The 144,179-nt window shown below is 43.0% G+C and overlaps 1 protein-coding gene across 1 annotated transcript; it reads left to right on the plus strand.

The window, feature by feature from the left end:
* The first annotated feature begins 14,177 nt into the window (after positions 1 to 14,177).
* Positions 14,178 to 105,879, plus strand: LOC147698869 (uncharacterized). The gene is made up of 6 exons (XM_086935487.1): positions 14,178 to 14,282; positions 36,662 to 36,805; positions 38,606 to 38,749; positions 41,024 to 41,167; positions 43,957 to 44,100; positions 104,325 to 105,879. The coding sequence occupies exons 1-6, from the start codon at positions 14,198 to 14,200 to the stop codon at positions 104,339 to 104,341; spliced, it is 678 nt and encodes a 225-aa protein (XP_086791613.1). The 5' UTR covers positions 14,178 to 14,197; the 3' UTR covers positions 104,342 to 105,879.
* The last annotated feature ends 38,300 nt before the right edge of the window (positions 105,880 to 144,179 follow it).

Raw genomic sequence — 144,179 nt, forward strand, 5'->3', positions numbered from 1 at the left:
AAAAGTGTCTATTGTAATATTGTAGAGTCCATTGAGTCATCAAGTTCTTCCGCTATAGCGCATTAAGTGAAATCTAAAATAATAGAAAATAATAACATTAAAAACTGTAGAGTTGAAGACCTTCGGCAAAATGTACAAGATAAAATTCTCATTCATGTAAATGTATCGCTAATTCTTCACTAATATTTAATCCTTTAGGGGTTAAGCAATTAAAGTCCACAATGTATTTTGACTCTAATTTTCTGAGGGAGAGTTCCCGATTGCCACCACGTACACCCAAATCCACAGTGTCAATTACCACCATGCGAACCAGCTTCTCATTTTGCATATGTTTGTTACAAAAGTGTCTTGCTATGGGGTATTGTTTGTTGTTATTGTGGATTGCTCGTAGGTGTTCCAGTACCCTTTTCTTGGCTTCATGCTTGGTACTGCCAACATACCATTTGTCACAAGGACAAATTAGAACATAGATACTGTAGGACGTGGTGCATGTAAGATGTTTGCGTATTGTAAATTCTCTGTTGGTGTTAGGGACCGTCAGTGATTTGCAATCAAAACTATATTTGCATGCCTTACATTTACGACAGTATTTAAAGCCTCCCTCTTTGTGAATATTGTCATTATCTTTAGAGGTGACATAGTTGTGACTCAGCTCATCTCTCAATGACCTCCCTTTCCGGAAAGTGATTTGAGGATTGTCACTAAGATATTTCTTAAGATGTGTGTCTGTTTGTAGGACATGCCAATGCTTTTTAAAGATTCTACGAACCTCATTAGCTTGGCCAGAAAATGTGGTAATGAATCTGACTTTTTCCTCCTCCTGTTCGAGTAGTCTGGGATTCAATAATTCCTCACTATTCTTCTCTTCAACACGTTTTCTAGCTCGGAGGATCATTTTTTTAGTGTATCCTCTGCTTTGGAATCGTTCGCACATAATCTTTTCTTCTTCCACATAGGCTTCTTGGGTGCTACAGTTCCGTTTTGGATGGAGAAGTTCTCCATACGGAATACTACACACCAGATTTCTTGGGTGACAGCTATTAGCATTAAGTATGCTGTTGCCCGCCGTTTGTTTACGGAATAATCTGGTGTTAAGTTGGCCATTGGAGACTTCTACTGTTATATCCAAGAATTCGATATTCTCTTTGCTGAAGTTGTCGGTAACGGTTAGATTCAGATTATTGCAGTTCAATTTTCCAATAAATTCTGTCAGAGATATCTCATCTCCGCACCAAATGAAAAAAATATCATCTATGTATCTAAGCCACAGGGCAACGTTGTCAAATTCCGCCATTTCCCGGACGACCTGCTCCTCCCACCATCCCATGTAGAGATTAGCATAGGATGGGGCGAAGCAGGTCCCCATGGCCGTGCCCTGTGACTGTCGATACAAGATGTCATTGAAGAAAAAGAAATTGTTATTAAGGCAAAACTCGATCATGGAGATAAGCATTTCAGAATGTCTCAGATAAGATATCGATCGAGTTCTCAAGAAGTGTTTAATAGCTTCTAAACCAGAATGATGTTGGATACTGGTGTATAGGCTATTCACATCTAATGTGACCAAGATGTAATTAGTCTCCCAGTGTAAACCATTTATGATGGTCAAGAAATGGGTGGTATCTTTGATGTAGGACGGAAGGGCCAACACATATGATCTAAGATAATGATCAATATATTTAGATGTATGCTCTAAAAGAGATCCAATAGAGGATACGATAGGACGGCCAGGGGGTGCAGTGGGATTCTTGTGGAGCTTAGGAAGTAGATATAATATAGGTGTTTTCGGGTGTGCACAATATAAATATTGGAATTCTTCTCTTTCTAATAACCCTTTTTTACTCCACTCTACCAAAAGTTCCCTGAACGTTATGTTAGATCGTGTTAACTCGTCACAACTGACTTGACAATAGCAATCAACATCATTCAATTGACGTAGTCCTTCTTTTAGATATTTGTCCTTATCCAGTACCACAATATTTCCCCCCTTATCACTTTGTCTGATAACAATAGTTTTATCATTTCTGAGATTGTCCAAAGCTCTCATTTGTTCAAAATTGAGGTTTTTCTTAGTCTAAGAGATTTTTTGATTACGTATTTTCATAAGATCTTTTAAAACCCCCCTCTCAAAAACCTCAATAGCATCACATTGTATTGAAGGGAGAAAAATTGATTTTGGTTTAAATTTTGAACCTGGATTGATTCCAACATCCGTCTCCCAAACATCATAATCTGGAGTATTGTTCTCAACCTCAGAGTCATAGTCAATAATTTGTAACAATTCAAAGTCACTCATATCAAGATTACTTATTGTTGTTGCGGTACTCACAGTTTCCCCGAACTTGGGCTTGGTCTCAAACCATTTTTTCAACTTGAGTTTTCTTGAGAATAGAAACAGATCTATTCGAGTATCTGCGAAGTTCATATTCATGGAAGGGCAAAAAGAAAATCCTAACTCCAGGAGGTTCTTCTCCACCTGGGTAAGGTTTAGAAAGGAATATTTGCCTGCTCCAAAGCCCTATAGATTACAGCGGGATGGCCATCGGGGGCTGCCGCCTTTCCCTTCTTACCAACCATATCCAGTACAGTACAAGAAGTTGTGGAGAGCGAAATATCGGATGGCAATATCTCAGATGCTTCCAACCCTGAAGGTAACCAGGATGTGGTAGTAGATCCATCAAAAAACCCCAATTTTTTATTGCAATTCCAGATGATCAGCAAAAATCGCACAGAGATGTACCAAGATACGAGTGCACAAAGAGGACGAGGACGAGGCAACAGAGGCGGAAGCACCGGAACAAACAAGCCAAAAAGAGGAGGTCAAGGCGGAAACAAAGCTCCAATGGGAATGGCGACACGGAGCAAGAATCCAAAATGAATTTAACAGTAGTCAATCTTTCTCGGAGAAACCTTACCCAGGTGGAGAAGAACACCCTGGAGTTAGGACTTTCTTTTTGCCCTTCCATGAATATGAACTTCGCAGATACTTGAATAGATCTGTTTCTATTCTCAAGAAAACTCAAGTTGAAAAAATGGTTTGAGACCAAGCCCAAGTTCGGGGAAACTGTGAGTAACGCAACAACAATAAGTAATCTTGATATGAGTGACTTTGAATTGTTACAAATTATTGACTCTGACTCTGAGGTTGAGAACAATACTCCAGATTATGATGTTTGGGAGACGGATGTTGGAATCAATCCAGGTTCAAAATTTAAACCAAAATCAATTTTTCTCCCTTCAATACAATGTGATGCTATCGAGGTTTTTGAGAGGGGGGTTTTAAAAGATCTTATGAAAATACGTAATCAAAAAATCTCTTGGACTAAGAAAAACCTCAATTGGGAACAAATGACAGCTTTGGACAATCTCAGAAATGATAAAACTATTGTTATCAGACAAAGTGATAAGGGGGGAAATATTGTGGTACTGGATAAGGACAAATATCTAAAAGAAGGACTACGTCAATTGAATGATGTTGATTGCTATTGTCAAGTCAGTTGTGACGAGTTAACACGATCTAACATAACGTTCAGGGAACTTTTGGTAGAGTGGAGTAACAAAGGGTCATTAGAAAGAGAAGAATTCCAATATTTATATTGTGCACACCCGAAAACACCTATATTATATCTACTTCCTAAGCTCCACAAGAATCCCACTGCACCCCCTGGCCGTCCTATCGTATCCTCTATTGGATCTCTTTTAGAGCATACATCTAAATATATTGATCATTATCTTAGATCATATGTGTTGGCCCTTCCGTCCTACATCAAAGATACCACCCATTTCTTGACCATCATAAATGGTTTACACTGGGAGACTAATTACATCTTGGTCACATTAGATGTGAATAGCCTATACACCAGTATCCAACATCATTCTGGTTTAGAAGCTATTAAACACTTCCTGAGAACTCGATCGATATCTTATCTGAGACATTCTGAAATGCTTATCTCCATGATCGAGTTTTGCCTTAATAACAATGTCTTTTTCTTCAACGACATCTTGTATCGACAGTCACAGGGCACGGCCCTGGGGACCTGCTTTGCCCCATCCTATGCTAATCTCTACATGGGATGGTGGGAGGAGCAGGTCGTCCGGGAAATGGCGGAATTTGACAACGTTGCCCTGTGGCTTAGATACATAGATGATATTTTTTTCATTTGGTGCGGAGATGAGATATCTCTGACAGAATTTATTGGAAAATTGAACTGCAATAATCTGAATTTAACCCTTACCGACAACTTCAGCAAAGAGACTATCGAATTCTTGGATATAACAGTAGAAGTCTCCAATGGCCAACTTAAAACCAGATTATTCCGTAAACAAACGGCGGGCAACAGCATACTTAATGCTAATAGCTGTCACCCAAGAAATCTGGTGTGTAGTATTCCGTATGGAGAACTTCTCCATGCAAAACGGAACTGTAGCACCCAAGAAGCCTATGTGGAAGAAGAAAAGATTATGTGCGAACGATTCCAAAGCAAAGGATACACTAAAAAAAATTATCCTCCGAGCTAGAAAACGTGTTGAAGAGAAGAATAGAGAGGAATTATTGAATCCCAGACTACTCGAACAGGAGGAGGAAAAAGTCAGATTCATTACCACATTTTCTGGCCAAGCTAATGAGGTTTGTAGAATCTTTAAAAAACATTTGCATGTCCTACAAACAGACACACATCTTAAGAAATATCTTAGTGACAATCCTCAAATCACTTTCCGGAAAGGGAGGTCATTGAGAGATGAGCTGAGTCACAACTATGTCACCTCTAAAGATAATGACAATATTCACAAAGAGGGAGGCTTTAAATGCTGTCGTAAATGTAAGGCATGCAAATATAGTTTTGATTGCAAATCACTGACGGTCCCTAACACCAACAGAGAATTTACAATATGCAAACATATTACATGCACCACGTCCTACAGTATCTATGTTCTAATTTGTCCTTGTGACAAATGGTATGTTGGCAGTACCAAGCATGAAGCCAAGAAAAGGGTACTGGAACACCTACGAGCAATCCACAATAACAACAAACAATACCCCATAGCAAGACACTTTTGTAACAAACATATGCAAAATGAGAAGCTGGTTCGCATGGTGGTAATTGACACTGTGGATTTGGGTGTACGTGGTGGCAATCGGGAACTGTCCCTCAGAAAATTAGAGTCAAAATACATTGTGGACTTTAATTGCTTAACCCCTAAAGGATTAAATATTAGTGAAGAATTAGCGATACATTTACATGAATGAGAATTTTATCTTGTACATTTTGCCGAAGGTCTTCACCTCTACAGTTTTTAATGTTATTATTTTCTATTATTTTAGATTTCACTTAATGCGCTATAGCGGAAGAACTTGATGACTCAATGGACTCTACAATATTACAATAGACACTTTTCCTGATATGATGGTCTTCTTGATTGCCCACTGGGGCGGGACTATGATGCCACCTTTTGAAGTATAATTCACAGTTATATTAGCCCACTGGGGCTTTATTTGTCAATCATGTATGATATATGATTTATACATATTGGGTATTGCAGTACGAATGGCACAACGTTACTATAACAATTTCTGCAGTAACTTCTATGGTAGGCAGCGTAATGGTAAAGATTGATGGCAAGATCATGTATCGTGGTGTCCCTATCCCACTTGGGCGGTATGTAAATTGTGACACAGAAACGCTTTGTTCAGACCTGATACACATTAATTTTGTGAGTTTAGGAATACGTATAATCATGTGTATTCTCTCCATAGTTTCGACACTTCCAATCACAATACTGCTCTTGGATAAGCGGCCAATCACAAGCTAGGTTGCATCTACTATCATAGCGAAAGTAAATGGGCGTTTATTGTGTCAAAAATAAGATCTGAGTTGTAAATATTGATATTACCATAACGAACATATATTATGTGATATAATAAGATTAACTGTGTATGATTTGCTTTATTTCGTGAATTTACGCAAAAAATTCTTTTTACATATAAAAACACAATGATAATGTTTATGTAATGTTAATACGTCTGTTACCATTTAAACAAGAACGTTTTGTACATTTTTCTAGTATGTTCGTTATATTACAAAATGTCCGCCGCTTTGCGCATTATTTTCTATGCACGTGGGTGTTGTGGGTTTAAAAAATGGCTGCCAACACATTTGTGACGAGCGTGATCAAGCCTTAACTGGTAAAACGCGTCGTGAGACTTTTTCGTCTGCTTGAATAAAAATACCATCACAGAAGCTCTGGGTGTCCCGCATTTCTTCTTAAATACGGAGAATTTTGGATATAATTTACGTGCCTGCCGGTGGCCTAGTGGGACCGCCCATCGACAGCCTGACCTGTGTACCGGCGCTTGTGGGGAGAATATATATATATATATATATATATATATATATATATTCAATGAAAAAACCATTGGTTATAGAACATATATAGTTAGGAATTTGCATTTACAAAACCTTATTTTACTCGCATAAAACCATTGAAATTCCATATATAGTTAGATGCGCTAACTATATATCGCGCACCCGCAATCCACTGCTGATGATGTCACATATTACATCATTCATGACATGGTCAGTGACATCACTGATGACATCACTGATGACATCTCAAAAGACATCACTGATGACATCACTGATGACATCACTGATGACATCTCATTTGACATCACTGGTGACATCACTCATGATATCATTCATGTGATAATACAATGAACCTCTTCAGACTCTAATATAACCTTAGATACAATCAGTGTAAACAGACACTCACAGACTGTCACTCATCCATGGAGTTACTCACACAACTAGTCAGTCATGCAAACAATCAATCACACCTCCATTTCCTGAACTATACAGTTATACAAACTTTACTTATTCAAATATGTACTAACACATATTTTCTCTCTTATACAATCCCTGATACAAGTTCACAATGATCCATACAGCCACTCACACATTCACTGGCTCTTATGCACAGTTATTTATATATGTCAACTCTCACATGTACTGTCTTTTACATATGTACTTACTTTGACATGTAGCACTGAGATATCCATTCACTCACCAATACACTCATACACACAGTCAACCACCCATACAGTTGTTTCCACATGCAGTTTTGAACCCATACATCTAGTGAATCAGCTGTTCACACATCTATGCACAGAGTCACACACCTCCCAGCCACTCACACACATACTCAGTCTCCCATACAAATACTCGGGCAACCAATCAATAACCCATATAGTTACTCATATACCTACTGATCAACACATGCAGCAATTTACAGAACAACAGATATAATGATGCACAAATTAATACAGTTTAATCACTAACCCATGCACTCAGTGAGACACATTTAATCACTCCCTCATACAATCAGTCATGCACCTACTAAATCCTTCATCCAGACATTTATACATCCACTCATTCTTCAATATGTGAGACATATTTTAACTTTACAGAAACATACAGTCACTGGGTGTTGTCATCAGTGATGTCATCAGTGATGTCATTTGAGATGTCATCAGTGATGTCATCAGTGATGTCACTGACCATGTCATGAATGATGTAATATGTGACATCATCAGCAGTGGATTGCGGGTGCGCGATATATAGTTAGCGCATCTAACTATATATGGAATTTCAATGGTTTTATGCGAGTAAAATAAGGTTTTGTAAATGCAAATTCCTAACTATATATGTTCTATAACCAATGGTTTTTTCATTGAATATATATATATATATATAAAATTTCTATGGCAAAATGAAACCCCTCATTTTGTTCCTTTTCACATTAAATGTATTAAGTGTTACCACTTTATTCCAATCAAGATGACTTCAGGTGTGCCAAACTTTTGTCATAAGTAAGACTGTTAGCGTTCTAGTTGTTCTTTAGAACACTCTGGGACATTCTGTCATTGGGCTATAGTTGGGCTACATCTGGCTGATATTTGGGCTACATTTGGGCTCTTTTGTCTCTGGTGCCCATCTTGGGAGACTGCATATCAGCATTTTTTAATGAAATATAAGAGGATTTGAGAAGTCACTCAAAATGTGCCCTAATTTTTCTTTCTTCAGCACCAATCATAATTTCTATGGCAAAATGAACCCCCTCGTTTTGTTCCTTTGCAAATTAAATGTTTTAAGTGTTAACACTTTATTCCAATCAAGATGACTTCAGGTGTGCCATACTTTTGTCATAAGTAAGACTGTTAGCGCTCTAGTTGTTCTTCAGAACACTCTGGGACATTCTGTCATTGGGCTATAGTTGGGCTACATCTGGCTTATATTTGGGCTATATTTGTTTTTTTTGTCTCTGGTGGCCATATTTGGGCTACATTGGGCTACATTGGGCTATATTTGGGCTCTAACATATATATAGCCCAATGTAGCCCAATATATATTTTTTCAAAGTTAATTTTCGTAAAAACCACTGGAGCACATTTCTTGAGAAATAGCAAAGGCACATCGGGGTACCAGTCCCTACAATTTTGCCAAGTTTGGTGGAAATCCATTCAGCCGTTCGGGCTAAAAGTGAGGTTGACCGCCCTATGGAAATTAACATTGGGAAAACACGTTTTGGGACCCCCCTTTTATCTCGGCCCCCGCTTGACGAATCCCCCCAAACTTTCAAGGAATGACCGGAGCTTCGCGAGGCAAATTTGAGGAAATTTTCAGGCAGATTCGTCAACCGGCGCCAAAGTTATTCACAATAGAATTTTGAGATTTTGCATTGAAAAAAATCCTAACTATACTACCTGTTGGCGACCGCCAGTAGTAATGTTGGGGCTGATAGATATACATATATGTATATATATATATATATATATATATATATATATATATATATATATATATATATATATATATATATATATATATATATATATATATATATATATATATATATATATATATATATATATATATATATATATATATTCACTGAAAAAACCATAGGTTTCAAACCAGTTATAGTTAGCTGGAAATTTTACTGATATAAAACCATTGAAATTCCCACGTTATAGTTAGTCGGACTCACTATAACTTGCGCGTGCAATGCACTGCTGATGACATCACATATTACATCACTCATGACATGGTCAGTGACATCACTCATGACATCACTGATGACACCATCCAGTGAATATGTGTCTTTCTGAAAAATAAATATTAGTGAGTTATGTTTAAATATTTAAATACATATATTAGTGTTTCACTTTGTGTATAAGTGACTACATGTGTTGATAAGTAGCTACATGCGTATGTATATGGGTTATTTGATATTTTTATTAGTATCAGTATGAGTGTCTATATGGTTTGGTGGGGGTATTACTTAGCACATAGATGCATGAGTGACTGACTCTTTGTTTGTATGTGTTTTGAAGACAGCATATGTACAGGACTGTATGGGTGGATGAGTGTCTATATGTGTTTGTTAGTGAGTGAATGACTGTCTCACTAGTGTCTTTATCAGTAACTACATATGTTTTAATCTAGTATATATGAATATTGATGTATATAAGTGAGTATATGTGAGAGTAAGAGATTGTAAGATTTCCTGTTTAAATAAGTATGTGTTTCTATAAGTGATTGTTTAAGAGAATAAATATGTGTAATTTTCAATAAAAGTAAGGTGGAAGTGTGTGTATAACTCTATATTCAAATAAATGGTTGTTCAATAGTTTATTTGCACGTGTGAATATGTGTGTGAGTAACTTTTGGATGAATGTCGGTGTGTAACAGGAAGTATAGGTGTATCTCTTCATATGATGAGTGAGTATATGTATGAGTGACTATATAGAACTGTTGGTGAATGAGTGGATGTGTATATAGATAGTGGAAGTACAGAATTGCTTGTTGTAACTGATATAGGTATGTCCATTTTTTAAAAATTTCAGTTTCTATTTTTGAATATGTGTCTCAAGGGTTACTTTACACTGAGAGGAGGTCTGTGACTGTGTCACAAGGATGGTGTCATCAGTGATGTCATGAGTGATGTCACTGACCATGTCATGAGTGATGTAATATGTGATGTCATCAGCAGTGCATTGCACGCGCAAGTTATAGTGAGTCCGACTAACTATAACGTGGGAATTTCAATGGTTTTATATCAGTAAAATTTCCAGCTAACTATAACTGGTGTGAAACCTATGGTTTTTTCAGTGAATTTAATAGGTTTTTTAAATGCTAATTCCTAACTATAACTGGTGTGAAACCTATGGTTTTTTCAGTGAATTTCAAAGGTTTTTTTAATGCTAATTCCTAACTATAAGTTTCACTTTATAAATAAGACTGTTAGCACTCTAGTTGTTCTTTTTAACACTCTGGTACATTTTCTCATTGGGCTACAGTTGGGCTACATCTAGTTGAATTTTGGGCTACATTTTCAATTTTTGATCTCTGGTGGCCATCTTTGGGCTACATTGGGCTACTTTGGGCTACATTTGGGCTACATTTTGGCTCTAACATATATTAAGCCCAATGTAGCACAATACATATTTTTCTAAAGTTAATGTTTTTTACAAACCACTTCAGAATAGAGCTACCTGTCCCTACAATTTTCCCAATTTTTTTTAAAAAAATTCTTTTGGGGAGCGCTCCCGGAGCGCGCCCCGGGGAGCGCCCCGAAAAGCGTATTTTTACAAAGCGCCCCGGGGCGCGCTCCGGGGAGCGTCCCGTAAGCGCCAATATCGCAAACGAAAACATAATCGTGACGTATCGCGTAGCCGCGACCGCGTGATACGCACGGCGTAAGCGCACCCGGAAGTACTCGAGCGAATACGATCGCACAACGTAAACTTCCGACGCGCTTACGCTGCGCGACCCGGGGCGCGCCCCCGGGCGCGCCCCGGGCGCGTAGCGTAAGCGCGTCGGGTCATGTGAGCAGAAAATAACACTTTTCATTGGTTCATAACAGTTTTGGTTTCATAATGATGAAGCCCCTGGTCTTGTGACCTGAAAATAACACTTCTCATTGGTTCAGGACAGTTTTTTTTTCTAAATGATGAAAGACCCCACCTTTTTTCCTTATTCTGACTTTGTCCTTTGACTGAGGAAGACCTGTTTGTTGCTCTGTCTACTTTTTTGCTCTTTGAGTAATATTTTGTACTATAAAATGGCTTCATTAGTAGCATCAGCTGGTGCATCTGCCCCACCACCACCACCACAACCACCAAGAGGACCAGCTCCAAATTATGTTGGTGGTCAAGAACAGGAGGAGGAAGAGGAAGAGGAAGAGGAGGAGGGGAGAAGAAGATGGCTGCCTGAAGAAAACACACCTTATAAACCCAAACCACACTTCATTTGGGAGTTTTTTTCAATTCCAGAGGGGAAAAAAAAGGTGAATGCGCCCAAAGTCACTTGCCTCATCTGCAATGATGAACTTTCACGGGGCAACCCAAATAAGAAATATTCTTTTGGTAACTATACCATGATTCGGCACATGACAAGAAAGCATCCAAACAACTACTCTCGTGCAGAGTTCCGGGAACTGGCCAGTAACCTCCCCCATTCATCAAGGACCCCCTCCCAAAGAAACCAACCCACTTCCTCGCAACCAGAAACATCTGAGGTGATGCCTTGCATTCAGCCGAGGTTTGCTGATTTTAAAATTACTTGCAAAGCTTGTGGCAAACTTATCTCCTATGGGGAACAAAGTGTGAAACTCATCGTCCTTGCAGGTGATAATCACAAGTGCCCCAAAAAGAAGTAATTTTTTGGGTTTTTTGTTTTTTTTGCTCCAGTTGAGCCAGTTTCAATTCCCTTTTTTTGTTTCTCCCCCAAAAAAATACAAAAAAATATATAAAACTGTTTTGAAAAGCCAAAAAAAGTACAAAAAGTTCAAAAAACACAAAAAAAATATAAAACAACAAAAAGAAGAAAAAAAAAAGTTCTTTTTAGAACTACCTCCAATTTCTAAATCAAAACTTCATTTTTTAAACACTCTGTCACCTTTTTTCATCATAGTGCGCTCCCAGGGCCGCTCCCCGGTGCGCGCACCGTGCGCTTCCCCCGCGCAAAACGAAAAAAAAAAAATATTTAAAATGCCCCGCGGGGCCCTTTTATAGCCCCCACATCAAACCTAGGGGGTCAAAGGGGTCTATCCCTGACGCCTTATGGTCAGTTCCCACTTTGTTTTAGCCACCTCTTATGTCTCGATTTTACCGAGACACAAGATGGCGACCGCTCTGGACTGTTTCGAATGTTTACAGACACCCGAGAGCCAATCAGCTTTCCATGCGCACCTCGCGTGGCGCGCCTGGAGCGCTCCCCGGTGCGCGCACCGGTGCGCTGCTATAGATATATATATTTTTTTGAACCTAAATTACTCAAAATCCACTGGAGCACATATCTTGAGACATAGCAAAGGCACATCGGGCTACCAGTCCCTACAATTTTGCCAAGTTTGGTGGAAATCCATTCAGCCGTTCGGGCTAAAAGTGAAATCGACCGCCCTATGGAAATTAACATGGGGAAAACGCGTTTTGGGACCCCCCTTTTATCTCGGCCCCCGCTTGACAAATCCCCCCCAAACTTTCAGGGAAGGACCGGAACGCCGCGAGGCCATTTTCAGGAAATTTTCAGGCAGATTCGTCAACCGGCGCAAAAGTTATTCCAAATAGAATTTTGAGATTTAACATTGAAAAAAATCCTAACTATAACTACCTACTGGCGACCGCCAGTAGGTAATATACATATATATATATACATATATATATATATATATATAATATATATATATATGCCCCAACAAATATATATATATATATATATATAGCGGCACTCCGTCGAGATGTAATTCATTCAATTTTATTACAGCAAAGGCAGAAGTCCATGCAAAGTTACATGTATCATAGTCATAGAAAGTGGTGTACTAGAGTAAAACAGTCAGTCATTTTAGAACATGTTTACAATGCATGTTTGTAAAAAAAATAAGGTAAATACACTTGGAAAGGTTGTACAGTACAATTCAGCCCCATTGGGCATAGGTCAGAATATATGAATCGGGGACACCTTGTCCTACATATTTGCCTGGCAAAATGTAAAAAGGACTTGTAAACTTAGAACCAAAGTTACAAACAGAGATTATAGTTGAGATCCAGCCCCAGTATGGAAAGTCATCCATGCAAATGCAAAGGACATTCAGTCCTAAACATTGCCACACAACTGTGAGAAAGATTTTATATAACAAAAATAAATGTTGGCCATAGTTGTAGGTTAGTTGATTTAAGGTCACATGTGCACAACACTGTCACGTGTGTGCCAAAAAGAAATGTAATAACAACAAAATAATAAAGTATATGTAAAAAATGAATTTTAAAAATGAGGAATTAGATATCTTAGCTCTTTAGCTGTTATTTTACAGTAATCCATCTGGATAAGCTACAACAAAGATAAGAAGAAATAGATTATTAGAATACTTGTCCTGGGCCCCATACTATTGCAGATTACATTTTTCTGGTATGCCCCTCCCCGCTGCCTTCGGTCCTCTTCATCTTTTTTGGTGAAAGTACCCCTGACTAGAAGAGCTAAGTTGGGGGTCAAGCTTTTAGTGTTGCTGCTGCAAGACTTTGTAACAAACTACCTCTGGAGTTGCAACAGATAAACAATCTCTTGCCCTTCCGTACATGAATAAAAACTTGGCTCTTTCCAAAAATCTGACCTCTAGCTGTTCAGATCACAGTTGTCTATTACTGTCTTTTCAGATTAAAGTTGTCTATTACTGTTCCCTCACTCTTTTAGCACCAGGATACCCGATGGGTTGAAGTGCGCTTTACAAATCTTGTTTACATTACATAACTTTACATTACATTACAATATGTCAATTCGGAGGGGTCCCTGTTGTGGTGTTCCAAGAAGTTTCAAGCTACTGGGTATATTGTGTCGGCATTCTTAATAGAACCTGATATTATGAAGCAAAATGTTAGTATTCTCTCTTGAACATATATTTGTTTCGAGTAAAATGCAAAAAATAGCTGGAAATAAAAATTATAAATGCTCATTACCTGCAGTTAATGGGGTTAAGAGTAAAATATACAACACAAATATCTAGCATGACTAGAGAGAACACCATTCCAAAGTAAATATCACATGAATCTTTTTGGCAGAAGTACAGCATGGAGTGTATAAATTTGCCACCTTGTTGTGAGCTGCTTATGACACTCCCAGACTCCTGCCCTCATTCGTCAGCAATGGCACCGAAGCTTGTCTGCGGACTGGTACTGGCCCTTACGGCAGGGCTTATCTGTGTTGAGACAGTTACTGATAAAGATACTGGTACGTATACTCATAAATGAAATTAATATATTTATGTATATGTCAGAAATTGACACAATCTATGGGTCCCGGCCTAACGGATGTGCTGTTATGAAACAGTAATACTCCATATTGTCTAATTTCACCTGTATGTGATAACCAAGTGCAAACATATTTAAAAATCATGGGGCCAAGTCACAAATGTACTTGTAGCTTTCTTTATGTGATTTCAATAGAGTTTGCGGTTATTAACAAATTCCCAGGTGCACTCATGAACATCTTTGCATGCCTAAAATATTTTGCCATTCCACACTCTAGTAGTATAATATTCAATTTAAAAAATAGATAAATAAATAAATAAATAGGAAAAATAGGAATGGGTGACAATGTTTTCATCTGTATATTATTTTGCCCTCATGGTCAATTTACAAAAGTAACATAGTGTTTCATCTCTCTAAGACTTTTGATTGCAGGGATATATCATGTTTTTCGTGGTCCTAAAAGAACCAATATAAAGAGCCAACAACTGAGCTGCAGCTTATACCAACAGTTCATTGTGGACTGCCAATTTAGTAATTCAGATGGTAAAATCTAATGCATGAAAAATGGGATGAAGAGAACCTATGCCTTTATTTAATGTGCCCTTGATACTGAGTTTAGGAATAGTGGTTATATGTACAACTCTGAATTTGGGGTTGCCCATATTATCATTTGGCTCAGTTGGCATTACACAAAATGTGTTCTTCCTTGTATTCTGGGTAACATTTAGAAAACAAGAATGGAGAGAAAATCAATTGCTGCTAACACATGTTCTACTCTTTCTTATTCCCAGACTTCCCCTGATTAAAAGGGTACCAGAATTGTATGGCTAAAAATATCACCTGCGACACGATAGGCCCCAAAATGTAACATGGATAAATCTAATTTTCACCATAAATGGTGAGTCATGGTGGAGAAGTGTGGCTCAATGGTTAGAGCGGATGTATGACGTTAGCACGCATACTATTACCACGCATACCTTTACAACGCGGTATTTACAACAAATACCGTTACAACGCATAGCGCTTTGAGGTGCTGGATAGTGGTAAGTATAATTTTATATTCCAACTCCAGTCCCCGTGGACACTAGGGAAGGTGTTGGATATAAAATTAAACTTATTCCCTATCCTAGAGCGCCCCCCAGCGCAATGCGTTGTAATGGTATGCGTGGTAATGCCTGCGTTGTAATGGTAGTGCGTGGTAAAAATGCGTGCTAAACGTTGTATACCGTTAGAGCGGCAGAACTTGATGCAAATGCCTAGCCCGGGAAGAGGGTTCAATTCCCCGCCTAGGCGGGTCTTGGGCTCAAAATTCCACGGACCTGATAATTCTCGCCTCGGTTTCTATTCTAATCATAGAGTCCCACTCTGCAACTCTGGGCAATAGCTTGCTTAATCTCCACAACGGCCCCCACAATGCTAAGGATGCCTGGCCTTCACCCTGGGGGTGCCCAGGAGTGGACGCCTCACAGGGAAAGCCAGGACGGGTTCCACAGCGGTATTCGTACAAGCGCCTTGAGACCCTTGCGGGTGAGTAGTGCGCTATACAAGTATCAATTTACATTTTTTTACATATAGGTGATGTGGGCAGTTGTTGTATTTGGGCTTGAGCTCAACCACATCCGGCTGAGATCCACAAAGCATCTAGAATCAAGCCTTTATACACTTCTCCCGATAACAACAGTACCCCACTAGAGAGGCAGGGCCACCCGGGACCATGCAAACCTGGGACCATGCAAAGAATATATTGACATCACATGGTCACAATGAGATCCATGCAAGTCACTCCATCCAGGGTTGTCTGGGTCTCTAGGTATAAGAAATGCCCAGGGTTTGTAAGGTTCCCTGGTTGCTGTCTGACCTAAAACCTTCAATCGAGTGGCCATTCAGTATGGAAAGTGAGAGGAAACTGGGATTCATCCCCTATATTGAAAGAATACAAATTTCCTTTTGGTTTACATGGGGATAGGGATGTTCTTGGGTCCCAGTTGGGCAAAAAGACTGTTAAGAGTTTGAGGAGGATACCTGATATTCAGTCGGCTGGCTTTCTGATGCTCAGGGTTGGCAGTTTGGGAGTACATGCTCCCAATCTGCCCCTTTAAGAACATAGAGAACTTTTATGGGAAGAGGGCATTACCTGATCCCTGGACGGCCACCACTGCCACTTATTACTTTTTGAAAATGTTATCCTTGGCTTTTTGGCCCAGCTAGGTAACGATTGTGGTGAATGGCACCAATCTGCAATCAGATGGTCAGAAAGTTTGTTGGAGATGTTTTGAGACAGAGGCATGCCCAATGCCAGGGTGAGCTGCTCTCTCACCCCTGTTTTATGTTTTTTAATCCCTGTCTTCTAGTGGAGTTTCTGCCATCCTGCCTTTCTGTCATTCCACTTGCACGGGAAATCCCACCAATTGCCCCTGCAGGGAGATTGCTACTTTTTTGGGGTAGTACTTGCCCATGCCTGGAGTCCCTCACACACTACTTGCTATCTAGTGCATGGATCCCTGGTAGAGGATCACTCAAGCAGTTCTCAAGCAGGGATCTCCTAGTGATAGGTTCCACTGAATAGGGACATAGTCTCCCTTTTATATCACTGCTTGGGGGCAGCGATTTACACCGAAATACCGATAAAAGTAAAACCATTTGGTGACTTGTAATTTCAATCACGTTTATTCACTGTGATATCAGTGCATTGTGTGTCAAACTGATTGAAAAAAATAATGTTGAGCTATAAGGGAAGTTCTCTTGCATTCCAGTATTATTTTTTTAAGAGAAAAACTTTCTGGTGCACTCACCTGAAGGATTTTCTTAACAGTACGGTTGACATACTATTCATGCTCACCGCACTACAAAGGTTATGAGGCTGACCTGAAATATTGTCCACTGCATCAAAGGGTTAATTAACTTTGTATTTATTCATATTCAGATCACTGTACGTGTGCTAAATGAAGTGGATAAAAACTTTATTGGTTGAAAGGTCACATAACTCTCTGGAGCATGAGGCAATATTATCCATAACATAATATTAAGATATATTGGTGGACATGGGTCATCACTGAACTAATTCAGCTTCGTTGAGGCTTCAAACCTAGATGGCAGATTTGAATGAGGAATGGAGCATACATTAATTGTGCATATTTCTCAACATCGACAACATTTCTGCTGTTAGACAAAAAGAGTATTGCAAAACGAAATAGAGCTAAATAAAACATAATCACAATATATCAAATATGCCTGAATGTGAACATGATGCAAATAAGTACCACACAGGCAATTCAGGTAATGTTCACTTCAACTATTCTAAAAACCCTACCCAATTTTCTGCCCAAGATAAAAGCCATTTTCACCTTTGGGCCAAGTCCCAAAGCATTCTTATAAAATACATTTATATGTAAATATCAATGTTTTGAGATTGTTAATAACATGTTCATTGATGAGGATGACTTGTGTTTGTATAGCATTCATATGACTCTGTTTATTTGCTGCTATTTATTTGTGTCAGATGCAGATGGATGAGTGGATATCAACAGCAAGTTTGGATCTCATCTTCTTGGGAATATTCTCATTACAAGATTGCGTATGTTTACGCGTGTCTTTAAATGTGTTGTTGCTAACATGTCTGTTTCCTTTGAACACAAAATTTCTGTGTGTTTTTGAGTCCAATTAACTGTTTTGAAATCAGGTTTGATTAATTCGTAGAGCGGTTTAACCTTTTCTACGAAAATTTAGAATGTGTGTTCTTCCGAAACTTAGGAAACCTTGAATTGACTGTACGTTTCTCAGCGTTTTTGGAGGTTGGAGCAGAGCACTTTTCTAAAAAGTTGGCTGCCAGGCTTTACCCTTCGGAGGCGAAACCAAGTATAATGGTATTCACTCTGTTCAAGTGCCTGTCCAAGTCACTGTCTGTTAGATAGATTTCATTGACATAAGATAATGCCTCATCATCATACGTTTGTAGAAACTCTGTTACTCTGGCTGAAAATAACCCTGGACTATTCTTGAAACCCATCGGGGAGACGACCGAAGTGACCATGTGTTCCCATAATTGAGAAAGCGGTCAAGTACCTGATTTCAGGTGCAATGTTTTGACAGAAGACACCGTTAGAAATATCTAATGTGGTTTTATATTTTTTACGCACAATGTTAATCATTAGTGTTGCACTATGCCTTTTGAACTGCAAAGGTTGTGCAACAAGAGTTTAAATGTCTGTAGTCCAAAACTAGACAATATGTATTGTCTGGTTTGGAGACAGGAAACAAAGGATTGTTCATTGATGAGGTGCATGTTTCAATCACCCCTTGGTATTCAAGTTGATGTGTTTTTTAGCTTCTTGCTTACCTGGTTACTGCCTCTATGCAGTTAGTTGAGTTTGTAACTGGATTTTATGGTGAAGGGAATCCTCATCCCATCCTACATGATTTTTATATAATGCTGGAGCTTGGGCTACAGCCCATTTTCTGGCATAGGTGTATTTTAAATGAATTGGAATATGATTGGAGAAGGCTGGCATAATGATGCCTTCGTCATGTGGGCACTTCCTGACACATTTTGGTGGTCAGTCTATTGCAGCTAGAAGAATGTCATGACCCTTAGAGAGCTTTTCCCAAAAGAGTGCTCCTATTTTCCTAGTTATGTCCCCCTCCATCTGGAGCGATAGTTCATATAACTTATGGGGTACACTAAACCTGGTATTGGCAATTTCAACTTGGATGTACTCATTCAATTCCACTGTCTCCAGATGATGCTTCAAGATCTTGCGAGCTATGGTGACTTCTGCTGCACTGTCCAGCATTGTCTGGGCCCACTCCCCATACTTGAGTTGTGTCCTCAAGATCCTCGGCATTTCTGATTTTTAGACCTGCTACCTTCTTTTTGGTGAATCGGGTTTTCTTATTTTTTGGAACGTGTTGATCGTCTTTGGACTTCACATGTCGTTCCTTGTGTTCTGACCGTCCTCTTCTTTCCGATTTCTGTGAGGAAGTCTGAAAGGTACGAGAGGAACGTGTATCAGTATCTTGATATCGATCAGGTTTTTTCAAAGTATCCCTGTTCCTGAGGTTATACCTCTTTTCAGAGGGCTCCTTTTGAGGAGACCTTCCTCGGGACTGAGAACGCTTCTCTTTAGAAGTTTGTTTAGTATTCCCCCACTGCTTTTTGGGAGCAGTGAGAGTGTTTTTAATAAAGACCTTTTCAGGACTTTCTGTTAGTTGGGGCTTTCCCACCCAAACTATCTCTACTTACTTCTTCATAGGATTTTTCAATTATTCTGGCCAGTTCAAAAGGTTGCTAAGTTACATCAAATTCTCTTAATTTTTGGCGGATCGCCACGGATGCTGCCTCATCTTTAATATTAGCTAATGTTATAGCTGAGACCTGTTTGAAATCTGTAGGTAATTTCATACCCAGATTCAAAGCAGGCTCTGCCCCGTAATTCATTTTGAATCTGTTTCAGGACATCTGGTATTACCGCCATTGACGGAACACCATGTGTTTTTGTGTAGATTGCAGCAAAGACTGTACCCCAAGTGTCGCAGTCCTCCAGGTGTGGTGCGATCCCCATTGGTAAACAGATTGTTAAAATTCTGTGTTTCTCATGAGGGGAAGTATCGGGAAATACTGCCTCTATTTGACAATTTTTTTTAGCTATCCAGAATGGAATTTGTCCCCTTTTTGCAGGCAATTTACCAATGACTGATCGTATAGTCTATGGTGTGATTTTATTTGTGTTAACCTGGTGAGGGGTTTGTTGTGGAATCCTTATAGGAGGTTGGACTGTTAGCGTCCGCATGACATATTGAACCAATTGTCTATGTATTTTAATTAGTTGTTTTAGTTGAACTAATAATTCCTCACCTGTCATTTCTTCAATGACAGGGTGTGGTGTATAGCTGGCTAGTACCGGCCATGTTGCTCCTGGTCTACCTAGTGGGCCGAGCCTGGTAATGTGATTTTGATGTTATAGGGCGCCTTTAAACCAAAGGGATATTAGTGATTTCTGGGATTGTCAACAGACCCCAAAATAATGTACTTAGTAAGGTGGTCTGCATCATAGGTGTAAACTACGTTTACACACAGCTGCATGTTAGGCTGTGAGGTCATTCTTCCAGACAGTTCTTTCTTCTGGAATTCTTATATTTGCCCCCAAGGGGACGAGACACAGTTTATATGATAGGAACTACTGTGTTGGAAAGCTGCAGTTGTGTTGCTGTGCTGTGTCCAAATCTTTAGGAGCTGTTGTTGATCATGCAGAGGAAACAGTACACTATGCTATGTATTCTAGACGACCTTGTACAAAATCCTAATAGGAGTTACTGAATACTGAGCAACATGTACAGCATATTTTTTAAAAATATTGTCACAAAAATAAATGTGTTATGTGCGGCTGTATAAAGCAGAGGCATCCAAAAATATCTAATACGTAAAACTAAGGAAGAACCATAGTGTTCCCGAGGGAAATCACTACCCCCTACCGCTATGGTCAGGAAAGTAACATAGCCACCAACAAAAACAAAAAAAAAACGAGCCAAAAAAATTCTATGTTTGTCATAAGCATAATATAAAAAATGATAGGCATAATCAAAATTGACCAGTAACATTTTGAAAAGGGAGCCAAATTAGGTTCAGCTGGAAGCACCCAAGATATCTTCCACAAGATCAATGTTTAGTGAATAGAGAATGGGTTTAGTCTTTGCAGGTGATGATTCTGCAGTAGTCCAATTCAAAAGCTCCAAAGAACAGACCTGATCCTCGTTATCAGCAGATTCTGAGAAAGTAGTATGTTGTCCTGCTTTCATGTTATTAGAGCCAGAGCTCAGAAATCCTGGTGCTGAAGCAACCATCTCCCCAGTAGGGAGCAGCTCATACCATGCATCTTGAAGCAGCTGCAAGTTCACGGAACCACTCTGAAAATGGGTCGTTATTGGATTTATCAACAGGTTTGTGTCCCTAGGAACAGGTATTTACTGTGCAGGGTAAATATCTAGTACCCACTCAATGGGACACCATAAGCAATGAAGCACAGGTTGTGTGCTGGTAAACCAGGTGAGTTGGGATGACAATAACCAGTCAGTGTTCAGTTCCTGGAGTAAAGGGACTCCAAAGAATCATAGCATGCGCTCATACACAGCTGGAGCAGTGGTAGTTCCATTACTAGTGGACTACGAAATGGAAAATCCATTGTGGAGTTGCAAAAATAGAACCAAAATGCTGCAAATGAGGAATAACATCAATGGTATGACCCTCCAAAAAAACGCTGGAAAACAGAATGTATATAGGCCAGTATCACTCCAAAGATTTTCTGGAACAGACTGACTAATCTAGTCCCTATTGTTTTAAAAAAGTGTGCTTTACCAGCTGAATTGGAACCATTAAAGATGAGATGTACAAACTTGTCGATATAAAGTGGGAGATTTGTGCTAGAACTTGACTGTCTTTTACTGGATGCCCTTGCAACCTACAGTTCAAGGGTTTCTCAGGCAGATGCTCATGCAACGTCTTTTTGAAACAATAAGTCATTGAGTCAACTTAGCTTGTTAAAATCTGCCTTCAAAATGTGTATTTATGGCCATAACGAACTATCAAAAAACTAATGTGTTGGGGGGAAAGCACAATATTACAGCAAATCACTATCAGGGTAACAGAAAGGACATGTGGGATTCTGGCCTTCATTCCACAACAACTTGGTCGCTTATCATCAAATAACTGTCTTTGTAAAGGACAGTAATGAGCGGGAGAATTGAAAAGGCTGGTATTCCATTTAGAAAACACTGCCAAATTTGCTACTGAAGTATTACATGCTCTGTGAATGATAATGTGTTTACAAACAAGTGAATGGCCACCAGAGGAGTTGCATTTATTTGCATTAAGGAATACCTATTTGTCCACCCGTTCACAACGGTAAACGAAAGGAAGTGACCAAAACTCATGAATAATGCTCCCTTCCAGGACTTCTTATCTACTTAACGGTAAATGTTTCATACAGTATGTAAATTGGAATGTCAAAATTGGCAAAGATATTACGCCATGAATTAACCATACCATGGAAGGTGTCTCAGCTATCTTGCATGGGAGTTGTTTTAACCTCTCAAAATGCAACATTGTGTAAGTGGCATATTCTTTGGCCATGAGTCACTATTTACGTGCCTGGTTTAAAGTCAAGAATAGTTAAGAAGTTTGGGTAACGCCATGGCATGCGGTCATTTATGCAGACCTGAAGTGTTCAAATAAACTGTGTAATAGATCTAAGCTGACTTTGCTCATGGTATAATAAAGACATGCCATTTCGCAAAATATCGATAACAGACAACACAATGTTATTCAAGCTGTAAATGTGAGAAGACAACGTATTAATACAATTATCCACAACCGCATGTACTTTATCCAAATTGTCTTGATCAATTTGCCTTAAATTAGCAGCTCCCAATTCTGACAATTTCCAAATTTCGTTGTAAGTGGCGTAAATGAATCTTTTCGAATGCTTGGATTTAGCACCCAACAAAAATCAGATAGGTCCATTTCTTCTGACAGGAGAGAGATATGTTGTTTTACTTCAGACAGTGTGGAAATGTTCAAACCGTTGTGGGTACAATTTCCCTACCAAAGGGTGCTGACTATCCCTGAGTGTTGAGAATGGGAATAACGTGGGTCAGGTCTGCTTGACTTTCAACCCCTGTGTGGAATTTAAAAAATTAGCATAACAGCCATATGAGTCCACTAACCACAATAACCACCCATTTGGATCTGAAAATGTGGAGTTAAGTGTACTTTTCTGCACCATACTAGTGAGCTGCTTTTCAATATAACTTGTTAAATTTTGCCAATTGTTAAATAAGGCAATCGAAGAAATATTTGGTGAATTCATATCTTTAATTTTAGCAAATCCTAGACAAGAAGTAAGTTGGACTGTGTCATTTGGAAACATCATTTGTGTTGGCATTAAGCAGACTCTTAATAAGGTGTCCATTCTCTGATCCTGCCAATGTTTGGTTCCCCAAATTGATTTCATTTCAATGGCATTTTTCCAATACTCATAGATTTTCAAGACTAATTGTTTGACAAACAAATCTATATATATAAGCTTTGTTTGAGTGAACATATATTTTTTGCTGGTGTAGGGATACGTTTAAATGAAAGAATGTTTGGATCTAATGAATCATGTCTCAAGAAAATGGAATGTATCCCTATATGAGCTTACCTCTCATGTGGAGGAGTTGGACAATGTTCCCATTGTGTGAAATGAAAAATTGTGCATTGAACGCCAGCTCTATGTAAATAATGATGGCCCATAATAATGATAACAAAATATGTCACCATTATTAGCAGAATTTAGATACAGGTCTTTATTTTCAAAAGCAATATAATATTCCAGCTCCTAAAGCATGGAGTTTACAGTGTCAGCATCCCAGTCATAAGAATATAACCCAGGCCCAATGACATCACCCATAAACACTTTGAAAGCTTAAGGAATATGAAGTATTTCTGAAGGGCTGAAGATAACATAGGAGACCTTATCTATTACTGGAACAGCTGAAATGTTCACAAGGGACAGAACTCTTTCAGTTTATGTGAAGATAAGTTAGAGGTTAACACTTCATCGCCAAGTTCTGTGGCAGAACACTCTGGAAGGTAATGACAATTTGTTAACTAGAAGAAAACAATCTCAAAACCCAAGAAATAGAAAAAATGAGGAAACTATTATCATACATATATCTAAGGAGGGATCAGATAAGTGTGTTTCAGCTGAAAAGAAAACACAGCCCTTTGTAGGTGAAGTGTCTAGAATAGTGGGATTGTCAAAAGAGTCAGATAAAAAAATGTATCTGTTCCCACATAATAACCTGAAGCAGTTTAAATGCCATTATCTGTAGTAGACGTGGTAGTAAGTACAATGCTCACTCACATCGTATGGCTGCCATTTATAGTGGCATGAGGAATGAACTGAAGTTCATTCTCTGCCCCCACCTCACCACATGCTGGGGAAAAATAGCTTTGATTTTGCTCACAAGCTGTAGAGAAATGGCCTGCTTGGTAACAATAGGAGTTAGGTAAGTACCAAGGACTCCTCAAGGCCTATTGTTTGGAATAAGTCACATGATGCAACTTGATGTGTTCAATAAAGACAAAATGATTGTCTTTAGAGTCAGCAAGCAATGGTAATATTACAGTTCTTGTACCTTGAATGCCAAGGATTTGCACTGATGTGGCGCATGATGGGCCAAATTCCCTTACACCACAAGCTTTTCTTGAATGAGATTCCCAATTAATGCAATCCAGCCAGAAGGTACTGGCTGCTCCTTGATTCCAGTAGAGGCATACAACTTCAATTGTTCATTAAACCAGTGAGGCAAAAAATGTGAAAATCATGTAAGACAGCACAACAATCATTTACGTCAATGACCATGGCTTCCGCCAACATGTCTGGAATGTACATTTTGGTGCAGAAAATGACCCTGTATTGTGTAGGTAAATTATTAAGTGTTCTTTTTATCCCACATAGGTGATTGATTCAGCTAAGCCCTGTACCTAACACTCTAGCTGTTAAGGCTTGCTTTAAGTCACAGTTCATCTTCTCCACTACCAAATTTTTTTCAGGATGATAGCGGGAGGAGTAATACACCTCTCCAATCAGGGAAGCCACAGTATCCCTGTAAGCCTTAGAGGCTAAAGCAGGCCATGACCCGAGTGTAATGTAGTGCATACATGTGTTCTGATAAAGACTAGCAAATCTTTAATAAAAGTGCGAGCGTCAGCCGAATGCTGTGGCCACACCCAGAGGAACTAAAAAAAAAATCAACCGCCAGTAGGATAAATCTAAATGCTACGCAGAGGCGTAGCTTGGCTCAAGCTGAGATGGCTGCAACTTGAAATGAAATGAAATAAAATGAAAAGATCATTTATATAGCGCGATGGATACCCTGAGGCGTCCCAGCCTAGAGCAGCTCCCGCAAGCCAGACACTCTAGACCCACCATGCCACACAGAATCTGGCCCAATTGACATCGTATTGCCATGGATTAAACCCTCAGGGCATTCGCTGGCCTCCACGAGTGTTTGGTCGAAAGAAATTGCCTGTGGAGACTTGAGTAGAGCAGAGGCCAAACCAGCCATTAGCACAGCAGCGGTGACGTGCTGAGCTGACAGCAAAGCAATGAGGCTAGAGGGAAACTGGAGAGTGGGGATGGTGGTGAGGTGATTTATTTTCCCCTGTGATGACTAGAGAGTGGTGCGGTGGTGCTCGGAGACTGGTGAACTTGGCAGGCGGGGTGTGGCTGCCCTGAATAGTGCCTCTTCCAGGCCTTCCTGCATCACAGGACGGAACTAGTGAGCAAGAGTGAGGAGGCCCTGTCAATGACCGGCCGAGGGGGACAGGTTGGCACCTGCTGCGGGGGGGACACCCAGCAAGTAGAACACAGAGGTGTGCTCTGGCCCCTTCAACAGATTGTCACACCTGTTGCCGCTTCCGGGAGTCATGATGAAACCTAAGGGACAATTACAGCCACAATTGAACAAACCGAACAAGTATGCAGTTTCCAGGCAGTCCGTGGAGGGTGCTGGGCTCGCTGGGGAATCACTAGAGCTCACTGGGCCCTCTTTGGGGGCCATTATGGCAGTTATTCAGAACATCAATACCTCACTGGAACCCAAAATAGACACAGTCACATTAGATGTCAGCCTTCTGCAGGCAGACCTTCAGAAAATGTCCAGAAAAGTAACAGCTGCTGAGTTCAATATCCACCCCTTCACAGCCTAATGAAACAGCTGGAGATTTTGGCCACTAAAATCAAGGATAAGGAGGGCAGAGCCAGAGGAAACAACATCTGAGTAGTTGGGGTTGTGGAGTGTTTGGAGAGACCTAGTACTGACCCCTTTGTGGAAGACCTAATAGTTAACTTTCTTCAACCCTAAGCGCTTCTCAAAATTCTTCTCACCCGAATGGGCGCTCAGAGTGCGAATCCCACCGCGAAGGCTGGTGGTGCCCCCACATACTGTTATTGCCAGCATTTTCAAATACTGAGACAGGGACGCTATACTCTAGGCAGCTCGCTCAATTGTGAACTTGAAAGATGAAAACGCAAATGTGTGCTTTTTTCTAGATTTTACATTGCAAGTACAGCGCTAGCATCGCAGTTTTGAGGAAGTAAAGAGGACACTTTGCGCCAAAGAATTGAAGTACACATTGCTCTTCCGGTCAAGCTGTGTGTCATGGTAGAGGGAAAATCTTGGTTCTTTACTTCGCCAGCAGAAGCGTGGGACTGCCTGGAAGGCTGACATACCTAGGCGAGGCGGTAGCCTTGAGGGAATTGAAGCAGGCTCCCCTCGGGCCAACAAGGCACAGATCCCCCAGCATTCAGAAATAGCCAGCCAACCAATGGTGCAGTAGAAGAGGTTTCATGAGAGACACTGCTGATGCAGGATGAGCATCCAATTGCATTACATTAATGGCTGTCCCAGGGGCTAATGTCCAGACAGGCTGTGGGATTCCACTACTGGGGACCATTATTCAGACTTTGATCTTTTATTATCTAATGAGCCTGCACCAAGGGCAAGAGGTACTGCTATCCTCTCTTGCTTGGTGCGGGTGAACTTGGTGAAGCTTAATGAAAAATGTTCACCTTGTGCACTTGGGCTGGCATGCGGGTGCATGAGGGACTGTGCACTTGATCAATCTATGGGTAATGCATGAGAAAAGATAGCACAATCAGTCTCACAAGAGTATCTGAGGGCATGAGTAGTTGATAACCTTAGTGGTAGAGTAGCCAAGCCTTGAAATGTTCATTGTTCATTTTAGGGCAACAGGCACTTTGTAAATTGGGGTGGTGGGCAATCCTCAACCCACGGGCCAGGGTAGCAGGGAGGGGGAAGTTAATGGGAAATTTATGCTCTTGTTTTACATTCTAGGTTTTGCACAGTGCATCAAGTATAATTGTTGTTGCATGGCGAGACGAGGGTTGATAGGTGGAGCAGTCATGGGAGAGGGGTGGTGAGCTCAGTTCAGGCCCGATTTTATCACATTACATAGGTAACAGGCTCACACTGACCAAAAATTCCTGTCCTGGAACGTGAACAGTTCTAAGGTTTAAAGCACCCTAGTACTACAATATGTCTGACAACATGCCCCAGGCCTAGTTCTCTTACAGGAGACCCACTTAAAAGGCCATCACTCCAAGGCCCAGGACAGATGCGCATGCAGGCTTCAACACCGGGTCCAGGGATACAGACATCCTCCTGAAATCCTCTGCACCATACACACCTGGTTGGACTTGGAACGGCTCACTGAGCAATTTTGTCAAACAGTCAACCTGTGCTTTGTATACACACTGCCCAAACTACAGGGGGACACTGTCTCCACTAGGTGTTCTCTTTCAGAAATGCCATTGGGCACCTTGATAATGGATGGCAACTTGAACAATGTGATGGCATCAGAGTGAGACAGTTGGCCAGAGAGGGAAGATACGAGGTGCAGGAGCTAGCTCCAAACCTTTATGAGCACCATAAGACTGGTGGGCCTTTGGTGGGCACACCACCTAAGTGTTCACCCATCTATGGGCCAGACACAGTAGCCTTAACCAACTGCACTACAATTTAACACATCACAAAAGCGTGAGCTGCTTGAATAATACATTGCATCTGGTACGCTGCATTTCCGACCATGCCCCGGTGATGATCTCCTTGACGGGTCCCGTCAAAGGGGCAGCACTGCCACCCAGAATAGCATCTTAGCATTTAAAGGACAAGAAATTCCAAGACCAGATAAACAAGTACACACATCAATATTTCCAAGTAAATGCGGTGTCAGTTGACTCTACATGCATTTTGTGGAAGGCATGGACATTCTCAGGCCCTTATTGGGATGAAATGGAAATACCAGGCTGCTTGGAGAGTAGGGCACGTGCAGTAGATCAAATCTTTGGCACTGGAAGTAACGGATGAGGAGGTCCCTGACACTAGACAGGTCCATCACTTCTGACTAAAACAGCGGGAACTGAAGGACCTGGTGGAAAACACTTATCAGGCACATACCTTGGCAACTCAGAGATGGTTGCATGATGTAGATAAAAAAACACACAACCTATAACCTGGTTGTACAAGAGAGACAGAAACTGGGTCATCGAAATTCTGGCTAATAGGGGTGGGTTCATTCCATGGGGCCGATATAGCAGAAGAGTTTCCCAAAGTACCATGAAAATGTGGCCTCTCCCCAAGAGAAAAGGAGGCATTGGAGCAGGACTTGACAGTGGAAGAAAACGAGGGGGCCTCAGAGACTGCTCATAGAACTGTTCAAATGCTTTGCAAATAAGGTTGTGCCTCACATGCTCAGCATGTTTCAAACTGCAAAGATATATGGAGCTCTTCTGATCGATCAAAGGATGGGCATGATCTTGGTTCTCCAAAAACAAAGGCCTGCAACCCATATAGGCCTATTTCATTGCTTCATATGGAGGCCAAGGTTCTGTTCAAGGCATTGCCCAACAGACTAATGAGGGTCACAACCTTCATGATACCTCTGTATCAACCTAGGTTCATGCAGTTCATGGGTACCCAACTTGATTTGAAGCGTCTATATGGGTGATGCACACAAGGGAGACACCAGCAATGGTGGAGACCATAGTGCTCTTCCTGAATGTGAGAATGGCTTTTTATTGCATAGAATGGTACTATAAGTTTCCAGCTCTAGCTCCTATACTGGTATACCGTGGCATGGGTATGCCTAAGCAGTGTTGTTTCTCACTTCTTACTCCCCACACGGGCACTACCCGGGGGTGTCCCTAGTTGCAGATGATCTTCGCTATTGCTCTAGTGCCACTGGTTGCCTGAGAACCAACAGGATTCTCTCCTGTGGGGAATTCAGAAAGATGATGTGTCAGAGAAAGGAGCTCCAATTACATTTTGCTATATGTCTTGTGGCCTCTTCTCTTGGATAGGATTCTGCTCATTGTCTGCCTCTTTGAGAGTTCTTCAGGCTATCATATCAACTGGGTCAAGCCCCTCATCTTTCCACTGACAGGGTTTTACCCGGTTCTTCCATCAACATGGTTGGTTCCAGTGGCACCACAGTGTTTTCGATACCTGTGTATCTTTGTGACCAGGGACATCGAGGAATTCAAAAGACAGAATCTGTTTTCTCAGCTTGAGTGCCTTAGGGAGGATTGGAGGGCACTGCCAATCTCCTTGATGGGAAGGGCTGTGCTCTTTAAGATGTTGACCCTCCCCTGCATGTTGCTTGCCCTCCAAACCACCCTGTATAAGGTGCAGCAGCAGTTTTTCTATTAGGTCAATAGTTAATTGCGCAAACTCCTCTGGAATGGAGGTAGCATGCGGATGTCCCTCAGGAAGCTACAGTAGGATGTTCAACAGTGGACTGGCAGTTCCTGCAATCCAGGCCTATCACTGAGCCGCCCAACTGATGGTTATTGAAGAATGAGTATTTGGAGACAAGTAGGAACTGGCCTACAGGGTTGATAGTGAGTTTCTGGGTGACCGGGGTTATCCTTCCATCCTCTATGACAAGAAGCAAATGGGCTCACGGCAAAACCACACTCAGGTGGTTACTAGGACTTGGCAAGAAGCCAACAGGCATCTGTTTGGGAACATAAATGGACTGCCACAACTCCACTGTGGGACAGTGAGCTACTTAAGGAGGTAAAGAAACTTAGGGGCGCCTGTAGATGGGGACAGATTTGAATTGACCGATTAGAGCATGTTTGGAGTGAGGGAGCACTCTTGTCCTTTGCAGACCTCCAGACTGAGGAGGTCTTGGGGGCTGAAGAGTAATACAGATACTTACAACTGAGACATGCACTACGGTTCCATGTACCCAAGGAAGAACAGCTACCGGAGTGCTCGCCCTTTAAGGATCCCTTGTTACTGGACCCAATACCGATGAAAGCAGTCTCCTTAGTGTACCAAAAAATAATGAATATTTTATCTGTTCAGCTCTGCTCACTAAGGAAAGCTTGGGAGAGACACATAGGACTCATAGAAGCTGACAGCTGCCTCCCAGTGAACAGTACAGAAGGGAAGTCACACAGGTCACAGGTGTGGTTACGATGCTTGAGGTTCCCCTGGATGCTAGAGGCCTGATAATGGGCATAAAAGGGGAGGAGACCTGGCACCGGTATCTTAAAATATTGATGACATTGGCACCAGGGATGGCCAAACAAAATATTCCAAAAACATGGGGTCCGAGAGGTCCCTCAGTCATCCAGGACTGGAAGAACAACCTAGACCGGTGTCAACTGGCAGAGCCTGAGGGTTACCATAGTTGGGACTGCCTCCTAAAGTACGAGGACTAGAAGAACAACCTAGACTGGTGTCAACTGGCAGAGCCTGAGGTTTACCAGAGTTGGGACTGCCTCCTAAAGTACGAAAATATATGGGGTAAATGGATCCAATACAGAGAGAAATCAGGCATTATGTGGGAGCACGGGATCCTGGTTTTTAGATTCTGCTGTGCCTATGATGATGTATATGTGTCACATCTAATCATGTTATCATTGTCTGAAATTATTGCTGTGATTTGCCACTCTCCACAATGACTCATTATACGTACCTTTAATTTTGTAAACATTGTTGTATACTGAGTAACTATTCAATAAAAAGACAAATAAAAAAATATGCTCCACCCGAATTAAGAGGACCACAATGGTCCAAATAAATGCAGCCAAAAGGTTTGTTGGAAATCAAAAGGTGTGTCTGCCATGGTAGACAAATGTTATCGTCTGCTACCCAGCTGGGCTCCTTAGCTGCAACGTTCTCTGGCTCCTGGTCTCAGGTATTTATTTGCATTTGCAATGTTAGCCATTTGGCTAGACCTGAGTAGTCAAAGCCCATTACATTCTGGTCTTTGTAATGCTCTAACTATGAGTTGTATTCCATCTTTCCCCTGGCTTCTGTGTTATGTTTTTTCCCTTCAGTTGGATGCAGTCTGCCATTTCCTGCTTAATTCAGATTAGCAAGATTCCTATTCTAGCATTTACATTTCAGTTTATGTAGAAACATTCAGTGTGCCATCATTGGCAATGTTATGTCATGTCCTAAGGGAAGCATTGATAATCCTTTCAAAGAATGCTAGTTCTTTGAGTATTCGATTTTTCAGCCAATTTGTACAATTTGTATAATCCTTTTGATATACCTCACAATTAGTGTAGGTCATACATTGTGTTTAATCTTGTAGTTGTAGTATTAAAATGTATAATTACGTATGCTTGTTTTTGTTGAAGGACTGCCTCTAAATCTCCTCCTTTTGAATTGGACTGGACAGCCATTAGGATTGTCCATTTGAACTCTGTTTCATTGTGTGCCATTGATAGGAAGAGACTGACAACTGGTGCTTAAGTTGCCTTTATTTGTATCTGTGATTTGTGCTGGACAATACTAATCTCCTGACTAGTTTTTTCCAATATATAATTTCTGGCAGGGACATTATAATTCCATATACATTATTGTTTGTTCTGTAATTAGAAAAAGTAGTGTGCGTCCATTTGAGATTACCCATCTGAAAATCTGTGCCCTCTACATTTTAGCTACATGGCATGCATGTTGCACACGTTTGATGTCCTTTCAATAGAGCCATATTCCAATGATGTCTCAAGTTGGTTTTTACTGTTTCTGGAGGAGCATAGGCTCTGACTATGGGCCAGATGTACGACGCTTGCATTTTGCGAATCGCAAATTGAAAGCTTTGCAACCTGCAAAATGCAATATACAATATACTACAGTGTGTCAGACACTGTTTGCAATTCCCAATGGGGTCGCAAATTGCATGCCTTATCAATATTAATGAGGCAAGCACAATTTGCATCCCATTGAGAATGGCTTACACTCACAGATATGGTGGCCTGGTGGGCTCAGCAGACCACCATAGCTGTGACTGCTATCTCAATAAAGCAGGTTTTTTTTACATGCAGTCCATTTTCCTCAAAGGAAAATGGTCTGCATTTAAAAAAAGAACAACCTAGACTGGTGTCAACTGGCAGAGCCTGAGGTTTACCAGAGTTGGGACTGCCTCCTAAAGTACGAAAATATATGGGGTAAATGGATCCAATACAGAGAGAAATCAGGCATTATGTGGGAGCACGGGATCCTGGTTTTTAGATTCTGCTGTGCCTATGATGATGTATATGTGTCACATCTAATCATGTTATCATTGTCTGAAATTATTGCTGTGATTTGCCACTCTCCACAATGACTCATTATACGTACCTTTAATTTTGTAAACATTGTTGTATACTGAGTAACTATTCAATAAAAAGACAAATAAAAAAATATGCTCCACCCGAATTAAGAGGACCACAATTGTCCAAATAAATGCAGCCAAAAGGTTTGTTGGAAATCAAAAGGTGTGTCTGCCATGGTAGACAAATGTTATCGTCTGCTACCCAGCTGGGCTCCTTAGCTGCAACGTTCTCTGGCTCCTGGTCTCAGGTATTTATTTGCATTTGCAATGTTAGCCATTTGGCTAGACCTGAGTAGTCAAAGCCCATTACATTCTGGTCTTTGTAATGCTCTAACTATGAGTTGTATTCCATCTTTCCCCTGGCTTCTGTGTTATGTTTTTTCCCTTCAGTTGGATGCAGTCTGCCATTTCCTGCTTAATTCAGACTAGCAAGATTCCTATTCTAGCATTTACATTTCAGTTTATGTAGAAACATTCAGTGTGCCATCATTGGCAATGTTATGTCATGTCCTAAGGGAAGCATTGATAATCCTTTCAAAGAATGCTAGTTCTTGGAGTATTCGATTTTTCAGCCAATTTGTACAATTTGTATAATCCTTTTGATATACCTCACAATTAGTGTAGGTCATACATTGTGTTTAATCTTGTAGTTGTAGTATTAAAATGTATAATTACGTATGCTTGTTTTTGTTGAAGGACTGCCTCTAAATCTCCTCCTTTTGAATTGGACTGGACAGCCATTAGGATTGTCCATTTGAACTCTGTTTCATTGTGTGCCATTGATAGGAAGAGACTGACAACTGGTGCTTAAGTTGCCTTTATTTGTATCTGTGATTTGTGCTGGACAATACTAATCTCCTGACTAGTTTTTTCCAATATATAATTTCTGGCAGGGACATTATAATTCCATATACATTATTGTTTGTTCTGTAATTAGAAAAAGTAGTGTGCGTCCATTTGAGATTACCCATCTGAAAATCTGTGCCCTCTACATTTTAGCTACATGGCATGCATGTTGCACACGTTTGATGTCCTTTCAATAGAGCCATATTCCAATGATGTCTCAAGTTGGTTTTTACTGTTTCTGGAGGAGCATAGGCTCTGACTATGGGCCAGATGTACGACGCTTGCATTTTGCGAATCGCAAATTGAAAGCTTTGCAACCTGCAAAATGCAATATACAATATACTACAGTGTGTCAGACACTGTTTGCAATTCCCAATGGGGTCGCAAATTGCATGCCTTATCAATATTAATGAGGCAAGCACAATTTGCATCCCATTGAGAATGGCTTACACTCACAGATATGGTGGCCTGGTGGGCTCAGCAGACCACCATAGCTGTGACTGCTATCTCAATAAAGCAGGTTTTTTTTACATGCAGTCCATTTTCCTCAAAGGAAAATGGGCTGCATTTAAAAAAAGAAAAAGAAAACTTTTCAGTTTCAGTAACATGGATGGGTGCATTCACCTTTATTTTATTGTTTTTCATCATCACTAACAAGAACCTTGTTTTTTTTTTTTAAAGATGTTGATGCAGCCCATGGATACACCTTGGTTTACGACGGCATAAGTTTCAGTAATGGAGAGAATTCGATTATATTTCTCCTCAGGCATAATGTTTATAGAATCCCCACTGTAGATGATGGAAAGTATCAAACAGCCATTCACTTTCAGTGTAATCTTCGGACAGTGTTTGAATACTTTTGGTGCCTAGGCATACTGACTTTCCTTTAACTAAGATTTTTCTTCACATGCGGCCAATCCAATATGAGCACACTTTTATGAGGTAAACATCGACATGGCACAACCATCTTCTTTACTTTTAATTAATACTGATATAGAAAAACTGCTTGCCGATGATTCAGATGATGATCAACTGCTTATAGTGTAGATTTGCCTTAACTGATGTCACCGCTTGACCTTGTGGGTGTTAGTCAACCGTTGCTTCTGAAACATGCTGGCCAGGCATTTACCTTTGTGTGGAAATGAAAGTCCACATCTAAAAAAAACATCCTTTTACTTGTTGACATCACCTTGTGTCCTTTAGACTTTGGCTTACTTTACACACTCATGACTGATTCAATCTGGGCACCTCCAGCCTCCATTTCATCAGCTTGTCTATCTGTGCGCTCTGCAGCTCTGGCAGCTATTAAAACTTGCTCCAGACACTGAGTTTCTCTCAGCATTATACGTTTGAATGAATCTGCTAGGCATCCATTGATAACTCTAAGGCCTATTGCTTCTTCACCTTCTAATTCATTTAAATTACATTGTTTGATGAGTGTGTTGAGTCTCTCTGCAAATTCATCAATGGTTTCACCAACGTTCTGTTGTTCTTGACTGAAAATGTATCTTTGGTAATCTACATTGGGCATTGGATTGAATTTTAGATTAAAAATTTCTTTAAACTGACTGTGCCTGATTTCTTCATAAGTTTGCTGTCTCTTCTTCACTATTTCTTTTAAACTTTTTGACTTCTTTTATACCATCAGCAGCAAGATTATTGAGGTATTTATTAATATGTTTGTTATCAGTCTCTTCAAGTGTATCAAGATATTATCAAATATCTCTATCCACACAATCCACCTATTGCCAGTATTTTGGTTTTTGACTGTATCAAAAGGTGGTGGTGGTTTCAGGCAAGTGGCAGCATTGTACCCATTAATGGAAGTGGCTGACATTGAGGGTGAAGCTCTTTCAGAGTTTGCCAGATGTCCACTAGGTCCTGCGTCATCTGCACCATCTCTGAGGCCCTACAATGGATAGGCCTCCGGATCATCCCGGATAGTCTGTGGTACGGTGACCTACTTCTTCATCTCCATCGGAGCCCTTCACTTTCTAGAGACCTCTGGATTTGTTCTGAGCCACCACTAGGCCACTTTGGTTGTGTGCCACCTCAGCTATTGGACAGCTCAATAAGCACAAATCTTGTGCTTCTTCTTGGGTCTCCATGCCCTATGCTGAGGTTATGGAACTCCACTTATCAAAGCTGTGGTAAGTGCATTGATTGCTTCCTTGTCAATTGTTTTGTCAGCCAGCACTTTATGTATGTTATTCGTATTTGGCAAGTGGGCCTGGATTTACTAGCCTTTTTCACAACGCAGCAAGGCACCTTGCTGCACAGCCTTACGTGAAAAGGAAAAAGCAGAAAGGTGTCATATCTAGTAATATATGGTGCACGTCTAGTCTCTCCCAGTGCTGGTGCATTTCTTCCTAGCGCCAACACAAAATCCCTTGCACAATGGTGCAAGCGTGCTTGTTTTATAAGCAGGATTGTTATTGTGCGTACAATTTTACCTTTCTGCACAAAAACAATATATATTCCTGTTTCTATGAATGATGCAGAATACAGTACACATAGAACGAGGAAGTAACAAACAGAATATAAGATTTTTTTTGTTGTTAAACCAGCCTCACATAGGCACTCAATCCAGGTTAACTGAATGTGCATCAAAATACATGGGTGGATACATGAACACCCATGCTCCACCAATGCAACGTCTACCTGATGCAGTGTAACGCAGCACAGCCTGTTGGGGGTTCAAGAGCCAACTCTGTGATGTCATCAGGGGAAAAGGGTTTGTAATGTCACTTGTGCTAGTACAGCCAATTTCGTGTATTGACATCCATGGATATAAGACTGTCAATTTGTGCTTACAAATAAAATTAAAGGCAAAAATGGCCGATGTGCCATGCCAAGTGATTTCGTACAACAATTTTTCCCTGACTCATGGCAGTCTAAGGATTTCTTTTCCATGCCTGTTTAAGAAAGGCTGAATTATGGAAAATGTAAATCAGTCCCTAAGTGAAAATACTATATATAAGCTCTAAAGTTTCCTTAAGAAATTACACATCAATGAGCAATTTCTAACACAACTGTTTTGTGACACATTTTTCTGTCCAGTGTATAAAGTTTATAAAAATAGAATAAAGACGTTCCATTTTAGGCTTCAGTGGATGCTACTAAATCAGCTTCCTGGTGTCACTCAACTTGCAATCATTATCCTATGCAACTGATGCCTTTTGTACCCTTCTTCTTGCGACAGCATGAGAACGTCCTGTTGATAACATCAGGCCTTTTGGTGTAAAGCGTGATTGATACTAACTTACATCAGGTATCAATATTAGCTGTTGATGTGCTCCTAATGATGCTGACACATTCTATGTTTTTTCTGCACTAAATAGATAAACAACAATGTGCCCTTAGACCTAAAGAGCGGACTGAATGTGGCTATTTTGGTATCTCAGAAAAGGAGTGCCTCTCCAAAGGCTGCTGCTTCGACCCAAGCATCCCCGAAGTGATCTGGTGCTACCACTCGAAGGCTCACGGTAATTACTTAATTTCAATACCCTTACTCAGGTTTTATGACCACTGCTTCTTAGACTTTTGTTACAACACATTAACAAATGCAGATATTGTGACGGTACCCAAGAGTATCAACCTCCCTTGCCTTCCTTAAGGAAATGGTGGACCCCTACAAATTATATATCTACAATTTACCAACTTCTTACATGCTTGATATGAGCCTTCTCCTAAGGTGTCTGAATGGATCTGCAAAATGCTTTCAATAAGCGGTCACCAATGCCAAATGAAACTGCCTGCAGCATTCTCCGGGCATCGTATTGAACATGTGCACTATTATAACCGAGACTTAGGCTATGAATTACTGGGTTATTGGGTTCTCATTCGGGTAAGCAAAGTACTGACCAGTCCATTAGGAGACGGAATGGAATGCACTACATACTCTGCTCACTACATCCTCTGTGGATGTACAAACTACATTTTGTTTTCTGCTAACATCATCATTTGTTCAGGGAGCTCTTCAGAAGTACTAAATTCATTCTGATATCCCTGGCTTGGGTCAGGAGACGGCGGTGCCCTGACCTGCTACAAACCAGTTCTGAAACCCCTCACCTCCTTCCAGCAATAGAGATTATTTTGTCCCAGAGACAAATTGCTCTACTCAGACCTTCAGTTGCCAAAGCTTATTTCCTGGAAATTGCAGCTCTCTCATCATATAAACTTCCTTAATAGGTAATGTATATTTTGTTGGCAGCTAGATACCCTTCTATGAGAGTGGATGACTCTAGCAGATAACCATTTTTTAATCTATGTATTATTCTCAGTCCTTAGATCAGATTCTGCCAGACCTTTAGATCTATCACTTATGGTTCTTTAGCAATAGAGGGACTAAATATCAATGCCATTAAATCATACTTAGATGCAAACTCTATCTGCATTCTTTAGCCTGATCAAGATTTTTTCCTTATCAAACTTTTATGACTTTTTAATTAGCTATGAAGACAATTCATTGAGAAGGGGCATTAAAAAGCAATCTATCTACAATTGGTTTTCACTTATGGCTAATCACTTAAAAGCATGCTAGAATAATGCCTCTGAAATGTTTCAGAGTGTGCTATGTTAGTACACTCTGAAGCTGCACCAAGTTTGTCAAGAGCTATAATATTACAGAAGATATTCGAGGCAGCTACTTTTGTCCCTTGAGTAATCTATAACCAAACAATATTGAGTTGATTTGACTTAGGGAGAGCAGGGAACTTCGAAGGACAGTTCTCCAATTATTTACATGTTAAAGCAGTATTTATATCCTCAACTCTCATGTGTGGATGTTCCTTAGGAGAATTAGTGATTTATCTGCAAGAATGTTCTTTCTGGTAGATGTTTCATCTCTGTCTACCACTACCTGCGCTCGCACTACCGCCTTTTTGGGCTACCTTTCAATCTCATTTATAGCTACATTTCCCTTGTTGCCATCTCAGCTTCGATGGGGGCATGACAATTGGATGAAGCTGATGTCACTGCTGTCCGTGCATTCTAGTATAATGGCGTTGAACTCACTTTGTTTGTGATGCTGCATTCAATATCATTTGGCTACAACTGGAGCCAGCACAGCCCTTCAAAATATGTGTCTGGTCCACTCTGGATGCAGACATTAGGTTCATGTAAGCAATATCCTGGATCTGAATCATCCATGAGAAAAATTGTTATAGAAGATAAGTTCAGTATCTATGTTCACGGTGGAATGTTAGAGTTTGGTGAATCATTTAGCCCCATAACCATTCTCCTAATGATGCTGACACATGCTATGTTTTCTCTGCACTAAATAGATAAACAACAATGTGGCCTTGAACCTAAAGAGCGGAGAGAATGTGGCTATCTGGGTATCCCAGAAAAGGACTGCCTCTCCAAAGGCTGCTGCTTCGACCCAAGCATCCCCGAAGTGATCTGGTGCTACCACTCCAAGGCTCAAGGTAATTACCTAAAGTCAATACCCTTACTCAGGTCATATGACCACTGCTTCTTAGAATTTTGTTACAACACATTAACAAATGCAGATATTGTGATGGTACCCAAGAGTATCAACCTAACTTGCCTTTCCTAAGGAAATTGTGGATCCCTACAAATTATAGATCTAGATTTTGCCAACTTCTTACATGCATGATATGAGCCTTCTCCTAAGGTGTCTGAATGGATCTTCAAAATGCTTTCAAAAAGTGGTCACGAGTGCCAAATGATACTGTCTGCAGCATTCTACGGGCACCATATTGAACATGAGCCCCATTATAACATTAGGCACAAGAGCCAGTGACATCAGTTCATGCCTGTTTGCACCCTCATTGACACAGGATTTAAAGCGGACAGTTTTAGCCTGTTCTTCACGTTTGTCAAGGTATTCTACTTTGTTCAGGATGTATTAGTCAGGATTATCAAGTTCTAGACCTTATGAATCATGCCCTAAATCAATGTCTAACCTGACGTACCTAAGAGATTGCATGCATTTTTTTATGGAGATCACATAAAGCACTCTTCCTTTCACAAAAAGCTCATGAGAAAGAAGGAACACTCATTGTTGTCTTCAAAACTGACTCCCCAAATGAGTTTTTCTCTACCTGGCTCTCAGCTCAGCAAGCTGATTTCTAGAGTTATAAGCATGGGCGTATTTCGCGGATTCACGATCTGCGAATTTGCGGATTTGCGGATTTGCGGATCCGCAAAATCCGCGAATTTGCGGATTTGCGGATTTTGCAGATTTTTTTTAATGGGGGGGGTCTTCTGTGCGAGTCCAAGTGCTTCTTGTGTGTACAAATGGTTAGAGACTGTTCAGAGCAGCAGATGAAGAGAAAAAAGCTCCTGGTCCCAGGAACTGCACGAGGATTGCTCTCTGCAAGTCAAGGATACAAGGCCTCTATCCAGCATCACAGCTGATTTTCAACGGTAGATTTGGGAAGAAGGCACACCTGCCCAGCCTTGACGATGCTCACAATTGTTTTTGGGCTGATGAATGAGTCACTGAATTTGAGCTTCAACTAGTTCCAGCGGCCATGTGTGTGTTACTATGCAATCGCTCCGATGTGCGCAAGGGTCCCTTGAGTGAGCTGTCCATCCATCATCCTGTAACTATTTTAGGATGGCGCCGGCAAGCTGCCAGCGCCATCCTAAAATAGTTACTAAATTAGCTTCAACAGGAAGCACTAATAGATAAAATAAAGCAGGTGCTCGGATGGCGCTGGCAGCTTGCTGGCGCCATCCTAAAATAGTTACAACAACTTCAAGCTTCAAGGCTTGAACTTTTGGCCCCCAGATCCGCCACTCGCCGATTCGCGGATTTTCAGTAAATTCGCGGGAGTTCACGGATTGCGGATTTACCGAAAATCCGCGAAATCCGCGAGCGGAACGGATTTTGCGCTCACACTTATTAGAAATATTTGCCTCTGAATTCTCTGCTACACCTAGCGGCATAATGCAAAATGATGAGGCTCCCACCTGTAGAATGTGGTGGTGTGCCCTTGCAATGTAGTTTCTATTTTCCCAATAGGCTTTGCGCATTGGAATAACATAAACAGCAGTGTAGACGTAGGACTGAGGTCTTCCAGGTCTCTGCTGACTATGTTAGACTTAATTTAGGTTTGCACCAGCTAGCTCAGAGGTCACTGGAAACTTTCTTGACAGATTAGGAAGGGAACAGCTTCCCTGGCTCAGACAATAAGGGATTCAGCTTATGACAACCGCATAAATATGACAACTTTGCTCCCTCAGGATAAGAGTAAATCTCTAGAGTCGTGTGAAAACAATAGACAGCTATTTCACTCAGTCAGATGTGCATTCTTAGTTTCACAGCCTTTTTGGGCTAGCTTTCAATCTCATTTATAGCTACATTTCCATCGTTGCCATCTCAGCTTCGATGGGAGCATGACAATTGGATGGAGCTGATGTCACTGGTGTCTGTGCATTCTAGTTTAATGGCATTGAACTCACTTTGTTTGTGATGCTGAATTCGATGTAATTTGGCTACAACTGGAGCCAGCACAGCCATTGAAAATATGTGTCTGGTCCAGTCTGGTTGCAGACATTAGGTTCAAGTAAGCAATGTCCTGGATCTGAATCATCCATGAGAAAAATTGTTATAGAAGATAAGTTCAGTATCTATGTTGATGGTGGAATGTTAGAGTTTGGTGAATCATTTAGCCCCATAACCATTCTCCTAATGATGCTGACACATGCTATGTTTTCTCTGCACTAAATAGATAAACAACAATGTGGCCTTGAACCTAAAGAGCGGAGAGAATGTGGCTATCTGCGTATCCCAGAAAAGGAGTGCCTCTCCAAAGGCTGCTGCTTCGACTCAAGCATCCCCGAAGTGATCTGGTGCTACCACTCCAAGGCTCAAGGTAATTACTTAATGTCAATACCCTTACTCAGGTCATATGACCACTGCTTCTTAGAATTTTGTTACAACACATTGACAAATGCAGATATTGTGATGGTACCCAAGAGTATCAGCCTAACTTGTCTTTCCTAAGGAAATTGTGGATCCCTACAAATTATAGATCTAGATTTTGCCAACTTCTTACATGCATGATATAGGCCTTCTCCTAAGGTGTCTGAATGGATCTTCAAAATGCTTTCAAAAAGTGGTCACCAATGCCAAATGATACTGTCTGCAGCATTCTACGGGCACCATATTGAACATGAGCCCCATTATAAAATTAGGCTCAAGAGCCAGGGACATCAGTTCCTGCCTGTTGGCACCCTCATTGACACAGGATTTAATGCTGACAGTTTTAGCCTGTTCTTCATGTTTGTCAAGGTATTCTACTTTGTTCAGGATGTATTACTCAGGATTATCAAGTTCTAGACCTTATGAATCATGCCCTAAATCAATGTCTAACCTGACGTACCTAAGAGATTGCATGCATTTTTTTTATGGAGATCACATAAATCACTCTTCCTTTCACAAAAAGCTCATGAGAAAGAAGGAACACTCATTGTCTTCAAAACTGATTCCGCAAATGAGTTTTTCTCTACCTGGCTCTCAGCTCAGCAACCTGATTTCCAGAGTTATATGTTAGCAATATTTGCCACTGAATTCTCTGCTACACCTAGCGGCATATTGCAAAATGATGAGACTGCCACCTGTAGAATGTGGTGTTGTGCCCTGACACCCCTATATCTCACAGATATTAACATGGCTCAGGCCAAATGCGGGGGGGGCTTAAAAGGTCCAGGGACTGACCCAAACAAAGCCCCATTTTGACCCAAGGACTCAATTACTTTTTCAGAGCTGTCATGGTTGTGGGTGACATTCTTTCCAGCTTTTCCTCTTCATCAAAGTGTGTAGCCCAACAGTGTAGCCATTAACAAAGGCAATCTAAGCACTGACTCTTACAGTTCCATTGTTTAAGATGACTAAATAATTGCTGCGCCTAGACTTGCCTTGAAGATTTCAAGCATGATATGTTTGTTAGCCAGATATACTCACACATTAGGGGGAAATCATAGTCTTTATTACCATGAATCTTCCTAAACCATACAAGAAAAGTCTCAAGGAGTTAATGCAGGATGTAATGGCTCTGTCAGAGCAGGGCATGAAGACTAATCTGAATGTGGTTGGTTCTAGAGCAAGGTTATTGGACTTTTTTCTGGTTCTGCAAAGGCATGTGTGGATGAGGACTACCTGGCCCCTGTCTAATGGACATGACTGAGACTTAGGCGATGAAGTAATGGGTTATCGGGTTCTCATTTGGGTAAGCCAAGAACTGACCAGTCCATTAGGAGACAGAATGGAATGTACTACATACTCTGCTCACTACATCTTCTGTGGATGTACAAACTACTTTATGTTTTCTGCTAACATCATCATTTGTTCAGGGAGCTCTTCAGAAGTTCTGGGTCCACATTACTAATTTCATTCTGATAGCCCTGGCTTGGGTCAAGAGACAGTCGTGCTCTGACCTGCTACAAACCAGTTCTGAAACCCCTCACCTCTTTCCAGCAATAGAGATTCTATTGTCCCAGAGACTAATTGCTGTACTCGGACCTTCAGTTGCCAAGTCTTATTTCCTGGAAATTGCAGCTCTCTCATCATATGAACTTCCTTTATAGGTAATGGATATTTTGTTGGCAGCTAGAAACCCTTCTATGAGAGTGGATGACTCTAGCAGATAGTCATTTTTTAATCTATGAAGTATTCTCAGTCCTTAGATCGGATTCTGCCAGAAATGTAGATCTTCGACTCATAGAGGGTCTAAATATCAATGCCAATTAATCATACTTAGATGCAAACTCTATTTGCATTCTTTATCCTTATCAAGCTTCTTTCCTCAGCAAACTTTTATGACTTTTTATTTAGCTATGAAGACAATTCATTGGAAAGGGGCATTAAAAAGCAATCTATCTATATTTGGTCTTCCCTTATGATTAATCACTTAAATGTATGCTAGCAAAATGCCTCTGAAACATTTCAGAGTGTGCTATGTTAGTACACTCTAAAACAGCACCGACTTCGTCAAGAGCTATGACATTACAGAAGATATGTGAGGCAGCTTCTTTGTCCCTTGAGCATTCTGCAACCAAACAATATTGGTTTGATTTGACTTAGGGAGAGGAGGAAACTGCGAAGGACTGTACTCCAACTCTCTCCATGTTATTGCAGTTTTTATATCCTCAACTCTCATGTGTGGATGTTCCTTAGGAGAGTGATTTATCTTCGAAAATGTTCTTTCTGATAGATGTTTCATCTCTGTCTACCACTACCTGCACTCGCACTACTGCCTATTTGGGCTAGCTTTCAATCTCATTTATAGCTATATTTCCATCGTTTCCATCTCAGCTTCGATGGGAGCATGACAATTGGATGGAGCTGATGTCACTGGTCTCTGTTTATTCTAGTTTAATGGCATTGAACTCACTTTGTTTGTGATGCTGAATTCGATGTAATTTGGCTACAACTGGAGCCAGCACAGCCATTGAAAATATGTGTCTGGTCCAGTCTGGTTGCAGACATTAGGTTCAAGTAAGCAATGTCCTGGATCTGAATCATCCACGAGAAAAATTGTTATAGAAGATAAGTTCAGTATCTATGTTGATGGTGGAATGTTAGAGTTTGGTGAATCATTTAGCCCCATAACCATTCTCCTAATGATGCTGACACATGCTATGTTTTCTCTGCACTAAATAGATAAACAACAATGTGGCCTTGAACCTAAAGAGCGGAGAGAATGTGGCTATCTGCGTATCCCAGAAAAGGAGTGCCTCTCCAAAGGCTGCTGCTTCGACTCAAGCATCCCCGAAGTGATCTGGTGCTACCACTCCAAGGCTCAAGGTAATTACTTAATGTCAATGCCCTTACTCAGGTCATATGACACTGCTTCTTAGAATTTTGTTACAACACATTGACAAATGCAGATATTGTGATGGTACCCAAGAGTATCAGCCTAACTTGTCTTTCCTAAGGAAATTGTGGATCCCTACAAATTATAGATCTGGATTTTGCCAACTTCTTACATGCATGATATAGGCCTTCTCCTAAGGTTTCTGAATGGATCTTCAAAATGCTTTCAAAAAGTGGTCACCAATGCCAAATGATACTGTCTGCAGCATTCTACGGGCACCATATTGAACATGAGCCCCATTATAAAATTAGGCTCAAGAGCCAGTGACATCAGTTCCTGCCTGTTTGCACCCTCATTGACACAGGATTTAATGCTGACAGTTTTAGCCTGTTCTTCATGTTTGTCAAGGTATTCTACTTTGTTCAGGATGTATTACTCAGGATTATCAAGTTCTAGACCTTATGAATCATGCCCTAAATCAATGTCTAACCTGACGTACCTAAGAGATTGCATGCATTTTTTTTATGGAGATCACATAAATCACTCTTCCTTTCACAAAAAGCTCATGAGAAAGAAGGAAAACTCATTGTTGTCTTCAAAACTGATTCCGCAAATGAGTTTTTCTCTACCTGGCTCTCAGCTCAGCAACCTGATTTCCAGAGTTATATGTTAGCAATATTTGCCACTGAATTCTCTGCTACACCTAGCGGCATATTGCAAAATGATGAGACTGCCACCTGTAGAATGTGGTGTTGTGCCCTGACACCCCTATATCTCACAGATATTAACATGGCTCAGGCCAAATGCGGGGGGGCTTAAAAGGTCCAGGGACTGACCCAAACAAAGCCCCATTTTGACCCAAGGACTCAATTACTTTTTCAGAGCTGTCATGGTTGTGCGTGACATTCTTTCCAGCTTTTCCTCTTCATCAAAACGTGTAGCCCAACAGTGTAGCCATTAACAAAGGCAATCTAAGCACTGACTCTTACAGTTCCAGTGTTTAAGATGACTAAATAATTGCTGCGCCTAGACTTGCCTTGAAGATTTCAAGCATGATATGTTTGTTAGCCAGATATACTCACACATTAGGGGGAAATCATAGTCTTTATTATCATGAATCTTCCTAAACCATACAAGAAAAGTCTCAAGGAGTTAATGCAGGATGTAGTGGCTCTGTCAGAGCAGGGCATGAAGACTAATCTGAATGTGGTTGGTTCTAGAGCAAGGTTATTGGACTTTTTTCTGGTTCTGCAAAGGCATGTGTGGATGAGGACTACCTGGCCCCTGTCTAATGGACATGACTGAGACTTAGGCGATGAAGTAATGGGTTATCGGGTTCTCATTTGGGTAAGCCAAGAACTGACCAGTCCATTAGGAGACAGAATGGAATGTACTACATACTCTGCTCACTACATCCTCTGTGGATGTACAAACTACTTTATGTTTTCTGCTAACATCATCATTTGTTCAGGGAGCTCTTCAGAAGTTCTGGGTCCACATTACTAATTCCATTCTGATATCCCTGGCTTGGGTCAGGAGACTGTGGTGCCCTGACCTGCTACAAACCAGTTCTGAAACTACTCACCTCCTTCCAGCAATAGAGATTATTTTGTCCCAGAGACGAATTGCTCTACTCAGACCTTCAGTTGCCAAGGCTTATTTCCTGGAAATTTCAGCTCTCTCATCATATAAACTTCCCTTATAGGTAATGGATATTTTGTTGGCAGCTAGATACCCTTCTATGAGAGTGGATGACTCTAGCAGATAACCATTTTTTAATCTATGTATTATTCTCAGTCCTTAGATCAGATTCTGTCAGACCTTTAGATCTACGACTTATGGTTCTTTAGCAATAGAGGTTCTAAATATCAAGGCCATTAAATCATACTTCGATGCAAAATCTATCTGCATTCTTTATCCTGATCTAGCTTCTTTCCTCAGCAAACTTTTATGACCTTTTATTTAGCTATGAAGACAATACATTGGGAAGGGGCATTAGAAGCAATCTATCTACAGTTGGTCTTCCCTTATGGTTAATCACTTTATAAGCATGCTAGCAAAATGTCTCTGAAACGTTTCAGAGTGTGCTATTTTAGTACACTCTGAAACAGCACCGACTTTGTCAAGAGCAATGACATTACAGAAGAAATGTGAGGCAGCTACTTTGTCCCTTGAGTAATCTGTAACCAAACAATATTGGTTTGATTTGACTTAGAGAGAGCAGACCCCACTTCGAAGGACAGTTCTCCAATTATTTACATGTTACTGCAGTATTTATATCCACAACTCTCATGTGTGGATGTTCCTTAGGAGAGTTAGTGATTTATCTACGAAAATGTTCTTTCTGATAGATGTTTCATCTCTTTATACCACTACCTGCGCTCGCACTACCGCCTATTTCGGCTAGCTTCCAATCTCATTTATAGCTACATTTCCAGCGTTGCCATCTCAGCTTCGATGGGAACATGACAATTGGATGGAGCTGATGTCACTGGTGTCTGGGCATTCTAGTATAATGGCGTTGAACTCACTTTGTTTGTGATGCTGCTTTTGATGTCTTTTGGCTGCAACTGGAGCCAGCACAGCAATTGAAAATATGTGTCTGGTCCAGTCTGGTTGCAGACATTAGGTTCATGTAAACAATGTTTTGGATCTAAATCATCTATGAGAAATAATGTTATAGAAGTTAAGTTCAGTTTTTATGTTGATCTTGGAATGCTAGAGTTTGGTGAATCATATAGCCCCATAACCATTCTCATTGTGCATCCATATTTACTGAGTAACACAGAACGGATCACTGAAATAATATCGAGCCCATTAATATCGACTTGCAAAAATATCGATGAGAAAATATCGAGGGAAAAAATATCGAGTTTCTATCTTTATACAGGTAAGTACAAAAATATCGACTCTAAAATATCGACTGTAAATAATATAGACTGTCAAAATATCGTTTTTTTATATGTCTTTAAATTAAGTTAAAACTAATATAAAAATAAATATATTTAATATAAACTTAGTTAAAATGATTAAATAAATTTATTATTACTAAATAATTAATGTAAATGACAAAAAAAGTATTAAATATAAATATATATATATATATATGAACAGAACAATCTTCAAGAAAACCACACTTCTGTGGAAACGAAGACACGGACCCAATGGCTGCAGTCAAGGTGATTTTATTTAAAACCCCTCTGGTTACGCGTTTCGAGCAACTAGTGCTCTTGGTCACACACCGCGCACCTGGTCAGCTACAAATTTATACAATTTTTTCTAACAGTGATGCTCCACCCATTGACGTGAGTAGCAAAGGTGTAGACATAGAAAAAACACGTATTTCATTATAAAAATACGTGCACACCTCTATATACAATAAAAACACATATCAGAGTTGATAATCTTTGGAAAATTATATCTGCATGAATGCAATTATACCGTCATATTAAACCATAGCCATGTATAATATATAATAAATATGCATATATCCGTCCTACACACAGATGTGCCCACTGAACTCGAATCCATCTATATAAAAAATAGAAAAATATATATCTATCTATGTACAATAATATACGGTTATACACAAGATATATATATACATATGCCTACTCCTATACATATATACATATTTATATCTTACAAAAATACACACTATTTTCTTATTTACAAAATCTATATCTTTTCCAATTTACATAACATTACATATGACAAATGGACACGTATCTGTGTGTAATTCAGGAAAATAAATGGCATCAATGTATACATGTGCTAATAGTATATCAACGCTGGTATTGGACAACCCACTGGTGATAAATCTTACTGTGATCTATATTGAAAATATAGTGAAAGTGCACCCTCGTGAAAATAAAAACACATTATTGGTCGACTAAACATGGTTAGTCCCAAAATTATTCTATAAATGGATAGAGAGATACTATATACAAGAAGGCAATATACATCAAGGTCCGTATGATAAATGAATCCTTTGTGGACTCCCATGTGGTGCCAGGCCGGCGCCATCTGGTATCAGTTGTTAAATTCAGAAAAGACCTTGGGGAGAAAAATACAGAAAAAACCCATATGAGAACATTGGGATTAGTAAGACTACAACAAATGATGTAAGTCCTCAGTGGTGTTCAGCCCATTGGGGTACTTGCTGTCTAGTTCAATTATATATTCGGTTTCCTTTTTTCGTAGCAGTTTTTCTCTGTCGCCTCCTCGGACGAGGGGCGCAACCACATCAATTACATAATATGATAGATTGGACAAATCATTGTTATGAGTGGACTTAAAATGACGTGCTACTGGGTACGTATTGTCACTATTTACAATCGCTCGTAGGTGTTGCAAAATCCTGGCGTGCACCTGTAGTTTGGTACTGCCCACATATCGTAGGCCACAGGTGCACGTCAGGACATATATTGCAAACTCACTGTGACAATTAAAGTAACCCCGGATGGCCTTCCTCCTAGGACTGAAAGGTGTGAAGTAATATGATGTATTCACACCGAATTTACATGCCCTACACGAGGAACATTTAAAGAAACCTTTTTGTTTTAGCCAAGCGCTACCATTTCCTAGTTCAGGGCTATTTTTGACTAGACAGTTATGCATACTGGGTGCTTTCTTGTACGTGATGATCGGTGCACTGGGGATGATATCACCCAGGACACTATCAGTACGCAAAATGGACCAGTGCTTCCTCATGATGGACCTGATTTGTTTCTCTTGCTTGCTGAATACCAATATAAGTCGAGGCGCAGGGTTCTCTGATTCCATATCTACGCTTTCTGATGTCAGGAGAGATTCCCGAGGCTTGGCTCGACATCGCTTCAGTGCGCTATTAAGGACCTTGTTGTTATATCCCCTAGCTTTCAATCTGTTTATAGTAATCTGAGCTTCTTGTTCAAAGGTTTCAGGAGTGCTGCTAATTCTCTTAACTCTGAGCAGCTCCCCATATGGAATATTAGTGATGACGTATCGATGAGAAAATATCGAGGGAAAAAATATCGAGTTTCTATCTTTATACAGGTAAGTACAAAAATATCGACTCTAAAATATCGACTGTAAATAATATAGACTGTCAAAATATCGTTTTTTTATATGTCTTTAAATTAAGTTAAAACTAATATAAAAATAAATATATTTAATATAAACTTAGTTAAAATGATTAAATAAATTTAATATTACTAAATAATTAATGTAAATGACAAAAAAAGTATTAAATATATATATATATATATATATATATATATATATATATATATATATATATATATATATATATATATATATATATATATATATATAAATACATATTATTAACTAAACATATATAATATTTTTACCGTAGCATAGCAAATTGGTTAAAATGTATTGTAACAACTATAGTGAATTCAACAGTAGAAAAACGCAGGATAGCATAGGGGTAAAAATTACTATTCCCACTCCAGTGGGTGCAACAGTAGGGAAAACATTGGATAGCGTACGGGTTAAAATTTCTATTCCCACTCCAGTGGGTGCAACAGTAGGGAAAGCGTTGGATAGCGTAGGGGTAAAAATTACTATTCCCACTCCAGTGGGTGCAACAGTAGGGAAAGCGTTGGATAGCGTAGGGGTTAAAATTACTATTCCCACTCCAGTGGGTGCAACAGTAGGGAAAGCGTTGGATAGCGTAGAGGTTAAAATTACTATTCCCACTCCAGTAGGTGCAACAGTAGGGAAAGCGCTGGATAGCGTAGGGGTTAAAATGACTATTAATTAATTAACAATTAACAATTTTAATTAATTTACATAATTAATTAATTAATATTAATTAACTTCCCACCCTATCCCCCTATAAACTCACAACCCACTACAGAAAATAAATTACTAAATATGAATTATTTATCAATTAAATATTTATAATTAAATACCAATTATATTTCAATTAATTACCTATTAATAATTATTTAACAATTATTATTAATTTACATAATTAATTATTTATATTAAAATTACTTCCCACCCTATTCCCCTATAAACCCACAACCCGCTACAGAAAATAATGTTCTACAAATTAATTAATAATTATTTATTATTTTTTTACCAATTATATTTTAATTATTTACCAATTAATATTTAATTACCAATTAATAATAATTTACATAATTAATTAATTATAATTAAATTACTTCCCGCCCTATTCCCCTATAAACCCACAACCCGCTACAGATTTATGTTACACAATTATTAAAAATTATTAATAACTACCTTATTTTCGATTTTTTTTGTCTATATTCTATCTAGTCGATATTATGTCTCGTCTATATTTTTGATTCGATATTTTGGCTATTAATATCGATATTACTCGATATTTTTGTAGTCTATATTATGTCTGGTCGATATTTTGGCTAGTCTATATTTTTTACTCGATATTTTGTCCAACAATATTTTGGAATCGATATTATGTCTGTTTACCACACAGAACAGTCTCATCTTTTATAGAATGTAGAGAGTAAAGTGTTCAGGGGCAGCAAGGGAATGCCATGCCAGAGTTTATGTGGGAAAAGTTGAGCACTTTGACTACTATTTTGAAACGAGGTTCGCCCAAAAAATTAATGGCATGATAAAAGACGTATCAATACAGTAGACACGTTGAAAGGCAGTAATGTGGATCACTGAAGTGCCAAGTTCAGGTTTGGTGGTGAATATGTATCTCCCATTGTGGAAAGGACAAGGGGCCATCAATGGAATAAATGGGAAGCACTTTGGTCTGGAAAAGGGTACCAAGATTCACAAATGTCAAAGCAGATTTTTGCCCATGGGAAAAGTAATTTTCATCTTAATTTGAAATATGAATGAGATTGCCTGATTTCACCACTACAGCATCTACACATTAGATGCCTGGGAGGCAACTGATCTTCTGTATACTGGCACTTAAAATATATGAGAAAGTAGCATTAATTTGGCCTTCAAAAAGGTTCACCCTAAGATAAGTCATACTGCCTATCAAACCATAAAAAACTCTAGACTCAGACAAGTTATTAGTCAATCAATCATTCATTCTGCATTGATATAGTGTTGCTCATCACCTGTGAGGATATCCAGGGGCTGGAAGTGCTGCTGCAGGAGTGACTCAGTTGAACAGCAAGGTCTAGAGTACTTTTCTGAATTTCAGCAGGGAGGATGAGATCCGTAGGTGAAGTAGAAGGTCATTCCAGGAATTTGCTGTGAGGTAGGAGAAGGAGCGTTTTACACTGTTGCTGTGGCGAATGAGGGTGTGTGGGCGAGGCAGAGTGATGGCGAGTAGAGGTGTCTGGAGGGAAGGTGGAAATTCAGTCGGTGGTTGATGTCAACTGGTTCTTAGTGGTCAAGGGCTTTTGAAGGTGTAGATCAGCATCTTGAACTGGCATCCCTTCTGAGTGGGGAGCCTGTAAAGCTTCTTGAGGTTGGCGGTAATGTATGTCAGTACAACGTGATTTTTTAGATCGCGGTACTTGACAACGCGGGCATTACAACGCAAGTTGTTACAACGACTTGCGTTGGAGTGCGCAGATTTTGGAATATTATAATTTTATATTCCAACACCAGTCCACGTAACAGTAGGGAAGGTGTTGGAATATAAATTACAACATTCCTTGTCCAACAGCGCCATGCAGCGCAAGTCTTAGTAACGGCTTGCGTTGTAATGGCATCATTGTAAAGGCACTGTGGTGTAAACACCGTGTTGTAAACTATGTTTACCGGTTGGGGGTGATGTGGGTTCTTTTAGGGAGGTCAAGGATGAGTCTGGCTGCTGTGTTCTGGATACTTTTCAGTCTCTTGTGGAGGTGTGAGGTGATTCCTACGCAGAGTGCATTGCAGTAGTCCAGTTGGCTGCTGACAAGGGCTTGAGTGATGGTCCATCTGGTGTCGATGGGGAACCATTTGAAGATCTTGAGTAGCATGTGGAGAGTGAGTAAGCAGATGGACGATACAGCGTGGATCTGTTTTTCAATGAGCGATTGATGTCTAGGATGATGCAGAGGTTGAAGTGGTGGCTGGTCGGTGTGGGTGAGGGTCCTAATTTTGGGGGACTACAACTCCCAAGAGCGCCCACCAGCCCGTATTACCAGCACCTGGGCCGCTCTCCCTGCTTGCCCCTCCTTGCCCCCCCACCTACTTGCTTACAAAACTCTTGCCTTTGGATACAACTTGGGACGCTTTGCTGCAACTCACTGTTTTATTGCCGGGACCCCGTGCTTCTGGTTCCTTTTACTCTACTCCTCGCGGTACCCGCTTCGCGGGTCCCGCTTTGTGGGGGGTCTTCTGCCGGTCCTGAGGCCACTGGTTGTGGAGATCAGCGGAAAGTGACTGTGGGCGTAAGGTTTGCTGGCAGGGCTGCGAGCGTGCAGCGGGTCCGGGACTACAACTCCCAGGAGCGCCCGCCAGCCCGTATTACCAGCACCTGGGCCGCTCTCCCTGTTTGCCCCTCCCCACCTACGTGCTTAAAAACTCTTGCCTTTGGATACAACTTGGGACGCTTTGCTGCAACTCACTGTTTTATTGCCGGGACCCTGTGCTTCTGGTTCCTTTTACTCTACTCCTCGTGGTACCCGCTTCGTGGGTCCCGCTTCGTGGGGGGTCTTCTGCCGGTCCTGAGGCCACTGGTTGTGGAGATCAGCGGAAAGTGACTGTGGGCGTAAGGTTTGCAGGCAGGGCTGCAAGCGTGCAGCGGGTCCGGGACTACAACTCCCAGGAGCGCCTGCCAGCCCGTATTATCAGCTCCTGGGCCGCTCTCCCTGCTTGCCCCTCCCCACCTACGTGCTTAAAAACTCTTGCCTTTGGATACAACTTGGGACGCTTTGCTGCAACTCACTGTTTTATTGCCGCGACCCTGTGCTTCTGGTTTCTTTTACTCTACTCCTCGCGGTACCCGCTTCGCGGTTCCCGCTTCGCGGGTCCCGCTTCGTGGGGGGTCTTCTGCCAGTCCTGAGGCCACTGGTTGTGGAGATCAGCGGAAAGTGACTGTGGGCGTAAGGTTTGCAGGCAGGGCTGCGAGCGTGCAGCGGGTCTGGGACTACAACTCCCAGGAGCACCCGCCAGCCCGTATTACCAGCACCAGGGCCGCTCTCCCTGCTTGCCCCTCCCCTCAGGCCTAGACCCTATTTGTGTAATCTGCCTGTCCCGCTGCACGTGAGCGCCCCGGAGAAGCCCAGGACAAGGGCGGGGCCATCTGCGACCGTCTGAGGCCGATTGAGGTCGGGTTGGGCCACCCCTCTGTCATCTTGGTTCTGGCTCATTGCACTTGGCAGTCATTGGGGTAAACTGTGCTTGTTTTTTCCCATTTTATCATTTTTGAAATAGTCTGCCGGAAGGGTAGCCAAGTGTATACTAAGATAATGACCCTACGTTCTGGTAAGGAAAGGCAGGTCCAGGTATCAACATCAAATGGGGTGTTTACAGGTACCATTGATACATTTTTTAAACGTACTACCTGCATCCTGGAAAAAGAAATTGCCCTTGCTGAAAAATGCTTATCTATTGACTTGGTCACTGGAAACCGCTCTTCACTAGGGAAAATTCGTGAGGCTGTTTCCCCGGTTCCCCTAACCCAAATGGTTTGTCCTGATAGTAACGTACTGGTTGCAGATACTCTATCAATAGATCAAGATTTGGAGGGGGTGCTACTGCTATTGCCTTAGATTCATCAGAAGGCAGTTCTTTATACCATGACCTAGTAAATATCGAGACTGATATATCGGCTAGCTCTAGTATTGCTCTAAGCCCAGAGCCTAAATCCCAATCCCTAACCGTTGACAATACGACCACACATATATCTAGTAAAAGGAAACGGGAAGAATCATCACAGAAGGGGGGCACAAAAAAGGTTTTAAGAACAAATAATAATGCTCCTTCTACAAACACCACAGCTGGCCCGCTGTTAAACCCCCCAGCGAATACTAAATCCCCCACAAATGATGTTAAAGGTATTCCTTTGGATAAAATTGAGCTGTTGATTAAATCTCTTCTTTTGCCCCTATTTGAACGGACTAGGTTACTACCTGACAAAATGGACCTTATGGAGACACTAGTAGGAGAAAATGCGGGCACTCTGAAAAAGATACCACAATCTACTGCCCCTATAGGGGCCACATTAACGTGTACTCAGCAAAAACCATCCAATAGTGGGAGTATGGGACAATTGGCCAAATCTGTATCTTCACTCTTGAGAGCCCCCCAACAGAAGCTGGCTACAGATAAAACTAAGCACATACCTGCAAACCCCATATCTCATAAGGCAGCGTCAGTGAATAAAACACAGCCTACATCTAGAGGATCACCCAAACCTAACCATTCAACAGTTCACACTAACCAGGCTAGGAAGACAATTCCATCTAGAAAACAATGTGTGACCCTCCACCCTGAGTCACTGCCCTACACTATAATCTTAACAGGAGTGGCCCCCTTAGGGGAGGGAAAGGTGGAAACACACAGAGATTTACATAACAAAGTAAATTTCTGGTTAAATAAGAAACGACCTCTTCCACCAATGTCCAAAATTGATATCCTTAATGTTAGGAGAGTGGACTGGGTGGGTTATAGCAAAAAAGATCTTGAGGGAGACTGTGTAGTAATTAGCTTCAGGGAGCCATGGGTGGTGGATTTTATCTGCAGGGAACCAAGATTCGGAAGGGTGGGTGATGTGCAAACACTGTCCCTGCTTTATTTCTACCCTAAATTTAACACATTGAGAGATTATCCCCGCCAAAAGCAATCCTATTTTAACAATAGACCTGGAGGAAGATACCCTCCAGAAGTTGCTACCTACCCTATGTTTTTGCCCCACCTTTCGAATCGATTTGCACCGTTAAGTGGGCTGGACGGAGTTGATTGACTCAACAGGGGTATAGCAAAACCTGACAATAGGGCGCCTAGACTGGTATATGGACAAATGTCCCCCTATTCCCCACACACACTGGAGGTGGATAGTAGCACTCAAAGCCAAAGAATTCCAGCAGAAGTTTTATCGGGGGATTTGGTAGGGGACGGCCCTATAGGTACAAATTTGGTAGATGGATGTGAAAGAAGCGGGGGGCATGTTGTATCTATTGTAAATGAACCAGTAGTTCTTGCACACACTCTTAGGATAGTATCCTGGAATATTGCGGGTCTGAAAGTGAAAATGGATGGGGCAGAATGGGGGGCCTTTATAGAGCAATATGATATCTTAATATTTCAAGAAAGTTGGTCAACAGAGGCAGTTTTTCGTCTTGGTTATTTAATTTTTTTTAAGCCTGCACATAAAGGGACAAAGGGTCGACCATCAGGTGGGCTTGTTATTTGGGTTAGACAATCGTTATGCTATAGGCCCCTTGAGTTGCCTACCCAAAATGCCGATATACAGGGGCTAAAACTTAGCAAAGCAAATCACCAGGATTTGTACATAATTAATATATATGCAAGGGGGTTACCAGGAGGGAAGAGTCCCACAGTCATTGAGGACTTAGACCTCTTAATGAATAATATTTGCAGAGACAAGTGTGTAACAGTGGCAGGGGATTTAAACTGCACATTTGAACCACTGCCCAGTTTGGATGACGGTTGTTATGGTGAGGTAGATCAGGTATGGAATATCCACAGCCTTGCCAAGGCACCAGTCAAAAAGTTTACTGAGGCTGTTTTGCAGTGGCTTGGTTTGTGTTTAGAATGGGGATTAAGGGCAGCAAATCGCAGGTCGATGTCCGACTTGGCGGGAAACGCAACCTTTGACAATGGCTATAGTACTAGCCACATTGATTATTTCTTGATCAAAATGGAGTTCTGGAGTCTACTAGGGGATATGGAAATAATTGGGAGACCAGAAAGTGACCATAACCCCCTGTCAATAAACCTGAAAGCTGATAGTGGCTTGCTTAGGAAAAATGCAACAAACTGTATTACAGCTGAGGCAGTCCTCACCAATGATTGCCGTAGGGTTTGCTGGGGTAGGATCCTGGTTGACCCAGCCACCATCTGGAAAATATCGTTAGAAGTAACAGCAGCGGCAAAAAAAGCTAAGTCGTTATTGGATGAAGTGGGGTCATTGGAGCAAATTAGCACAATCCACGAGTCTCTTTTTGTTAAACTTTAATCTTTTTTTCACAAAACCAGGAACCTTGGTGAAAACCGGTAGAAAATCTTCGGGTGCCATCTGGTACGATAAGACCTGCCGTAAGGCTCATAGCTCCCTGATTGCTGCCATTAAAACTAGGGTAACATCGGATATCCAAGTGGAAAGGGCGAAATATAAGAAGGTTTTAAAATATGCGAGGACATCATGGGATGAAAATCGCTGGCTGGAGCTTTATGAGGCCAGCAAGTCCTCCAACCAGCTTAAATTTTGGCAGGTAGTGAGGTGGGGAGGGTCATGGGACTCACAAACCCCAGCAAACCACGTCTCTGCCGAGGACTGGGTTGAGTATTTCTCGGCCCAGTTCTGTGGCATGGTAACAGGTAGAAACAACGTAGTGGAGTGTCTGCTTCCCACTCCTGAAGCTATTAGTGGGTCCCTAGTTTTTAAAGAAATTGAGGCAGTGAATGCATTAAGGTTGGTCCAAGCTGGTAAAGCGCCAGGTATGGACTGCGTCCCTGTGGATCTCTTTAAGCACGATCTGGATAGTTGGGTTCCTTATATACCTACCTTGGCTAATGCCATTGCAAAAGGTGCAAGGGTACCTGATTCCTGGAAAGGGGCCAAAATCCTTCCCGTACATAAAAAAGGTGATAAGACTCTTGCGGGGAATTACCGTCCAATAAGCCTTATAGATGCCCTGCAGAAGGTTATTGCTAGAATGCTGTTGGGTAGAATACAAATTTGGATGAGCGAAGAAAATATCCTGTCCCCGCTGTAAGCTGGCTTCAGGGCAAGTACAAGCACTGTCAACCAAGTACTCAGATTTATCCTGATATATTGGAAGACAGTGCATTTAGGTGAAGGCACTATATACGCAGCGTTCGTGGACCTCAAATCCGCGTTCGATCTGGTCCCTAGAAAGAAGATGTGGATGGCCTTAAGGAGAATGGGAATGCCGCCCGAACTGCTTGAGTTAACTATCAGGTTTCATGACCAAAAGTTTGCTAGAGTTAGATGGGGTAGTCAGGGTCAGGTGACGGAGCCTTTCCCAGTGTCTTGAGGTGTAAGACAAGGGTGTGTCTTGGCACCAACTTTGTTCCTACTTTTTATAAACCAAGTAGTGCAGTTCCTCTCATCTACCCCGACTGATGCGCCAGTTTTGGGTGGGACAAGGTTCCCCCTTTTAATCTTTGCCGATGATACCCTGATTTTGGCAAAAACACAGGTGGGACTCCAGACTGCAATAAATAAATTTGTGGAGTTTTTCAAAATAAATGACCTTGAAATTAATGTATCAAAAACCAAATTTATGGTCCTGACTAAGAACAAACCATTAAGGGGTCAAGTAACAATGAATGGTACTATCTTGGAGCAAGTAGGGGTGATGACCTACCTAGGTGCGGGTATAGACTATAGGTTGCGCTGGAAGGAGCAGATCGAGGCACTCTGTTTAAAATTTGCCCGCTTGTTGGGATGCCTAATTAAAGGACAGCATTGCTCCCAAACTAAGAGAGTACTCCCAGCACTAAAAATCTACAATGCAAAAATTAGCTCAGCCATCCTTTATGGCTCAGATCTATGGGGTAGTGTAGACCTAGCCCCATTAGATAAAATTCAAAATAAGTTTTTCCGTAGCCTAGTAGGAATTCCACAATCTACACCATCACTTCCCCTTATGTTAGATATGGGCTGTCACTCCATTAAAAATCAGGCTCAATATAGGATGGTAGCATTATGGAGACGTATCTGGTCCACTCCATAATTATCTATGTTTGCTAACGAGATTCTGGATGTGAGAACGATTTTAGGGTCAGGTAATCTGTCTTGGTTCAAAACTGTGAAGGCCACACTCTTCAAAATGGGTCTTCATTTGCAGTGGTCAGATCCGGGAAATCAGGTATTCCAGTCGAAAAAGGAATTTAAACTATTGTTTTGGACTACTGTAAAAGAAGATCTGGTATTGCTCTCACAGACCCCCAACCTGACAGGCCTTTTTCTGCTCTACAAAGTGGTTCCCCACACTGAGACCTATTGAGATAATATCACCAAAAGTGCAGACAGGAAACTCTACCATCAATTTAGAGTTGGCACACTACCAGTAAGGGTGTTTACACATAAATGGCGCAACCACTCGTCTATGTACTGCCCCTGGTGCAGTGAGCAAAAGGAAACCGTTGGCCATCTTCTCTTTGCATGTCCAGCTTACTGCGCACCACGTCGGAAATGGCCTAAACCCATCTGCAGAAGGATTAATATACGGGTGTGTGAGAAAGCTTTGGTAGTGTTAAGATCTAATACTGCAGAGTGGATGTCCATAGGTATGGCGAAATTCCTCGGATGGGCTTGGATCATCAGAGCCAGACTCCTACTAGGTGAAAAATGAAATAAGTGTAGGAACACACCATATTATAATATTGTGGTTCTTTGATTGAATTGTAAATTTTTATTGATTCTTAAAACGTCTTTTTGATACCATTTAATTTAATTTTTTATTGAATTTCTAGTGAATACTGATACTGAAAGAATGGATTGTATTTTAAAGAATTGTACCTTTCATGCTGTAATTTTTATTTGTTGTCTTTTATGAAGAAATTTTCGAAATAAAGACGTTAAAACGCTGCCTGTAGAGAAATCCCCGCAGCAGGCGCCACAGCCGGATCTGCTGGCGTCTGATTCGATGACTAAATCCGGAACTGACCCAAAAATTGCTCGGCCGTTCCACGCCTCCATGTGGGAGAGCCACCAAGCCATCTCTCCTTTTACCTCCTGTGACAGAGGGACCAGCTGGTCGTAGAACAAACCCTTTCTGAGGTGATGGCCTTGAGGCGCTGTAGGGCACGATAATGCAGGGGCCCAGGGAAGATTGCCTGAATGGAGAAGGACAGGAGTCCTACCACTCTGGCAATCTGTCACAGGGAGGTGTGAGACTTTGCAATCATCTGTTTCAGTACATGACGGATCTTGGCTATCTTCCGTGAGGGGAGGCTGAGCGAGGCCTGCACGGAATCCACTACGAAACCGAAGAATACCATCGTCTGTGATGGTGAAAAAAACGACTTGTCCTCATTGATGATGAACCCGAGTCCCTGCAACAAGAAAATTGTTCGATTGAGCTGGAGAACCAACTTGTTTGGGAACTGGTCCATCAGAAGGATGTCGTCCAAGTAGACTACCATTCGGATCCCCTGACACCGAAGGGCTTCCACCGCCGGGTGCAGCAGTTTGGTGAAGCACCAAGGGGCTGATGAAAGCCCGAACGGAAGGGCGGTGAATTCGAAGACTTGGTCCTTCCAGAGAAATTGAAGGAACCGATGGTGGGGAGGATGAATGGGTACAACTAGGTATGCATCTTTGAGGTCCAGCCGGACCATCCAGTCGCTCGGAAGCAAAACGTCCCGGAGCAGACGGATTCCTTCCATCTTGAAATGATGATACACCAACCACCCGTTGAAATCTCTGAGGTTGATTACAGGTCTCTGTCCTCTGTCTGTCTTTTCCACCAGGAAAACGTTGCTGAGGAACCCATAGGGGTGCCTCGTTGTCCGGCAGATGGCCCCTTTGCGTAATAACGCCGAGACCTCCTCGTCTATTAAACTTGCATCTGCCTGCGAAAAACGATAGGGTTTGGCGCCCTTAGCTGACAGGCCTGATCGTAAAACTCTATGCGGAAACCCTGCACTGTCTGCAGAACCCATGCGTCTGCTGTAATCGCTGCCCAAGCGTCCGGAAAACCCGCCAACCGTCCCCCAATGTGTACCTGACTCGCAGGTATCACACTTACCATGTGAGCTGTTAGCACCAGCGTCGTTCCGGAAACCGCCGCCGCGCCCCCTGAAGTGCTGGCCTCTCGTCGGATAAAAGTTGGTGTAGTTTGCCGACGTGTTGTACTGGCCTCTGCCGGAGCCTTGCCCTTTGTTGGGTAAACTTTGACCGCCACGCCGGGTCGTGTGGCCCCTACCTCGACCGGCCCTTCGGGAAAAACGTTGTTGGAACACCCTCTTTATGCTGGACTGGGCCTTGTCTAGGGAGGTAAACGTATTGACGAACTTGCCCAGCTCCTTGATGAATGGATCTCCAAACAAGCCGCCCTGCGCTACCGCACCCGCCTCCGAAGAGGCTAAGTCTCCTAACTTGGGATCTAACTTAATCAGTAGAGACCTGCGGCGTTCAGTCGAGAGGGCGCAGTTGGCGTTCCCCAAGAATATGACCACCCTCTTTGCCCAACTCGATAGCACGTCTGGGGATATGGGGGTGCCAGAAACTTTGGCCTCCTCAGCCATATCCATTTGTTATGGGGCCTATGGCGTCCAGCAGTTTATCCTGGCAGGAACGCCAGGAACGGTCAATCCCCTTACGGGGGTCCTTGACAAATTTCGCTATGAATGTGGCCATCTTGCCATCCAATTCTGGTGTCATGGCAACTTTTCCCTCCAGGGTAGGACGCGTACATTCTCCCCTCAGGCAACTCCGTGCTTCCTTCTCCAGTGGCTTGCGGAGGCGTGCTGCCACAAACTTTGTGACCTTGTCCCCAGGAACCCAGGCCGCTGACTGCGGATGAACAATCTCGACCGGGTCCAGCATGCCTGAACTATTCTGCGGTAACTCCGCAGCGGAGCTGGACGGCCGCCACGAGCGCACCGACTCGTCGTCGTCGTTCGTGTCCGCCGGGGAGATCCCTACCGGGGAGGGAGGAGCTGTCCCGGTCTGCCCTGAAGGTCCCGGAGTCGGGGTCGACGCAGGGGTAGGGTTGGTTGCCTTTGCCAAAAAAGCATCCCGCAGGAACTCAAAGGCACCCCTGTCTACAACCTGCGGGACCCCAGAAGCCACGTCCCTACAAGCTTTCTTAGGCGCAGGAGGTACCTCCTCCAAAGACGCAGAGTTGCCTCTAGAGGTCCCCAAATGCATTTGTCCTAGCTTTGCGCACTCCTCTACAGTGCGCGGAGAGCCTGTCCTCCATGGGACCCACTATCTCCTGCACGCACCGATAAATGGAACTGTCAACAGCGTCGTAGGAACTCATCATCATTCAGATATTGATGAGATTCCTCTTCCTCTACGTAGTACCCCTCTGCCATGACTGACTACCCTGCCAAGAACAAAAAGGGTGTGCACGGGGCGCACAGGTAACCGCAGTACCTGGGTATGGACCAGCCAGAGGCTAGCAGGTAAGTTGGGCTGGGGACCAGACCTATCGAGGCAGCACCCGCCTCCAAGTGCGCAGACCCTCTCAAAGGACCGGGTCCATGCTGCCCCCCTGTACGCTTACAATAAGGCCCACTATATCAGGCCAAACCCTTTCTTTGGGCAACGCTGTGTGTAAACGCGGTTAAAACCGCTATGGTGCTGTGGTACCCCAAGGCCAAAATGGTGAGAGAAAAAGAGCAATGGACTTAACTAGCTGTGAAGCAGCGAAGAAAGAGAAAGGGGACACGAGATGAACGCCCTATCTTCGTGCGATGGACACTGTGAAAGGACTATTGTTGTATGGTTACTCATGGACTTGATGGGATATGTAGTTTTTTTCTTGGATTTTGGATGATACATGTTCTTAATCTCTTTGTTTGGAGACTACACAGTCATTTTTTCTGAATGTCAGTGCTTTTCTGGGCTGCTGTGTTTTGTAATTTTAATAAACAGCGAAGAAGGAAAAGCATAATCTGAAGCCTCCGGTCCTGACATAGAATCTCATAATTAAGTTCAAGCATAATGACATTTAATAAGCATATCATATAATGAAAGAATAATAATCTTTGTCAATTATTATTGCATAGAAATGTTTAACTCTAAGTATGACATACTACTAAATGTTTGAAAGTGCATACACATAAAACATACTCAAAAGCTAATCCATAGTTTTTGTTTTAAGATATCTAAGAATATTATAGTTTGAAGTATTTATACTGAAAGTTTGAATAATATAAAACTTTAAATAAACAATTTACACTATTTTTTTCGTTTGCAACGGTGCATTAGAGAAGTCAAAGATGTTAGGTTTCAATGATCATTTTTGCACCATTGTGTGTGTGACCCATTTACAATAATAATTATGTTGTTAATTTCCATTATAGCAAGCATTTTCATCAATAATCTTTATGATAATTTTGTTAAAATAATAGCATAATTAATTCATAAGCATGTCGAACACATTGAATCTAAAACTCTACTAATTCTACAAATCCAAGCACACTTTTAAGGTGCTGGTACTTCAAATGTTCTCAGTTTTGATATTATTTCTCTAGACGTATGCAAAGTGCACTTTAGTTTTTGTTTGCCAACATCAGTTTTTATGTTGTGTGTAGATTAACCAGCTTTTACGCTGTAACACCAGAGAGAGAGGAAATCGTATCCAGCATGACGTCATCTCTCCCAAGCAATCAACAGCATGTCCAAGCCCCTTGCACTCGGCTCTCTACTGTCAAAATCCCCAGGAGAGGGGTGGGCGTGCGTGGTCTATATACAAAAAAAATGTGACTGTTGGCAAGACACAACCTTCTCTCCTAGCAAACTCTCAGTTCTTCCCAATCAGCCAGAAACAAGGTGGGCAGACTGGCTGTGAGCTATTTGCATGGAAATAAATATAGGGCCATATTATATACAATGACGAAAACATTATCGCCACTTTAGCTGCAGGAAACTGCTGTTAAAGAGGCAATAAAGCGCTTAATATTATGCCCTTGCAAATTACCATAGAAGCCCAGGTTTGATTTCCTTCAAACCAGAACCTGGGCTTCGATGGGAATTCACAAGAGCATATTATCAAGCCCCTTATCGCAGCTTTAACAGCAGTTTCCTGCCGCTAAAGCAGCGATAATGTTATCACAGTTCTTGATAATATGGCCCATAAAGTTTCAAATTTGGCACTGAATTATTTACTTTTTATAGTTGTGCATTGAGCCGCACCATTATGCTCTGTTCAATTTTCAAGACAGAATTATTCACAACAAAATTATTGTAAACGAAAATATCACACAGGACTGACTGACAGCAGACAAAAAGTTATTGTGTCTGTCAAATCAAAAACAAAGCATATATCACAGCACATATTTGACATTAACTGCCTTGTTTTAACTTTAGTTAGTAAATAGCTTTGCTATTTCTCTGTGTCGTGAAGTTGTATTTATGTTAAACAATGCATGAAGAAGACTTTAGGCTGTATCACATGCAATGAGTACCGGAAGTTCTAATTGAAGGCATAGGAAGATATTTAGGGCCCGATGTAGGTGGCCAATACCGGTCGGAAACGGCCGAATTCGGCCGTTTCCGACCAGTATTTGGCCTTTTGAGATGTGGGGGACCTTTTATTGTCCGATTCAGTATTTTACCAATTCGGTAAAATTACCGAATCGGAAAAATACAGAATCGGTAAGTTTACCGATTTTTAAAATTCGGGATGTAGGTGGGACTACTTTCAGTCCCACAGGCCCTTCAGATTCGGTATTTTAACACCCAATCCAATTGGGTGTTAAAATACCGAATCCAGGTGTGCATGCACATGTGTGCATGCACACCTATGCCATGTGACAGACAGACATAGGATAGGATAGGATAGGATGTACATTTGTATAGCGCGAATTGCTGCCCGGAGGCGTCCAAGCGCTAAGAGAGCCGAATACCTACAGCAGGCCTCGAAAGAGAATTAGGGATGAAATTAGCTAGACTGAATGAAATAAATGGGTCTTTAGTTGTCTACGGAAGGTTGAGAGGTTAGAGGCCCTTAGGGCATGTCTGTATGCCACATGGCACACAAGCCAGTATTGGGGGTGCTAGAGGGTGTCAAAGTGACACCCCCTGCACCCTTGCAGAAATCGGTATTTACCGAATCGGTAAATACCGATTCGGTAATGCCCATTGATTCCTATGGGCTTCAATGCCCATAGGAATCAATGGGCATTACCGATTTGGTATTTACCGAATCGGTAAATACCGATTCCTTCCGATTCGGTAGTTTTTTAAATAAAATTACCTACATCTGCCCTTCTCTTTTTCACCACTTGTTAAATACCGATTCGGTATGAATCGGTATTTATGAAGTGGTAAAAAAGATTTACCTACATCGGGCCCTTAGAGTTTGACTGATGGCGAAGTCCACCAGAAAATTGTGGATGTCCATTGTACCCTGTTTAGGGTGAGTACATGTGAAGACATTCTAAATAGTGGGGACGGCCATAGGTGCCAAATAGGTCACACTAGCAAACCCCATGGTCTCTGCCACAGTTTTGGGCCATCTGGGGCCAGATGTAGGTGGCCATTTACCGACCGGTAAATGGTCATTCCATATGTAGGTGCCCTATTTTACCAATTTGGTAAATTTACCGAATCAGTAAAATACCGAATCGGTATTTTTATCGATTCGGTAAATTGGAGATGTAGGTGGGTCTCTTCTGAGTCCCACAGGCCTTACCGAATTGGTATTTTAGCACCCAATCCAATTGGGTGGTAAAATACCGAATCCAGGTGTGCATGCACATGTGTGCATGCACACCTGTGCCATGTGACAGTCAGACATGCCCTTAGGGCATGTCTGTGTGCCACATGTCACACGTGCCTGAATTTGGGGTGCTAGAGGGTGTCAAAGTGACACCCCCTGCACCCTTGAAAAATCGTTTTTTACCGAATCGGTAAATACCGATTCGGTAATGACCATTGATTCCTATGGGCTTCAATGCCCTTAGGAATCAATGGGCATTACCTATTCGGTATTTACAGAATCAGTAAATACCGAATCTTAACGATTCGGTATTTACTGATTCTGAATTACCTACATTTCCCCCCCTCTAATTTACCACTTCTTAAATACCGAATCGGTATGATTCTGTATTTTAGAAGTGGTAAATTAGAATTACCTACATCTGGCCCCTAGTGTCCTAAAGAGTTGAAGATCAGAATGAGAGCCATTTTAACATATACGACAGTGTAAATGGTTGTTTGTTACTTGAACTTTAAAAGAATGCACAGCTTTTGTCTAGAAATTAAGCACCATTGTTTTGATAGCTCTAAAGAAAATCACGAAACATAATAGCGTCACACAAAGTAAAATAACAATACAAAATAAACACAGGGCATCACACAAAAAATAGTCAAAATAGAATGAAACACAACAGCCAGAGGACAACATGATGACAACAAAATGCAATAATGCAGTGCAAAGCACAAAATAAAAATAATACTACACTAAACTGCAGAAATAACATATAACAAAGATGAAGCAATATTCCTGACAACGTTTGACAAATCTACTTGCCCCTGAGTTTGATACCCTGAACCCTGGTGGTCCAGTGGGGAGCGTCTCTGCTGCTGCTCTCTTCCTCTGTTTTCTGAATTTTGTTCCCTGCTCTTTTTTTCACCATCCTTTTCTATCTATTTTTCTCCAACTTTTTCATTTTCTCTTATTTCTACTCTGTTGCCCTTTTTTCCTTTCCTTGCTCTAGAGGCTGCTCGTGCCCTGCTCCCCATCCCCCCTCCCAGCGATGTTATCCCACCTCCTAGCGGTGAAGCCCTCCCATAACACTAGTTAATGTCGGCCACTGCGCATGGATGAAAAACATTGAATTGTCCAGCCCGAGTGATTGCTTTTATTACAGTTTGGGGAGGACTTGGTTTGGCAATTCAGGCTGGACTGTTCCCATGTGCAGCAGGGTAGAAACTACTTTCTTTATGTCTGGACCCAAACTGAGGTGGCATGTTGGGCAGAAAATGATGTATTTGAATGCAGCCCAAGCAATTGCTAGAGGTGAGATTAATTCAAGCATTCCATCCATCACCTTGTTGTTATTGCATTTGATGGCTTAAGCGAGTTGGGTATGCTCAGGCGTTGGTCCTGGGCTCACTGCGCTACTAGAGCCACGCTATACCCGTCTGATGAGGTTTGGTTTTTGATGCCCTAGATGAAGCAAAATGTCCAGAAAGGCTACTGTTATACTTAGCTTTGTGTTTCCCTGCTACTCAGCTGGGTGGCTCTTGGAATGTCTGATTTATATTCTTCTTAACTTAACAACTTAATCTGAACTTGTAACGAAACCTAATTAAACCTACATGATAATTATACTTGACCCATGGTCCTCTTTCAAGTACAACAGCTACATGAGAAAGAGGTCACTGTCTTGTTACAGTGACTCAGCCCAAGCATTCCACAAATGGCATGTCCACAAAAATAAACATAGGTACCCTCACTCACTTATAGTTGCTGAACCTCAGCGGCATGCAAGTTCAGTCCCCAGGGATAATGTGTGAGGTGTAACAATTCAAAACTACACTCACCAATACAGGAATGAAGAACATCAAGGACCCCTCCAGATAAAAAAGAACATTATACACTATAAATTAACCTGCGCACACCCTCTGTTAGCTTGGCAAAGAGCAGTCAGGCTTAACTTAAGAGGCAATGTATAAAGTATTTGTGGAACACAGAAAACAATAACACAGTGGAAACACCACAAAATGACTGTACACCTGTTTAGAAAACAGAGAATAATTGTATAAATAAAACAAGACCAAAACAACAAAAGCCTAATCTGTAGAAGTTGAGATATGAATTTTTAAATCTTAAATGCAAAAATAGTGCTTAACAGCAGTAAGCACTTAAAGTGTTAGTTGGTCATGCTAGACCGGGATAAAGTCAAGAGTTCAGGCCAACAGCGATGTAGCGTGGGCCGGATACAGGACCGTCACATGGCCAACTAAGCAAATGTAGCTTGATGCTTATTGCCAGCAACAAGATGCATTTGATATCACCATGCAGCTGGGGTGATAGGGCATAATCCACACGCAGCAGCGCTAATGAATCAGTTCTGTAAACTATGCACCCATTCTGAGGTGCGTAGGTCTGAATGTGATGTACTGGGTTTCTCCACGTTGTAGAGGCAATGCAGTGATCTTCCCCACGCAGCAATGGTGATGTAGCGGATCTGATGAGGTGGTTCCAATGTGGCGGTTCCAGAGGCGATAATTCTAAATGTGATGTGTCGATCTTGCTCTGGCAATGACGAGGATGCATCAGTTCCAATCAGCACAATATTGTTGATGTGTTGGTTCTGGCAGATGCAGTACTTTTTACTCACTTCCAAAGGCTTTGCAGAGCAGAACTCACAGCAGAAAGAGTCCCGGTGATGCTTTCAGGTTTAAGAGAGAAGTCTTTGATATCCCTGAAACTACAGAAAACAGGAGTCAAGCCAACAAGGCCTTGAATACTTAGGCTCTTGGATGTGGAAATGCAAGTTCAGTCCTTCTCAATCCCAGGAAAGTGGGCAGCAGGCAGTAGGCTAAAACAGCAAAGCAGTTCAGCAAATTGTCAGTCCCTCAAGCAGCACAACAGTCCCTCTTCCTGGTAGAATGTATTCTGATTTGGTGGTGTCAGAGGTCCAGCACTTATACCCAGGTGGACCTTTGAAGTGGGGGAGCTTTTGAAGAGATGCTTTCCTGCCCTGACTCCAGATTCATTACAGGGGTATATGCAACCGTTTGTGTAGGGATAGAGGACAGCCCTTTAAGGTGTAAGTGTCAGCTCCTCCCCCGCATTATTATTTTATAATTTATTTCACTTCTAGAGCGCACTATCACCTAAGAAAGGCATCCTGGCACTGGCAGACTCATACCGGAGGGGGGCCAAACTGATGGAGAACTAAGGATTCTGGAAAAGCCATGTTTTTAAACTCCTCCTAAAAAAAGGAGGTCAAGGATGTGTCTCACCTCAGCCGGAAGGGCATTCCACAATTTCGCTGCGGCCACACCGAACGATTTTCCTCCTGCTTTGGATTTCTTGAACCTAGGTATTGTCACCAACCTAGCCGAGGCAGATCATAGGTTATGGGCCGGCGCATGCCTCATGAACTTCCTTTGTAAACAGACAGGGCCCAACCCATGAAGGGCTTTAAAAACCAAACAGAGAGACTTGAATTGAACTCTCTATCTCACCAGAAGCCAGTGCAGCTGAGCCAGAGCCCTTGAAGGGAGGGATCTTGTTGACCACCCCAGGGCTAACTTTGCCGCCGCAGACTGAATTCTCTGGAGTCTATCCATAAGATAATTAGAAGATTCCAACAGCAGCGAATTACAGTAGTCTAACCTACTGAGCACGGTGCAGCGCACCACCTCTACCCAGGCGGAAGCCGGTAACAGTGGAAGGATTTTCCTCAGGAGTCTAATAATGGCCAAACAGCCAGCTACTATCTTCGAAACCTGCTTCTCCAGAGTAAGATCGCTGCCTTCATTGGCTGCACCGATGGGGAGAAATCCGCAGGCCAGAAGTTGCAGGGTAGAAGAGATTGCACCTTAGTCCTTGGGCAGTATAGCACCTCCGTTTTATCCTGTGTTAAATTGCAGGGAATTAGCCTTCAGCCAATCCGCAGGCAGTTGTGGAATACTTCCAAAGAAGTTGAACGATCTCCCTCCAAGGAGAAAATCAACTGCATTTCATCAGCATAGTTAACAATTTCAATATTGTGTTGTTTGATGACCGCAGCTAAAGGCTTCATATAGATGTCAACCACATGACTGCTAAGCTGATTCCTCTCCTGAGCTGGAAATTGTTATATCCCATGGTTCATGACGAGCTCAGCTCGTCATGAGCACACGACCAGTGTACTGCATGACGAGCTGAGCTCGTCATGAGCAGCGAAGGGGTTAAATAATATCGGGCTAACTGCCGAGCCTTGAGGAACGCCATGCGAGATGGTAGAAAAAGTGGATCGGGAGGGAGGGAGAGACACAGCTTGTTCTCTGTCCTGAAGAAAGGACTGAAACCACCCAAGGGCACTACATGCAACCCCCACCTCTCTCGGCCTGTCCAACAGAATCCCATGGTTCACCATGTCGAAGGCGGCAGACACGGTGAACCATGGGATTCTGCTCAAGATGGCGAATCAGCATGCAGATGGCCATTCAGTCACACCTACCCTTTATTTGTGTGCAGCTGTCTGGAAGGAATGCAGGAATTCAGCTGTCCCTCACCTCAGACGTGTATTCCAGCGATAAGCAGAAGGCACCAAATGGTTACAGTAAGAAAATGCCAAAATCTTGCTAAAAGTGGCATTTTCAGAATTGCAATTTAAAAGCCAACTTCACTGTAATTTCAATTTTTTTAAATGTGATTCCAGAGTCACCAAATTTTGGGGGTCCCATCTCTTCCCATTTGGAAATTATACTTATAAGATGTAATAAGGCAATCTCAATGTTATCCTATGGGAGAGATAGGCAGCGCAGCAATGAAAAACACTACCAGGACATTTAAAACTGAAAAGCACATTGCCTACTTTTTAAATACACTGGACCAGGCCATGGGCTGTCAAGGGCTTACCTTATGAGTGACCTATACGTAATAAAAAGGAAGGTTTGGGCCTGGCAAGTAGGTTCACTTGGCAGGTTGATATCGCAATTTGAAACTGCACACAAAGGCTCTGCACTGGCAGGCTTAAGACAGATTTAAAGGCTACTCTAAAGGTTTAAATGCTACTCAAGTGGGTGACACAATCAGAGCTGCAGACCCACTTGTACCATTGCATTTACAGGCCCTGGGCCCATGTAGTGCAATTTACAAGGGACTTATAAGTAAATCAAACATGTCAATTGTGGATAAACCAATGTTATCATGTTTTAAGTGAAAACCATATGCGCTTTAGCACTGCTTAGCAGTGGTAAAGTGGCCAGATTCCTAAAGCCAGCAAAAACTGTCAAAAACAGGTCAGAAGGTAAAAAGTAAGGGGAAACCATGCTGAGGATTCCATGTTTAGATATGGAAGTTAGGGACAGGGAACTAAAGGGCAGACAGGGAACACTGCAGAGACAGAACAAAAGATTCTGCCATCATACATTGCTCTGCCTGTCCCTTTGCTGCCCAGGAATGATTTACTGTGGCAGAGACCTTTTCAAAGTTTGCAAGCACTGAACTTTGCAACGCTTGCAAAATTGCAAGTCACCTATATTTACAACTTCATACACCCGTATTTACCAAGCAAGTAGGAACAATTTGTAGTTTCAAACAAACCCACCTAGCTGAGCCAGGAGGGTGTGTCTCACATTCATTGCAAGGTTGATATTCTGTGAGAGGGCGGTGGATAGTCACCATGACCAAGTTACACACCCAGGTCAGAATTCTAGGCAGGAAAGCTGTAGGTTGAGGCAGAGATTATGTGTGCTGTCCTGAAAGGAGCCTGAGCTGACACTCAGTTATGCCTCTGTATAGAAGGCCTGGAGCTATCAGATCCAAGGCATTGAAGTATGTTGAAGTTCCCATAAGATCAACAGGTAAACAATGATCAGACTCTTGTTGAGGGGAGTGTTTATTTATATACCCAGACCAATTTTCAGAGGACCAGGGACAGCAGATGCAGAAACATCAAGGCAAGTTAGGGGGCTTGAGACAGGTTTAATATCTGGCACATCAAAGTATGCTCCAGTTTCATGCTACTGATGTCAAAGATGTTGCTAGTGTGTGTATATTAATTGGCGGTGACGAAGACCTTGGTTGAAAGGTGTTACCAAAATAAAATATCTTGAAATGAAGCAATGAGTGCTGTTTTCTGTGCTCCTCTGACCCATGAGGCACTACTGTTGTCAAATCTACTATGGGACCCGTGCCCGTTGGACTGCACCAGCCCGATTGGTGGATGTGGCTGGGTTCTCTTACGGGAAACACTTCATGAATATATTTATATAAATATATACGCTATATACATGTAAAAGAAAAAAGAAAAAAGGAAAAGCATGATGGGCTAATGGAGGAGGCATGATTCCTTACACATGTGTGTATATATATGTGTATAAATATATATATTACAATTATTTAGGACCTTATTGATACAATTGGTGTTGTGTATATTGTATTTATACATTTTATGCTTTTTTATACTGTGTATTTTCACGTTTGCACCAAAGTGGATATTATTAACCTTAATCAATTGTTTACATCAGCGTTTTTTCACATTCCATTGTTTACATTAGCACTTTTGCACCTATGGGGACAATGTTTTTTTTAACCAATTGTTTACATCAGCGTATTTGAACATTTAAATTACATTGTTATGCATTTCTCAGGCAGAGTCCAGTATTTGCATTGAATAAAAAAATGTGTATTTGAACATGTCTCTATACAACTATTATCAGTTTGGTCTATTCTACAGTGTTAAGATTTACTTGAGAGCCATTTGCCATTTATATATATTTCAAAATTTAAAAATATTTATCCATATTTTTAAGTTATATATTCAATAGCCATGAATGCACTTTTAGAGGTTTCCTCATTGTGTATAGCAAATTGTGCAATATTTTTTCCTTTTCTATCTTCCTGCCGACCACGTGATTAGGAAGTGCCTGTGAGTTTAAATTTCACGGTTATTTAACAGTATCTTGAGTGACCCAGGACACAGTTTGTGTCCGAAACGCGTCATGTAACTTGCACCTGGTGGTTTAAATAAAAGCATATTTAAAATCGGCAAACAGCTCATCTTGTGTCCGTGATCCTGTGGTGTGCACGACTTCACGAGGATATTGCCAGTATATATTAATATATATATATATATATATATATATATATATATATATATATACATATATATATATATATATATTACCTACTGGCGGTCGCCAGTAGGTATATATATTTAGGATTTTTTTCCTATGGGACTTCTGAAAATTCTATGTCTAATAACTTTGGCGTTTGTGGACGGAATCGGCTGAAATTTTCAGGAAAATGGCACATTTTGTTTCTGAGCAGCTCTTGAAAATTTGGGGGGGTTTCGTCAAGGGGGGGCCGAGAAAAAAGGGGGGTCCCAAAACGCGTTTTTCCCATGTTCATTTCCATAGGGCGTTTTGCCTCACTTTTAGCTCGAACGGCTGAATGCATTTGCACGAAACTTGGCAAAATTGTAGGGACTGTTAGCCCGATGTGCCTTTGCTGGGTCTCAATATATGTGCTCCAGTGGATTTTGTGAAATTAACGTTTTAAAAAATTTATATATCTGTGACAGCGTCCTGGATAGCGCACCAGTTCGCGTACTTTTCGCGTAACGGAGCTTTGCGAAGCGAAGCTGATTTGCTCTCCGGTGTCTGTCAACATTCTAAACAGTCCGTAGCGGCCGCCATTTTGTCTCTCGGTAGGATCGAAAGACAAGAGGAGGCCAAAACGAAGGGGGAAATAAAGGAAAGGGGGCAAGGTAGACCCCTTCTGACCTCCTAGGATTGATGAGGGGGATATTAAAGTGCCCCGCAGGTCCCCAAAAAAAAAAAAAATTGTTTTTTTCGTGGGGTGCGCCCGGTTCGCGTACCGGAAAGCGGTCTGGGGAGCGTACTATAAGGAAACAAGAATGATCGACTTTTAACTTATTGTATGTTTATTGATTGTTCGTTTTGTTTTTTTTTTTGTTTTTTTTTATTTACGTAGGTACATGTAGGTACCAATGCAGAGTCTATAATTTAATAAAAGCCGTCTTCTTTGTAAATATCTTGCCTGTTGTTATAGAAGTTATTGTGGTATATGGAATTCATACCATAGTCTGTCTGGAAAGCCGAAACAACATGGTGGCAGGAGATGATAAAGAGATGTTAAATACACATTGGGGATTATATAGTGGGAGAAAGGAAGTAACTATGAACAAAGCTAGTATGTAACACCAAAAAGTTGCACAGTATATTTTAAGTCTGACTTCACGTTATAATACATTTGCTACTAGTTTTCAATATACATATAAAAATAAATAATGTGTCAAACTATTTTTGAATTAAGAAATTTATTTTTCATTTTGTTTTTCAAAATTTAAAAGAAAATCTAAAAAATCGTGATCATTTTTTTCTTCATTTTTTAGTAGAAAATCTACTGCATCTACACATTGCACAAGTTCATTATTTATTGTGTCGTTGTAGAAATCCATGTCAACTTGTGTCTCAATTTTTTTTTCTGTTTCAGTTTTCATGTTGTTTTGTTGTTCTTCCATTTTCAATTCTGAAAAATGAATTTTTAAAAAATATATCAGTACATAAAGGGCATTGTTGGGTTTCAGTACAGATTGGCAGTTTGGTTATTTATATAGTGTTTTTTTCTTTGGGCAGTGTATGGTATCAAATTAGAAGTAGAAATATGAAGAAAATTATCAAATAAACTCTTAGTCAATTCTGAATTATACTATAGATGTCTAACTCTATCCTTAACTCAGGGCCGGCGCTAGGCATGGGCAGCGTGGGCTGCCGCTCATGGTCTCGCACTCAGCCCACCAGCATGGGGCAACGCACTGGTGATGTGTCCTTTTGTTTTCCTGGAGATCTATCATAAAGAAAGGTGTCGCCTGCAATTAAGGTCTATTTCAGGGGGCCCCCTCCTTGGGCCTCTCATGGATGGTGTCAAGAGGTATAGGGGAGGGAGAAGGAGACGCTCTCTCAATTGCAAGGAGACCATTCACAGACACTGTGGGGGCCCCATTGTCTAGCATTTTTGCGCACCCACAGTTTTAACTTTTAGACCACAATCAATTCTCACACCTATGAAGGTGTGAGAAATGCATGTGGAGTAAAAGTTAAAACTGTGGGGGCGTCAAAATGCTGGACAATGGGGCCCCCTCAGTGTCTGTGAATGTTCTCCTTGCAAGGGGCCACTTATGTAAATTGGAGGGGGCCTCGGACACGTTCCCTTTTAGCCCATGGTCTTGCAAATCCTAGGACTGGCCCTGCCATAACTAAAACAGAGAAGTCTATTTTTTTCTATAAGTATTACAGAGTGATAGAATATAATTGTCAGAAAATGTTTTTCTAATTAGCTTTCAGTACAGAACATACTTCAGTTTTATAAATGAGTTCTTACCTTTTAAATATAAGTTGAAGTTATCAGTTGATTTTTTGTTATGCACTTCACGAAGTAGTAGTCAAAATGAGTGTGTTTCTCTCTCTTTGTATATATATATTCAGGTACATAACCAATGAAATGTCATGATATAATAGTAGAAATTGAAAGTAATCTTTTAATTGGTTGTCATTTCCAACACTTCCGATATGTTTTGTGAAGTAATTTACCTCAGGGATTTTAGAGAGTTCTACATGCTAAATGGCTAAATGGTATTCCAACAATATTTGTGAAAATGGTAGGGATTGGTATGTAGTATGAGCTAATGTTTAATTGGTGAAAGTGTCTCCAGTTGTTTTTCTGTAAATTACTTTCCCACCTTTTTTGAGGGAGTGCTTGTCAGTGTGTTTCCCGGTACACGAACTTGCAGCGTTACGGGAGTCCTCCATTTTGTGTTTCGGTAGAATTGAGATACAAGATGGAGGGTAAATAATGATCAGAATGGGTAGATTGGGGTAGTTTAGACGTATCCTGTCTCCCTAAGTTTTCTGAGGGTGGCTCAGGAGGCTCATATTTGTGGTTAAAAAAAATTGTTTTTTTTCGCGTGGTTAGCTGCCGGTACGCGAACTAGTTAGCGTACCGGGAAGCGAATATAGGTGAAAATAAGTGAAAAAAGGTACATTCGAAATTTCAAAAGAGTACACTAAGTTAAGGTAGCTCTGAAAAGAGCTTTTGGGTTCTGTGTATGTTCTAGAAACTTATAAGTAGGAACCAATACACATTCTTAAATTTAGTATGAAAACTTTGTTCCCCTCATCTGAGAAAGGCACGCCATCTCCTCTGTAGATATCTTGCATGTAGTAACGCAAGTTATTGTTGTAGATGCAGCCCATTCCATGGTCCCTCATGTAAGCTGAAACAGACTTATTTACATGCTTCCTCGATTTTTCTATTTGTGGACAAAATTGATTGGACCACCTCCATTTTTGTCTTTGGCATATATTGGAATATACCAAGGCAGTTTGAGGAAAAAGTGTCATCAAATGCTCAAAGGTGTCCTTTAGGAGCATTTCCAGACCTACCCCAGTCAAAGTGCCTAAATCGTTTCCGCCACAGTGCACTATTATGAGGTCAGGGTTTGGCAAATGTAAAAAGGTTTTCACCAATGGTATCAATTGGTGACATTTCAATCCTCTTCGGCCAATCCATTTAATTTCCACATTTTGTAAATTGAGGTTGTGTAAATTTCTGTTATCAGCATACCTGTGAGCCCAGTGGATGTAGCTATGCCCAAGAATCCAGACTGAAAACATGGCTAGAGGAGTTTTTGCTGCAGTCAGATGAAGTGTGGGAATGAAATGGCAGTTGAAATAGTGAAGTTTGTAATGAAAAAAAACTGTGGAGTTTAAGTGCAAATGATTCATTAGCAGTGATTGGTGTATTTCCATTGCTGAAAACAGAAAGTTAGGGTGCATGGATGTGTTCTTTGAAAGATGTAATTTGAATGGTTAATAAAAAATGATGTTATGAAAGATTTCAGTGGATTAGCAGGTGTACTGAGAGTTCAGAGTTCATTTGAAACATTGTTGTGTGAACTTGTAAACCTGAGAGGTCTGGCAGGCGGTAGCTGACATGAGAGATATGTGTGATGAATATCAGCGTTTCAGTGCCTTTGTTGGTTCCAGCCTCTGGAGTGCATACCTTTAATTCTGCTAAAGAATAATTGGTGTGTTTCTGAGTCTGTTTTGAATTTCAAAAAGAATTTGTAAAGGTGAGTTATCGTTTATATATTTTAGATAAAGACTAGTATGCTTTTTTGCGTAAATAAGAAAGTCAGCTGTGTATTTAAAATGATGTTTTGCGTCAAGTGTTTTGCATTCTGCTTTCAAAGGATTTTGGATTCTTTTACCAATTGTAATTGTAGATAATGTAAATTATTAGTACTGACAAGGTGTGTATGTACATAGGAGCTGTGCTGTGTTTTCAAATTATGATCGGAAAATCGTTTTTAAGGAAAAGGCATGCTTTAAAAAATTATGAGAAACTATGTACTTGTGATGTGACTCCTGCAATGCGTCGCTTTTGCGGAACAGATATATGATGCTTTTGTGTTGGTATTGTTACGGTGTATATGTAAAAAATGATGCATAAGTGTTGCACGGGCATTGTAAATACTCTCCTATGTGTGCTTAGCAATTTCAAGTCACTTCCCCCGGGTTCAAGGGCCTTGTGAATACGTCCCCATGTGTGTCTGGTCATTTGAAGTCACTTTCTCCGTAGTGCAAGGCCCTTGTAAATACGCCCCCATGTGTGCCTGAAAATTTTTCATTTTGATTGTTTGACTTACATAGCCATGTTAAAAGTTATTGAAAAAAAGGTGCAAGTTCCTTAAAAAAACTTTTTGATGTGTATTAGGGCATCTTAAGTCTGTTCCGCATGAATGTAGGTGTATTATTGTTTTACATAAAAGGTTTAAAAACTTTGTTTGAAATCAAATGCATGCACACTTAGAGCCTGATGTAGGTGGTGTTTCAGGCCATTTATCGACCGGTTACGGCCGATTTCGGCCGTTTCCGACCGGTAAATGGCCAATCGGTATGTAGAGGCCTAAATCCAAGGCCACATGTATATTTTAAATGATGTTTTGCGTCAAGTGTTTGCATTATGCTTTGAAAGGCGATTTTGCATTTTTTTACCAATTGTAATTGTAGTTAATGTAAAGTATTAGTACTGATAAGGTGTGTATGTACATAGGAGCTGTGCTGTGTTTTCAAATTATGACCAGAAGAGTCCTACCTACATATGGGTGGCTTTAAATCGGTATATTTATCGATGTTTTATTTTTCCGAATCGGTAAAATTACCGATTCGGTAATTTTACCGATTCGGTAATATATTGCCCCTTACATGACAAATTTTGTTATCTGGTCGGTAACGGCCAAAAATACCGTTTTTCGGTCGTTACCGACCGACCTACATCTGGCCCTTAAAGTCTTAGACACAGATTTATGATGGTTGTGCGCCTCTTTTGTGCTGTTGGTGCGTCACTTTTGTAATGCAGGAGAGATTTACAAGAAGCACCATGTTGCAAAACAGCAGCCGCGGGTTGTGGAGGGAGTTACGGTGGGGCAGGCATGCGGGGAGGGTGAGGGGCAGGGTGGAGGGACGTAAACACTGGCATATGGATTATTGCAGGTAAGTACACAGTTTAATGTGTGTAAAGTTTCATGTGGGCTTTTTTTTGCAGGGTGGGTAGTCATTTGCATGAAAGCCCTGTAATACTATCACTATCACAGTAAAATTAAAAAAAACTTAATGAATTATCTTTATCGCGTTGCTGAATCAAATTCTTACTGTTGATTTACTGTTTGGTATTAGTGGTTAATAGCATTTTTTATTATATTTTACCACAGATTCAAATGCAGATTATTGAGAAATTAGACAATGCCATCTAAAGATAGAATCCGAAAGTCTACGAAACGTCAAAGACAGCAGATTACTACATTTTTGCAGCAGTCCTCTACATTCAAATCATCTCAACGCACGAAGAAAACTTCGGGTAAGCAACCGAAATCATTTATTAGAAACATTTGTAGAAACAAAAGTATAACTACAGAACAAGTTTTAGTGCCGAAAAAGAGAGCCAATTTAAATGGAAAGGAAAGGCCCGTCAAAAAAGTTTCTGCTACAGCTGGAGATAACTTTGTGCATGGCAGTAGAAGGGAAAATGTACTCAGGGACATTCGTAGGCGAATGTTTCGCAACAGGGTAATTGTCAATTTGCTAAAACAATTCAAGAAAGGCCAACAGAAAGCGGCATTTTATAAGAAAAAGAAAAATGTAGAGAAAATTATTGATCAGGCTTTCGAAATTAAGCGAAAGTTATTTATTTTGGTAATTAATAGAATTAGGAAACTAAACAAGGTAATCTATGTTTTCAAATCTAATAGTAGATGGAAGAGAGAAGTAAATCGAACTAATTTTTGTGATGTTTTCTCAGGAGAATGGATGCATAGTTCAAATAGTGAGGCATTTTTTAATGAGGAGAGTTATTTTCAGGACAATGATTTGGTGCATGCAGTTGACACCAGTGGTCGAGCTTATGAGGTGAAAGACGGTCAACCGGTTGAAAAAGAAATACTTGTGTGTGCAGATGCAGAAGAGGCGTTAAGTGATGAGGTTTTAGGGAGACGTCCTAAGGGACCAGTGTACATCTGGAAGTGTAGTTCTATTTGCAGTGTGCGACAGGATTCCATAAATTTGCTTTGTGATTTTATATGGACATTTCATAAGAAAAGTGTAAAGCAAAAAATAAAGATGTTGCAAGAATTAGATCCTTGCAGAGTGAGACAAGTGACAGGTTTGCGTGGTCATTCATTGGCTTGTCTTTCCAGGAGAGTATGCCAGAGTGTATTTCATCATTTCAGGATGCTAGCAGTGCATCATAATAAAGTGAGGAAATTAGTGAGAATGTTGTATTATGCTAAGAGTCCAGCAATTATGCTTAAACAATTAAGCAGTGCTCTTTTGCATGGTTGAAGAATATTTGTCAAGAAATTGAGTTCTGTTACTTTTCTGGTAAAGAGAACAATGTTGATATTGAACCACTAGAAGAAGGTAATGTGGAAGACAGTGTACAGATTTTCGGTACAGATAAGTTTCATAAGGAAATTTCCACGTTTATGGTGAAATCAAGTGAGAGGCCTAATTTCACTTGTGTGTGTTGTCGACGGACTTATTATAAGAATCAGACTAAGTTAGTGGATATATATGCAAAAAGTGATATGGAAAACACTAGTGAATGGAAGGATTTTGCCACATACTTGATGGTAGAAAATTGTTTTGATTTAGGAGCGGACCAACGTATGTGTACTTATTGTTTTAACAAATTAAACCAAAACCAGATGCCTGCTAGAGCGGTTCATAATAATCTGGAATTAGATGACATTCCTTCTGAATTGAAGGATTTAAATACTTATGAATCTATTTTGATTCAAAGTGTCCATCCCTTCCAGGCTATTGTACGAATGGAGCCAAAGACAGGGAAGTTGCCTCCATCAGATTTACAGAGAGGATTAAAGGGAAGGGTTGTTTATTTGCCTTTGGATTTGAAGAAAAACATTAATACAATAGGAGTAGAGAAAGTGGAAGAGGAACCTCTGGTTATCATAGTCAATGGTGTTCCGACAAAGAGTAAGAAAATCTGGCAAGATTTAGTGGATGTTAGGAAAGTCAAAAAGGCAACATTGTACTTGATAAAAAACAATAAGTACTACAAGAATGTATGTGTTGCAGAAGAGGAAGTAAGTGATGAAGAGGACAGCGATTTGTGTCCTGGACAAATTGAGAAAGTAGAAGCCTCTAAAAAGGAAGAAATATATGAACATTATAGTGTTCATCCTTTGGATTCCAAGGAAGTCATGGGGAACGCTATTGAGTTGTTTCAAATGAAACAAGCCAAAGGGAGTCCCATTAGTGTTTGGGAGGAAAGTTTGGAAGCTCGATGTTTTCCACAGTTATTTCCTACAGGTCGAGGAGGACGATATGATGAGCGACCTGTTCAAGTTCCTGCTTCAGAATACCGGACTTTACGATTGTATACAGAAGATGCTAGGTTTCGACAATGCATTCCCTATTTGTTTCATCTTCTGTTTGAAAGCGATCTGTCTGGACTGTCATATGCAGTGAACCACATCTTGAAAAGTGGTATACAGATGCGAAACATCTCGGCAAGGAACTTTATGGATAAAGTCAATGTCCAAGACAGTATTTTGGATTCTCACCTAATTAATCTCATGGCGTGTCAGCGTGGTACTAATGAGTACTGGTACCGTCGTCATGGTGATTTAAAATGTATGCTGAGGAACTTAGGAACTCCGACATGGTTCCTCACTCTCAGCTGTGCCGAGTATAGCTGGGAAGACTTACTTGAATTTCTACGAGAGGCAAATGGAAACATTGAAAATATTGAATTCAAGACACCCGGAGAACTGTGCTCTTTAGATCCAGTGAATGTATGCAGGTACTTCAATCATAGATTTGAAGCTATGATGTCTTTCATCATGAATAAGAAGAATCCACCTCTTGGAGAGGTGTTGGATTTTTTCTGGAGAAAGGAGTACCAAGCAAGAGGTGCTCCTCATATACATATGCTGCTATGGATCAAGGATGCACCTAAATTTGGAACAGATCCGGATGACTTAGTGATGAGTTTCATAAAACAGTATTCTACGTGTGCTGTTCCAAATGCAAAGGAGAAGAAAAGCCTAAGAGAACAAGTTCTACGTTTCCAAAGCCATCGTTGTGGAAAGTACTGTCGTCGTAAATTCAGAAACAAGGACAAGTTCTACACCAAATGTCGTTTCAACTTTCCATGACCGGTGATTTCTAAAGGAAGAGTAAACAGTTTGATGTCTTCACTGCGACATAATGTGACGAGGAAATCACCCAAAAACACATACAATTTGAAAAGAAACGAAGAGTCCAAGTACATCAACGACTACAACCCAGTGATTTTGTCCATGTGGAATGCTAACATGGATATACAGTTTGTGGCTGACAACTGTATGGCTGTGGCTCGGTATGTGACATCTTACATCACCAAAAAAGAAAAGACAGAATTGAAGGATATGTGGGAGGATATTTCCCATGAAAAGAGCCTCAGCAAGAAGTTGTACAGTTTCAGTTTGAAGATGTTGTCGCATCGAGAAATCGGAGCTTACGAATGTTCTGACCGCTTGTCTTCAGCAAGTCTCTATGCCAAATCCAGGAGTATCGTTTGGGCGAGTCTTGGTCTTGCTGCAACGCGAAATCGAGTTCTAAAACCTGTCCAGGAAATTGAGTATTTGGCGGAAAAGGAGCCAAACAGTACTGACATTTTGAAGAACAACATGTTGGATACATATTATCCAAATCGAAGCAGTCACCTGGAGAATGCTTGTCTGTATGATGTTCTTCAAAATTACGTTTTCAAAAGGAACATCAAAGAAGATATCGATAAAGGAGTGTATGCTGTAATTGGAAGTGAAGGATGTCTGGTCAAGCAAAAAAAATGTCAATTGATAAATCATCGAAAATTGGATTGTGAATCTTCCGAAAGAAAATAGTTTTTCTATTTAGCTCTTTTGCAACTTTTCAAGCCTTGGCGTGCAGAAGAGGAACTGCTTGGGGATTTTCTCTGTTACGAAGACTCCTTCAATGCAGCCAAGGAGTCCATAGAATGTCCTGTTTTTCCCAAATATCTACAAATGTTGAATGCAGAAATTGAGCAGGAAGCAACAATTGCAGCCGAGATTGCTAGAGACAGTTCTCAGGACAGGCAGAGTTCTGTTTCATTGAGTCAGGATCCACTAGGAGAACCAGTTATCGAAAATGAAACTGCCACTGCCATGATTGAAGTGGAAAAAGCCATGGCACATGCTCAGAAGGATGCAGTTAACTTAGAAGAATTTGAAAGACAACTCAACGTTGAGCAGAGGAAAATATATGACGAAGTTACCAGCCAAATTGATCATGGATCAAGTCATGAGAAGGAAGAGTGCTCATGTACGTCGTTGAAGCCTGTCCGACTGTACGTGAGTGGAGAAGCAGAAACTGGAAAAAGTTTCCTCATTAAAGCAATTTCATGTGATCTGCAGAAAAGGACTGAATCATCGCTGTCTTGCGTTGTGACCGCTCCAACTGGACTGGCAGCTCATAACATTAAAGGGATTACTTTGCATCGGTTACTGATGCTGCCAGTGGAGCATGATAACAAATTACAATACCACAAGTCATCTGGAGATGCTTGTTGTGAAGTATCTAGAGTCCTGAAGAAGATGAAACTTCTTATCATTGACGAAGTAAGCATGGTTTCAAATGTCATGCTTGCTTTTGTGCATTTGAGAATGCAGGAAGTTCTTAAAACAGAGTATGATGTGTTATTCGGTGGCAAACACATCATTGTTTTTGGTGATCTTCTGCAGCTGACACCAGTGAAAGGACAACCAGTGTTTAAACTGCTTACACATGAAGATACCAAGAAGTGCCTAGGGAGCATTGGCAACGTTAACATATGGTTAAACTTCAGTTATGCTGAGCTGCGTGAAAATATGCGTCAGGCGAAGGACGAAGATTACAAGAATATTCTGCAAGATGTTAGAATCGGGAAAGTGACTGAGCGTGGTAAAAAAGCTTTACATGCACGCTTACTGTCAAATTTATACCCAGAAAAAGATGTTTTGCCAGAGGATATTTTTCAGAAAATTACTGAGAAGAAATCTGGAATATGTTTGATGCCAACTCTTGCAGAATGTTCCATCTTCAACAACAAAATGTTGAATTTAGAAAAACAAGACATTGTAAAACTTGAAGCTATTGACAAAATAGAGCATATGGGAGCAACAATTATTTTGTCAGAGAATTTGAAATCTAAATTGGATTCATTAGAGAAGACTATATCTAAAACTGCGGGTTTTGAAAAGACTTTGAATGTATGCTTAAATTGCCGAATCATTTTGAGAAGGAATTTACATGTTGAAAGAGGTCTGGTAAATGGATCAATGGGTAATGTTGTTGATTTTGAGAGATACAGAAGTAGAGATGGAATTGAATTTTTAAAAATTAAATTTGATGGCATTGAGGAAGTACAGCTAATTGGTCGTTGCTCTGCTAGGTTTTTGCTTGTTAAAGACATTATATGTTCGCCGTAATCAGTTTCCTGTTTGCTTGGCATATGCGGTGACAATCCATAAATCGCAAGGTTTAAGTGTAGACACTGCTTTGGTGAATATTGGCAGTTCTGTGTTCAAGGAGGGTATGGCTTATGTAGCATTGTCACGAGTCAGAACTTTATCGGGATTGTACTTGATTGACTGTGATGTCACAAACATTTGTGCGGATCTAGATTGTGTTAAGGAATACAATAGGTTAAGAAGAGAGTATGCGCCACATTTGCCTCAATATCCTTTGTTTGAGAAACGTGTGGTAGGCTGGAAATGAAGAAATATCAGTAATAGTAGGGAGGTTGATGCAAAAAGACCAAAAGTCGATGAACCCAAAAGTGGAAGCAGCAATAAAATGAATTCTGTTGAAAATGTTGTTGGTTTTAAATTTGAAAATAGTTTTGGTGTCAACTGCTATGCTAATGTAGTTGTTAATGTTCTCTTTTCACTAGAGACTTTCAAAGAACAGATTGTGATCAATTCAGGAACAAAGTTTATGCTGTTTGTTGAATTCTGTGTTAGAGAAATGTAGTGCTGATAAAACGAGAGTAGAAAGTGTCGAACAGAATTCTCTGAAAATATTCAGCAGGATTGTCAGGAGTTTTTATTGTATATGCTTGATGTATTGCAAGATGAAGGTGTAGATGTAGATTATCTATTTGGCCTTTCTTATCAATGGCAACATGACTGCGAGAACTTTAGGCTATCAAGTACTAATAGTGTAGACTCAGAAAGATTTATATATTTAACTTTGCCTGACAGTAAATCAGTATCCTTCAATAAGCTAGTAAAGGCAGCCAATCAAAATATGGAGTGCAGCCAATGTAAGTCTGGAATGCTGTCCACGTTAATTTTACGAAGTTATGGCCAGTATGTCATTTAATGTTCCAACGATGTAGGCCTGATGGAACTAAATTGACAACTTTAATTAATCATTTTGTGGCTTCGCAGTTGTCAATATCAGGAAGGACTTTTAAAACTACTGCAATTATATATCATAATGGTCCTTCAACTAATTCAGGACATTATACAGCCTATTTGAAATCTGGAAACTGATGGTCATTCTGCAATGATTCTGTTTTAACTTTCTAAAAAAGATTGCCTTTCCACCTTCAAAATTCTTACCTGGTGTTCTTACAACCAAAATTTTAGGAAAAAAAGCTTGGGATTTGTTCAGAGGAATTTCAAGATGTTCTAATGGCTCCTACTCTATATGGCCTTGTGGATAATTGTAGTACAGAGCGAAAACTGTTTGTTTTTATAAGCAAAGTCAAGTAACAGATCAAAATAAGGAGTAGAGGAAATGTAAGTCTGCAATGCTGTCCACATTATGTATGGAAACTTATGGATGAAATGTCATTTTACAATTTCAACTACATAAACTGGAAGAAAATAAGTTATCCAGTCTAATTAAAAATGTTTTGGCTACATAATCATCGATTTCAGGAAGAACATTTGCAACTGCAGCTATTATATAATATACTGGTCCTTTGACAACATCTGGATATTACACAGCTTATTTAAAATTTATAAAATGGCTAGTCTTTCAGCAAACATTACTAATTGACTATGAAGCAATGTTGCCTTTTGACTTGTTTTTTTAAGTCAGAATTTAGGGTAGGTAATTGGACTATAATGATTCTAGGTGTTGCTGTAACTTAGTCTGCTGTTTCAAATTGCTTTGTATGTCTCAGTTTTCTTAAAACAATTGAGTTTATCTTTCAGAAAGTGGCGGGCAGAAAATAGTAACAGCACAACAGAGTATAAGCTGTTCATAGGATATCCTTTGACGTCATAGAAAGTAAGTTACTTTGGAGGAGTTCTTATTTCTGCTTAGTTATATTATTTGGGTTTTTTAAACACAATCATTTTGATTGTGTTTTTTTTCCCCGCTGTTATATGATGAATACCTTCAACTCACTGTTTTCAGTGAAATTTGATATTTTCTGATAACAGCAAAAATAAACCATTAAATATGTTGAATTAATTTTCTACTTTGAATTGTGATTTCTAATATATATATGGATTGGTGTCGCTCACTGGTTAGAGGTGGCAGACCCGGAAGCAGAGGTCAACCCGGGACCAGGGTTCGATTCCTGACGTGGCAGGGTCTTGGGCCATGGTCAGCGGTCTCGATAATTCTCGCCTCGGTGCCTACTCCAACCATGGGTCCCACTCAGCAACTCTGGGCAATAGCTTGCTTAATCTCTACTAACGGCTCCATCAGCGCCGGGGATGCCTGGCTTCACCTTGGGGATGCCCAGGAGGGATCATCTCTCAGGGAAAGCCAGGATGGGTTCCCCAGCGGTATACAGCGCTGGGACGCCTCTTTGCTGGGGCAGCTGTGCGCTTTACAAGTATACCACATTTAACATTTAACATTCATTTTGTCTCATGCTCACACTTTTTTTAACACCTTCTATTAATTTAATTTTTTTTGTTCTTTCTTACACAGATTAAAAGTATAAAAAAGATAATTTAGTACGGTAATGACAATTAAAAGGTAAGTGTTTAGTACTCTTTACGTTACATGTCTATCAGATTTAACTTTTATTAGTTCCACTGCTTCTTTTCTTTAACCCTTAGTTTCCTGTCTTTGCCACTTCCTTCATTTCTTTTTCTTTTACTTACTTATACTACTCTTTTCACTTCTTCTATCAGTCCCTCTTTCAACAGTAACTGTGTATTACTCCCTCTATTTGTCTTTCTTTTCACATTACTCTCTGTTTATTTCTTTGTCGTTTTTAAAAAAATATTTTTTTTAGTTCGCTCCCGGTTCGCGTACCGGAATGCTAACCGGGAAGCGAATCAAAAGAAATAGAGGATGCTAGAGTGCTAAACATTCTAGCAATTTTTTTAAAAAGGGAAGGTAGTTCTGAAAAGAACTTTTTTTATTCTTTTTGATATTTTATATTTTTTTGTGTTTTTTTGGAGGAAGGGGAAAGAAAAATGATTCACTTCAAAATTACTTTCTTGGATGGTTTGGACATTGATGATTTTCAAATGATGTATTTATTAAAGTAATACTCATCTCTCCGCATGAAATGAATTTTCCACATGCTAGACATGTAAATCTCATCTGCCCAAAGTTCTTTTGGAGATTTGGGACCGTTTCTCTTGCCGCTGACTCACTTATTGCTAAGTCATTGGTGGATATTTTAGCCGGTCGGGGGTTATCCATCAGATCTCGAAGTTGTGCTTTAGAATAATTAAGAGGGTGCCACCTCTCCATGTGCCGATGCATGGTATGATTACCATAGCTATATTTTTTTTCGGTCCCTCTCGAGAGTTTTTTTTTGCAGATGAGGCAGGTAACGTATCTGGCATTAACTTTCTTTTCATGAGAAGGATGAGAAAAAAATTGCCAGATAAAATTCACTTTGATATGGGACGTTCTTGGGATTTCTTTTAGAAAGCCACTTGTCCCTTGCTCCTGTTCCTCGTCTTCCTCTTCTTCTTCCTGGTCGAAGATGACCTGGCTAGTCGGTCCTGTCTTCTTTGGTGGTGGTGGAGGTGGTGGAGATCCACCAGCTGCAGCTAATACAAATGCCATGTCTTAGCAAACAAAAACAGGTCTTTCTCTCATAAAAATGAAAGTCGGAGTGAGGAAAAAAGGTGGGACTTTCATCATTTGAGAAAAGAAAATGTTCTAAACCAATGAAAAGTGTTTATTTTACGTCATATGCTCATATAGCCGAGATACCCGCCACCCCCTCTCAACACAATCCCCGAAAGGAGTGAAACCGGAAACAGTTCTTGAAGTTTTTGGAAGTGGGATGGAGTGACCATCCCGGCCGTATTTATTAAAACAAAAATTAAAACATTAAACGTTTCATGTTATGTACAATTTCATTACCATATTGCGATGTTTGGCTAACCTTAACAGATTCTCTAATACAGAGGTTCTCCTAGCCGAACTAGCAACCTACAAAACATTTCTTGACATATTGAAATTGTACAACCTAACGTTTAAGGGCCAACAGCAAGGTCATAACCGGTGTCAAGATCCCTAACCGGACTTACCCCTCCCACTTGGGATGGGCGACAGCACGGAGGCGTACCTCAAGTGCAACTACTACCAATTTCCCTTGACTTGACGGGGGCACCTAAAACTCGACGCCAGTTAAAGGTCGTTCGAATACTCGTGTGAGGTATCTAGAAGGTATCGTGGCCCTTATCCCAACCCCACACAACTTACCGCATCTGCCGTCGCAGATGTCACTGGCCCCGGGAAATTCCCCAGGAGGGGGCTGTAACCCCTCCTACAAAGGAAGGGGCCTTGACCGCCTTTCCTTTACTTCCGGCGACCCATCCTTAGAAGGGACCGCCTCCCCATTGAGGGGCCAATGGCCACCTCTCCCGAGCGCTCCCATCCGTGTTGGGTGACGCCCACTCATAGGGATCTACTAATTAGTGCTCACCGATCATGACCTTACCGCCTACCAAAATAAATACGACAGTGCAAATTAACCTAAGAATACATTGGCCACTATGACCGAAAGAGCATACATCAAAATTCGACACTAACTGAATATCTTTAATGGCAAACATACTCAAAACGAACATTCTTTATTAACTCAAAATCAACATGGCACTACAACCTGGAAACGAAAACAAAAACAAAATAAATCAACTTTATTATACACAACTGGCTGTCTTCAGGGGCTGGTGGGTGGGTCAAAATTGGCTCTTCGTTCTGTCCCGAGCTCACGTGCAGCGAGGAGGTGCAGCTTCAGAGCACAAGAACAAGAGGATGTCTTCTGGTCTTGCGTCCCTTTTTATCCGTCTTCAGGGCGGGCGTATACCCGCCCCTGCCTGCCCCTGAGGGCGTGGCTGGCTGCGTCGGTGTCTAGGCCAGCCCACTCTAGGGCGGGAACGAGCGCGCCCCAGCTACGCCGCTTCGGGCATACCAGCTGAGACGCGCCTCCCGCCTAAAATGGCTTCCCGGGGGGATCGAGGCACTCGGCCATAAGTTCGGGGGGACCGATTCGGTCGCCCCTTTCCATATAGCCGAGATACCCGCCACCCCCTCTCAACACAATCCCCGAAAGGAGTGAAACCGGAAACAGTTCTTGAAGTTTTTGGAAGTGGGATGGAGTGACCATCCCGGCCGTATTTATTAAAACAAAAATTAAAACATTAAACGTTTCATGTTATGTACAATTTCATTACCATATTGCGATGTTTGGCTAACCTTAACAGATTCTCTAATACAGAGGTTCTCCTAGCCGAACTAGCAACCTACAAAACATTTCTTGACATATTGAAATTGTACAACCTAACGTTTAAGGGCCAACAGCAAGGTCATAACCGGTGTCAAGATCCCTAACCGGACTTACCCCTCCCACTTGGGATGGGCGACAGCACGGAGGCGTACCTCAAGTGCAACTACTACCAATTTCCCTTGACTTGACGGGGGCACCTAAAACTCGACGCCAGTTAAAGGTCGTTCGAATACTCGTGTGAGGTATCTAGAAGGTATCGTGGCCCTTATCCCAACCCCACACAACTTACCGCATCTGCCGTCGCAGATGTCACTGGCCCCGGGAAATTCCCCAGGAGGGGGCTGTAACCCCTCCTACAAAGGAAGGGGCCTTGACCGCCTTTCCTTTACTTCCGGCGACCCATCCTTAGAAGGGACCGCCTCCCCATTGAGGGGCCAATGGCCACCTCTCCCGAGCGCTCCCATCCGTGTTGGGTGACGCCCACTCATAGGGATCTACTAATTAGTGCTCACCGATCATGACCTTACCGCCACAGGCCCGGATAGTTGACCGGCTATCCGGGCCCCCCACCAACTCCTAGCTAAAGGTCATGTTCCAACGTTTTTAACCATGCTAAGAAGTCTCCTATGAGTAACTCATTTCCCACCCGAGACAAATGCACACCATCCCCCATATACATACTGTCATCATTAATACAACCGTGCGAGATAGAATGCAATGTCCTGGAACGGAACAACCTACTCATTTTGTTATTAAGTTTCCTAACAGAATGGTTCAAAGCAGGGATCGAAATAGCCCCCCGCCACACTTTTCGTGGGATCATATGAGACCACGCAATTATGCACCCCGGAACTCTCCTCGCCAACCAACTTACGGTGGAAAGCATTGCCTCCAGGAGAAGTCGTCTACCGGTGGTGACCAAATCATTGCCCCCTAAATGTACTATGACTATTGACGGCGGTGACCTCATCCGCCCTAACAAACCCTCAAAGTAAGCTTGAAACTGGTCAATACAGAGACCGCCCCTTCCGTAGAAGGACATCCTGTACCCGTATTCCCCAGCTACGTGAATCATGTCACCTGCTTTGAATACGTCTGCGGCACGCCTCACGTATGAGTGGCCCACGACCCACACCTCCTTTCTCACAGCCGGTGATGTCTGACCGCTGGCCCGGTGTTGGGTCGACTGCATAGTCCGCCCCGCCTCGAAGGCTTGCGTAACTGAAAACCAAACAAAAGACAAGAAGCGTGAGTACATTGTTACAGCTTCACAACATGTGCAACCGCACATACCTCTTATAACAATTGGAGGACCAACGCCCCACTCGTTTTACTTGTTCCACATTAAGACCCCTGGCTGCAGCTTCGGTGGCAGCCCCTATCCGAAAGGAGTGGGTCCCAAACTCACCTGGGTCCAAGCCTGCTGCGGCAATTGACATCGCGAGCACCCGCTGAAACTGAAACTTTGTCAGTGGGGTGGCGTCCGCGTGTCTCAACATTGTCCCCCCCCATGATGCCACCCTTCGTGCTAGGTAATCCTCTAAACACCTCACCGGACACATGGAGGACCCTGGAATCCTGCGAATGACTATGCAGTCTCCCACCCCATTTTGATCGGTTTTCGACTTGACAAAGGATACCGTCATAGTCTCACCCCTGATCTGAACGTGTTCCCGGCACAAACCCCCCGCCACATCCCGCTTGCTCCTTGCCACCAGCTCACTTATCCTCATAGCCCCGTGAAATGCAAGCGTAAAGGCGGCTCGGAACAAACAGGCCTCGAACTGAGACGAGCATATGTCGGGGAGTGTGGCCAGCAACTGGGACAACCTATCCAGACCTATCGGGCGCCTCTCATCTACTCTGCGACCCTCAAGGCGTTGCCACCCACGCAGCGCTTTCTGTACAGCAAAAGACGCTGTCGGGTCCTGGATATTATGAGCCCTGGCAACAAAGGAGATGGCAGCACGATGCCTCTGGGCTGTAGCCACCGACTTCCCAGCCTTACGCAAGGACATCAGAAAATGTACTACCCAATCCTCATGCCCCCAAAGTCCCCCTCTCTCAGTCCCCAAAAAGGCCAAATAAGCCCGAAACGCCCCTTCGTATGCCTTCCTCGTCCTTGGTGCTAGACTCTCTCCCACGAGGTAACGAAGTTCGGGGCACCGAGAGACCAGAGAGCTTCGGGAAAGGGTGCTGGCTCGGGGTCCGCTGAGGGAAGGAAACCCGAGAAAGCCTGCATTTGAAAACGAGACAGTGCATCAGCAGCCTGATTCATCACCCCCGGGACATGTTTTGCTCTGAATACCACGTTCAGTTGCATACACAGTAAGACAATTTCTTTAAGCAGCCTCAAAATCATTTTACAACGTGCTGCCTGACTATTAATGCATTCTACAACGGTCATATTGTCAGACCAAAATATGACAGAATGATTTTTGAAACCATCGGGCCAGGATCTGAGGGCCACCAAAATAGGAAACAGCTCAAGGAAAGCAATATTACTCGTCAGCCCCTCATCGTGCCACCCTGTTGGCCACTTTTGTGCCGACCATTTTGTGCCGAAGATGGCGCCGAAACCCATGCTTCCCGCTGAATCCGTCCATAGACCCAGCTCTTCAGAGGACAAGGCCGGTTTGTTCCAGACGACTCGACCATTGAAATCCGCCAGGAATGCTAACCAAATACGCATGTCTTGGCGGACCTCGGCCGATAACCTCGTGCGATGGTGACCCTCTTTTAGGCCGACCATCGCCTGTGCAATCGAACGGGAGAAGGGGCGGGCCATCGGGATCACCCTTAAGGCAAAATTCAACTTCCCCACCAATTGCTGCAATTGATGCAGCGTAACTTTAGATGCAGTGATACACATTTGCAGGGCTGTCTTGAATTTCGATACTTTAGAAGCTGGTAAACGAAAACAACCCTCACTAGAGTCCAACTCGATCCCGAGGAACTCGAGGCAAGTCGTGGGACCCACAGTTTTACCTGGTGCCAACGGCACGCCAAATTGATTCATTAAAACACAAAATTCAGTCAAGGCCCGGGCACATTCATCATCCCCAGCGGCCCCAAGGAACAGAAAATCATCGAGGTAATGCATCACATTCCGAAAACCTGTTTTCTTCGTGTAAACCCATTGCAGAAAACTACTGAACTTCTCGAAATAAGCACAAGATATCGAGCACCCCATTGGCATACACCTGTCCATGTAATACAAACCTTGAAACGTGAATCCCAACAAACGTTGATCATCCGGGTATACCGGGAGCAAACGGAACGCTGACTCGATATCTGATTTCGCCATCAGCGTCCCGGGCCCCAGGCGATTCAAAATGGCTACGGCCTCATCGAATGATGCGTACCGCACCGAACACATTTCTGGATTAATTGCATCGTTTACAGAAAGGCCATGAGGGGCTGATAAATTGTGAATCAATCGAAACTCACCCAGGTCCTTCTTGGGGACCACCCCTAAAGGAGAACAAACAAAGTTCGGTACCGGGGGGACAGGAAACGGGCCGGCAACCCGACCTCGGGTAACCTCTTTCCGGATCTTATCCTGTACTACAGTAGTATGCTGCAAGACGGAAAGTTGATTTTTGCACGACCCGACACCCTGAAAGCTACCCACCGGGATGCGGAAACCATATGAAAAACCGTTTCGTAGCACCCCAGCAGAAGTACGATCTGGGTATTCGCTGAGCCAGGGAATCATCGCCAGGGTATCAATCGGGGTTGGTAAAGGCGCCCCTCGGACTATATTAGACCTGTTTAGCGCCTCCTCTACCCCCATTTTCACCCGATTTGGCTCTGCACGAGGACTCAGGATGGGGTGCCCCACAACCACTACATTCGTGTTTGAACTTACAAGACCCCGGGGGCCTAGTACATTTGCTTCTGTTAAAATTGAAACAGAACCCCCTCTTCCCTGTATTGCCGGCGGGTCTCGGGTAATCGTCTGTACCCGTACCCGACCGAAAGGGCGTCCCCCCATTTTGGCGGGAGGACTCACTAACAGCACTCCCTACCAATGGCACTTTCAACATTCCCGACTCTTTCATCTTATTCCATGTTAAAGAATCGTAACAGTCCCAGGTTAAACTTTTGTTATGCTCCATCGCTTTCCTGAAAAGGTTGTCATAACAGAACCATTGGTTACCTTGGTGTGATGTCGAGTACCCCATAATTTGTGACTGATATACTGGAAATTCAGGGAGCAAATCAGGCCTCCGTTCCCCCAAAATTGCCGTGAAAATTCCCCAAGCATTACCCCAGTTACCAATATTTTCATTCACTTTAAAGGCGGCCATTTTTGCGCGCCAAACACTCGGATGCATCAGATCCTTTTGACCCTTAACAGTTTCGACCTCATAGTGATCAACGAGCAGGGAGAAAATGTTAACGTATTCCCCCGCCCAAATCTTTTCCTTTATTGGCAAAGGAACATGTTGCCCCAATCTTTCTCTACGAGAGGGTGTTGACTCATCCCTTGCAATCGGCAATGGCCGCTTACCTGCACCGGACGCTGCTTCCGTCCCTCGTGGCTTGTCTATCGCCGCATCCGGCGCGGGCACCTTGGCTGTATCACGTTTCTCGCGCAACTGCTTTATGAGAGCTTGCGCTTCGGTAGCCATGGCGCCCCCATTACTGTCCCCCAACCATGCTGCTAACTGTGCCGCCAACTCGGGAGGCATATCTCCGGCAGACGTCGGGGTAACTATCACGGGAATCGGATTCCCCTCATCCGGTACCGGGGCCGGTACCGGGGCTGGCGCCTCGAGCGGGGAACAGGGAACCGGGACGTCTCCCCCGACCGGCCCCCTTCTCGGCCTCTTTGGCTTCCCTCCGGCCGGTGGACGCCCCGATCCCTCCTCGCCGTCTCGCTCCGCCAACCGCTTCTTAATTTCGGACATGTCCTTCATGAGTGCCCGAACCAACTGGTCAGTCGACATTCTCTTTGCTCCTTTCTTGGGCATCCTTCCGACGAAGTATCTAAAAGACAAAGAGAGAGATTAAAACGCTCAAAATTGGCTCTTCGTTCTGTCCCGAGCTCACGTGCAGCGAGGAGGTGCAGCTTCAGAGCACAAGAACAAGAGGATGTCTTTTGGTCTTGCGTCCCTTTTTATCCGTCTTCAGGGCGGGCGTATACCCGCCCCTGCCTGCCCCTGAGGGCGTGGCTGGCTGCGTCGGTGTCTAGGCCAGCCCACTCTAGGGCGGGAACGAGCGCGCCCCAGCTACGCCGCTTCGGGCATACCAGCTGAGACGCGCCTCCCGCCTAAAATGGCTTCCCGGGGGGATCGAGGCACTCGGCCATAAGTTCGGGGGGACCGATTCGGTCGCCCCTTTCCAAGCGTTCCATCATTAGGAAACTAAAAGTAAAATGAACCAATGAAAAGTTTTATAAACAAGTCACATGACCTGTTATGCTTACGTTACGCGCTGCGCGCCACGCCCCGCGCCCCGGATCGATTCCGAGCCTTTACGTTTCGCGCCTTGGTTCGAGTTCCAGAACAAGGCTGAGCTAATGCAGAACGTCTTAAGGGATATTACGTAGTAACGCAATATGTTGCGTTTACGGGACGCATCGCGATGTGCCTTTCTAACGCGGTATTTGCACTAACGGAACGTTTACCATTTCGCGGATCGGCAGCGAAACAAGAAAAAATAATTTAAACTATAATATAAATTGAATTTACAAAATATAATACAAATATATATAAAATATATTTATGAATTAGAATAAGAACATATGTTACAGCTATAGATATTTGCTATTAAAAAACCATTGAAATTCACTGAAAAAACCATAGGTTATAGACCATATATAGTTAGGAATTAGCATTTACAAAACCTTGAAAATTCACTGAAAAAACCATAGGTTATAGACCATATATAGTTAGGGATTAGCATTTACAAAACCTTACTTTACTCGCATAAAACCATTGAAATTCGCATATATAGTTAGTTGCGCTAACTATATATCGCGCACCCGCAATCCACTGCTGATGATGTCACATATTACATCATTCATGACATGGTCAGTGACATCACTGATGACATCTCAAATGACATCACTGATGACATCTCAAATGACATCACTGATGACATCAATGATAACATCTTAAATGACATCACTGATGACATCTCATTTGACATTACTGATCACATCACTGATGACATCATTCATGTGATTATACGATGAACCTCTTTAGACTCTGATATAACCTTAGATACACTCAGTGTAAACAGACACTCACAGACTGTCACTCATCCATGGAGTTACTCACACACCTAGTCAGTCATGCAAAGAATCAATCACACCTCCATTTCCTCAACTATACAGTTATACACATCTTACTTATTCAAACATATACTAACACATATTTACTCCCTTATACAATCCCTGATACAAGTTCACAATGATCCATACAGTCACTCACACATTCACTGGCTCTTATGCACAGTTATTTATATATGTCAACTCTCACATGTATTGTGTTTTACATATGTACTTACTTTGACATGTAGCATTGAGATATCCATTCACTCACCAATACACTCATGCACACAGTCAACCGCCCATGCAGCTGTTTCCACATGCACTTTTGAACCCATACATCTAGTGAATCAACTGCTCACACATCTATGCACAGAGTCATACACCTCCCAGCCACCCCCACACACACTCAGTCTCCCATACAAATACTTGGGCAACCAATCAATAACCCATATAGTTACTCATATAGCTACTGATCAACACATGCAGCAGTTTACAGAACAACAGACATAATGATGCACAAATTAAGACAGTTTAGTCACTAACCCATGCACTCAGTGAGACACATTTAATCACTCACTTATACAGTCAGTCATGCACCTACTAAATCCTTCATCCAGACACTTATACATCCACTCATTCTTCAATATGTAATACATATTTTAACTTTACAGAAACATACAGTCACTGGATGTTGTCATCAGTGATGTCATCAGTGATGTCACTGACCATGTCATGAATGATGTAATATGTGACATCATCAGCAGTGGATTGCGGGTGCGCGATATATAGTTAGCGCAACTAACTATATATGCGAATTTCAATGGTTTTATGCGAGTAAAATAAGGTTTTGTAAATGCTAATCCCTAACTATATATGGTCTATAACCTATGGTTTTTTCAGTGAATTTTCAAGGTTTTGTAAATGCTAATTCCTAACTATATATGGTCTATAACCTATGTTTTTTTCAGTGAATATCTATATATATATATATATATATATATACACCAACCTCCGTTCTCCTCTCGCAATCGCCTTAGCTCTCGATCGCGCTGGAAACAGACACGGACCAAACATGAGATGCTGGTTTTCAAAATTTATTCAGCTGTCGCTGTCGCCATAACGTTTCGGCACAAAGCCTTGATCACATGACAGCGTAACCATTTTTTCAAAGCGTATTTAAAGTGCACAGTGCTTTTTAGTGATTGGTTCATTTAAAATTACCACAATTGGGCATTAACATAGTAGACAGACTAAGCATATTTTAGAACTTTTTAGAAATAGTGCGTTATTTACAATCATTCATAGCAACATTTGTGATTATTGCATTTTGCCGACCACTGTATAATATCGGGATGAATCCCTGAATATTGCCACAAAATACTGGGTTTAATCCCTGTATCTGGAAAATAAAGCAGTTATGCAACCATTAATGCAAACCTCAAATCCTGGGTTAAATCCCTGATTATGAACATGGGCACATATATCAACTTGTCAGCATCAGTATATATTTTACACATATGTCCTCTTTAGTTCTACTCGGTGTCCTACTAATTATACACCAACCTGTGTAAAGTGCTCCTGTGTATTATAAAAAAGTGAATTTAAAAACAATATGCTAGGTCTGAGCTATTTTTTCATAGTTAATTTCAAGTTAGTTCATATTCCTTGTTTTCTAAACTGTACCCGGTTTCCAAACTATCTCCCTCGATATAATTCTGTGTGTTTGTACTTTTTACTCAAAGCCCTGTTTGCTGACTACGCCTTGCATCTGCCTATACATGTAGTTCTCCCATTTTACTTCTTTCTCTTTACTTTTCATTTCCCTCAGGTTATCAAACAAAGTACTTAGTGTACATGGTATGTTCCAACTACATATGTTCCTGTCAGTGTTCTTACTCGTACCACCAACGTTTAGTTCACATTTTGTATACCACATTCCTATTATTTACAGCATTGTACACCCTCTCTCTATATATATATACAAATATACAAATATAAATGTGCTCACACATGTGTATACAATACATTCCTTAAAATTTTCGACTTGAGACCATTATTTCATTTCATTTCATATATATACACCCTATTTACACAGTATCTACTATTTTCAATTTTAAAACTGCATTTACTCCATTCCTTTCTCATTGGTTTCATTTGTGTAAGCATGTGTACAAGTCTTCAGTCACATTAAGCCCTGTTGGCTGTTTGCTATTAAATTTAAGTATGTAGTTGGTTTCCATTTTACGTAGTTTATTTTCCCAATTCCTCCCCTCCTGCTTGCAGTCACAGCGTCTACCACATAGTATTTTAACTCTTTGTTGTTGCTTTGGTGGTGTCTTTTAAAATGCCTCGCCACGGGATAGGTGTTATCCTGCGTAGTTATTGCCCTCAAATGTTGCAAGATTCTTTTATGGACGGGGAGCTTTGTGCTCCCCACATATAGCAATTTACAGGGGCACTCAAGGACGTAAACGGCGTAGTCCGTTTTACATGTCAAAACCTTAGTGATACGGTGTTCTTGTTCACTAAATCCGTCCTTGTAAGTTTTCTTATTAACAGCATGAACACAGGCCTTGCAGGTCTTACATTTGAAAAAACCATAGTTATTTTGGTACCATGAGCTGCTGTCAATGATTTCCGGGCAAGTAGCCACCACCCTTTGCCTCATGTTTGGTGCTTTGCTGAACGTTAGGGAAGCTTTCTTAGGGAGACTCTGACCTATTATGGGATCACTACTGACTATAGGCCAGTTTTTGTTTATGATTTTACACACCTCTTGGTGCTGATTACAGTATCCCATTATAATTCGAAATGGTTCAACCTGTTTGGTGCAAGTAGTGTTTGCAGTGGGTTGAGTGTCTGATGTCTCAGCCGAGACATCTTTGATTCCCAACAACTCCATACGGTCTTTGACCATGGATTTTTGGATTGCTTGTTTGATGGTCCCTTTACTATACCCTCGTTCCAGAAATCTCTGTGTGCAAGCATCTTGAGCTTTTTGCAGCTCGTCCGATTCACTACACAACCTGCGGATTCTTAGCATCTCACCATACGGAATGCTCTGTATTAGATGGGCTGGGTGAGTGCTGCTGGCATGTAGGATTGTGTTTCCTGCCGTTGTTTTGCGGAATAATCTGCTTGCTAGCTTGTTGTCTTGGGTATATATTTCTATGTCCAAAAAGGGGACATTTGTCTGGCTCATTGTACATGTAAACTTAATATTTAAGTCGTTCATGTTCAGACTTTCAATGAAATTTTCTGCCTCCACTTTTGACCCTCTCCACACTACAAACAAATCGTCAATGAAACGATACCATGCCACAACATTTTCTGTCATTTCCCTCTCAAAGTTGGCCCTGAGGACCAGTTCCTCCCAAGCCCCCATGTGTAAACATGCCACGCTCGGAGAGAAACTGGCCCCCATCGCCACACCCTGGCATTGACGGTATATCCGGTTGTTAAATATGAAAACATTGTGTTCCAAACAATAGGTCAACATTGTTACTAACATTTCAGTATGTTCTTTGAACTCATCAGGTCTTCTGGATAAGTAGTACTTTACCGCATTTATACAGTCCAAATGTTTTATACTCGTATATAAGGCACTTACGTCTAGTGCTAACAACCAATCTCCCGGTTGCCAGCCAATGTTGCGCATTTTACAGAGGAAATCACTTGAGTCACGGACATCTGACTCCAGGTTCTTCACAAAGGTCTGTAAAAATTGGTCGATATAAACCAACATGTTCTCAAGTAACCCCCCAATTGCATTGATGATGGGGCTGCCCGGGGGATTTTTTTGGTCTTTGTGCACCTTTGGGATGAAATATATACACGGCATTACGGGATGGTCCACCTTCAAGTAATGATATTCGGCTTCAGAAATAATTTTTTTTCTTTTCCATCGTGTTAGCCAGCTGTGATATTCAATCTGCCATCCCTTTACTGTTGTCATATTGATCCTCTCATAGTGTTCACGGTTGTTAAGTTGCATGAGTGCCTCTTTTTCATACATTTCCTTTGTAAGCAGGACCACATTGCCCCCCTTGTCACTGGGTCGCACTACAATATTTTTGTCTTTATTCAATTTGGTTACAAGTTTCTCATAGTCCTTTGTTTGTTCATTGTTTTTGTAGTGGCCTTTGCTTATGCGCTTTTGTAATTCTTTTAGGTCATTGGTTACATTTTCATGGAATATATCTATTCCGTCACGAGGCAGAATAGGGCAAAAGGTCGATGGCGGTTTCAACGTTGTAAGTCCTGCAGCCCCTTGTGTTTTATTCACTCCTCCAAATAGGTTTGGCATGGGTGGTCGCACTTCCTCACCCTCTGTGTCCCACAGCTCCGCTAATTCCTGCGAGAGCGTGCCTTGCTCCTCCCCCTCATCGGATTCCACAGCACTTTTCTTTTGCTCATGATATTTTCTAAGCTTGAGTTTTCTTACCGCCTTATACACGTCCGTTCGTGCTTTAGCATAGTTAAGATTTGTTTTAGGAGCAAAGGATAGCCCAAGTTGTAGAATTTTTTCTTCTTTCTGTGTCAATTCCATTTTGGTGAGATTAATTATAGTTTTGTTTTGCGGGGTTACTGCTTTTTGGTCCATTTCCCCCAATCTTTCCATGATGTCTGTTTTGAATTTCCTCCATTGCCTTGCCCTCCACCTTTTCCTTGCGTTGTAGTTCTTCCTCCTTCGTTGTAGTTTTTTCGCGTCCCAGGTCTTAGTGATTGCAGTCTGTCCTGGCATAAAAAAACAATTTCTTCCCCCGGGGATGGTCTTTTCTTTTGATTTTCCCCGGTCACCTCTCTTTGTTCTGGCTCTGATCCGCTTCCACCTTCAGAGCTGAAATCCGACATTGTTGAGTCCGTTTGGTCTTTCCGCATTTTGGATTGAGGTGCCTTGTTTTGTTTGGTTGCCTGTGCTTTGCCTGATAACGCACTACGGAGGGAGTCATATCGCTTTGAAAATGTAAAAATTTGTCCTAACTCGTAGTCCTTACGGTCTCTTTGGAATTTGTAAGTTTTGCGGTCAATGATCTTTTCTTCCTCTTTTTTTAACCTGGTTTTCATTTCTTTTAGTAGTTTTTCTTTCTCCTCTTCCGGACCCATTCCTTCCAGTTCTTCGTATATGCTTGATATCTCTTCCAATAGTCGCGCTCTGTCGATATCAGCATACTTAATCAGGACAAGGACCTGTTGCCGCGATGCTTCAAGGTTTATTTCGGCCCACTCCTTCATTAGGTCCGGATTCGGATTCTCGTAACTGGGAGCTGTTAGAATGCGTAGTCCCCGCGGTATTCTTTTAACCTCTATATATCTTTGTAAAGACTTCGACTCCCACCATTTGCTTTGTTCCTGGCGGGATTTCTTTTCCAAGATTTTAATTTTTTCATGCAGGGAGATATTCTCAGATCCACTGGCGGCTTCCGGCTGATTGCGGGCAGTCGTTGTTACAGGCTGACTGTCCGAGAACATTGTGCTCGCCCTAGCTTCCCGCTCTCTATATATATATCAAGGACACTGCGCTTGCATCCACTTGCCAACAATTTCTGTATCGGAGCACCGACCACGTTGTAGTGCAAATTTGAAGTTCATTCAACTACAGCAACACCAGCAACACCAGCCATCATGACGCATTTTGACCCCGAAAGGCCTTGATCACATGATACATGTATGTATGTATATCTCTTTGGCATCTGTAGCATAAAACTGAAGACTGCTTTGATGTGCCAGTTGTTAAATCTGTACATTTAATTTTACATATATATATATATATATATATATTCACTGAAAAAACCATAGGTTTCACACCAGTTATAGTTAGGAATTAGCATTTAAAAAACCTATTAAATTCACTGACAAAACCATAGATTTCACACCATTTATAGTTAGCTGGAAATTTTACTGACATAAAACCATTGAAATTCCCACGTTATAGTTAGTTGGACTCACTATAACTTGCGCGCCTGTAATGCACTGCTGATGACGTCACATATTACATCACTCATGACATGGTCAGTGACATCACTCATGACATCACTGATGACACCATCCAGTGAATGTGTGTCTTTCTGAAAAATAAATTTGTTTTATATATGTATTTGTAAAGGTCGATGGAAGAATAAATGTTTAAATAAGTGTGTAAATGGATGTTTTTTTAAAAAAAAATTGGTTGGGTAACTGGCTTATTACGTGTATCTTAGTGAATACATATATTAGCGAGTATTGTTTAAATATTTAAATGTTTGTATCAGTGTTTCTCTTTGTGTATAAGTGGCTGCAGGGGTTGGTGACTGACTCACTGTTTGTATGTGTTTTGAAGACAGCATATGTGCAGGACTGTATGGGTGGATGAGTGTGTATATGTGTGTGTTAGTGAGTGAATGACTGTCTCACTAGTGTCTTCATTAGTAACGACACATGTTTTAATCTAGTATATGTGAGTATTGATGTATATAAGTGAGTATAGTATATATAGTGAGAGATTGTAGGAGTTCCTGTTTAAATAAGTATGTGTTTCTATAAGTGATTGTTTAAGAGAGTAAGTATGGGTAAGTTTCCTTAGAAGTAAGGTGGTAGTGTGTGTATAAATGTATATGCAAATAAATGGATGTTCAATAGTTTATTTGCATGTGTGAGTATGTGTGTGAGTAACTTTTGGATGACTGCTGATGTGTAACAGGATGTATAGGTGTATCACTACATATGATGAGTGAGTATATATATGAGTGACTATATAGAACTGCTGGTGAATGAGTGGATGTGTATATAGATGGTGGAATTACTGAATTGGTTGTTGTTACTGGTTTGGGTATCTCCATTTTTTTGAAAATGTTTGTTTCTATTTTTGAATATGTGTTTCAAGCGTTACATTACACTGAAATTAGGTCTGTCACTCTGTCACAAGGATGGTGTCATCAGTGATGTCATGAGTGATGTCACTGGCCATGTCATGAGTGATGTAATATGTGACGTCATCAGCAGTGCATTACAGGCGCGCAAGTTATAGTGAGTCCAACTAACTATAACGTGGGAATTTCAATGGTTTTATGTCAGTAAAATTTCCAGCTAACTATAAATGGTGTGAAATCTATGGTTTTGTCAGTGAATTTAATAGGTTTTTTAAATGCTAATTCCTAACTATAACTGGTGTGAAACCTATGGTTTTTTCAGTGAATTTCAAAGGTTTTTTAAATGCTAATTCCTAACTATAACTGGTGTGAAACCTATGGTTTTTTCAGTGAATTTCAAAGGTTTTTTTAATGCTAATTCCTAACTATATAAGACCTGAAAGCCCACCAGGAATCTCCAGTATGCGCCAGGGGACTGCATTGCAGAGAGGTGTAATGAAGCCACAACCCTTTTTACACCTCTCTGCAACGCAGCCCCCGTGCATGTTTGAAGAGGGGGAACTAATTCCCCTTGCATACTGGGGGCCCCTGGGGGCCAATTAGCCCACCTGGAACCTCCAGTATGCGCCAGGGGCTGCATTGCAGAGGTGTAATGAGACTATGCCCCTTGTTACACCTCTCTGCAACGCAGCCCACTGCCGCGTTTGCAGAGGGGGAACTAATTCCCCTTGCATACTGGGGGTCCCTGGGGTCAACTGGTCCACCAGGAGCCTCCAGTATGCGCGAGGGAGCTGCATTGCAGAGAAGTGTAATGAGGCCACACCCTTGTTACACCTCTCTGCAATGCAGGCCACTGGCGCGTTTGTAGAGGGGGGACTAATTCCCCTTGCATACTGGGGTCCCTGGATCATATCTGCCCAAACACCGATATTCCGAACGATTGTAAATTACTTTTCTTGAGAAACATTTGGATTTGGATTATCATGTCCTATACTTTGGAATTTGTGAAAGACTGACTTTGAGGATGCTATAAATTACTCAAGTCTGCCCGAATTGTGTGGGTAAAATTGATACCTAGTCACTTTGAATAAGAATATACTTATGTCTCGTCTAACATTTGGAAGAAATATCTAGTTATATGACAACTGGATACCGACATAACTTGAAGGAAATAAGAACGCCCTGAAGAAGTTCTGTTGTACAGAACGAAACCTTTCGGCTGGCTGTGGTACATAAACTTAAGGAAAATAAAAGCATTTGAATATACACCAAGATTCAGCGCTTCAATAAGGACTCTAAGTGATATGATTTGATTGGACTCATTGTGAAAGTGGTGCTGTGCCAAACTTTGGAATATTCTCCACTACTCTCTACTACTTACTCTCTCCTACTCCACTACTCTCAAATACTCACTGTCTACTACTCATTCTCTACTACTCTACTACTCTCTCTCTACTACTCACTCCCTACTACTCGCTACTCACTACTCCCTACTACTCACTATCTACTACTCTCTACTACTCACTCTCTACTACTCTCTCTACTACTCACTCTTTACTACTCACTACTACTCTCTACTACTCACTCTCTACTTCTCACTCTCTACTACTGTCTACTACTCACTCTCTACTACTCTCTCTCTACTAGTCTCTACTACTCACTCTACTACTCACGCTCTACTACTCACTACTATTCTCTCTGCTACTCATTCTCTACTACTCTCTACTACTCACTCTCTACTACTCACTCTCTACTACTCACTCTTTACTACTCTCTACTACTCACTTTCTACTGCTCTCTACTACTCACTCTACTACTTACTCTCTACTACTGTCTACTACTCACTCTCTACTACTCCCTACTACTCACTCTACTATTCACTCTACTACTCTCTACTACTCACTCTCTGCTACTCTCTCTACTGCTCTCTACTACTCTCTACTACTCACTCTCTACTCTCTATTACTCACTCTCTACTCTCTACCTCTCTACCTCTCTCTTCTTCTCTCTCTACTAATCTCTACCTCTCTACCGCTACCTCTCTACCTCTCTACCTCTACACCGCTACCTCTCTACCTCTCTCTACACGCACACATATACACATATATGCATATATATATATGCATATGCATTTATATATATATGTATGTGTATGTATAAAAAAAAACAACAAAACATTTTTTTTTTTAAACAGCTACTTTTAAAACTGTCATTCTTTTTCCCCATGGTACACTCCCCGGTACGCTTACCGGTGCGCGTACCGGTGCGCGTACCGGGCGCTCACCCCGCGAAAATCAAATTTTTTTAAAATTTTTTTTTTGCTCCGCGGGGCCCTTTTATGGCCCCCACATCAAACCTAGGGGGTCAAGGGGGGTCTACTCTGCCCCCTTATGGTCATTTCCCTCTTTGTTTTGGCCACCTCTCGTGTCTCGATCCTACCGAGACACAAGATGGCGGCCGCTCCGGACTGTTTAGAATGTTTACAGACATCCCAGAGCCAATCAGCTTTCAGCGCGCAAGTCGCGGTAAGCGCCCGGTGCGCGTACCGGTGCGCGTACCGGAGCGCGGCTATAGATATATATATTTTTTTGAACCTTAATTACTCAAAATCCACTGGAGCACATATCTTGAGACATAGCAAAGGCACATCGGGCTACCAGTCCCTACAATTTTGCCAAGTTTGGTGGAAATCCATTCAGCCGTTCGGGCTAAAAGTGAAATCGACCGCCCTATGGAAATTAACATGGGGAAAACGCGTTTTGGGACCCCCCTTTTATCTCGGCCCCCGCTTGACAAATCCCCCCCAAACTTTCAGGGAAGGACCGGAACGCCGCGAGGCCATTTTGAGGAAATTTTCAGGCAGATTCGTCAACCGGCGCCAAAGTTATTCCAAATAGAATTTTCAGATTTAACATTGAAAAAAATCCTAACTATAACTACCTACTGGCGACCGCCAGTAGGTAATATATATATATATATATATATATATATATATATATATATATATATATATATATATATATATATATATATATATATATATTAGCATGCATCATTCCCCTTTTTCCTTCCACGTGTGATCCCAGTCCCGGAAGGATGACAGCAATGCCATATTGAATCTGTAAATTGCCCACACGTCTTTCTGACAAATTAAAGTATCATGCATATTCCATGTTCTTTTCTTTGGTCCTCTGCCAAGCATGTTGATACCTCACAGAAACTACATAAATATGCACCATGCGTTCATAATTTTATTTACTGGGTAGGTGAAAATTTAGATGACTGCTAAATATTATTTTGTACCTTTTTTTTAGATAAGAACTTTTATTAGCCAGCTGCCTCGTCATGACGATTCAGCGATTGAATGAAATATCGTGGTCAACTTGTTCAGCTGGAGCGTGTTTGGATCAATTAGGCAATTTAAATTTAACATAATATTTCTTACTTGCAATTTGTCCATAATGCATATTTTATAGCTAGTTTTCAGTCTACAGCAACAAAACGGCAGTTCTGAGTTTCTGTATTGTAGATTAATTTCTTAAATCAAATTCTGGAGATAGCTTCTTTTTAACAGCTTCGTATTGTATTAAGCATGTTACTATTTCATATGTTCATATCAACGCAACAAAATACCAACTTGTCAGGTAACAATTGTCAGTGGATTCATATTCTTTCCAAGACTGTAGAATGATACACACTTGCTACTGACACCTGCTGTGACACATTCCTGCCTTTTCCCCAATACTGGTGCCCTGGCTGCCTAGCGCCAATGCAGGCACACTTGAGCCGTGCTGCATGTGCGCCTACTTGTAAGTAGGGTTGTTTTTATGCAGGAAGGGACAGCTTCCTGCGCAAAAACAATACGCCAAGGGGTTTTCCTCTTTCTATGTTTGCTGAAAAAAGCAGCACACATTGAAATATTTTTGCAGTACACATTGAAAGAGGAAACAAACCAGGAGCAATAAACATATTTTTCCTAGTTGCACCTCACTTGGGGTGGCAAAGGTTTTTAGTGCATTCCCAGGTCTACTACTTCTGGTAAATCTGGGAATTTTTCAAAATCCATGGATGTTGTATAGGAACACCCACACAACACCTGTGGAGATGCCTCCCTGGTGCAAAGCAATACAACAAAGGGATTTGCATGGCATTGCATTACTCGAGATTTATGAATCATTCAGCAGCACACATAGAAAGAGAAAATCAACTATAGTGATTGTTTTTGAGTAGGAAGGTGTCCCTTTTTGCACAAAACTAATTAGCTCTACAACTGAGACACTCCTGCACCATGGTGAAAGAGTGCCTGAATTGACACAAGCAGCCCTTTGTGCGCCAGTGCAGGGAGAAACTGCAAGAATGCGCTGTATCTCATAGATATGGTGCATACCTGCACTTTTTGTTTTGATGAAGGGCAGCACAGCAGGAAGGCTTGAGACGCTGCTGAGTGCCAAAAAACTTGTAAAAGAGGCCCTTCATGTTTAAATTGTTTTGCGTCGAGCAAAAGCGGCTCAAAGTGGCTTTTAAACATGACCATGCATATCATTAAGTTTGATAATAGTAACACATGCTAGCTTACTGCAGTTAGAAACAGCAAAAGTGAGGTAGGGAGCACTGTATGTCAAACAAGTTAGTTCTCCGTATACCTAATTTCTGCGAAGGCTGGAGTGAGGGCATGGAAGATTCAAATCTTGCAGAAATAGTTAAACGCATTGCTTAAAAGCTATGAAAATGTAACTCTCAAACACACTGCGTATTTGCATTCAACGAAAAGTGATATCACAAATTATATCATTGATTATGTAACTGTGTACCTCATGTGTCACATTATCAATTATGAACACGTTGAATAAATATTTCTGGCCTTTATAAGTTTATCTCAAGCGTGTTTGTTTATTCTACATTGCTCACGAACTCTTCGGTGTTTGGTGTTTTGTGTTTCAGGAATGTCACTGTAGACATGATCAACTACATTTAGAATATGAAGGTGCAACAAAAATTAACCACTATCATGTTAAAACAGAAATGTAAATTTACATTGCCATAGTTCATACAAGATTCATTGGTAACAACCTCACGGACGTCAAACATGTGCAAATGTCCTGAGCGGGGACTGCCAAGGCCTCAACGCTTGGCCGCTTTTCTTTCTATTACCTGGCCATTTAAAACACTAACAAGTGCATACAGGATATGGAGGGGAGAGTGGGGAGTGTGGGGATGGTTCCCAGGGGTTTACTATTTGTGTTCAGTATTTTTCTGCCTTTTCATTTTTCCCTCCTTACTGTATATTTTTGTTTGGCCTGTTATGCACTACAACATCTTCTACACGTTGGTCTTGCTGTGCGAGCTCCTATTCCTCCTTGAGCCTACGCTCAGCTTCGAGGAGATACTCGCTCATCAAAACTCCCACTCAACATGTCCTAAACATATTTTGGTTCTTGATCGATCTTAAATTACCCACATACCAAGGTCCCTGTTCCACTTATTCATCCGCTATAATACTCTCACACAATGGCTCATAAGCTTGCAGATAATCTAAATGCCGTCTCCTTAAACGTAAAGGGCCTTAACCAACCCAATAAACATACGTAGGAACATTTTAGACTCCTTTGCCAAAACCAAAGGTGACATCATTCTTTTACAGGAGACAAAACTCTCCAGTAAGTACTCAGAATTCATTAAACACTAAGGGATTTCTCATGTCTCATGCTCCCCGGCACAACAAAAACAAGAGAGGGATGATCACTTTAATAGCAAAAAGAGCTAATATATCCTTCAAATCTTTTTCCCATGACAACTAGGGTAGGCTCCTAATAACACATCTACGCTGAGGTGAAAACCTCAACCACGTGGTAAATATTTATGTCCCAAACATTGATGAACCCTGCTTCTGGGAGAAAGTTTCCAAAATCATAGAGGAATTACCCCAAGACGATCTAATCATAGTTGGGGGCGACTTTACCCTCCCACAAGACCCTTTAATAGATCGTCAATCCTCTTGCAACTACCACCCCACTAAATCTAATAGTATTCTAAGAAAGATCTCCTCCAAATTGAAGCTTAAAGACACTTGGCGCCTTCAACACCCCAACTCCAGGGTATTCACATTTTTCTCTGTGCCCAATATCATGTATACAAGATTCGGTTACATTCTAGCATCAGGCTCATATACACAATTAATTGACCAGACCATTCTTTCACCTATACTAGGTCCGGCCATGCATGCATTAATACTCTTTTAGTGGGTAGCCAGAATAGATCTGCTCTTAAAGGAGAAAAGTGAAAGTAGGTCCCCTTAGTAAGGACAGCACGAGACACTAATGTTGATTTGAAGGAAGTTTTATTAGGACACAAAGTTGCAGAGACCCCAAACAGTCAGAGAAACAGCTTAACTACCACACAAGCAGCTCCAACCCAGTGCCTGGCAACACAGCCACAATTCAGAACATGAAGAATGTGAGGCACAGTAATATTCAGGACACCATCCTTCCTTCCCCCTTTAACATTCAAAATAAAGTTACAAACTTTGTACAAGCTTTACCAAACCAGATAAGTGAGGTTAGAGGCAAGGAACAAACATAACTCAAAAAAACAATCCAAAGAAATAAGCGAAACATTGCATCTGATACACATGACTACACGGTGTATAGGACAGACGAACTAAAAAACGTAATCTTGCAAGTGGCAAGAAGTACGCTTCAAACGACAAGGCCTTCTTTCATTCACTATGGCCTCTTCTCGAACAGGATTTTGAGCTGCAGCACGAGAAGTAGAGGCAGTAGCAACATTGGATCTAACCGGACATTTCACCACTCTTCCCAAATTCCACATTCTATGGTCACTGGTCTTTATTGCATTTTTTAAAACTCTAATCACCTCAAAGGGCCTACTGAATTTAGAAGTACCACCACTTTTCCTGGGAGACCTAATCTTAACCCAGTCACCCACATTGACAAAGGTACTCTTCACATCCTTCCTTTCATCATACCAAGCCTTCCTTTTATTCATCAATTTTCTTTCTTTTTCCTTCCAGCCTCCAGTTCTTCCTACTGCACTGTCCACCAGCAACCTCTTTGAGGTAACCCACAATGGGGCAACTTCTATTTTGGGAACCCCTCCTTTAAACAAGCGTAAGGGGACTACCCCAGTGGAAGAATGGGAAGTAAACCGATACTCTTGTACTTTTATATTAACAGCCATCTCCCAGCTTTCACCACAGGCAACAGCTTGCTGCATAGTCTCTTTGGTAACTTTAATAAATCATTCTACAACACTATTGCATTCTGGGTGATAAAGAGCAAGCCTCTTGTGCATAATTCCCTTGGAGTTTAGACACTCTTCCATGACCCTTGATGTGAATTGGACTCCGATGTCTGATAAAAGCAGTAGTGTAAAACCTTCACGTTAAAAGAGTTCTTCTAAGAACTCAATTACAACAGAAGACTCAACTGAATTAACAATTAACAATTTTGATGTCAGGCCACCGAGAAAACATGTTGATGCCCACATTGACAAAAACGGTCCTGAGTTTTAAGCCTCACAAGAACTAAAATGTCAATAAAAAAGTTAATTGCTGGGATTACCTTTTTCATGATTATCGCAGCAGTAATTCACTGGGTTGCAGAGGAAGTGGCTCCTGCTCGACAAATGCTGAATGCCACTACTCATTGAGCACCATTATTTCTCTCTTCCCTATCATGAGCAGCAGCATAGAATGTCCTATCTCAACAATACTTTCATTGATGCCGGCTCATCAGAAGAAGGGTGGAACACCTTTAATTCCTCTTCCATTCTCTCATAGTGGTTCTTGTCAAGCCTGGTTTGCACTGTTATTGGCTACTGAGGTGGCAAATATTATTGACTTTGGTGTAGGGAGATTAAACTACTATCTTAATAAAGCATGTAATCCTGATGAGGAAGGAGATCTGCAGGCTGATGGGACTATATGGGAGATGGATGAGTACCGACGAGGAAATCCTTCTATGCATTATGTTTACAAAAATACTCGAACATCTAAGGGTAGTGATCTCCTGTTATAACTGTCGCTAGAGCCCGAGCAGATTTGTGTGTGAGTAGTGTTAGGAAAACATCCTGTGGGGAGAAGCAACTGTGCTCTGGTTTTGTACATTGCTAGAGCCAACAATCGTAGCTTCACGTCCTCGCATAACATGTATTTTATCTTCGAAAGTAAGGGATATTACCATCTAACTATTGGATGGCCTGGAATTTGCTATGTGTCCTTTTTATTGCCACCTGTATCTTTGGCTCCTGCATCATATCATAAGGAATAACCGACTGTTTAATGACATTTCCAAGAACAGACACCAAAGAACAATAAATTATGATGAGGTGGATCAAATTGACACTGCACTGAAGTAATACGTTGACTTTAATTTGGGTGTGTTCTTTGTTGGTGCCTCTTTAAACAGCAATAAAATCAGTTGTAAAAGCTGTAGCCAATCAGACAGCTATGGCACTTGGGAACATTACAGAAGAACTACAAATAGCAAGAATTGTGGAGCTCTAAAATCAAATGGTTCTTGATGTTGCCTTGGCTGACCGAGGTAGTGCATGTCGCATCATCGGGAGCAGTAGCTGCGTCTTCATCCCTGACTATACTCCATGTGTTTATAGTGCAATTTGTAAGTTACATAACATTTCTGCTGAGATCCATCTGGACACTAGAACATGGACTTTATCCAGCTGGCTATGGTCATTGCTTGTAACTTGGGGTTGGAAGCTCTTAACAGTGTTATGTATAATCTGTACGGTTCTATTATTATGTTGCTTATGTTTGCAATGTGGTCTGATACTTTGCTCCCTTTGTATTACTGCTTGTATACCTTCCAAACGTAAAATCAAGCCTGTAAATACTCAATATGTATTGGATCAAGAAGCCAATAATTTGATGCTTATTGACGTACAAGATGTATACCCTACTCCTTACAATGTATAAATGCCTTTAGCTAATGCTAAAAGGGTTGTCTGTGGAAAATTGGCAGAGGTCGCCATTAGCATGAGCTGAAGCCATTTTGTTCACGGCAGCCATTTTAGTTAGCCATGCGCTCGCACGTACTTTTCGGTCTTCACTGTTGTTTGCCCATGTATTCCCCTAGAGTCAGCACTGAGTTAGAGTTTTGCGCATGCTCGAAACAATGTGTAGTTGCTTGTAAAAACCTGGTATAATTGTAACTGTCAGGCTATTTCAGCTAAAGTTAGTAGTCTTGTAGCTCCGCCTACCTTGTTGGCCAAGCAATTCTATCTTGACCATATATGCACATGTAACTATTCTTGTGAACACTTGTACCGCCTCCTTTGAGCTTCAATGGTTACACTGCAGATATTTTTTATAAAGGTGCCATGGTTTTTGTATTCCGTGTGCTGACTCTTACATTGCCTGAGGGTTGTGTATAAATGTGGTTCCACCTTATAAGGTTTCATAAATACTTTTTTTACTATTGCGGCTTCCGTGCCAACTTCTTCTTTGATAGTCTGGAAGACTAGTGCATTAAGAAGGGCGAACCCTTGCACCAGTGGGCTTACTAAGGCCTATCCCACAGTTTTCCATCTACTGATTTCCTAAAAAGGTACCTTGTGGTGCCTATTGGATCAATTACTTGATATTTGCACCAGGCGTTACTTAGTAGGTATCGTGGGAGTGATAAAGATTTAGCATCCTCTCTCTCCAAATATAGGTGAGGGAGGTCTGGGGGTCCATGAATCCAATGGTGCACCTGCATACCCTGAGCTGCTCTATAACATATCTTGAGGTCAGGTGCGTAACGTCCACCAGATGTATAATGTAGTATCAACGTAGCCCATCTAACACGTGGATGTTTTCCAGCCCAGGCAAGGCGAGTCAGTAGGGTGCATATGTTGTAGAACATTGTTTTGGGCAGTGATATAGTTATATAAGCAAACAGGAATAGGAATCAAGGAAGGATAGTCATTTTCATGATTGAAAAACAATCTATTCGTGAAAGGGGCACCTGGATCCATCACTCTATAGCTTCTGTTAAATGTTGTATTGCTCTTGAGTAATTTTCGTTATCACTTCTGGGTCAGTGTGTATCCTAATTCCTTAGTACCGTACAGGTTCCTTGGGTCATTCCAACAGGAACTCTAGCCGGGTCAGTGTGGTGTGTGCTGTAGGCTGGAAACTGTAGTATCCTTTTTGCGTGGTGTTTTCACTTTTTTTTTTGAAGTGGTGGCATAAATAGTTTACACATTGCCTCTAAGTTAAGTCTGACTGTTTTCTGCCAAGCTAACAGATGGTTAGGCACAAGTTAATATATGGTCAGATTGTGCCTTACACTGAGAAAGGATTGTAGGGCTCACACCCTAGTCAACCAACAACCCAATGTCTCATAGCCTCAGGTCCAGGCGGTATTCCTCTTGACCTTTTTAAGACTACCATTCTCAGGACCAGTACTGACCAAGGTACTAGGGTCTTGTAGTAAATAAGGTATTTTGAACACATGGTTATAAGAAGTGGGACTGTTCTAATCCAAACAGAAGGAGATGATGGGCGGAGTGCTGAAACATTTCAAACGCTTAACGGTTTTGGGCTAACAGCTCTCGTCATCCAAGCTAGCTTGAATCCAGTGGCAAAGTGAGCAAGGGACCCACGTCTGGGAATACCCTGCCAATTTAGGGCAAACAAAGCAAACACAAGGAGATGATGGACGGAGGGCTGAAACTTTTATAAACACTCACCCCAGTCACAGATCTGGGTTGAATTCATCATCATTCTTCAGCTCACTTTGCCACCCCAGTTCAGACACAGCTACATGAAAATCAGTCTTGACTCTGTGCCTCATGGGAACAGTCTAGTCCGAACTGCCAAGCCATGTCTTCCCTGAATCAGAAACAAGCATCCTGGGACCAGTTTTGGGCTAACAGCCCTCATCATCCAGGCTAGCTTGAATCCAGTGGCAAAGTGAGCAAGGGACCCACGTCTGGGAGTACCCTGCTTATTTAGGGCAAACAAATCAAACAAAAGGAGATGATGGACAGAGGGCTGAAACGTTTATAAACACTCGCCCCCAGTCACATATCTGGGTTGAATCCATCATCATTCTTTAGCTCACTTTGCCACTCCAGTTCAGACACAGCTATATGCAAATTAGTATTGACCCTGTGCCTCATGGGAACAGTCCAGCCTGTACTGCCAAGTCATGTTTTCCTTGGACCGGAAACAAGCATTCACAAACTGTTTCAGACTAACAGCCCTCATCAACCAGACTAGATTGAATCCAGTGGCAAAGTGAGCGAGGGACCCGGGTCTACTTTGAATCCAGTGGTAAAGGGAGCAAGGGACCCAGGTCTGGAGATGATGGACGGAGTGCTGATACTTTTCAAACACTCAACCCCAGTCACAGATCTGGGTTCAATCCAACATCATTCTTTTGCTCACTTTGCCACCCCAGTTCAGACACAGCTATATGCAAATCAGTCTTGACCTTGTGCCTCATGGGAACAGTCCAGCCCGAACTGCCAAGCCATGTCTTCCCTGGACCGGAAACAAGAATCCTGCGACCAGTTTTGGGCTAACATCCCTCATCAGTCAGGGTAGGTTGAATCCAGTGGCAAAGTGAGCAAGGGACCCACGTCTGGGAATACCCTGCCAATTTAGGGCAAACAAAGCAACACAAGGAGATGATGGATAGAGGGCTGAAACTTTTATAAATACTCAATCAATCAATCAATCATAACATTTGTATAGCGCGCTACTCACCCGGAAGGGTCTCAAGGCGCTTGGGGGAGGGGGTCCGCTACTGCTCGAACAGCCAAGTCTTGAGTTGTCTCCTGAAGGCGAGGTGGTCCTGGGTCAGCCGAAGGTGGATGAGGAGGGAGTTCCATGTCTTGGCTGCCAGGTAGGAGAAGGATCTGCCTCCGGCTGTGGTTCTTCGGATGCGTGGTACGGTGGCGAGGGCGAGGCTAGTAGACCGTAGCTGGCGGGTGGGCGTGTAGAAGGTCAGGCAGTCGTTGAGGTACTTGGTGCCCAGGTCGTGGAGAGACTTGTGTGCGTGGGTGAGGAGCCTGAACGTGATCCTCTTGTTGACGGGGAGCCAGTGCAGGTCCCACAGGTCACCGGAGATGTGGCTGTGTCGGGGGATGTTCAGGATGAGTCGGGCGGAGGCATTCTGGATGCGTTGGAGTCTTTTCTGCAGCTTGGCTGTGGTTCCGGCGTAGAGGGTGTTTCCGTAGTCCAATCGGCTGGTGACGAGGGCCTGGGTGACCGTCTTCCTGGTTTCGGTTGGGATCCATTGGAAGATCTTGCGTAGCATGCGTAGGGTGTGGAAGCATGATGAGGAGACGGCGTTTACTTGTCTGGTAATCGAGAGGGAGGAGTCCAGGATGAAGCCCAGGTTGCGTGCGTGGTCTGATGGCTCGGGAGCGGTGCCTAGGGCTGGGGGCCACCAGGAGTCATCCCAGGCGGAGGGCGATGGTCCCAGGATGAGGACTTCCGTCTTGTCTGAGTTCAGTTTCAGGCGGCTGTTCTTCCTCCACTTGGTGACGTCTTTCATCCCTCTTCGTGTAGGCTGGTTCTGGCGGTGTCGGGGTCTTTGGTGAGGGAGGGATCAGCTGGGTGTTGTCGGCGTAGGAGATGATGTTGAGGTTGTTTTGGCGTGCGATGGTGGCAAGAGGTCTCATGTACACGTTGAAGAGGGTGGGGATGAGTGATGATACTTGCGGAACGCCGCAGATGACTTCGGTGGCCTCTGATTGAAATGGGGGGAGGCAGACTCTCTGTGTTCTTCCGGCGAGGAACAAGACGATCCACTCCAGTGCCTTCTCTTGGATGCCGATGTTGCTGAGGCGCTGTATTACGGTGCGGTGGCAGACAGTGTCGAACGCTGCGGAGAGGTCCAGGAGGATGAGTGCCGCTGTTTCCCCGTTGTCGAGCAGGGCTCGGATGTCGTCGGTTGCTGCGATGAGGGCGGTCTTGGTGCTGTGGTTGGCTCTGAAACCGGACTGCGAGGGGCGAGGGATCCGTTCATCTTGAGGAAGGCGGCAAGCTGTCTATTGACGATCTTCTCGATGACTTTGGCAGGAAAAGGAAGGAGCGAGATGGGGCGGAAGTTTTTGAGGTGGGGTCCGCTGTTGGTTTCTTCAGTAGGGCACTGAGCTCGGCATTCTTCCAGCTCTCCGGGAAGGTGGCGGTGTCGAAGGAGGTGTTGATGACGTCTTGGAGTTGGGGTGCGATGGTGGAGTCGGCCTTGTTGAAGATGATATGGGGGCAGGGGTCAGTTGGAGATCCGGAGTGGATGGTGTTCATCGTGCGGGCTGTGTCTTCTGTGGTCACCGTGGTCCAGGTGCGAAGGCTGGTGGTGGGGGGCGTTGGTTCGATGGTTGGGTGCGTGGGTGGTGCGCCGAAACTGTTGTGGATGTCGGTAATCTTGCGGTGGAAGAACGAGGCGAGGGAGTCGCAGAGATCTTGTGAGGGGGTGATGTTGATGTTGCCGGTGCTGGGGTTGGAGAACTCCTTGACAATGGTGAAGTGTTCCTTGCTGTTGTGGGCGTTGTTGTCCAGTCGTTCTTTCAGTGATTTCTTCTTGGTGGTGCGGATGAGCTGGTGGTGCTTGCGGGTGGAGTGTTTGAGGGCGGTCATGTTGTCAGTGGTCTGGTGCCAGGCTTTCTCGAGGGAGCGGCAGGTCTTCTTGGAGTCCTTGAGTTCGACGGTGAACCAGGAGGCCTTCTTGCTTCTGGGTCAGCTAGGAGGGTTCTTCAGTGGTGCGAGTTCGTCGGCGCAGGCGGTCTGCCACTGGGTGAAGTTGAGGGCTGCTTCGTTGGGGTCCGTTGTGCTGGTGGGTGGATTCTGGCTGAGGGAGGTGGTGAGCTGGTCGGCGGTGATCTTGCTCCAGCTTCTGTGAGGAACCTGTTGCGTGTGGTGGGTATTTGTGGTCCTTCTGAAGCTGAAGTGGACGCAGCTGTGGTCGGTCCAGTGGAGTCCGGTGGAGTGGCTGAAGGTGATGTGCTTGCTGGATGAGAAGACGGGATCAAGCGTGTGGCCGGCGTAGTGGGTGGGAGAGTTGACCAGTTGCTTGAGTCCGAGGTTGGCGAGGTTGTCCAGCAAGTTGTGGTCCTCGTTGTTCTCCAGGTGGAAGTTGAGGTCCCCTAGGAGAATGTAGTCGGCGGAGGGGAGGGCGTGTGGGCTGATGAAGTCCGTGATGTCTTCGCTGAATTGTGTGCGTGGTCCCGGGGCTCTGTAGATGAGGGTGCCTCTGAGGGTCGTCTTAGGGTCGGTGTGAATCTGGAAGTGGAGGTGCTCGGCGGCGGTGTAGGTGTCGTCAGCGTCGGTCGTGATGCGGATGGTGTTCTTGTGGACGATGGCGATGCCTCCTCCAGTCTGGTTGACGCGGTCCCTCCTGATGATCTTGTACCCGTCCGGGATGGCGATGGCGATGGCGATGTCGGGGGCTGAGGAGGCGTTCATCCATGTTTCCATGAGGAAGGCGACGTCTGGTGATGTTGTGTCGAGCAGGTTCCAGAGTTCCACGGCGTGTCTGTGAACGGAGCGGGTGTTGAGCAGGATGCACTTGAGGTTGCTGTTGTTGTTTGGCTTGGCCGGTGCGGTGCAGGTGGCAGGTGAACTTGCAGGTTCTGCAGGTGAAGGGTCCGTGGATGCGTTTCGGGGCGGCCCGGCAGCAGGCTGGGTTCCGGCCGGCATTGAGTGCGTGGAGGGTGGCGGCGTCATAGGTATATCGGGTCGTCTTACATCGGTGGGTTCAGGGGTCCTGGTGCTGGGCGCGGTCCAGGCACGGATGGGCACAGACGGGCTTGTCTTTGGCGTGCCTTCGGCACACAATCGGCGCACCCGCTGCGCGTGACGGCTGTGCGTCTGCGAGGTCGCCATTTATAGCTAAGTGGGAGGGAGGATCAACTGGGAGGCGGTAGCTGGGATGATGCGGCAAAAGGGGGTGTGGCCTTGATAACGGCGGCGGCGGGAAGCGGGGAGCAGGGCTGCCAGCAAGGCGGGTGCCAGTAAAAATTTACAAAAAAATACACAATGGGGCAAGAATACTACAGCAGTGAGGCAGAGTAAACTACAGAAGAATTTACAGCAAAAGAGGATAGCTGGGGGACAGAGCGGCAGGCAGAACGGCAGGCAGGTGGCAGAGCGAGGCTGCGAGCAGCAGCAAGGTGGCACGATGGGGGCACACACACAGCTGGTGGCAGTGCGGCGCAGGGGTGTCCTGGGAGCAGGTCACACTCACCTGTGCCGTGCGGTCACCTTATATGGATAAGTGGGAGGGAGGATCAGCTGGGAGGCGTTTGCGGGGATGATGTGGCAAAAGGGGGTGTGGCCTCGATAATGGCGGCGGCGGGAAGCGGGGAGCGGGGCTGGCGGCGAGGCGGGTGCCAGTAAAGATTTACAAAAAAATACACAATGGGGCAAGAATACTACGCTGTGAGGCAGAGTAAACTACAGAAGAACTTACAGGAAAACGGGATAGCTGGGGGACAGAGCGGCAGGCAGAATGGCAGGCAGGCGGCAGAGCGAGGCTGCTAGCAGCAGCAAGGTGGCACGATGGGGGCATACACAGCTGGTGGCCGTGTGGCGCGGGGGTGTCCTGGGAGCAGTCACCCCAGTCACAGATCCGGGTTGAATCCATCATCATTCTTTAGCTCATTTTGCCACCCCATTTCAGACACAGCAATATGCAAATCAGTCTTGACTCTGTGCCTCATGGGAACAGTCCAGCCCAAACTGCAAAGCCATGTCTTCCCTGGATCGGAAACAGGCATCCTGGGAACGGTTTTGGGCTAACAGCTCTCATCATCCAAGCTAGCTTGAATCCAGTGGCAAAGTGAGCAAGGGACCCACGTCTGGGAATACCCTGCCAATTTAGGGCAAACAAAGCAAACACAAGGAGATGATGGACGGAGGGCTGAAACTTTTATAAACACTCACCCCAGTCACAGATCTGGGTTGAATCCATTATCATTCTTTAGCTCACTTTGCCACCTCAGTGCAGACACAGCTATACTCAAATCAGTCTTGACCCTGTGCCTCATGGCAACAGGCCAGCCTGAACTGTCAAGCCATGTCTTCCCTGAAATGGAAACAAGCATCCTGGGTCTGGTTTCGGGCTAACAGCTCTCATCAGCCTGGCTACGTTGAATCCAGTGGCAAAGTTTTGCCCCACTCCTGGTAGAGTCAGCCAGATTCGAGTAAGGGAAGCAGACTGAAGCAGTGGAGCCTAGATTGTTGTGTTTACCATCGCAGCGCCGCCATCGCCCACGAGACGATTGGCCACGCCCCTCGCTACAAGCCACGCCCCTTTTGCACTATAAAGCGCCGTGCTGAACCACGAGCAGGCGTCTTTATTATTTCTCCTGAGGCGGAAGCCGGGAGCCACTTTGCTGCCATATTTTAAACCTTGCTGACATCACCTGTGATTTTAAAACTTGTGTGTTTGTGTTGTGTTTACCATCGCAGCGCCGCCATCGCCCACGAGATGATTGGCCACGCCCCTCGCTACAAGCCACGCCCCTTTTGCACTATAAAGCGCCGTGCTGAACCACGAGCAGGCGTCTTTATTATTTCTCCTGAGGCAGAAGCTGAGAGCCACTTTGCTGCCATATTTTAAACCTTGCTGTCATCACCAGTGATTTAAAAACTTGTGTGTTTGTGTTGTGTTTACCATCACAGCGCCGCCATCGCCCATGAGACGATTGGCCACGCCCCTCGCTACAAGCCACACCCCTTATCTCCCCTCTTCCTATAAAAATGCTCTCCACTCGGAAGCGCAGTGGGCGAGCGTCTGCGTGCCTAAGGCAAGCCCGTCTGCACCCGTCCGCGACCGGGATGCGACGGGCGCGGGCCACTCTGCTCCAGCTCCCACAAGGCCCTGTGCCCCCACCCCACTTTACACTCGTGAGATCCTGCTCAACCTAAGAGAGTATGCGCATGAAGGTCTTCTCACTTTCGCTGAAACCGCACTCCCCCTACATGACTTCGCTACTAGGGGTCTGCTCTTGGGAGGACTTTTAAACGTCAGATCACTACCAAAGCATGCCGAAGAAATTCAACTATTGATTGACACCCATCACTTAGATGTTCTTTTTCTAACTGAGACGTGGACCCACGCCGACTGTGAAATCGAACTAGACTGGGCCTGTCCACCGGATTTCAAAATCCTACATCTCCCTAGACCCAAAGGCCGCGGTGGTGGAGTAGGTATTATCTATAGAGCCTCATGGCTCATCACCAGCCTTGACATGGATCCGGTCATTGGGACCGAGCTCCTCGGCCTCTCCATAAAAAGTCACACTGGAGCTACCTTCACGGTAATTATCTGTTACCGCCCTCCGGGGACCTTTAACTCCCTACAACAACAATCGCTTCTTACTTCCTTCACCAACATGGCGACCTCCCATAACAAACTAATTATATTAGGTGACTTTAACCTCTGGCCGAATGGCACTCTAGACACCGGGCTGAACAATCTACTGCTCTCCTGTGAGAGCGTAGGCCTCCAACAACTAGTCAAGGAACCAACTCATAAAGCAGGGCATCGACTTGACCTCATCTTCTCTACCCCTCAGCTAGTTCATCTGAGTGATATCCTGCCTATGGGCTGGACTGATCACTCCCTTATCAAATTCTATATCACTAGTAAGGGGGACAGAAGGCAGGCTCATAGCACCCCCTCGGAATTCTCGTACAGAGATTGGAAAGCCCTGGAAAAACTGAGAACTACTGGTGCTGTTTTCCAAGTGGAGGACAGCTTCTCTCCCAATTATCCAGTAGAGGACAACTATGAGGCCCTCTGCACTAGGATATCCTCAATTACGAACTCCCATGTTCCCTTAAAAAGTTGCAAACCTAAGGGTAGAGCATCAGCCCCTTGGTACGACGATTCCCTGAAGGCCCTTAAACTCGCCTGCAAATAGGCTGAGAGGAAATGGAGGCAAGGGTACTCCAATACCAACAAACTTATCTGGAAAAACAAACTCCTGGAATATAAATCAGCAATTATTAAATGCAAATCCACCTACTTCTCTTCTACTATAGTTTCAGCCGCCAACAGCTCCAGAAGTATTTTCCAGATCCTTAACAACCTCACCCACCCTGACTGTGCCAAAAAAACTACCCCCCCAACACAAGCACTCTACGACAACCTCGCACTGTTTTTTAAGGACAAAATTGAGGCCATTATCCAAAACTTGAGCACCGGCCCGTCAAAATGGCCCCAGGTATGATACTACCAACTATGACTCGGTCAACCCAGGGTGCCATCCCATGAACCGCCTGCGGTCATTCCCCCCCATTCTGAGGCGGATTTCGACAGCCTGGCTCGCGGAATCTCCTCGGGCTCCCCGCTTGACCCTTTACCCCCAAAAACCTGGAAGGCTTTCGGAGAGGAACTCTTCTGCACCCTTTGCAATCAATCCCTGCGTTGCGGACTTGTTCTGGCTCCCTGGAAACAGGCTCTCATTACCCCTCTACTGAAGAAACCCTCCTTGAACCCCGAGTGCCTACAGAACTATCGGCCAATCTCCCTGTTGCCTTTCCCAGCGAAAATCGCCGAACGCTGGGTGAGCTCCTGTCTCTCCAAACACCTGGAGCAGAATCACATTCTGGACAAAATTCAATTTGGTTTTCGTCCGGCCCATGGCACCGAAACAGCGGTTCTCACTGCCATGGAGGACCTTCGTATGCGTGCAGACAGGGGCCAGGCAGTAGCCCTGATCCTGCTGGACCTGTCTGCTGCATTCGATACGGTCAATCACGTGATTCTGATGAGGAGATTAAGGGAGGTGGGGGTGGACGGCACTGCGCTGCTCTGGTTTCATTCCTTCCTATGGGATACGAAGCAGGTCGTCTCCCTTGCCCCATTTCAATCTGCCTTCTCCCCGGTCTCTCATGGGGTGCCCCAAGGCTCGTCCATCAGCCCCATCTTGTTTAACGTTTACCTCACACCTTTGATTACGTTAATAAAATCACATCGGCTAAAAGCCATAAACTACGCTGATGACACTCAGCTCATCCTCTCGTGAGAGGGTGAAGAATCGATCCCTCTGGAATCGTTTCACGATTGTTTGAGAGATACAGCGGGTTGGCTGCACGATAACTCCCTGCAGTTTAACTCCTCCAAAACCGAGGTCTTGTTCTGTCCCGGAAGCCGGATCCCCCGGCTGTTCCCAGCCGAATTTTGGCCCCCGGAAACCCCGTATAAGCCACAACCGGTAACCTCAGTCCGCAACCTCGGTGTCATGATGAACAACAAACTTAGCATGGAGACGCAGGTCGCGAAAACAGTGTCCACCTGCTCGGCCCTTCTGTGCTCCTTACGCAAGATCATGCCATTTCTCCCCTCTCAGGCACAGGCACTAATTGTCAGGTGCACTATTCTCAGTTGCCTCGACTATTGCAATGCGATGCTGCTCGAAGCCCCAGCGGTACTACTGGATCGTCTCCAGAGAGTTCAAACAGCCGCTGCCAAACTGGCCCTCGGCTGGAATAGGAGATCCTCGGCCACAGCGGCATTGGCCGAGCTGCACTGGCTCCCCTTGAAACAGCGAGTGGCTTTTAACCCCTTCGATGCTCATGACGAGCTCAGCTCGTCATGAGGCACAGTTGAGCTGTGCTTATGACGAGCTGAGCTCGTCATGAATAAATGAGCTTTCAAAAAAGTCAGCACCGGAGGGGAAAACCCTTAGCAGCCAAGGTGTTAAATCACTCTGTCTCATTTTTAAAGCACTGCATGGAGTCTAGCCCAGCTCCCTGCAATCTATGTTCTCCAGGTACTTCCCTACCAGAGCCCTCCGGTCATCCGCAGCTCGCCTTGTCACAGTGCCAAGATTCAACAAGGTCAGGACCGGAGGAAGATCCTTCAGAGTTGCAGCCACAAAACTATGGAACAGCCTGCCCCTCGACATTCGCCAAACAACTGAACTTCTGCCTTTTAGAAAGCAGATCAAAACATGGCTCTTCCCCAAACTTTAAGTCTGGTACCTCGCTCGGTTGCCCCCATTACCTTCCACCTTAGGTTTTATTTCTTTTTACAGCGCCAGGATACCTGCAAGGTGACAGCCGCGCTATATAAATGTTTAAAATAAATAAATAAATAAATTATTGCCGAATGTTGGAGGCGTGAGTGAGAGGAGGGTGAGAGGAAGCGTTCGCATGCCGCCGCGGGCTTTACCGTCTCACCGTCTCACCGCCTTCAGCCAATCGTCCGCTCCTCTGCCTCTCCGCCTCTCCCCGGCTGAAAATCTTCCTGCTGTACCCTGCCTGTACCCTGCCCCCCCGTGCAGTGAGGTGCGGAGTACGAGGGGTCTGAGCGCAGGAGGCCGCCAGAGCTCGCAGTCTTCTGGTCAGCTGCACCGGGCAGAACACGGGAGCGGCCCGGTAGCGGCGGGAGCCGCTGCAAGGCTCTTTGCAGAGGCTTGGGCAGCCGGGACAACTGGAGCAGCGAGAGTAGCGGAAGCTTTTGGTGGACTTGGTAAACTGTAAACTGTGAGAGTCCGAAAAGGCAGTGGGGGGTTCCAACCACAGTTTGTTTGGGGCGGAGTTACGACCCAGAGCCAGCACCGTAGGAGCGGAGCAGCAGAAAGCTAAAGGAGCTAAACAGCGTGAACAGCGTGAAGCTCTTGCTCCCCCCGAGTGAGGGGAGCGAAGGAAGCAATATCCACTGCTAGTCCCGCAGTGGTGGTTAAGCGATCCGCAAGCTGCTACAGGGCCAGCTCTGAGGCACGTGTTGAAAAAAATTGAGAAAATGTGGAGATACGCCAGGCAATGAACAAGACACCAATGTGATACTGAGGTACTGGGTCATTTGAAAAAAGTGTGCTCCTATACACTTTGCAATTGTATTTCTACCCCTTTTGACCTACCTGCTGTTAGTGCCATTACCCTTCCCATACGGCTGCTGCTTACGGTTGCTTATGGTTGCCTATCACTGTCTGCCTACCACCACTGTGCCTTGCCAAATTGTGCATTCGACGATTGACTGAGGCTCGCACTGAGGTCATATTGCCACGCTGGTTGGTCCCAGTGCGTGGTGCTATTGGCAGTTGCGGAACAAGTGTATTATCAGTGAGTAGACAGGCTGGGGAGGCAGTTGGTCTACAGCTTGGATAAATGAGATAAAGGGATAAGGGGAGACACGGAGCCGGAAAGACTTATCTGCCCTGTGCTTAGCCTGTGCTAAGCCTGTGCTTAGACAGGTCGGCAAATAAGGCAATAAGGCAATTCAAAGTACCTACTCCCATACTTTCTGTTGATCCCGTGCTGGAAGAATCTACATCTATTGTAATCCAATCCTGAAAAGAACGTCAGTGTTTATTGTAGAAAGTATTATAAAAGGCATATATGATATCACAGACGGGCTGAATTACACACAGTTTTTCTACTAGGGAGTTTGGTCGGTCCTAAACCATACTGCATACTACATTGATATCACTGTACCACATACGTAACAATGCGTTCCAGGAGGGAACGGCTATCTGCCCCCCCCCCCCCGGCACATATATCACGTAAATCTAAAGCTCCAAATACCATAAAGAACTCCAAGGCACAATCTAAGGAGCTGAGACAAACACTCATCTCACCAATTGTGAGAATGTTTGAAAAATCCTCTAAAATTCCCCAAAAAATTGACTTTCTAAAGGATCCAACACGAGTTCTATTGTCTATCCAAGGCGACCAAACAATAGGTAATTTACAAACACCCATTATACCTATTAATGTTATACCACATAATAACCAAGAAAGCAAATATAATCGACCTGGAATAAATGAGGCAAATATGGTGATCACACAATCTAACAGCTCAGTGAACTCTGTAAATCAAACATCAATGGAAGCCTCGTGTGAGACGTTGGCCTGGTATATGGTGCTCACTAGTTCTAGTGATCACCTTGTACCATGCCAAGCAATCAATCAATCAATCACAGACATTTATAGAGCGCACTACTTACCCGTAGGGTCTCAAGGCGCTGGGGGGGGGTGCCGCTACTGCTCGAACAGCCAGGTCTTCAGCTTCTTCCTGAAGGAGAGGTGGTCTTGGGTCAGGTGCAGGTCGGTCGGGAGGGAGTTCCAGGTCTTGGCGGCCAGGTAGGAGAAGGACCTTCCTCCTGTTGTCGCTCTTCGGATGCGGGGGACGGCGGCGAGGGCGTGGTTGGCTGATCGGAGGTGACGTTTGGGAGCGTAGAAGTTGATTCGGTTGTTGAGGTAGCTCGGGCCTTGGTCGTGTAGGGCTTTGTGTGAGTGGGTGAGGAGGCGGAAGGTGATTCTTTTGTTGACGGGGAGCCAGTGCAGGTCTCTCAGATGTCCGGAGATGTGGCTGGTTCGTGGGATGTCGAGGATGAGTCTGGCTGAGGCGTTCTGGATCCGCTGGAGTCTCTTCTGGAGCTTGGCGGTTGTACCGGCGTAGAGGGCGTTGCCGTAGTCCAGTCGGCTGGTGACGAGGGCCTGGGTGACGGTCTTCCTGGTCTCGGTGGGGATTCACCAGAAGATCTTTCGTAGCATGCGTAGGATGTTGAAGCACGCCGAGGAGACGGCGTTGACTTGCCTGGTCATGGAGAGGGAGGAGTCCAGGATGAAGCCCAGGTTGCGTGCGTGGTCTGTTGGTTTGGGTGCGGTGCCCAGGGCGGGAGGCCACCAGGAGTCGTCCCAGGCGGAGGGTGACGAGCCCAGGATGAGGACCTCCGTCTTGTCTGAGTTCAGTTTCAGGCGGCTGGTCGTCATCCACTCGGCTACATCTTTCATCCCTTCGTGCAGATTGGCTCTGGCGGCGGCGGGGTCGTTGGTCAGGGAGAGGATCAGCTGGGTGTCGTCGGCGTAGGAGATTATGTTGAGGTTGTGTTGGCGTGCGATGGCCGCGAGGGGGCTCATGTAGACGTTGAAGAGGGTGGGGCTCAGCGAGGATCCTTGAGGGACGCCGCAGATGACTTCGGTGGCCTCTGACTTGTACGGTGGTAGGCGGACTCTCTGTGTTCTTCCGTCGAGGAAGGAGATGATCCATTCCAGTGCCTTCTCCTGGATTCCGACGTTGCTGAGGCGCTGTACTAGGGTACGGTGGCAGACAGTGTCGAAGGCTGCGGAGAGGTCTAGGAGGATGAGGGCCGCTGTTTCTCCGTTGTCGAGCAGAGCTCGGATGTCATCGGTGGCTGCGATCAGGGCGGTCTCGGTGCTGTGGTTGGCTCGGAAGCCAGACTGTGAGGGGTCGAGGGATCCATTCGTCTCGAGGAAGGCGGCCAGCTGCTTGTTGACGGTCTTCTCGATGACTTTGGCTGGAAACGGGAGGAGCGAGATGGGGCGGTAATTCTTGAATTCGGTGGGGTCCGCTGTGGGTTTCTTGAGTAGAGTGCTGAGTTCGGCGTGCTTCCAGCTCTCAGGGAAGGTGGCGGTGTCGAAGGAGGTGTTAATAATGTCCCGCAGGTGGGGTGCGAAGACAGCGTCGGCCTTGTTGAAGACGTGGTGAGGGCAGGGGTCGGTCTGAGGTTCCGTAACGATTTGAACCCGTGTTTTCAATATCGTCGGAAATACATAATATTGGTATCAGCGAACCGCAAATGATCCATTTAGCATATCCTGGTGTTTTTGCTACGCTACGAGCAAGAGTACTCCTGATACAAACACATTTCTGATCTACCCATGGCATCCATCTTAGATCATGGCAGCCATTTTGTGTTTCTTGCCCTCACATACGCAATAACCTCTGATCACTTCATTTCGATTAAGGACACGTAGTCTTAGCCGGAGATTCACCTCTTTCGAGACACGTGCACCTTAAACCAGATCACGCTGTAGCTGCATGACTCGACAAAGGCTGCCTCCTCTGCCCGAGGCCAGTCCTGCTGAACTGGTCTTTGCGTCCATTGTCCTGATCACGATTAGGCGGCCGAAGCCGGTAGCCTTGCCCATTTACAACCCACAAACATCTCTTATCCCGCTTTTCTATCTTCCACACCTGGCTCCGTTTCTTTCTTTCTGAATCTTTATTAGGGGGAGGTAACGAAATTTACGATGAGGCGGTCCGGCTCTTGAATGCAATATTGACAAGGAATTGTGATGAACTAGTGGGAACCCCTTTTCCGTAATGTTTGACACCAGATATTATCGACGATTCCTGTGTAACGCCAAATATTTATTGTTTAGGGCACAAAGGTTTTGGGAATGTATTACATGTAAAGAATTTGCCCCCAGCTTAAAAATCAGTATATAAGGAGCAACCCTTTTTGTACAAATCGAACAGGCTCCTAGAATCTGCCCGTGTGTAGTTTCTGTGACTTCTGTGTCCCTGCAGTAATAAACCTTTGGTCTTTGACGCCAACATCGAGAAGCCCGTGTTTCTGTTTATTTGTGCACCAAGGCAGGTGGAACTCCGGGGTCTTCGGGTGTTGTTCCCTGACACCTCTGGACGGAACCAAAAAGTCCAGAACTCCAATTGGCGCCCAACGTGGAGCGACGTCATTCGGTACCGGTCCAAAAGCCTGAAGAGTTCGAGAAGCTTCGTGTGAAGATTCCTGAGGGAGGCGCCCCACTTCATCGATCCCGGCATATCGCAAAAGTGGCCCTTAGTTCTCTTCCACGAGGGTTCCCGTTCAGGACGGCTGCAGTGGGCCGTTGCCTTGACCGTCGCCCTGTCTTGGACCCGAGGTGCAGTCCTTAGTACGGCGAAACGTGACGGGTTTCTCCTTGGTGACGTCTTCAGTGCCTCAGTTAAGTATTTAGTGGTTGCTAGTTGGTTACTTCGTGAGGGTTGTTAAAATCCTTTTTGGTTCTTGGTTTGGTTTGGTTTCGTAAGATTATCACTGGTTGTTCTGGTTACGATAATCTATTTGGTTTAGTTTGGGTATCGATACATCAGTTCGCTTTTGGTAGGCCTAAGTTCTTGGTTCAGGTGCACATATCTGTTTCTTGTTTTGTCTGTTCTGTGTTCCGGATTGCAAAATGGTAAGTCGGAGAAATTGTATGTTGTCTTGTTTTGGTTGCAACAGTGACTCACGATTGGAGGACTCATGTCTGGTTCCTCCGATTGGGACTCCCCTATATGATTTGTATTGTAAACATGGTGTGGGTCCTATATCTTATAATGAGGTGTGGGTCCGATACACTGAAAAAGGATGGTGTCCTTAGTTGGCCACTGCATGGTAGTTATGAACCCGAAATCCTCGACAATTTAGAAGCGAAATTGTTTAGGAAGAAAGCCCGGCCGGCAATGTTTGATTCTTTCCGTTACTGGCGAAAAGAATCCAAACAGAGAGAGATTAAAAGATTGAAGAAAGAACAGAAAGAGCAAGAAGAGTTGACTTTAGAACAAGCGGCTAAACAGCTGCAAGTTAACGAGTCTGAGAAGGCCATAGAGGTGGCCATTAGAGAGCATAATTTAGCGATCGACAAGTGCTATCCTGCCTTGCCATCGAAAACAGCTAAGATACTGGAGGACCCCGAAAACGATCCTCTGTTGTCTTATCTGTTAAGGTCACCTCCACCGTATGCACAAGGTGCTGCGGCTCCACCTTTACCGAATGTTCAATTGCCGGTTGCTGGACAACCCGGTATTCCTGCTCCTGCCCCTCAGAATCAAGCTCCTGTACCTCCTGTGGTCAATGTGAATGTCCCTACGGCACCTCCTCCTCCTGGATTGCCGACTTCCATACCTGTATCTGTCTCGCTTACACCTACTGTTCCACAAACTATTTTCCTTGATACTCCTACTGTCCCGCTATCTGTTCCTACTTCTACTGTGTTCTCTGCGTCTGCTAGTGTGTTGACTCCACTTTCTGTTCGTCGAAAAATCACTGATTCTGTTTCTAGCATTCTGTCTCCTTTCTATAAAACTTTAATCAAGACTCCTACTTCTGACTCTGTTCAAAGACGTAGTCAGCTTCCGAGTACTGAGGAACGGGGAATTTTAGATTCCACGGCTCTCAGATGGATTTCGAAGAGTAGGAGATATAGTACGAGAGATGTGCTAGATACATTTATGCAATGGAAGGAACCCACGCAACGGTATGTCTTTGATGAGATGTGCTCGCTTTTACGTGAGGAAATAGAAGAAGATGATGTTGAATCAAATTTAGAAGACTTAATTAAGGTTCAGAAAGAGTTTGCTGCAGGAATGATAGTAGGTCCAAATATAGAAGAAGCGATGGAACTAATTTTAAGTTATAGGAGTGATCCATCACTTCGTTCACCAAGAGATTTAGAGAAAAGTAAGATGAGGCAGACTCGCCAATATCCAATGAGGGAGGTTCCTCCGATTTGGCGCGATGCTGTACAAGCTGATGCAGTCCGTGGTATTGCAGCCGCTCCGGCGCAATTCCAAAGGGTGTGGATACACATTCCATGGAAACGAGCCGAAGTGCTAGCAGTGAAGCAGGCCTTGCCAGACCCGCGTAAGAATCCTGCCGGATACTATAAAGAATTAACACAGACAGTTGAGGCCTGTGTAATGAATCTGGCGGACATTGATATGTTATTTGGTAATGTAGTTCCGCAACCAATTTGGGCTAAAATTCGTAAAGAGAATCATCCAGGTGCCTTAGGTGGTGACTGGGCAGCTATCATTGCAGCAGATGGTCAGCAAATAGGTGGTGCCAAACCTGAACCTCTAATTGCTAATCTTCCAGGTAGGATAATCGACTTAATGAAGACTCTGATGCCCGCATTGCGCGTTAATTGGGACAAGTTGTCAGCATGCAGGCAGAAGAAAGACGAAAGTGTCTCAGACTTTTTCACAAGGTTCGAAGAGACTTTTGTAGATCACAGTGGTCAGGATATGAGCACAGAAGGAGGACAGAGACTGTTTGTCGATAAATTCGTCCATAATTTGTTACCTGAGTTATGCAATAAATTAAAGGATTCAGAGAGTGCGTGGGCTGTCTCTACAACTGCGCAAATACTTGCGACTGCACAGTATTATGAAAATAGGGATAAAGAGGAAAAAGAGAAATCAGATAAGAAAACAAAAGACTTAAAGACTAAAGTTCTCTTGCAACAGGCGTATCCGCCTCGCACGAATCAGACTAATACGCAACAGGGCTCGTATCAAAGAACAGATTATAGTTCGCCGAGACCTCAATATCAGTGGAACCAGTGTGCGTACTGTAAGAAAGAGGGTCACTATAAGAATGAGTGTCCAGTCTTAGCGCAAAATAACGCAGCAGCAGCTCAGAGAGGTCGTGGTGGTTTTGTGCAAAATTCTAGAGGTCAAGGGCGAGGTGCTATGCCTCCACAAACGAATGATCGCCCTTCCAATCACTTTGATCAACGAAATGGACAGTCTGCCCAGCAAAATAGATCTCAACAGTATCTTGTTGAAGTCTATTGTGAAGTGGATGAGGGATTTCAGCAAAATGGGTACTAGGACAGCCATGGACAGAGAGAGGGAGTAGTATCAGTTCCAGTGGATCAGAGTGGGCCTTATGTCGCAGTAGCAACATCAGGTGTAGTCGAACCGTTTCTGTTGGATACTGGTGCAGCAAAAAGTTCTATCATTCATGCGAAACTCCCTGGCGCACCTTTGTCCGGCTCAACAAATGTTTCTGTAGGTTTTTCAGGCGCCCCTGTTTACAACCCCATATCTGGTCCTTTGTCTATTTCTGTTGGACCGTGTCAATTAAAAGCACCCCTAATTTTGACGACAGGTTGTAATGAAAATCTGCTTGGTTTAGACTTGTTAAAACGACTATATGCGACATTGTACTGTTCTCCGGAAGGAGTACAGCTTACATTGGGCAAAAGAATCACCTCTCCGATGTACTTGTCAATGGATGCACTCCCACCAGAGCTGCGTTCACTCCCTGATACTCTTTGGGCGACTGGTCCTAATGATGTAGGCCTTTTAGAAATACCACCATATGTAGTCACTTTGAAAGCAAATGTAAAATTCCCATGAATTCCTCAATACAAAATATCTAGTGAAGGTGAACGAGCACTCTTATTGATTGTACAAGATTTGATTAAAAAAGGTGTGGTTGAAGAAACTAGAGGAAATGTCTGTAACAGTCCTGTACTACCGATTTTGAAAAGAACCGATCCTACAAAACCTCCAGTATATAGGTTTGTCATTGACCTCAGAGAAGTTAATAAGATTGTAGTCCCGCAGTTTCCTGTAGTTCCAGACATTACTGCCTTGTTAACATTGATTCCTGCTACAGCCACATGGTTTTCAGTCATCGACTTAAAGAATGCCTTTTTCAGCATTCCGATAGCCGAAGAAAGCAGAGATATTTTCGGCTTCTGTCTAGGAGGTCGAAGTTTCAGATTTAAACGCGCTCCACAAGGCTATTGTGAGAGCCCATCTATTTACAGTCAAGCACTAAAAAGTCAGTTAGATTCCTTTGTCCTTCCTCCAGGCTCTGCTCTAGTGCAGTATGTAGACGATCTTCTAGTGGCTGCCGATGATAAGGAAACTTGCAAAGCAGCTACGATTTCGTTATTGCATCATTTGTCTAATTTGAATCATAAGGTATCACCTTCAAAAATGCAATACTGCTGCCAAGAAGTGACCTACCTAGGTCATCTCTTGTCAAAGGAGGGAAGGAAGTTGACCCCAGAGAGAATTAAAGCAATTACGCAGATGAGTGTTCCCCGCACGCAGAGAGAAGTGCGTGCCTTTTTAGGTATTACCTCTTACTGTAGGCAGTGGATCCCAAATTTTTCTCTTTTAGCGAAACCATTGGTAGCTTTGACTGGGAAAAATGTTCCGAGTCCGGTGCCATGGTCTGATGAATGTCAGGAGAGTTTTTCTGAGTTACGAAAAGCATTATGTTCAGCTCCTGTATTAGGTACACCTGATTACAGCAAGCCATTCACGCTCTACGTTCACGAGAGAGAAGGTTGCGCGTTGAGTGTTCTGACACAGAAATTTGGTGATAAACAACGCCCTTGTGCGTATTTTTCATCAACATTGGATCCGGTAGCTAGAGCGTTACCTAGTTGTTTGAGAGCTACAGCGGCAGCTGCGGCTTCCATTCGACAATCTGCTGGTTTGGTGATGAACAACATGCTAGTGGTCATGGTTCCTCATGCAGTGGATACACTCATGAACCGAACAAAGACACAACACCTTACCAGTGCGAGATTATCTGGTTACGAGCTGACATTACTAGCGAGTCATATTCAGATCAAAAGATGTAATGTATTGAATCCAGCAACGCTGTTGCCGACTAATCAAGAGTCGAGTGATTCCGAGCCACATGATTGTTGTTTTAGAACGGAGGAAGAGACAAAAGGAAGAATTGATTTAAAAGACACTCCATTGTCAGATCCAGATGGCACGTTGTATGTGGATGGGTCATGTTTTAAATTGGAGAATGGTGATGTGACTGCTGCTTATGCAGTAACGACTTTGAGAACGATTGTGGAGACTGCAAGAGTGAGTCAGAATTCTGCCCAAGCTGCAGAATTAATAGCTCTAACAAGAGCGTGTGTTTTAGCTAAGGGAAAGAGAGTGAATGTGTTTACAGATAGTCAGTACGCATTTGGCGTGGCCCATAGTTTTGGCCGTTTGTGGAAAGAAAGAGGTTTCATTACGTCCCATGGGACTAAGATTCAACATGGTCAGCTAGTTAACGATCTGTTGGAATCTCTAACCTTGCCGACTGAAGTTGCGATTGTAAAGTGCAGTGCTCATAAAGCAATCACGGATGATGTTGGTCGTGGGAATGCTTTTGCTGATGAGACCGCTAAACAGACAGCTAGAGACATGATGAGTAGAATGTATGTTGCTACGTCTGCAAGATGGATTGCTGAGTCTGGAATGTGTGAGGATACAGTAGAAAGTGTGAAAGAGATTCAGAAAGAGGCAACTGAGGAGGAAAAACGTGCATGGAGAGAAAGTTCGGGCAAGTTGGATTCGAGTGGGTGTTGGATTGATTTGTCAGAACAACAGCGTTGGATGTTGCCTAATGCGTATGTGCTTGCAGTGGTGACGATGGCGCATGGAGTAGCGCATATAAGTTCTAAAGGAATCTGTAAGATGTTGGCTCCAGTCTGGAAGAATGATGGGATCAGTAAATGTGCAGAGAGAGTGGTGAAAAATTGTATGGTATGCCTGATGCATAATCCTGGCAAGGGAACTCCAACTCCTGCTGGTCACTTCGCTCCTCCTTCCTGCCCCTTTGAAGTGATTCAGTTAGACTTCATTCACATGGATCGGTGTAATAATTTGAAATACGTCCTGGTGGTAGTTTGTGCTTTTTCCAGATGGATCGAAGCATATCCACTAAAGGACAATACTGCCCTATCAACTGCCAAAATTCTTCTCAAAGAATATTTCCCTAGATATGGTATGCCACGGATTGTATGGTCAGATAACGGAAGTGAGTTCATAGGGAAAGTTATACAGAGTGTGTGTGCCGGTTTGGGCATCAAACAGAAGTTCCACAGTGCAAACCATCCCCAGTCTGCTGGTTTAGTTGAGGGTTACAATGGCACCCTCAAACTAAAACTAGCTAAAATACAAGCATCCACGGGTTTATCCTGGCCAGACGCACTACCCTTGGCTTTGTTATCAACTAGAGCAACTGTACATTCTAGAGTAGGGCTTAGTCCCTACGAGATTGTCTTTGGCCACCCGGCAAATGTGTGGGGTGTGCCTAGGCCGAAGGAGTTTTGTTCTCTAGAATATCCTATGTTGATCGACTACCTTTACGACTTGACTGCTAAATTGAGTCTTATTCACCAACAGGTTTTCGATGCATTGCCAAAGCCTCCGGAGAGTCCAGGGCATCAGCTGAAACCCGGCGATCAAGTTGTGATCAGAAACTTCGCGAAGACGAAGAACCTTCAGCAAAGATTCGTCGGCCCATTCCAAGTTCTGCTTGTGACAAGAACCGCAGTTCGTGTAGCTGGTCGCAAGCACTGGGTACATGCGTCCCATGTCAAACGTGTACCTTTGCCACTTCCTTACGACGACTGGGTGAAGAAGGGAATTGGTGCCTCCGAATTTGAAAAAACGCCAAAGTTCATCCCTTTCAGCGATGCCAAATTGATTACCGACACTCCGAACTCTGACTCTCCTCCTGAAAAGACTCCTTTGAACTCTGAACATTTGTCCTCTGCATCAGAAAAAACTCTGTCATCTGCGAACTTGAACACTGCAACAACTACTAGTGATACGCTATTTGCCGATCAAACAGTACCTGCAAAGCAAAGATACAATTTACGACCTCGTAATATGGACAAATAAAGCAGGCAACTGCCTATTGTGATATTTTGAAATTCTGAACTTTTGCCTTCAGCCAGGAAGTTTGCTATTGTTTTATTGTTTTTAAAAATTGCCTTGCCGTCTGGGTAGCCGTAGGGTCGTGGCTGTGTGCCTAGTTGAATCTGCGGGGGTCTGACACAAGGTCGATCTTTCTGTTGGTTCTGGGAACTCCCAGGGCTAATAGAGGCATTTTCATCTACGTACACATCATCAGTGGTCGCGAGCGGATTGTAGAAGATGGAGCTTCCTGCGCTGCAACGAGAAAATGTGATTTATGTTCGCAGAAACAGACTTTACAGAATTCTTCACAGCAAATGCTTTTTGATACAATGTGCCATTACATTTTTGATTGTCTTGATAACGTTGGTGGGTGGAATCGTCTTTGGTATGAGTTTGATTTTTATGCCAGTAACCACAGTACCTCCCCTTGATCCTGCTACTTCTACTGTTTCTTCTATACACTCTTTTCACTCATTTCCTGAACATGAGCAAGCTCGAAGCTCAGAATTCATTAATAACACTTTTGTACAGCTCTTGCACCAACACCAACTGGTAGTTAACACTACAGACTGCTGGGTGTGTGGCTTGATACCCCACACTATGGATAAAGGTATTCCCTATCTGGTTTTGCCTTTTAGCTATAATGGATCATTTCAGGCCCTTCAAACCATCTTTGCTTATGCCCTTGAAACCTATCCTCCGCGTCCACCACGTTCCACTAAATATAACTCTGCCAACAAAGCCTTAGTCCAGGGAATTATTGACATGATCAAGGACGTCAATAATACTCCATCCTACCCTAGAGACGAATTGCGAGTATATTTAAGTTGGAATTCTTCAGAGTATCGCCTTAGCTTGGGAGAAAGCAAGCGAAAAAGCTCCACTCCAATATGGGTCGTACCTCACCGAGGTCAGGTCTGTTTGCAAGGTAATGGGAGAAATCCGAGAGCTCAGCTAGGGAGGAGTGAGTGCGTAGAGACTTACGTGTTTCCGGCTAACTCTTCCCCTGCCTTTCTTACTGCTAGGGGTACTTACTTCATCTGTCTAGACAGAGGGTATACATGGTTGCCTGCCGACTTTTCAGGTTCATGTTATATTGCTCGATTATTGCCTCCAACATACACTGCATCATCCGACTACCACAAGACCAGAGTAGCAAGAGGTGTCTTCAGCAAGGAATATACTGCTGGTCAGGAAGCTGGAGACTTCTTCAAAGGCTTCCTTCCGTTCTGGGGGCCTATGGCCAATAGTAGAAACATACGTCAGCTAACACGGGTAGTTGAATCTACTATTACCGAAACTGCTGGTGCCCTTAGCAATTTGACAGCTGAGCTTCAGGCGGATAGACTCATGACGTTGCAGAACCGTATGGTTCTAGACGTAATACTTGCAGATCGAGGTGGGGTATGCAGAATGATCCAATCGAGCTGCTGTGTCTTTATTCCTAATAATGCTCCAACAGTCTATGAGGCGATCTCGAAGCTACACAAGATTTCCGACTCTATTCTTGTAGACAAGGGAAACTGGTCCTTCATGGAGTGGTTTTGGACTCTGATATCAGCGTGGGGATGGAAGGTTCTAATGGTCATTGGTGTCATCTTAATATTCCTATTCTCATGCTGCCTGATTATCCAGTGTGGTCCAGCTCTGTGTAGTCTTTGTGCTGCAACCTGTTTTGGGAAACCACCTGCGTTTGGAGAAAAGGCGCGAGAAAGGATGATGATACAACAGCATGTCACTGACCTGATGAGCATAGAATTAGACTCTGACATAGACTGAGTAATTGCCTACGTAAGGGCAAAAGGAGGGTCTGAGGTTCCGTAACGATTTGAACCCGTGTTTTCAATATCGTCGGAAATACATAATATTGGTATCAGCGAACCGCAAATAATCCATTTAGCATATCCTGGTGTTTTCGCTACGCTACGAGCAAGAGTACTCCTGATACAAACACATTTCTGATCTACCCATGGCATCCATCTTAGATCATGGCAGCCATTTTGTGTTTCTTGCCCTCACATACGCAATAACCTCTGATCACTTCATTTCGATTAAGGACACGTAGTCTTAGCCGGAGATTCACCTCTTTCGTGACACGTGCACCTTAAACCAGATCACGCTGTAGCTGCATGACTCGACAAAGGCTGCCTCCTCTGCCCGAGGCCAGTCCTGCTGAACTGGTCTTTGCGTCCATTGTCCTGAACACGATTAGGCGGCCGAAGCCGGTAGCCTTGCCCATTTACAACCCACAAACATCTCTTATCCCGCTTTTCTATCTTCCACACCTGGCTCCGTTTCTTTCTTTCTGAATCTTTATTAGGGGGAGGTAACGAAATTTACGATGAGGCGGTCCGGCTCTTGAATGCAATATTGACAAGGAATTGTGATGAACTAGTGGGAACCCCTTTTCCGTAATGTTTGACACCAGATATTATTGACGATTCCTGTGTAACGCCAAATATTTATTGTTTAGGGCACAAAGGTTTTGGGAATGTATTACATGTAAAGAATTTGCCCCCAGCTTAAAAATCAGTATATAAGGAGCAACCCTTTTTGTACAAATCGAACAGGCTCCTAGAATCTGCCCGTGTGTAGTTTCTGTGACTTCTGTGTCCCTGCAGTAATAAACCTTTGGTCTTTGACGCCACCATCGAGAAGCCCGTGTTTCTGTTTATTTGTGCACCAAGGCAGGTGGAACTCCGGGGTCTTTGGGTGTTGTTCCCTGACACCTCTGGACGGAACCAAAAAGTCCAGAACTCCAATTGGCGCCCAACGTGGGGCGACGTCATTCGGTACCGGTCCAAAAGCCTGAAGAGTTCGAGAAGCTTCGTGTGAAGATTCCTGAGGGAGGCGCCCCACTTCATCGATCCCGGCATATCGCAAAAGTGGCCCTTAGTTCTCTTCCACGAGGGTTCCCGTTCAGGACGGCTGCAGTGGGCCGTTGCCTTGACCGTCGCCCTGTCTTGGACCCGAGGTGCAGTCCTTAGTACGGCGAAACGTGACGGGTTTCTCCTTGGTGACGTCTTCAGTGCCTCAGTTAAGTATTTAGTGGTTGCTAGTTGGTTACTTCGTGAGGGTTGTTAAAATCCTTTTTGGTTCTTGGTTTGGTTTGGTTTCGTAAGATTATCACTGGTTGTTCTGGTTACGATAATCTATTTGGTTTAGTTTGGGTATCGATACATCAGTTCGCTTTTGGTAGGCCTAAGTTCTTGGTTCAGGTGCACATATCTGTTTCTTGTTATGTCTGTTCTGTGTTCCGGATTGCAAAATGGTAAGTCGGAGAAATTGTATGTTGTCTTGTTTTGGTTGCAACAGTGACTCACGATTGGAGGACTCATGTCTGGTTCCTCCGATTGGGACTCCCCTATATGATTTGTATTGTAAACATGGTGTGGGTCCTATATCTTATAATGAGGTGTGGGTCCGATACACTGAAAAAGGATGGTGTCCTTAGTTGGCCACTGCATGGTAGTTTTGAACCTGAAATCCTCGACAATTTAGAAGCGAAATTGTTTAGGAAGAAAGCCCGGCCGGCAATGTTTGATTCTTTCCGTTACTGGCGAAAAGAATCCAAACAGAGAGAGATTAAAAGATTGAAGAAAGAACAGAAAGAGCAAGAAGAGTTGACTTTAGAACAAGCGGCTAAACAGCTGCAAGTTAACGAGTCTGAGAAGGCCATAGAGGTGGCCATTAGAGAGCATAATTTAGCGATCGACAAGTGCTATCCTGCCTTGCCATCGAAAACAGCTAAGATACTGGAGGACCCCGAAAACGATCCTCTGTTGTCTTATCTGTTAAGGTCACCTCCACCGTATGCACAAGGTGCTGCGGCTCCACCTTTACCGAATGTTCAATTGCCGGTTGCTGGACAACCCGGTATTCCTGCTCCTGCCCCTCAGAATCAAGCTCCTGTACCTCCTGTGGTCAATGTGAATGTCCCTACGGCACCTCCTCCTCCTGGATTGCCGACTTCCATACCTGTATCTGTCTCGCTTACACCTACTGTTCCACAAACTATTTTCCTTGATACTCCTACTGTCCCGCTATCTGTTCCTACTTCTACTGTGTTCTCTGCGTCTGCTAGTGTGTTGACTCCACTTTCTGTTCGTCGAAAAATCACTGATTCTGTTTCTAGCATTCTGTCTCCTTTCTATAAAACTTTAATCAAGACTCCTACTTCTGACTCTGTTCAAAGACGTAGTCAGCTTCCGAGTACTGAGGAACGGGGAATTTTAGATTCCACGGCTCTCAGATGGATTTCGAAGAGTAGGAGATATAGTACGAGAGATGTGCTAGATACATTTATGCAATGGAAGGAACCCACGCAACGGTATGTCTTTGATGAGATGTGCTCGCTTTTACGTGAGGAAATAGAAGAAGATGATGTTGAATCAAATTTAGAAGACTTATTTAAGGTTCAGATAGAGTTTGCTGCAGGAATGATAGTAGGTCAAAATATAGAAGAAGCGATGGAACTAATTTTAAGTTATAGGAGTGATCCATCACTTCGTTCACCAAGAGATTTAGAGAAAAGTAAGATGAGGCAGACTCGCCAATATCCAATGAGGGAGGTTCCTCCGATTTGGCGCGATGCTGTACAAGCTGATGCAGTCCGTGGTATTGCAGCCGCTCCGGCGCAATTCCAAAGGGTGTGGATACACATTCCATGGAAACGAGCCGAAGTGCTAGCAGTGAAGCAGGCCTTGCCAGACCCGCGTAAGAATCCTGCCGGATACTATAAAGAATTAACACAGACAGTTGAGGCCTGTGTAATGAATCTGGCGGACATTGATATGTTATTTGGTAATGTAGTTCCGCAACCAATTTGGGCTAAAATTCGTAAAGAGAATCATCCAGGTGCCTTAGGTGGTGACTGGGCAGCTATCATTGCAGCGGATGGTCAGCAAATAGGTGGTGCCAAACCTGAACCTCTAATTGCTAATCTTCCAGGTAGGATAATCGACTTAATGAAGACTCTGATGCCCGCATTGCGCGTTAATTGGGACAAGTTGTCAGCATGCAGGCAGAAGAAAGACGAAAGTGTCTCAGACTTTTTCACAAGGTTCGAAGAGACTTTTGTAGATCACAGTGGTCAGGATATGAGCACAGAAGGAGGACAGAGACTGTTTGTCGATAAATTCGTCCATAATTTGTTACCTGAGTTATGCAATAAATTAAAGGATTCAGAGAGTGCGTGGGCTGTCTCTACAACTGCGCAAATACTTGCGACTGCACAGTATTATGAAAATAGGGATAAAGAGGAAAAAGAGAAATCAGATAAGAAAACAAAAGACTTAAAGACTAAAGTTCTCTTGCAACAGGCGTATCCGCCTCGCACGAATCAGACTAATACGCAACAGGGCTCGTATCAAAGAACAGATTATAGTTCGCCGAGACCTCAATATCAGTGGAACCAGTGTGCGTACTGTAAGAAAGAGGGTCACTATAAGAATGAGTGTCCAGTCTTAGCGCAAAATAACGCAGCAGCAGCTCAGAGAGGTCGTGGTGGTTTTGTGCAAAATTCTAGAGGTCAAGGGCGAGGTGCTATGCCTCCACAAACAAATGATCGCCCTTCCAATCACTTTGATCAACGAAATGGACAGTCTGCCCAGCAAAATAGATCTCAACAGTATCTTGTTGAAGTCTATTGTGAAGTGGATGAGGGATTTCAGCAAAATGGGTACTAGGACAGCCATGGACAGAGAGAGGGAGTAGTATCAGTTCCAGTGGATCAGAGTGGGCCTTATGTCGCAGTAGCAACATCAGGTGTAGTCGAACCGTTTCTGTTGGATACTGGTGCAGCAAAAAGTTCTATCATTCATGCGAAACTCCCTGGCGCACCTTTGTCCGGCTCAACAAATGTTTCTGTAGGTTTTTCAGGCGCCCCTGTTTACAACCCCATATCTGGTCCTTTGTCTATTTCTGTTGGACCGTGTCAATTAAAAGCACCCCTAATTTTGACGACAGGTTGTAATGAAAATCTGCTTGGTTTAGACTTGTTAAAACGACTATATGCGACATTGTACTGTTCTCCGGAAGGAGTACAGCTTACATTGGGCAAAAGAATCACCTCTCCGATGTACTTGTCAATGGATGCACTCCCACCAGAGCTGCGTTCACTCCCTGATACTCTTTGGGCGACTGGTCCTAATGATGTAGGCCTTTTAGAAATACCACCATATGTAGTCACTTTGAAAGCAAATGTAAAATTCCCATGAATTCCTCAATACAAAATATCTAGTGAAGGTGAACGAGCACTCTTATTGATTGTACAAGATTTGATTAAAAAAGGTGTGGTTGAAGAAACTAGAGGAAATGTCTGTAACAGTCCTGTACTACCGATTTTGAAAAGAACCGATCCTACAAAACCTCCAGTATATAGGTTTGTCATTGACCTCAGAGAAGTTAATAAGATTGTAGTCCCGCAGTTTCCTGTAGTTCCAGACATTACTGCCTTGTTAACATTGATTCCTGCTACAGCCACATGGTTTTCAGTCATCGACTTAAAGAATGCCTTTTTCAGCATTCCGATAGCCGAAGAAAGCAGAGATATTTTCGGCTTCTGTCTAGGAGGTCGAAGTTTCAGATTTAAACGCGCTCCACAAGGCTATTGTGAGAGCCTATCTATTTACAGTCAAGCACTAAACAGTCAGTTAGATTCCTTTGTCCTTCCTCCAGGCTCTGCTCTAGTGCAGTATGTAGACGATCTTCTAGTGGCTGCCGATGATAAGGAAACTTGCAAAGCAGCTACGATTTCGTTATTGCATCATTTGTCTAATTTGAATCATAAGGTATCACCTTCAAAAATGCAATACTGCTGCCAAGAAGTGACCTACCTAGGTCATCTCTTGTCAAAGGAGGGAAGGAAGTTGACCCCAGAGAGAATAAAAGCAATTACGCAGATGAGTGTTCCCCGCACGCAGAGAGAAGTGCGTGCCTTTTTAGGTATTACCTCTTACTGTAGGCAGTTGATCCCAAATTTTTCTCTTTTAGCGAAACCATTGGTAGCTTTGACTGGGAAAAATGTTCCGAGTCCGGTGCCATGGTCTGATGAATGTCAGGAGAGTTTTTCTGAGTTACGAAAAGCATTATGTTCAGCTCCTGTATTAGGTACACCTGATTACAGCAAGCCATTCACGCTCTACGTTCACGAGAGAGAAGGTTGCGCGTTGAGTGTTCTGACACAGAAATTTGGTGATAAACAACGCCCTTGTGCGTATTTTTCATCAACATTGGATCCGGTAGCTAGAGCGTTACCTAGTTGTTTGAGAGCTACAGCGGCAGCTGCGGCTTCCATTCGACAATCTGCTGGTTTGGTGATGAAGAACATGCTAGTGGTCATGGTTCCTCATGCAGTGGATACACTCATGAACCGAACAAAGACACAACACCTTACCAGTGCGAGATTATCTGGTTACGAGCTGACATTACTAGCGAGTCATATTCAGATCAAAAGATGTAATGTATTGAATCCAGCAACGCTGTTGCCGACTAATCAAGAGTCGAGTGATTCCGAGCCACATGATTGTTGTTTTAGAACGGAGGAAGAGACAAAAGGAAGAATTGATTTAAAAGACACTCCATTGTCAGATCCAGATGGCACGTTGTATGTGGATGGGTCATGTTTTAAATTGGAGAATGGTGATGTGACTGCTGCTTATGCAGTAACAACTTTGAGAACGATTGTGGAGACTGCAAGAGTGAGTCAGAATTCTGCCCAAGCTGCAGAATTAATAGCTCTAACAAGAGCGTGTGTTTTAGCTAAGGGAAAGAGAGTGAATGTGTTTACAGATAGTCAGTACGCATTTGGCGTGGCCCATAGTTTTGGCCGTTTGTGGAAAGAAAGAGGTTTCATTACGTCCCATGGGACTAAGATTCAACATGGTCAGCTAGTTAACGATCTGTTGGAATCTCTAACCTTGCCGACTGAAGTTGCGATTGTAAAGTGCAGTGCTCATAAAGCAATCACGGATGATGTTGGTCGTGGGAATGCTTTTGCTGATGAGACCGCTAAACAGACAGCTAGAGACATGATGAGTAGAATGTATGTTGCTACGTCTGCAAGATGGATTGCTGAGTCTGGAATGTGTGAGGATACAGTAGAAAGTGTGAAAGAGATTCGGAAAGAGGCAACTGAGGAGGAAAAACGTGCATGGAGAGAAAGTTCGGGCAAGTTGGATTCGAGTGGGTGTTGGATTGATTTGTCAGAACAACAGCGTTGGATGTTGCCTAATGCGTATGTGCTTGCAGTGGTGACGATGGCGCATGGAGTAGCGCATATAAGTTCTAAAGGAATCTGTAAGATGTTGGCTCCAGTCTGGAAGAATGATGGGATCAGTAAATGTGCAGAGAGAGTGGTGAAAAATTGTATGGTATGCCTGATGCATAATCCTGGCAAGGGAACTCCAACTCCTGCTGGTCACTTCGCTCCTCCTTCCTGCCCCTTTGAAGTGATTCAGTTAGACTTCATTCACATGGATCGGAGTAATAATTTGAAATACGTCCTGGTGGTAGTTTGTGCTTTTTCCAGATGGATCGAAGCATATCCACTAAAGGACAATACTGCCCTATCAACTGCCAAAATTCTTCTCAAAGAATATTTCCCTAGATATGGTATGCCACGGATTGTATGGTCAGATAACGGAAGTGAGTTCATAGGGAAAGTTATACAGAGTGTGTGTGCCGGTTTGGGCATCAAACAGAAGTTCCACAGTGCAAACCATCCCCAGTCTGCTGGTTTAGTTGAGGGTTACAATGGCACCCTCAAACTAAAACTAGCTAAAATACAAGCATCCACGGGTTTATCCTGGCCAGACGCACTACCCTTGGCTTTGTTATCAACTAGAGCAACTGTACATTCTAGAGTAGGGCTTAGTCCCTACGAGATTGTCTTTGGCCGCCCGGCAAATGTGTGGGGTGTGCCTAGGCCGAAGGAGTTTTGTTCTCTAGAATATCCTATGTTGATCGACTACCTTTACGACTTGACTGCTAAATTGAGTCTTATTCACCAACAGGTTTTCGATGCATTGCCAAAGCCTCCGGAGAGTCCAGGGCATCAGCTGAAACCCGGCGATCAAGTTGTGATCAGAAACTTCGCGAAGACGAAGAACCTTCAGCAAAGATTCGTCGGCCCATTCCAAGTTCTGCTTGTGACAAGAACCGCAGTTCGTGTAGCTGGTCGCAAGCACTGGGTACATGCGTCCCATGTCAAACGTGTACCTTTGCCACTTCCTTACGACGACTGGGTGAAGAAGGGAATTGGTGCCTCCGAATTTGAAAAAACGCCAAAGTTCATCCCTTTCAGCGATGCCAAATTGATTACCGACACTCCGAACTCTGACTCTCCTCCTGAAAAGACTCCTTTGAACTCTGAACATTTGTCCTCTGCATCAGAAAAAACTCTGTCATCTGCGAACTTGAACACTGCAACAACTACTAGTGATACGCTATTTGCCGATCAAACAGTACCTGCAAAGCAAAGATACAATTTACGACCTCGTAATATGGACAAATAAAGCAGGCAACTGCCTATTGTGATATTTTGAAATTCTGAACTTTTGCCTTCAGCCAGGAAGTTTGCTATTGTTTTATTGTTTTTAAAAATTGCCTTGCCGTCTGGGTAGCCGTAGGGTCGTGGCTGTGTGCCTAGTTGAATCTGCGGGGGTCTGACACAAGGTCGATCTTTCTGTTGGTTCTGGGAACTCCCAGGGCTAATAGAGGCATTTTCATCTACGTACACATCATCAGTGGTCGCGAGCGGATTGTAGAAGATGGAGCTTCCTGCGCTGCAACGAGAAAATGTGATTTATGTTCGCAGAAACAGACTTTACAGAATTCTTCACAGCAAATGCTTTTTGATACAATGTGCCATTACATTTTTGATTGTCTTGATAACGTTGGTGGGTGGAATCGTCTTTGGTATGAGTTTGATTTTTATGCCAGTAACCACAGTACCTCCCCTTGATCCTGCTACTTCTACTGTTTCTTCTATACACTCTTTTCACTCATTTCCTGAACATGAGCAAGCTCGACGCTCAGAATTCATTAATAACACTTTTGTACAGCTCTTGCACCAACACCAACTGGTAGTTAACACTACAGACTGCTGGGTGTGTGGCTTGATACCCCACACTATGGATAAAGGTATTCCCTATCTGGTTTTGCCTTTTAGCTATAATGGATCATTTCAGGCCCTTCAAACCATCTTTGCTTATGCCCTTGAAACCTATCCTCCGCGTCCACCACGTTCCACTAAATATAACTCTGCCAACAAAGCCTTAGTCCAGGGAATTATTGACATGATCAAGGACGTCAATAATACTCCATCCTACCCTAGAGACGAATTGCGAGTATATTTAAGTTGGAATTCTTCAGAGTATCGCCTTAGCTTGGGAGAATGCAAGCGAAAAAGCTCCACTCCAATATGGGTCGTACCTCACCGAGGTCAGGTCTGTTTGCAAGGTAATGGGAGAAATCCGAGAGCTCAGCTAGGGAGGAGTGAGTGCGTAGAGACTTACGTGTTTCCGGCTAACTCTTCCCCTGCCTTTCTTACTGCTAGGGGTACTTACTTCATCTGTCTAGACAGAGGGTATACATGGTTGCCTGCCGACTTTTCAGGTTCATGTTATATTGCTCGATTATTGCCTCCAACATACACTGCATCATCCGACTACCACAAGACCAGAGTAGCAAGAGGTGTCTTCAGCAAGGAATATACTGCTGGTCAGGAAGCTGGAGACTTCTTCAAAGGCTTCCTTCCGTTCTGGGGGCCTATGGCCAATAGTAGAAACATACGTCAGCTAACACGGGTAGTTGAATCTACTATTACCGAAACTGCTGGTGCCCTTAGCAATTTGACAGCTGAGCTTCAGGCGGATAGACTCATGACGTTGCAGAACCGTATGGTTCTAGACGTAATACTTGCAGATCGAGGTGGGGTATGCAGAATGATCCAATCGAGCTGCTGTGTCTTTATTCCTAATAATGCTCCAACAGTCTATGAGGCGATCTCGAAGCTACACAAGATTTCCGACTCTATTCTTGTAGACAAGGGAAACTGGTCCTTCATGGAGTGGTTTTGGACTCTGATATCAGCGTGGGGATGGAAGGTTCTAATGGTCATTGGTGTCATCTTAATATTCCTATTCTCATGCTGCCTGATTATCCAGTGTGGTCCAGCTCTGTGTAGTCTTTGTGCTGCAACCTGTTTTGGGAAACCACCTGCGTTTGGAGAAAAGGCGCGAGAAAGGATGATGATACAACAGCATGTCACTGACCTGATGAGCATAGAATTAGACTCTGACATAGACTGAGTAATTGCCTACGTAAGGGCAAAAGGAGGGTCTGAGGTTCCGTAACGATTTGAACCCGTGTTTTCAATATCGTCGGAAATACATAATATTGGTATCAGCGAACCGCAAATGATCCATTTAGCATATCCTGGTGTTTTCGCTACGCTACGAGCAAGAGTACTCCTGATACAAACACATTTCTGATCTACCCATGGCATCCATCTTAGATCATGGCAGCCATTTTGTGTTTCTTGCCCTCACATACGCAATAACCTCTGATCACTTCATTTCGATTAAGGACACGTAGTCTTAGCCGGAGATTCACCTCTTTCGTGACACGTGCACCTTAAACCAGATCACGCTGTAGCTGCATGACTCGACAAAGGCTGCCTCCTCTGCCCGAGGCCAGTCCTGCTGAACTGGTCTTTGCGTCCATTGTCCTGATCACGATTAGGCGGCCGAAGCCGGTAGCCTTGCCCATTTACAACCCACAAACATCTCTTATCCCGCTTTTCTATCTTCCACACCTGGCTCCGTTTCTTTCTTTCTGAATCTTTATTAGGGGGAGGTAACGAAATTTACGATGAGGCGGTCCGGCTCTTGAATGCAATATTGACAAGGAATTGTGATGAACTAGTGGGAACCCCTTTTCCGTAATGTTTGACACCAGATATTATCGACGATTCCTGTGTAACGCCAAATA

The sequence above is a fragment of the Lissotriton vulgaris genome, chromosome 8 (genome assembly GCF_964263255.1).
Source record: "Lissotriton vulgaris chromosome 8, aLisVul1.2, whole genome shotgun sequence".
Taxonomy (NCBI): domain Eukaryota; kingdom Metazoa; phylum Chordata; class Amphibia; order Caudata; family Salamandridae; genus Lissotriton; species Lissotriton vulgaris.

What these genes read in the sequence shown, in the direction of transcription:
- LOC147698869 (XM_086935487.1), top strand. Translation starts at nt 14,198, where the DNA reads ATGGCACCGAAGCTTGTCTGCGGACTGGTACTGGCCCTTACGGCAGGG. An exon ending in AGTTACTGATAAAGATACTG is followed by an intron (nt 14,283 to 36,661) that starts GTACGTATACTC and finishes TGCACTAAATAG; the next exon opens with ATAAACAACAATGTGCCCTT. An exon ending in CTACCACTCGAAGGCTCACG is followed by an intron (nt 36,806 to 38,605) that starts GTAATTACTTAA and finishes TGCACTAAATAG; the next exon opens with ATAAACAACAATGTGGCCTT.